This window comes from Cupressus sempervirens, chromosome 4 (assembly GCF_028749045.1).
Source record: "Cupressus sempervirens isolate cs-2001-9-10 chromosome 4, ASM2874904v1, whole genome shotgun sequence".
NCBI classification, from domain to species: Eukaryota; Viridiplantae; Streptophyta; class Pinopsida; order Cupressales; family Cupressaceae; genus Cupressus; species Cupressus sempervirens.
The window spans coordinates 192,433,480-192,577,658 of NC_143121.1; the positions used below are offsets into that span (position 1 = coordinate 192,433,480).

Consider the following 144,179-nt stretch of genomic DNA (forward strand, 5'->3'; position numbering starts at 1 on the left):
ATTAGGCCTTTATTGAAGACATGTTTCAGGCTTCTAAGTGTAGTAGGAAGGTGTTTTACTGAATTTTGGACATTGATTTCATGTTATTTAAGAATATCTTTTTAACTTTTTATTTTTCCTTCTATGATCATGATTGTACTAATGTTTGAAGGATAGAATGATTCTTTTTTGGATTCCTCCTTAACGTCTCATAAAGGATTCTACCTACCTTATTTAGATCTTTAAGGTTTTCTTATACATTGTTGGTTTACTAACAGTTTAATGGAGTGATAAGATAGGGACATTATGTTCAAATTTTGGATTGATAAGAGAAACTCTAACACCTCATCAAGAGGTGAATGAGGATTTTAAGGAATGTAATTTTCATAATGTTCATCATCAGTTGATTTCATATGTATCATAATTTGGATATTTGGACTGTGGTATGCCTGTTTTAATTTGTAATAATAAAGGACTATGGTCCTAGGCTAGACTGGAGGTTTTCTTTCCCCGTTCTTTCCTACCAATGCCCGTGTGAATGGTGGAACATTATTGTATCTTATTCATTATAATTAATTATTATGGCCTTGGCCATTTACTGATAAAAAAAAAAATTGGATTTTTTTATTTTTTATAATTGTTAATAAGTCACAAGAAAATAATTTATATTAAATATTTTGGATGCTTCAAAGTTGGGTAGGAATGGTGTTCTCGAGGTTTCCATAGGTTCCTCTACTGCTATTCTAGAGGCAATGGCTTTGGTTGAAAGCTTGGGGGATCTAGGTGGGGAACTAGGTGTATTGATTCCTCACGAGGTTGCTCTCATCTTCTCTCCATTGTCAGAGAATGTTTCAAATTCTATTCCTATGTTGATAGGTTTTGATTTTGACAAAGAGGCTTTTGGATCTCTGAAGGAGAATAATGGAAAGGTAGAGGTTCCCAAGGAATAATGCGAGGTCAAAAACATCCAAAAAAGTGGTCAGGGTTCTTTAGGGATCCCATAGGTAAGGACCCTTCTCCTCTCTCTATGGATCAGATTAGAATGGATTTTTAGGATGGAGAATATAATATTTTTATCCCTGACCCCATTCTAGACCACTTGATAGCTTCAATGCCATTGACTTTGATAGGAAAATTTCCTGATCCTCAAGCCTAAATATTGAAGCCATTCAAAGCTTTGTGAAAAGGAAATGACATCTAGAAAACCATGTGGAAATTGTTTCCCTTTCAGGGGCCCTTCTCTCCTTTTCTTGAGCAAGGAATAAATGGAGTTTGAAACCATCCCTTTCTCTTATTCTTTTGCTAACAAAATTGGTCATTGGGCTAAAAATTTCCCAAAGAAGAAGAAGAAAGTGGCTTAGCAGGGAGTCCCTTCTTCGGATCCTCCCTCCTATATTCCTCCTTCCAAATTGGTTTGGATAGAAAAAATTGCTAGAAAAATAAAAAGAAGATTTTAATGATTTGGTAGATTTCCAAACCTAGGGGAGATGTCTTATTCCCTCTCAACCTATTGATCAACATCCTATTGCGATGGTGTCCCTGATTCCCGTTTTGGTCACTAGGAAAATGGGTTTGTTGGTTCTTTCTCCTAAGGTACCAGATCTAGAGATTCATATGGTTGAGAGGCCTCACATTGATATTGGGATCTTGAAAGGCTCAAGGGTCAAGGAAGTTCTGATAGAAGACCTTGAAGAAGGAGAGATCAAGAAAATTAGTATTGAGGCAGGCTAAAGTTCCATCCACACAGTGCTGCCAAGTTTGGTTGCTTTTGTGTAGGGGGGGTTGGTTGAGCCAGTTGCAATGTCTTTTTCAAAGGGGTTAGTAATGTTGGAAATTTGGCCAAGTTAGACATTTTGATGTTTTCATTTAAGGCAACATATCAGTCATATGAATTAGGCAAAACATGAAGATGAAGATATGACAGTTATACTTAAAAATTTGTCTAAGTATTGTGGAGTTTATTAGGCACAACAGATAGGATATTGATTGGCAAGATTCATAGGCATTTTATGAACAAATAAAAATTTAGGTATGACTATTTGAGATTATGATGATGATTTATGCAAGTGTACAGGATAGTACATATTATATGAACTAAGTTATGATGAGTTTACCAATCATAACAATGTTTAGATATAACAAAGCATAATGCATAAATGGATATTTTGGGTTCGAAAATTGTTTTTTTTACTTAACTAATTAGGGATGACATTGTAGATGTTAACCCTAAGTGGGAAAAAGCTAATTTTTTATTTTTCTAAAGTGTTAAAGCCATGAAGTTCGTTTGGAAAGATATTTGTAAATTAGCAAGGTACCAAGGAAGATTGCTAAATGCGAAGTTATGTGTAAGTTGTATGAGATTTATTATGATGTTTTGTGATGAAAATTTTGATGTATGATTAGAGGAATGTGAAATTTTTGATAAAAAACAAAGGCAATAACTGATATTGAGGGTATCACCAATAGTATAAAGAGGTTTTTGTATCTATCTCTTTGTATTGAAGAACTATATTGTACATTGCATGTTTGGGCAGTGCACTTATCTTGCATACATCATGCAATTATTGTTCAAAATATTCAAGACTAAGATAAGCTACTGAGAGGGGAGGGGTGAATCAATAACTTCTTAAATTTTAACAATTTCAATTTCAATTAGCATTCATATAATCTAATCTTAATTGTGTGAATAAGAAACTGAAAACATAATAACATCCATAACACTTTGACACAAAGATTTGGTGACCCAGAATCCTTCCAAATAGAAAGTAAAACTGGGGTGGGGATGATACCCACAAACTTTAGTACTACAACATAAAGTTGGCATGTTAAAGCTTACATTGATCACTTCTAATGATCTGCCCTATTAGGAGCAATAAGGACTGCTAGGTCCACAATGTGAAAGAATTTTACAAACATACAATGAAGTATGCACTCGGTAAAGAAATTTATGAAAGACTGTTAGGTCTACCTTGTTAAAGGATTTTGACTGGTCCACCTATTAAGATGAAGCAGTAGGAGATCTTTGATCTACAATTTGGTTTGCTGAATGAGATTCCTTTGTGTACTGATCACCTTTCTGTGATAGGTATGTCTCTGCTGCTCCTTATACCATTATAGCCTTGTAACTTGCTCTTTTCTGCTCTTCTTTAATTGCATTTGATTACATTGAACAACTTACACATTTGAATATGGTATAGTACATTACATATACCAATCCAATTTACATAATTACAAAGTCAACCATAATACAAGTTAACATAAATATTACAAAGTCAGCCCACATGAAAACACTTGAGTTTTGAAGATTGACTTGGTGAGGTTCTAATACTCAGCATCCACTATCAATGCTTGACATCGTCATGCACTAGGTAGACATAGAAGCTTAGTTCATATTGATCACTTCCAATTTGTCTTGAACTCAATTTGCATTGGTGACTCAGTAGATATTGTGAAACTTGGCATATAAATTGAATTGCTTGATTCTCATTTTCCTCTATGAGATTGGTGTAAATTGAGTCACTTGGTTAACATAGAGTATCTCGGTTAACACTAGATTCACATCACATGAACTACAAACTTAGCAAGTACTGCAATGCTCAGTTTACACTAATAAGCTTGGCTTCAACTAAAATGCACAGTTTACCCTGCTAGTCTTCACACTAACTAAATCTACTTGGTAACCGCTGGGATTTTTCCAAAGGACTCGGTAGCAACTGTAGAACTCGGTAACACCTAAAATGCTTGATAAACACTAATAATTTTACAATAAGCTTGGTAGCTATATATACAATCTAAATAAGTGCGTGTCACTAATAACAAACTTGATTGATATCTCAACAATTATATATAATAACTCCTAACAAGGCTAAAGTCCTCTAACAAGGATTGAGACACTATATGGATGTAATAGACTCCTAAAAGGGTCAATATCTATAACCATACACTTTTGATTAGTGGATCATTTTGTGGATACCATCCCCACCAGGGTTTTTCCTTGGCTAGGGTTTCCCTAGTTAACAAAATATGGTGTTATGAGTTACTTTATTGCATGATAATGTGTACTATTAAGCATAGTTAGTTTAATTTCTGATGCAAGATATAAAGTTGTTAAAGATATCTAGTTTTGGGCTAAAGTTTATGAAATACTAATTCACTCCCACCCCTGCGCGTCTTAGTATTTCCTTTCTAATAATTAGTATTAGAGAATAGTTACTTAGAGAAGGCTTAACAACTTGAGTAAGATCCCTATGGATATGGAATAGTTATAGAAGAACCTAGAAGAAGCTCTTGAGTAGATTGTTATTCTTACTAAAGAAAGAGATGCTTTGAAAGAAAGATATAAAGATGCTAAAGACTACATTGGAAAGTTGAAAGACAAGATAGATCATCTCAAGTCCAAGAAAGAGCCTAAAGATTCGATCAAGGAAAGTGATGAAGTATCAAGATCGAAGAAATAAAATAAGATCTTGAAGCATGAACTTAAGATTATAGATTTAAAGTTGAGCTTGAAGGATGATACTAGTAAAGTTGAATCAGATTTGAAGTCTGAGAATGCAAAACTAAGATCCAACCTTACCAAAGTGACATTTGAGGTTGAGTTTACAAAGTTGAAGTATGCAAAACTTGAGAAGTAGAACACTATTGTAAAAGGAGAATTAACTCAGTCAAAGCAACAACTTCACTACTGTAAAAGGAGAATTAACTCAGTCAAAGCAACAACTTGAGAAATTGTATCCTAGTAGTGAGAAGCTTGATGAACAAACATTTTTTTCAGAGACCTTCTTATGATAAGACTAGTCTTGGATATTTCATTGAAGGAAAGTAAGCTAATAAGTTTGAAGCAAGAAAGGAATCTAATCTTGTAAATCATCATTCTATGCAAGAAAAAGTAGATATGAACAAGATTGAGTCAAATCAATTTGATGATATACCTAAGGAGGTTGAGAAAGATACGAAACCTGAGAAAGTTGATGAATCTAAGCAACTTGAGAAAACTAAATCACTTAAAGAAGTGAGATATGAATTGAAAAGTAGATGTTATGCATGTAATGAAATTAGTCATAAGAAAAGAGACTACATAGGTAAGTCATTTAAACTTTTTACTAATTTTTATTATTATAATTGTTATGGTTTTGGTCATAGAGCAGTTAATTGTAAGAAACCTAAATTTTATAATAATAATGGAAATAGTAGAATGTTTAGAGGTACTAAAACTATAGGAAGAAGATCTAATGAAGGAAAAAATGAAATGAGAAGAAACATTGCGTGTTAAGAGTGCAACAACTTTTGACACATTGCCAGAGATTGAAAAGAACCTATTTACCAACCTAGACCTAGATTTGGAAATAATGCACTAGTATGCTAGCTATTTAACAAATTTGGTCCTATAGAAAAATTCTATAGAATGGACATGATGAATAATCAAGGAATCCAAATTTTAGAAAGAAAATGAACATGAATGTTATAAGAAATGCTAGCACCAGTAACACCCAAAAAGACAATCTAAGAGAATATGTTAAAGAATTTAAAGAAGTACTTGTGAAAGCCAAATATCCATAAAGTTTACATGTGGTGTTGGAAGAATAGTAAAATGAAGCACATGAATATAGATTGAAGTCAATTGTAGTGATTGATTCATCCTACTTATTTAAGAACTTTTATTATAGAATGAGCATCAAAAAGTTAGAAAAAATGTTAGAGGAAGAGTTAAGGCATGCACAATTATTATAAGGTAGAACAAGATATGTAGAAGCCATGGTTAAGTGCATAAATGATTTGGAGTTCATAAGTGAGTTCACAAAAGAAAACAAGCCTCCTGTAATCATAAATAACTTTTGTTGATTGTGTACTTGCATAATTATTGTAGAGATGATTTAGATGTGATTTAAAGGTCAAAATTGAGATATTGAGCATCATTCGATCATGCAAGAATTAAAGGAGAGCTTTGGAGAAAAATTAAAGGCAAAGTTGAAGAGTATTTGATAGCAAAACCTATTTTATCAAAAAAAAAAAACTAGTAGAATTTTGGCAAACAAATGACTATGTGAAAAAAACTTTTACACAAGACTAAAAACTTTAGTCACATGACTAAAAGTGATCAAGTTCTTGTGATGATTTACAATTTATATGTGATTAAAGAAATGACTAATTTGGTCATTGGATAAAATTACAAGGTTAGACAAAGATAAGTGACTAAATAAATGATCAAATAAATGACCTAACAATTGGCCACTTGTAATTAGTCACCCAAACAAATGAGAAATGAACTATCAATTTTTTTTTTTTCATATTAAAAAATTTAAAATTTTTTTTTTAACTTTAAGGAATAATCCTATAACATAATGGTAAATTTCGAGCCTCTTATTTGAGAGGTCTTGAGTTCAAGTCTAGTAAAGCCTAACTAACAATAATGACAATTAATCACAAAAGATAATGATGATTAACCATGGCTTTGACCTATTACTAGTCCAAAAAAAAGAACTTTAAAAAAACTTTTATTACTCATTGATTGAGTTTTGGTCATGCAATACATCATTATTAGTAACGCCCTCAAATGTCCTCTCAATTGATATTGAACTAGAAATAAACTCAAAATCACCTCAATTTGCACTCAAACTCCTCAAAATCTATCTATGAACTCAAATTTTATTTATACATTAAAAAAATTAGGTGATGTTGTTTAGTTTTAATAGAACATTTCATCTTAGTACAAAAAAATTGTTCCATTCTATCATTAAATTACTTTCTAGTCGAACAAAAGCAAACATGTGAAGTGACAATTATTTGCACAAAAGGAGGTGCAATTTGGCGACAATGGATAAAAACTAAGTTAAAACATGTCTCATACTATGTACTTTCAAATAATGAGTAATAGATAGTCTGGCAAGACAACTAGTGATTACAAGCTGTCAACTAAAAAAAGATTAATTTAAATTATCAATTTTTTTAAAGACTTTAGGAGCTTAAATTTATTTAATAATTAGAATATGTTATGCTTAGGTTTTAATTATGAAATTAATTGTAATTATAGTATTCAAACTATGTTGTTGGCCTAGGACTCAGAAGGGTGCGCGTAGTGTTGTAAAGGATATTGCAATGGGAGGCGACCTGCACAGGATTGAAAGTTTGATGATTGAGGACAATGCCCAAAAACCCAGGCTCAGCTACTACATGTTAAAGGAGAGGGGCTTGGTCTCATTTATGGAGGTGATGATTAGTTATGATGAAAGTTGTTTTCTTAAGTTTGTGCATTCTTGGGATGACAGAAGGGTGATGATGAATGATGTCACTTTCCATGTGTCTGAGGAAATAATTGCTATTGTTATGGGCCTTTCTCTAAAGGGTAGGAAATGGTAAAAAGTGACTAGGGTTATAGATGAGACTATCCTAAACTATTTCTTCTTACATACATTATACCTCAACCCCTAATAGGGTTGGAATCTCCTAACGAGGATTCAAAGTCTCCTAAAAGGGACTCATTGTACTAAATGTTGTAATAGACTCCTAACAGGGTCCATCCTCTAACAAGGAATACTTATATTAGTACACCATCTTGTGGGCATCATTTCCACTGGGGTGTTCCCTTTGATCAAGGGTTTCCTAGTCAACATATATGGTGTAATTGTCTATGTGCATCTTTGTATGGTTGTTGTTTACTTTGGTTGAATGTTTAAGTTTGTTTAAGGAAGATAAATGTTTTAATTGTTGGATAGTTGATTCAACCCCCCTCTTCTCAGTTATCTTGGTGGACTATTGTTTCTAACAATTGGTATTAGAGTATTAGGTCCTTGAAGAAAAATTTTAACATCTTTGGGAGATCCATGGTGAACATATTCAAAGAAGATAGTCCTACATCTGACAGAATAAATTTTGACACATGAGTTGTGGAAATTCTTGGTGAGTTATTAGATTTATGTAAAGAGCAGAATATTGAGTTTGCAGATCTAGAATCCTTCTATTGTATACAAGGGAACAATAGCACAAGTGAAGATAGATCTATAACAAAAGATGACATAATTATAAAGGAAGGCATTGATCTGCGTAAAAAGAGAGAACCTAAAGGTATGAAATTTTTTGTTTATTGGACATGTAAAGTGTTTGGTCATTTTTCAAGTAAATTTCCTAAAAGATTGAGAAAAGCTAGAAAGAATCTACTTTCTAATAAAGTTGAATAATTTAGAGAAATCATGGAAAGATCTTTGAAAGACTATGTCAATGAGTCTAGATTGGTTAATGAAAAGCATGTATCAGAAGAAACAACCTTAGTGACTATTGTGGAAAGTGAAAATGTAAGAATTGATGAGAAATCTAGAATCTAGGAAATAATAACTGATTACAATTCAGATGATGATGTTTTTACTAAGCCAAGGAATGATGAGGTATTTCTTGAGACTAACAATGATTTGCAAAATAAAGGAGAGAAAAGGCTGGAACAAAGATCAAAACCTTTAGTAGAGCCAAGAGTTGAGATAAAAACTCCTACTTTAGGAAAGAACATGATAAAGAATCACCCATCTAAACATATCATTGGAAGCAAGGACAAAGGTGTGATGAAAAGAAGCTGAGTTAATGAAGAACTATTCTTGATATCTCAAGTTGAGCCAAAGAATGCAGATGAAGTATGTAAAGATGACTATTAGAATTAAGCTATGAAAGAGAAATTGGATTAAATAGAAAAGAATGAGACATGGGAATTGGTCCCCAGACTATCAGATAAGAATTTGATAGGAGCTAAATGGGTATTTAGGAACAAGATGAATGAACAAGGAGAAGTTGTAAGAAATAAAGCAAGATTGGTATGTAAATGTTACTCACAACAAGAAGGAATAGTTTATGAGGAGACTTATGCTCCAATGTCTAGAATAGAAGCTATAAGATTATTCTTAGCCTATACAACATAGAAGAAATTCAACGTACATCAGATGGATGTCAAGTCAACATTTCTAAATGGAGAACTTGAAGAAGAGGTATACATTGAGAAACTTGAAGGATGTCCTTTGACAAATGAAAAGGACATAGTATGAAAATTGAGGAAAGCACTATATGGATTGAAGCAAGCACCTAGCACTTGGTATGCGAGGTTAGACAAGCATTTGACAAAGCTCAAATATAGCAAAGGTATGGTAGATAGTAATCTATATTGGAATGAAACTAATGATGGTTTGATGATTTTGGTAATATTTGTTGATGACATTATATTTGGAGGAATGTTGAAGAAAGTAAGAAGTTTGCAAAAGAGATGAAGAAAGAATTTGAAATGAGTATGATAGGAGAGATGAAATATTTCCTAGGATTGCAGATAGTATAGAATAAAGATAGAATCTTTATTTCTCAAACTAAGTACTTGAAGGATTTACTAAAAAGGTTTCATTTGGAAACATGTAAACCTTTTGGAAGACCTATTATAATTGGGCACAAGTTATCTACAAAGGATGATACACCTACTATTGAGAGGAAGTATAGATCTATGATTGGAGGTTTATAATATCTAACTCACACAAGGCCGGATATAGAAAATGCAGTTGGAATTGTTGGAAGATTCCAAGCTGATACCAAAGAGGCACATTATGTAGTAGCAAAAATTATTTTTAGATATCTGAAAGGAATTTTAGAATTTGGATTATGGTATGATAGATCTAATGATTTTACTATAAGTGCTTATACTGATGTAGATTGGGTTGGCAATATGGATGATAGAAAGAGTACTAGTGGAGAAGCTTTCTTTCTCTGAGGAAGATTGGTTTCTTGGTTAAGCAAGAAGAAAGATTGTACATCTCAAAGTACAATAGAAGCAGAGTATGTTGCAGTAGAAAATAATTTCAATTACGTTATTTGGATGAAGTAGATGCTGAAGGATATAAGGATAGAAATTAGTAAACCTATTTTTATTCATTGTGAAAAGACAAGCATGGTAAATATGTCTAAGAATCCAATATTGCATTCAAGGATGAATCATATTTCTATTAAGTATCATATGTTGAGAGAAAATGTTGCAGAAAAAGAAATTATATTAGAGCATGTGAGAACTAAAGAGAAGATTGCAGATATATTCAGTAAGCCTCTTCTCAAAGAGACTTTTGAGTATTTGTGAGGTATGCTTGGGGTTATGCCCCTTCCTACATTAGAGTAAGAAGATGCAAGAGTGCATCAGTTCAAGGTAACTTAGCACTATTGTTTGTCTGGATTGGATACTAATGCTTCCTATATGGGGGAGTATCTGTGATGGACAGAGTCATTTAGGACTCTTATTGATGTTGTTGATGGATTTTTGAATAGTGTCTTTTGACACTGAAGCTGAATAAGTATCAAATGTTGTTAACTTTGATGCAAAGATATTGGTTGCAAAAACCTTTGACATTGATGTCAATGGGGGAGAAGTTTGGCATGAAAAACATTATGCTAAATGCAGAGAAGTATTGCAGGAAAATATTATGCTAAGGAGAGAAGTTTTACAAAATTTCAAGGAAGATGCTTGGCATAAGCATAGTATGTAGAATAACAGTTTGGTATTGAGCACATTGAGGTATATCAATGAGAGAGTATGATTGATGAAGAGGATTTGAAGATGGACAGTCTTTTGTTGGTATTCTTGGAACTACATATTTTTCATCTATGTTTCCATCAATGCCAAAGGGGGAGATTGTTGAAAGATTGCTTTGATGATAATATGTTACATTCATGATTGAGTTTTTCATTGATGTCAACATAGCCTGTTTGATGTCTTCTATGGTATCTGATAGAAGAAAAGTCCAAAGATCAAGTTGGTATAGATGGCTAGTTGAGCATGATAACCACCCAAGATTATGGGAGATACTTTGGAGTATCTGGTATATGAAGTTAATGTTAGAAGTAGAAAGGATAAGTCTACAAGAAGTTAGGTAAGCTTTGGTGATGTCTGTTTTGAGATAGAGTTTACAGAGGCACATTCTGGTAAACTTTTTATATTCTTAGTAGAGTTGATATCTTGAGGATAGAGGTTGAGGACATAGATAAGAAATATTGAGGATGATGTGGCTAAGACTTCTTATCATAATATTGTGTGTAAGGAAAGTTATTCAAGTTGCAAGGTGAAAGATTAAGGTTATCACTAAGTGTAATGTGATCTTAATGAGGTCCGATAATAATTAATTGAGGACTAACAATTGACTCAAGGAATTGTTTTATGGACTCAATATAAAGGGAGTACATTTTTCTTTATGATGACATGGATGAATGTGAAATGTAAATGTTCAATAAGCAATAGAGAGTGTGGAATGTGCAATTGAGAAAAGCAGTACGGAAGTGAAGGAAACTTCATTATCGAGGTTTTGCTGAGTGATCTAAGGTTTGATATTTGGATCCAAGGTTTGTGACTTGGTTTATAAGGTCTAATAGTGATTGGTCTAGTTGATAGGAAAAAGGAAAGAAGAGGATAACAATAAATTATTTGTTAGAGTAGTAAGCTCTTCTTGTAGTTGAAATTGCATATTTAGGCAATGGACTCTTCTTGCATACATTATAACACAACTCCTAACAGGGTTGACACAACTTCTAATAGGGTTGGAATCTCCTAACAGGGATTCAAATTCTCCCAACTGGGACTCATTGTACTAAATGTTGTAATAGACTCCTAACAGGGTCCATCCTCTAACAAGGAATATTTATATTTGCCTCTGATCAAGGGTTTCCCTAGTCAACATATCTAGTGTAATTGTCTATGTGCATCCTTTTATGGTTGTTTTTTACTTTGGTTGAATGGTTAAGTTTGTTTAAGGAAGATAAATATTTTAATTGTTGGGTAACTGATTCAAACCCCCACTCTCAATTGTCTTGGTGGACTATTGTTTCTAACAAATTTGACCTTTGTAAATTGTCATTTTTATTTGTGGAAATAGGGTTTGCTATAAAATACTCTTCAAATTCACCTTTAATTTTCTCCAAAGACCTCCTTTACCTATTACACGATTGAATGATGCTCAATTTCTCAATTTTTGTTAGAGTGAGGTTGTTGTTGCACCAAAAGACTGATCTATCAATGTCCAATACAACCACTAGACTTATGGAAAATAGGAGGTGGTTAAGCCCTTATCAAAATTACTTAGGGGAGTGCTGAACAAATTTCTAACAATCTCCCCCTCAGCATTACCCAAGGGTCTAAGGATTCAAACCTATGACCAAGCTTTGATACCACTTGTTAGAGTGGAGTTGTTGGTGCACCAAAAGACTGATCTATCAATGTCTAATACAACCACTAGACTTATAGAATATAGGAGGTAGTTAAGCCCTTGTCACAATCCCAAAGGGAGTGCTGAAGAAATTTCTAACAATTTTGACATTTAAATTACATCTAATTCATCTCTACATTAATTATACAAGTACACAATCAACAAGAGTTATTTCTAATTACCAGGAGGCTTGTTTTCTTTTGTGAACTCACATATGAAGTCCAAAACATTTGTGCACTTAAACATGGTTATACATATCCTATTCTACCTTATAGTAATTGTGCATACCTTAACTCTTCCTCTAACACTTTTTTCTAGCTTTCTAATGCTCATTCTTTATTAAAAGTTCTTAATTAAAGTAGGATGAATCAATCACTACAACTGACTTAAATCTACATTCATGTGCTTCATTTGACAATTCTTCCAACACCACATGTGAACTTGATGGAACTTTGACTTTGACAAATACTTCATTGAACCATTCAACATATTCTCTTATATTCTTTTATATTCTCTCATCGTCTAATCATGTCATGGCTACTAGTGAAAGGGATGTCCTAGAAGAACTAGATATACTTGCCTTCTTTTTTACTTTCTCCTTTTTCTTCTTTTCTTCTTCCACCTTTTTCTTCTCTTCTTCCTTTTTTCTTTTTTTTTCTGCTATCTTCTTATCCTCTTATTATTTCTTCTTCTATTCCTCCTCCTCCTTATTTACCTCTTCTTCTATCTTCTTCCTTTCTTCCTCCTTCTTGTTTACCTCTTCTTCTCTTTTCTTCTTTTCTTCTAAATTCATCTATTTTGTTTCTTTCTCTTTATTTTCCATCTCTTCCTTTTCTTTATTTCTCTTCTCCTCTTCTACCTTATTCCTCTCTTCGTCTCTCCTCTCTTTCTTATCTTGTTTCTTTTCATCTTCCTCATTTTCTAAACTAGTATAGTTGACCAAATTGTCAACAATGGATGCCCTAAAATTCTTAAAAGGATCTTCTTCTTCCATGTCTAAGGTAATCCTTGTACTATCAACTTGTATGGTATCAAGAATAATGGTTACATGTAGAGTTACCTCTAACATTACTTTATCTTTTGCAAATTCTTCCACTAATGCTTCTATATGTATTGGAGTTGTAGATGGTGCCTTTGAAAAGGTTGTTGCTAGTGTAGGTGTCTCAACTGATGGTGTCTTCTCATCCCTTTTGTCTGATGGTTCTATAATTATAGGGATTACTCCACCCAATTCATTTCTTCCCTATTCTTGGTTGGGTGTTGAGGTCATAAATTTTAGAACTGCTTTCTTTATTTCCTTATTCACTTCCTAATAATTTCCTCTAATCGATAATGTTTCCTTCTTTTTTTTCTCAATAGGGGCTCAATACCTTCATTATACTTTCAAGGTGGTCATCATTCCTTACTTTACATAGTTTTATTACTTGGTTTTCTCTTATGATTCTATCCTTACCACTTACGCTTCTATTTATATTTGTTAGTCTATTGTAAAGGTCTTTTGGGATTTTTCCTTTCATATCTTCAAATCTCTTATTAGAAAAGATCATATGTCTAATAATGACATTTTCTTGTTGTAATCTATCAATACTTGTATATAAGTGATAATATTTGTTCAATTTCATAAAATTTCCTTCATCAATAATAACATAATTTAATCGATCAATTTTAGGCTTCCAATCATTTTTTTCTTTTCTCACAATCTCTCATTGTTATTCTTCTTACTTTTCTATCTCAGTATCCTCAAGAATGTCTACTTGACCTCTCAGCTTCTTATTAGTTTCAAATGTCTATAATTCTTTGTGTCTCTTTCTAGGACCGGGTACCATAGCCTTCATCCTTTTCTTCCTAGGTGTATTAGTAGGTTATTATTTTACTTTAGCTAATCTAGCTAACTTTCTTTTTGCCTCAATAACTTATGTTTCATCTTCTTCTTTTGATTGCTACACAAGTGAAATAAGAGGTGTATCTTGTGGTTGTACCTAGGATACTATTGCATAGGGTGCAATAGGCGTTTGTGTAGATGGTATTGCAACTATAATTCCTAATGGTTTTGTTGTTGCTAAAGGTGGGACATAAATTATGTCTTATTGTCCACTTTACTTCATGCCTAAAATAGTTTGTCTCATTCTACTAACTTCTTCTGGAGTTAGGTGTGATTCTTCCCTTATTTTCTTCATGTTGAATCGACCTTCTTCTTTGTAGTCTTTTCAATTTTAACTTGATATGTCATCTCCATTAATTTATCATAAGTTCCAAATTTATTGAGATATTTATCATTATTAGATTTAAGAATAGTCTGATCATATCCTTCAATTTCTTCATCTATAATCTCATAACCAAGCATCTCAACATACAACATCCTTAGTTCTACTACTTCTATGTAGGTGAAGTCTCTATCTACCATGAAGCAAATGCTATCTTGAAACTTTTCAACCATAGTAGTAGATAGTTTGACAAGACTACCAATGATTACTAGCTCTCAACTAAAAAAAGATTAATTTAAATTATCAAATTTATTTTAAAGATTTAGAAGCTTAAATTTATAAATTTATTTAATAATTTAAATATGTTATGCTTAGGTTTTAATTATGAAATTAATTGTAATTATAGTATTCAAACTATGTTCCTAGCTTAGAACTCAGAAGGGTACGTGTAGTGTTGTGAAGGATATTGCAATTGGGGGCAACCTACATAGGATTGAACCTTTGATGATTGAGGATAGTTCCTAAAAACCCCTCACCTGGTACATGCTAAAGGAGAGGGCCCTGGTCTCATTTATGGAGGTGATGAATGGTTATGATGAAAGTTGTTCGGTTAAGTTTGTGCATTCTTTGGATGACAGAAGGGTGACAATGAATGATATCACTTTCTAGGTGTCTAAGGAAGTAATTGCTATGGAAATAGGCATTTCTTCAAAGGATAGGAAATGGTAGAAAGTGACTAGGGTTGTAGATGAGGATAGGCTGAACTATTTATTTCAAGAGGAAGAAGAACCCATCGGTCAACGTGGTGGGTTTCTAAGGCAAAAGCTCTCGAAGCCCTAGAACAAGGGTTGTCTAGTGCTGATGAAATATCTCACTCTCGAAGGGAGGTATGGGGTGTGTTATTATTACCATTTTTCCCTCCTTAACCATTATAGACATTGTGATAGCCTTTCCATTCCTTTCTTTTTGCTACATGAGTTAGTGGACACTGGTGTAGATGTGAAGAGAAAAATGAAAAAGGGTACTAATTACACTATCCTTCACCAGGTTTTGATGTTCTGTCTCTACCATTTTCATTTGGCCTTGTTACCACCTAGAATTTTAGAAGTTGATATCACTTCTTATCATGATCCTCATCCTCCTCATGTCCCTCTGATAATTACTGGCCCTATGGCATTCACCCACCAACCCTCTCCTAGCGGGTCCCCTACGAAGATTAAGGAGACCCCACTAATGACCACTAGGAAGAGAGCAAAAATGGAGAAAGGAAAGGAGGAGGACCTGATGGATTTGAAGAAGGTGGCCAGAGGGGGTAGAAGAAGGTCTAGGAGACTCACAAAAACTAAGGCCAAGAGGAGATTAAAAATTACTGCATCAAAAGAGGGGTATGAGTTAGAATCTGATGATACATTCCCCCTCCCACCCCAAAGAAAAGTATGAAACAATGAATGACAACTTATAGAGTGAAAAAGGAGGAGGATATGGAAATAGAGGTGGATAATTCAAATTCCTTAGTGTCAAGTTCACGAGGGGAGGAAAATGAGAGTAAGGAGGTGACTCATGTCTCTACATCCCTCACAATGGCTACGATAGATCTCACATGGGATCACTTCCTAGAGATGGTGGATAAGGCCCCCTCTTCCATGACTGTGTCCTCCCTAGCTTGGGTGAATTCAAAAGGGAAAATTATTTCTAACTCCCCAGGTTTGTAGGTTAACAACATGGAGATGGAGAAGTGCAAGTCATATGGCTATTTGGAGGAAATGGTGGAAGCTCTAAAACAATGGTCAAGGAGATGAGGGAGAAAATGATGGTCCTAGAGGAAAGATTTGGCCTTTTTTCCAAATTCACCATCAAGGTGACCCATGCAGTAGCTACGAACTTACATTTGTTGAAAAACAACTAGGATAAGGATTTGAACTAGGAGGACTCCAAATTATTGTTTGGGTTCTTGATGGAAGACTGGGTGAATATCCTTCTCAAGGGAAAAGGTAATGAAAAGGCTAATTAGTGCCTTACCCTTCCTTTGGTTTTATGTTTTTTTGGTTTTCTTGGTGGATCTCGGGCTTGGTCAATTTTAAGGTAGTGTTGCCTTGGCTTAAAAACTCTTTATGCTTAAACAATGTTGGTTATGGTTATCTTAGTAGGATGCCTTGTAGTTCTTGGGTCTTTCATGTTATGTTTTTTGTGTGTTAAGCTAAGGTATGGGGTGATTTTTTCTTAGTTGGTAATTTGCTAGTAGTCGACCAACTTGAATTTTTGTAAGGGCTAGTCCCCTTCTTTTGGTTGCTTAATATTTCAAGAACATTATTAATGGGAATGTCATAATGAGTCTTAAGGGCCTGTTTGATTTAAGAATTGGGATGGATTTGATATTTTGATATAAAAGAGTGACAAAATAAGAAGTGACTTGTTAATGGTGATCAAAGTTGGATCACTTGTTGTTAGTTCCTACGTATGAAGGTAACTTCTGGGCACAGGCTAAGTAGCAGAAATTTGCATCTTGTGCCATCCACCTTTACTCCATCCATACAAAATGCTTAGACAATAGAAAAATCAAGGTTTATTCAATGTTAATAGGAATTCAACAATGGAAAAAGGGGTAGAGTGTGATGGTGTGATTGTGTTAATGTTAACATTTACCATTCTAAATTAAATTTAGCAACCATCTAGATATCAAAATCTTAATATTAATTATAAAAAAAAAAATATTAAAAATAATAATAAACACTGTCAAAGAAATGTGATATGTGAACATGAGTTCTACCCTGACATATGCAAATAGAGCATTTTGGCAACAAAAATAGTCCACACTCAACCAACAATGTAAGCATTTTTGGAAAACAAAGCATGCGATTCCATTCTATAATTTCTCTCTTAGTTGATAGGAAATAAAAGAGGCAAATCAAGGATGGATCAAGGTGTGATCTCAAAGGACTAATAGAAACATACCTAGGAAGGTTTGGAAGCAAAATCTTGGAAAAATAGCTCATGGGCACAATAGACATGGTAGACAATGTAACTCCTTCGCTCCTCTCCAATCTATGGAAAGGGAAGTGACTCTAATGAGAAAAGATGCCCTACCTCAGAAACCAAAGGTAGTATTGGAACCCATAATGGAAACTTGGGAGGTAGATCGAGTCATGGTGACACTATCAAGCCACTGCATCCAATATTTCTATAAAAGATGTAAGGACCATGGCCTATTTTCCTATTGGACTGGACCTGGAATGGAGGTAGGTAACATTGTCCATTGGCTTAGTAACTGTCATGGAAATCACATAAATATAAAAATCATGGAGAATGAGTTTATTTATCTAAGCTACAATAATATAGATATAAAAGATTTTCTTGTTTATGGTAATACTTTATTCTTTAATAGCTATCCAATTAAATTTATAGATTGGATTCCTTTCTTTGAACCTTATAATTCTACAATTTTTGAAGTAGAAAAGACAATCTTACTCCTAAACATGTTAATCAAATTATTGGTTCAAAAAATGATTAGATCCATTAGATCTAAACTAGGAAAATATGTAAGAATAATAGAAGAAGATATGGCTAACTCTAGCCCAATTACCATAGTCAAAATTGTAAGAATTTGCCTTAGGGAAAAATCACCCAAGATCAAGGAACTCAAGCACAAGCACATAATAGACCAAAGAGTATGATCATAATAACAATATGAGAATGTATTCATGAAATGTTATGTACATACACACTAGGAGTGCCTGTATATAAAGGCCTCTAAGATGCATCTAGAATGTCTCTAGAATTAGCTAGGAGATAAGCATTACAACTGAGAACATGTCCACCAAAAGTGGATTATCCTCCATTGTAGATGAGAGGATAAGTATGATAAGGTGTATCTTGTGTAGAGATTTTTTAGACACCATGTGCTTAAATAAATTGCTAACTCCTATGATGTAGACACCATGTGCATAAAAGAGTTGCTAACTCCTGTGTTGTCAACAAGAGAACTCATATGAGTATGCATACTCCTAGGTGTCAAACTAATAAATAATAAACTAATACATTAACCTATGTAAAATTAAGTAAATTGTAAATAGTAAATACTTATTTACACCAACACCCCCCCTTTAGTGAAACTTAGGGGAGTTCACTTAAGCTCACAAAAGCTAGGATGAAAATGCATGATGGGTCCTGACTACTAGGCCATGTTAGGTACCCATGTACAAAGGACAATTCAATCTCTCATAAAGCTGAGAAAGAGGGAAAAACTCATGGGGAAAACACTCCCCCAAAAAGAGAGATGAAAAAATAAGATGCATGGATGGATGGAGTAATCAAGACCCCCCCATTACGGAAGACATCAAGTACATATACAATAGAGAAGTATGACAAGAACAAAACCCCAGAAGAGGAAAAAGACCCCAAGATAAAGAGAGAAGAAGAAGAAAGGAGACAAGGTAGTCCTCCCCCCTGCCAATGTAGAATTCCAATAAGTGATAGTGACTCCAATGTAGAAGTTGATCCATGACTATTTAATAATGTTCCTCCCCTTTGGAAGAAACAATGATAGAGGTACAAGTGAGATGCTTCCCCAATGTGTAGAAAGAATCTTGATGATGAATGGTGTCTTTGAAACCTGATCAACTATCCCTATGTCGATACTGACAATCACCCCTTTGAAAACTATTGAAAAGAACAAGTGCAAATCTAGCATGGATGGATGTAGAACATATCCCAAAGAGCCAACTATCTCCTCAAATGATAAAGAGACCTCCTGTGACTATTTTTCATAAGGATCCACAATCATATCAACCTGGTAAGATTGATCATGTAGAGAATGGACAGGAGGGTTGGAGGGAGCCCTTACAACAACTGAAGAAGGATCTTCTTCCTCAATGAGAAGATGTATATCATAAATGATGTCTCCCAAATATGCTATGTACGACTCCACAAAAAAACCTAAAATATCTATCATGAAATCATCCCTTGATGCTATAACTGGAAGACAAGGTGTACCCAACTATTTTGAATTGCATGGACCTATTACTATAGCAATGTATGCATTTGGAATGTGGTCATGCTATGACCTTGTTTTGCATCTGTTAGTAGGATCCCACATATCTAAATCTATTGAATCACTATTACTGGTCTCACTATTAGCTTCCACAATGGATGAAGTATGGAGAAGATTAGAGGATAAGCTTGGTGAACTTTCCTCAAAGTGTACATTCCTCTCTATAAAAATCTCATGAGTCTCAGGATCCATAATTCTATATGCCTTAACACTATCTTCATATCCGATGAAAGCACAAGGCCTTGGTGGTGGTGTCTTGCATTCCCTTGAAGACATGTGTGCCCATGCTAGACAACAAAGATTCTGAAGTGTCTCACAACTAGGTTTCTTTTGCACCATGCCTCAAAAGGAGTTTTTCCATCTAGGACATGATAAGGAGACCTATTAAGTATGTTATTGGCACTACTTATAGCTTTGACTTCAAGTGATGGATCAAGAGACTTGGCTTGAATCATGCAACTTGCCATTGATTTAAGAGTTTGTATCCTCATTGCTGCAACATTTTTCTTTTGCAGACTAAATGCTATTGGATTCTGAAGATCAATACCCTCAAGTTCACAAAAGTCTCTAAGTATTGATTTCACATATCTACTTTCATTGTCCATACAAAGAACCTTGATGACTTTCCTTTCTTTCTTCTCAACATGACTCTTGAAGACTAGAAACTTGTCAAAGAATTCATTCTTGTGATAAAGAAAGTAGATAGATGTGTAGTGTGAAAATTCATTAGTGAAAGTGAGGCTATACTGACCCTTGCTAACTGATGTCACTGCAAAATGACCTGCTAGAATAGTGTGAATTAACTCAAGAACAACTGATGCTCTCGAAGACTTCCCTTTATCAAACTTCTCCTCTAGATGCATATCTATTAAAAATGTTGAATGTTCATCCTTGGAAAAGTTGATTGTAGGTAGACCTTTGACCATATTATTTGAGAAAAGTTAATAAAGATAGCAGAAGGCAAGATGTCCATACTGCTCATGACATAATTTTGTTTGAGATTGAGATTGTGTCAACAAGGCATGTGAAGGAGACTTAGGCACAATGTGGGAGAAGGAATAAAGCCTTATGTCATGATTGACTTTACCCACTACAATGAATGGATCATCTCTAAGATTTCACACCATTACTAAATTAAGAAGGATTTCAACTTTATTTCCACCTCCATAGTGAGTGATTTGGTAAATTGAAAGGAGATTAGAGCTAAGTATAGGAATATAGAGAATGTCTTTGAATTCCCCATTTTCCATCTCAACTTGTCCTTTCCCTTCAACTTCCACTTGTGTATCATTCCCTACAAAGATGTGAGGTACCTTAGACTACTAGAATAGTCTTGATGTCATTGCAAAATGACTTGCTAGAGTAGTGTGAACTAACTCAAGAACAACTAATGCTCTTGAAGACTTCCCTTTATCAAAATTCTCCTCTAGATGCATATCCATTAAAAATGTTGAACATTCATCCTTGGAAAAGTTGATTGCAAGTAGACCTTTGACCATATTGTTTGAGAAAAGTTGATAAAGATAGCAAAAGGCAAGATGTCCATACCACTCATGCCATAATTTACTTTGTGATTGAGATTGTGTCAACAAGGAAAGTGAAGGAGACTCAGGCACAAAGTGGGAGAAAGAATAAATCCTTGTGTCATGATTGACTTTACCCACTACAACCAATGAATCATCTTTAAGATTTTATACCATTACTAAATCAAGAAGGAACTCAACTTTATTGCCACCCCCATAGTGAGTGATTTGGTAAATTGAAAGGAGATTAGAGATAAGGTTATGAACATAGAGAACCTCTTTGAACTCTCAATTTTCCATCTCAACTTGTCCTTTCCCTTCAACTTCCACTTGTGTATCATTCCCTACAAATATGTGAGGTACCTTAGACTGCTTCAATGAAGAAAAGTCTCCTTTTGAAGAACCCATATTATATGGGGCACTTGAGTCAAGAATCCATTCCCTTGAAGAAATTGAAGTAACCATAAGTGCTTGCCCTTTTCCCTTTGAAGTGGGTGGAGTTGAAACCTTGGAAGCATTTGGCACAGTGATTTTGTTCTTATTAAGTAAATTTTCCAACTCATCTATTCTCTTAGTCTTGCAATGATTCTTATCATGATTCACTTTCTTGCAATATGCAAAAAATAGTATATCCTTCTTATCATTTTTTCCCTTCTTGTTGGAAGAAGAACTACCTTGTTGTGAGGAGGAAGATTGTTGTGTCTCAGATTGTGATTTTTGCTTCCACTGCTTCTTCTTGCTATTGGTAGAACTTTCGCCACTTTTATTTGATTGGTTCTCATTACTAGCCACCAATTATTTGGTCTTTGATGATGTGATGATTCCCATATCTATCAACTTGGATTGTTCCAACATTAACATTTCTCCAAATGCATCAAATGTAGGCTTGGTGAAGGCACTTCCCATGGTCAACCTATGACTGTTGTAACTCGAACCAAAGGATGCATTTTCTAAAGGTAGCCTCTTCAAGATGTGATGAATCAACCTATCATCCTTCATGGGATTACCACAATCCTTAAGTAGTGCTCTCAATTCATTGGCTTTGTTGACATAGTCTTGAATTGTGCCAAAATTCTTAGGATCCAAGAGAAGTAGGTCATCCTCAATTTTGAATCCCTTTTCCTTGTCCATCTTACCATACAACCCTTCAAGTTTTTCCCAAGCACCCTTAGCATCCTTAAAGCTGAAAATGTGGAAGAAGAGATCTCTATGAACACAACTCCAAATAATTCCTAAAGGTTGATTGTCTTTAATTTTCCAATCAACTAGTGCTATAGCATCAGTGGGTTTTGTGATTGTACCATCAACATACATATTTAAACCTTTTTCCATTAATCTACTCCATATAATATCTTTCCATGTAGTATAATTGTGTGAAGTTAGAAGTGGAGTTTTAGGCGAACCCATGATGCAAAAAATTTAAAGAGCACAAGAAAGAAAAAGAGAGACACAAGAACACAAGACACACACCCTCTATTCACTCAATCAAAGAACCCCCCCAAAAATGATGCTTTTGGCACTTTATATATAGTGTGTTTACAATAGGCCACTTGTCAAAATGTATAAAAGTGGACTTTTGATTTTTCTATTTACAATTTCCTTTAGAAGTTCAAATCTAGCACTAAGCACTATAACTCAGATGTACAATAATTTTGAAAAGTAATCAAAGAAATACAATGAAGAAAATGACCTATTATTGAAAGTGATATTTTTGTCCACACAACCTTATAATTTGATTGCAGATCTGGAAAGTAGATGAAAAATTAAGCACTTTCAAAAAAAATGAAACTTGATTATGTGTCCAGATGAGCTTGTATGGAGCATTTGAAGTTGCAAAATGTAGGATCGGATAGGTATAATCACCAAAAAATGCAATTTATGACAAATCTATACACCAAAACTAGATAAGAACAACCACTAAAAAGTTCAGGAAGTTCTACCCAAAACAAAAAAAAGTCGCACCTGATTTAGAGTTCGGATGACTGAGATATGGCCTCCCAAAGTCAAATTTTCAAATCAATACTGAATCTAGAGAGGGGTCTGGGTAGAAAACTACAAGGTTAAATTTGACGGTCAAATTAGCATCATGATAGTGTATTCTAGGTTGCAAATTATGGTCAAATGGTCATCAATTTTAACATAGAAAAAAAATGACATCAACAAAAAAGATGCCCCTGGCTGACGTGGTAGATGACATCAGTAGTACAGAATGTACAGATGGGCTATGACATGGCCTGTACGACATGGATGTGGAGCTTGTTGGCAGGTATAGCTAGCACTGATGTGTCCTTACTAGCTGACTAAGACCTTCATGTTGGATCTAGTTAGTAGGTTGATGTGGACGCTTGTCATTCACTGATGTGGTCGGTTAGCTGTCCTACTATTTACGTGGTAGAGTACAACAGACAAGACTAGTCACCGTATTAGAGAGTTTTGTAGTGGTGATTTGACAACTCTAGGAAAAGTTAACAACTATAGGGAGGTCATGGATAGTCAGAGTGGCATGATCACCAAAATCAACAAGATGCCGGAGGTTTCAAAGCTGGCGAATGGAGTTTTATTTGTCCCACATGCCTCCTGTATGTGGTTACAGAGGTTTGTAAAAGGAAGAGACTGCCAGGGTGAAGTGAAACAAGGTCAATGGTAGTAATGTAAAGCTCTAGCCATAGTCTTGGCTAAAATGTGTGAGCTCATGCTTGACCATGTTGAATTAGCTGTCAGAGCCAAAATTTTTAGAGATGTTAGAGCTAGTTATGGAATATGCTAAAAAATAATGAAATATTCCAATATTCCACCTCCAGGGGCTGGGATTTCACCACCGGATTCTTGCAAGAAAAAAATTTCTCTGTAGGCTTGATGACACCTGATTTGGAGTCTAGATGACTGAGATATGGCCTCCCAAAGTCAGATTGTCAAATCAAAACTAAATTTGGAGAGGGGTCTAGGAATCAAATTGCAAGGTTAAATTTAACAATCAAATGGCCATTGTGACAGTGTATTCTGGGTTGTAAATGATGGTCAAATGGCCATCAATTTTAACATAGAAAAAAGATGACATCAACAAAAAAGATGCCCTTGGCTGACATGGTAGATGACATCACAATGAAATCAATAATACAAAGTGTATAGATGGGTTGTGACATGGCTTGTAGGACACATACATGGAGCTTGTTGGTAGGTACAACTGGTGCTGATGTGTCCTTACTATATGACTGAGACCTTCATGTCAGATCTAGTTAGTAGGTTGATGTGGACTCGTACCATTTGCTGATGTGGCAGGTTAGTTGTCCTACTATCTATATGGTAGAGTATAATGGACAAGACTGGTCACCATATCAAAGTGTTTTGCAGTGGCGATTTGATGTCGTCAGGAAAGGTTAATGGCCCCAGGGAGGTTAAGGATGGCCGGAGCAAGATGATCACATAAAATAGCAAGATGCTAATGGTTAGAGGTTTAAAAGATGAAAAATGGAGTTTTATTTGTCCCACATGCCTCCTATATCTGGTTACAGAGGTTTGTAAAAGGAAGAGACTACCAAGGTGAAATGAAATGAGGCCAACAGTGGTAATGTAAATCTCTAGCCACAATCTTTGCAAAAATGTGTGAGCTTGTGCTCGACCATGTTGAACTAGCTATTAGAGCCAAAAAATTTAGAGATGCTAGAGCTGATTATGGAATATGCCACAAAATAATGGAATATTCCAATATTCCACCTACAGGGGTTGGGATTTCACCACCCAGTTCCTACAAGAAAAAAATTTCTTTGTAGGCCTGATGGCCTAAATTTTGTTTTGAAAAATTGCTCCGAAAATGGAAGAATATTGCAGAGAAAGTAAAATACCAATCTAAAAAATAAATTTGCAGATCTAATAAATGATCATACCAAATACCTTTGGGTGCCGACTTGGAAAATTTTTTTTCCCTCAAATTTGACTATGGACTAGGGTAGGTGAATTTATAGTCAAATTTCACTGAATCGATGTTCTAGACATAATGGCCAGGTCCACTTTGGCTCTAGACACTCCCAATGACTGTGATGCTCCAGATATGGGTCGAGGTCCTCTAAGAGTTGAAGCAAGAAAATGGTCTCTAATGGCTATGTGAAGAGAAATTCCCTTAGCTCTGATACCATGTAAGAATTTTCCTTATTGAAAAATCACCCAAGATCAAGGAACTCAAGCACAAGCATAGAATAGACCAAAGAGTATGATCAAAATAACAATATGAGAATGTATTCATGAAATGTTATGTACATACATACTAGGAGTGCCTGTGTATAAAGGCCTCTAAGATGCATCTAGAATGTCTCTAGAATGAGCTAGGAGATAAGCATTACAACTAAGCACACATCCACCAGAAGTGGATTATCCTCCATTGTAGATGAGAGGATAAGTATGCCAAGGTTTATCTCATGTAGAGATTTTGTAGACACCATGTGCTTAAATAAAGTGCTAACTCCTATGATGTAGACATCATGTGCATAAAAGAGTTGCTAATTCCTATGTTGTGAACAAGACAACTCATATGAGTATGCATACTCCTAGGTGTCAAACTAATAAATAATAAAATAATGCATTAACCTAAGTAAACCTAAGTAAAGTGTAAATAGTAAATACTTATTTACACCAACAAAAACCAATGTTAATACCATAGATTTCAAAACCCTAGATATCATTATTGGTTATCACATCATCTTGATCAAGCCAAAATTAGTCAAGGGATGCTTTAAGAATTAGAATGATGTTTCACCTCAATCCCCCCAAGGGAGGCTAGTAATGCAGTTGAAGAAATTAACATTTCCCTAAATGAGACGGGCAAAGGTTTCACAATCACATCTAGGGAGAAGCCATAATAAGGGGAATTCTTGGCCTCTCCCCTCTATCTAAAATCCATTATCAATAAGGAAAAGGAAAACACAATGGTTTACTCCCCTCAACCCTTATCTCTCAAAATAAACTATAGAATAGATGATAGCCCTAAGAAGGTTCATAATGAGACTCCTTAAAGAAAGGAAGCATAAGTCAATACTCTAATTGAGGACCTTAATAACATGGTGGTTGAGGATCTAATGAATCAATTTATTAATGAAATCTGTGGTGAAGATGAGTTGAAACTCCAAAAGTCTCTACTAATTTCCAAAATTAGGGAAGAAGAGGATCTAAAGGAAGCCCTTACTCTTGCTAATGAAAGAGACTTCTTAACAAAGATGGTACTGGATAGGAATGCATCACTGGGTTTGGGAGCAATTCTATCTAGAAGAGAGATCGCAGACTATGACAAAGTAGAAAAAATAAGAGGTGGGAAATCAATGTAGGAGTTCTTCTAGAAAGATAGAATTGCAAGAGGCCAAACCAAGCTAACCAACATTATACAACTAGGGAAGGTGAAGAAACTTCCCAAGGGACCATGAATCTCCTTAAGAACTACATTTCTAATACTAAAGTTGCCAGCTTTCTTCTCAGGGAAAACAAATTCAACAATTAGGAATTGGGAAAATTAATTAGATCCCTAGGATGAAGGGAGCTTAGTGGCTTCCTAGCTATAGGAGCATCAAGGGGCTTTGATTTTATTTGAGACCATACGAATGTATTCATTACCTCAATATAATCTAATAAATGTACTATATTAGTGGGTCAGATAGAGGCATTCGATCTAAATTCAATTATAGGATATTCAACATATATGGCCCTATAAATAATGTTGACAAAATTCAATTATGGATTGAGCTAGAAACTAGACTAGGTGAAGGATAAGACAACATCTCCATCCTGGGGGGAGATTTTAGTGCTATCCTATAATCCTTAGAAAAAAGAGGTCGATCTACTTCTCTCCTTCCTGCATCAAAGGAATTCTTCAGTTGGTTTAATAGTGTAGGTTTGTTGGTAGTAACATCTCATGACAATGTCTTTACATGGAATAATAAAAAAAAGGGCTTTAGTAACATTGCAAATAAATTAGATAGATTCCTGATGGGGACCTGATTTCAGTCCCCTTTTCACTTCAAATTAAAGTCAACCCAATCTCATGGTTAGATCAGTACCTCATGGAGCTATGAATTATGGAAGATAAAAGACCTAGTAATTGTCCTTTTAATGTTGAGAAAATGTGGCTCAAGGATTAGAGCTACCTAAGACTCATTGAAAAATGGTGGAGGGAAATAGAGGTGTCAAGTTCAAAGCTATTTCAAGCGATGAGTAAATTAAAAATCATTAATAGAAAGTTGAAGGAATGGAATTTTTTTTTTTTGGAAATTATATATTTAAGTTACTCTAGAACATAAAATTGAAACCCTCAATGAGGAGGTTATGAAAAATGGCATGAGGGAGGAACAATTTCTAGAAGAAAAAGAACTGATTCTAATATATGAGGAAGTCCTTGCAAAAGAAGAGCTCTTCTAGAGACATAAATCAAGAGAGATATGGTTAGAAGTAGGGAGGCAATAACAAAAAAGTTTTCCATAACAATTCTAAGAAAATGAAAGATTTGAATTGGATGTGGTCCATAAAAGGATTAGATGGTTATATAAAAAACTCACGAGAGGAAATAAACTTGGAAGTAATGTCATATTTTTAAGATATTTACAATAATGTAGTTAGCTCGAACATGAATTTTCAATGAAACATTTTAGCCAATATCCCTAAACTTATTTCATATGAAAAAGATAAGTTTCTAGTTGGAAAAGTCAATAAAGATGAAGTAGAAAAAAAACTCAAGATAATGCATCTAGACAAGTCCCTTGGGATAGATGGCTTCCTTGTTGGTTTCTTTCAAAAATGCTAACACTTTATAGGAGATGATATTACTGGAGCACTAGAAGGTGTGAGAAACTTGGGTAAACTTCTATGTGAAGCTAATAATACCTTTATTTCTTTGATCCCCCAAAAATATAGAGTGAAATATTTCAATGATTACAAGCCTATTTCTCTATGTAATACCCTTTATAAGATTTTTACAAAAAAATTAGCTCATAGGCTCCAAAAGATCGTAACTAGTCTTAATAGCAAAGAACAAACATGTTTCATCCCTAGTAGATCCATCTATGATTATTTTATTTTACCTAGAAGAAATTCATTCAGAACAATCCAAAAAATTCCCTAGTATGCTCATCAAGATGGATATCAAAAAAGCATATGATAGGGTCGATTGGCACTTCTTATGCAAATGTCTAGAAGCAGTGGACTTTTTGAAGCAATAGGTTAGATTAATCTTTGAATGTATCTCAACCCCAAAGATGTCAATCCTTCGTAATAGTATTTTGGTGGGTTTTTTCAATATATCCAAAGGACTAAGACAAGGAGATCCTATTTCCCCCTTTCTCTTCATCTTAATGGAAAAAGTGTTAGGAAGATCTATTTTGGAGAAGAGGTTGACAAAGGAGATTAAAGGCATCTCCATTACCAGTAATATAGACCCATCTACCCATCAACATTTTTCAGATGATACAATGATGTTTGGGGAAAGATAGATAAAGGAAGCACACATCTTGAAAGAAACTTTAGACTCTTACACTTTGACGTCTAGCGAGGAGGTTAACAAAGAAAAATATGATATTTTTTTCTTCAACACAACCTGCGAGTTAGAGTCTACAATATGTAATATTCTAAGTTTTCACAAAGGATCCCTTCCCTATAGATATTTAGACCTCCATTTGAATTGTATTCAGAATATTTCTAAGCTCTATGAACCATTAGTGGATAAAATTAAGTAAAAAATGCCTGAATGGAAAGGAAAATGACTATCTTTGGCAGGTAGGAAAATAATGGTATCTTAAGTGATGTCAACCCAACCTATCTATCAACTATCATGTATGGAATTGGCCAATAATAAGATAAATGAAATTACTAAACACATTAGAACATTTTTCTAGTAAGGTATTATAGACAATAAAAAGATCCCTCTACTTTCATGGAGTCAAGTATGTTGCTCTAGAGACATGGGTGGTACCACCATCAAGAATGTTAAGCTCCAATGCCTTACATTGAGGGAAAGGTTTACATGGAAGATGCTTAGGTTTTCTCATCTCAAATGGGTTATGATCTTAGCAAATGAATATTTTTCCTCGCCCGATCCTATTAATATTTTTAGACAACTCAATCCTCCTAAAGGATCTAGATTTTGGAATTTCTTATTAAAATGTAGATTCGTCATCCAAGATAAACTATCTTGGCACCTTAGATATGGTAAGGAAGCCCTATTTTGGGAGGACTCATGATGTGGCTATAAATCCCTATCACATTATGTGCCTCTGTGTCTTATAAGATCTCATCTTAAAGAGCTTTGGGGTCCAAGGATCCATGACTATGTCATATCTGATGATAGTGCACTTAACTGGCATTGGAAAGACTTTGACTCTGAAGCTCTTCCCAGAGAAGAAAAGATCCTTCTAAAATCTATCCTCCACTCTAGAAATATATCTTTTAAAGGAGGCAAGGACCTTTTAATTTGGCATGGTAGCAAGGATGGGGAATACAACACAAAGTTGGGCTACAAATACTTGGAGTCTCTTTAGGGGATCCCTAAATCCACACTCCCATTAAAAAAATGTTGGCATAAATTTTGTCTCCCTAAGGCTAGTTTTTTCACATGGATTTTTCTCTATCAGTGAGCTCTTACTAGAGAAAGACTTAAAAAACTAAGTTTTTTCAAGTTTGACTAGATGTCCTCTCTATGAATCAACAGAAGAATCAATAGATCATCTCTTTCTTCATTGTTCAATATTATGCCAAAATTTTCTAGCATTGGCTTTATCTATAATTGGGTGTAACTTTATCTTTTCCCAACTTTATCTCTAGTATGTACTCTGCTTGGCCTTTTCTTTTATTTGACAATATTTACCATTGTCTCTAGGTTTCCTCCCCTTCCATATTTCTTTGGGATATATGGAAGGAGAGGAATAGGAGAATCTTTTAGGAGAAAAATATGCCCCCATATCAATTACTAAAAAAGATAGAATCATCAATCATTGAATTAACCAACAATAGGTTGCTTAAATCTCAAATAAAATTAGCTAGAATGACCATCTGGGATGAGAAAAATTAGAGGGAGATGGATACAAGTTAAGAGACTGAGAATAAAGTAAGGGTGAAATTATTTTAAATGCATCTCTCCTAATTATAATACAATACCATTCCATCATTTCAAACCAGACATAAAGATTAATGATCTATTTTAGGACCATCACCCTTTTTTAGTATTCAAGTTTGTGATTTTCATCAATGAGAGTTGCTTGAGAACCTTGGAAAATAATGGATACTATCTTGAGGATGCAAGGTAATAAGTGCCAAATAGAGGTCAAGGATGTTATTAAAAAGGAATGTCTAAGAGGTATTCTATGTTTCCCTCATTCTTTGGTAATGGATGTTGTATTGAATGTTGGTAGTGGGCCAACTCGTAGTGTTCGCAACATGGCTTAACTGTCTCCTATGGTTCTGTAAGAAAATTGGTTGTATTAGGCATTAACAGGTTGATCTTTTGGTGTGATGACAACCCTATCCTTTCTAACAATTGGTATCAGAGCTTGGTCACAGGTTTGAATCCTGTAGGCCATGATGAGTAATGCTGGGAGGGGGATTGTTGGCAGTGGGCCAGCATCCCTCACAGAGTTTGCAACATGGCTTAACCACCTCCTATGGTTCTATAAGACTATTGGTTGTATTAGGCATTAAAAAGTCAATATTTTGGTACAATGAAAACCCTATCCTTTCTAACATTGAAGATATTTGGGGATGAATATTTGGAAAACACCAACAAAACTAGGGTGGACTCAAATATTATGTCTATGTTAAATATGATGTACTAATATAAATATTCCTTATTAGAGGATGGACCCTATTAGGAGTATATTACAACATTTAGTACATATGAGTTCCTATTAGGAGACTTTGAATCCCTGTTAGGAGATTCCAACCTTGTTAGGAGTTATGCCAACCCTGTTAGGAGTTGTAGTACAATGTATGCAAGAAGAGCCCACTGCCCAGACATGCAATTTCAATTAGAAGAAGAGCTCACTTCCCAAACAAGTAATTTACCATTAAGTTCCTCTTTCCTCTATTCTATCAATCAAACCAATCACTATCTGACCTTGTAGACTAGGTCATGAACCTCAAATCCAAATATCAAACCTCAAATCACACAATAAAACTTCGATAATGAAGTTTCCTTCACTTCTACTTTGCTCTTCTTAGCTTTGCATTTTTCTCTCTCTAGTACTTAAAATCACTTCTCTTTGATGTATATCCACACTTATGATAAAGTAAAATGTCCATCCTTTAGACTAAGTCCATAAAACAATTCCCTGAGTCAACTATTAGACCTTCTTAATTAGTTATTATAGGACCTCATTAAGAACACATTACACTTAGTGATAACACAAATCTTCCACCTTATAACTTGAATAAATTTCCATACACACAATATTATGATGAGAAAGCTTAGCCACAACATCACCAACATTTCTTCTCCATGACCTCAACCTCGATCCTCAAGCTATCAAATTTACTAAGAGATATAACAAGTTTACCAAAATATGCCTCTATAAACTCTATCTCAGAATAGACCTCAACAAAACTTACATAACTTCTTCTAGACTTATCCTTTCTTCTTCCAATGTTAACAATGTATACCAGATACTCAGAAGTATCTCCCATAACCTCAGGTGGCTATCATGCTCAACTAGCCATCTGTACCAACTTGATCTTTCCATTGTTCTTTTGTTAGATACCATAGAAAACTTGCTATGTTGACACTAATGACAAACTCAGTCATGAATGTAATATATCATCATAGTAGTACTACTCCCTCATAGGAATATCATCAACATTCATGCTTTCAACCAATTTTTCAATAATCTCCCTAATCTTCCAACAATCTCCCCCTTTGGCATTGATGGAAACATAGATGAAAAACATCGAGTTCCAAGAATACCAACAAAAGACTAACAATATTCAAATCCTCTTCATCAATCATACTCCCCCATTGATATACCTCAATGTGCTCTATCCCAAACTATCATTCTGCATACTATGTTTATGCCAAACATCTTCCTCAGCATAATGTTTTTCATGCCAAACTTCTCGCCCATTTACATCATTGTCAAAGGTTTCTACAACCAATATCAATGCATCAAAATCTGTAACAACTTACTAGCTCAAGTTTCAAAACAAACTATTCAAAATAACATCAACAATATCAATAAGACTCCTAGATGACTATGTCCATCATAGATACTCCCCCATTTAGGAAGCATCAACACCTAGTCAAAACAAACAATGGTGCTCTGTTGCACTAGACTAATGCACTCTTGCATCTTCTATTCTAAAGTAGGAAGGATCATAACCCCAAGCATACCTTGCAAATACTCAAAATTCTCTTTGGGAAGAGGCTTAGTGAATATATCCATAATCTTCTCTTTAGTGCTCACATAATCCAATGTGATTTCCTTTTCTGCAATTTTTTCTCTCAACATATGATACTTAATAGAAATGTGCTTAGTCCTTGAATGCAACACTAGATTCTTAGACATATTTATTGTGCTTGTATTGTCACAATGTATAACAATAGGTTCAATGATTTCTACCCTTATATCCATTACCATCTGCTTCATCCAAATAAATTGATTGTAATTAATTGCTATTGCAACATGCTCTGCTTCTAATGTACTTTGAGATGTACAATCCTTCTTCTTACTTAACCAAGAAACCAATCTTCCTCCAACAAAGAAAGCTCCTCCACTGGTGCTCTTTCTGTCATCCATATTGCCTACCCTATCTGCATCAGTATTAGCACTCAGAGTAGAATTATTAGATCTATCATACCATAACCCAAACTTAGATGTTCCCTTTAGATATCTAGATATCATTTTCACTGCTGCATAATGTGCTTCTCTAGGATCAACCTAGAATCTTGTAAAAATTCCAACTACATTTTCTATATCTGGCCTAGTGTGAGTTAGATATTGTAATCCTATGATCACAATACTTGTCTCATCTTTTGTAGATAATTTGTGTCCAATTACCATAGTTGTTCTAATGGGTTTACATGTTTCCAAACCAAACTTTTTTAGTAAATCTTTCAAGTACTTAGTCTGAGAAATAAAGATTCCTTCTTTATTCTATATAATTTGCAATCCTAGGAAATATTTTATCTCTCCTATTATACTCATTTCAAATTCTTTCTTCATTTCTTCTGCAAAATTCTTACTTTCTTAATCATTTCCTCCAAATATGATGTCATCAACAAATATTATCAAAAGCATCAAACCGTCATCAATTTCTTTCCAATATAGATTGCTATTTGCCATACCTTTTCTATATCCAAGTTTTGTCAAATGCTTGTTCAACCTTGCATACCAGTTTCTGGGTGCTTGCTTCAATCCATACAATGCTTTCCTTAGTCTGCATACTATGTCCTTGTCATCTGTCAAAGGACATCCTTCAAGTTGCTCAATGTATACCTCTTCTTTAAGTTCTCCATTTAGAAATGCTGACTTGGTATCCATATGATATAGTTTGAATTTATTTTGTGTTGTATAGGCTAAGAATAATCTTACTACTTCTATTCTAGCCACTAAAGCATAAGTCTCCTCATAATCTATTCCTTCTTGTTGCGAGTAACCTTTACATACCAATCTTGCTTTGTTTCTTACAACTTTGCCTTTTTTATTCATCTTGTTCTTGAATACCCATTTAGTTCCTATCACATATTGTTTTCTAGTCTAGGGACCCATTTCCATGTCTCATTCTTTTCTATCTAATCCAATTCTTCTTTCATAGCTTGTTTCTAGTAATCATCTTTACATGCTTCATCTAGATTCTTAGGCTCAATTTGAGATATCAAGCATAGTTCTTCATTTACTCTTCTTCTTTTCATCACACCTTTGTCCCGTCTTCCGATGATCTATTTAGATGGGTGATTCTTTGTCATGTTCTTTCTTGAAGTAGGAGTTTCTATCTCAACTCTTGGCTCTACTAAAGGTTCTGATCTTTGTTCCTTCCTTATCTCTCCTTCATTATGTAAATCATTGTTAGTCTCAAGAAATACCTCAACATTCCTTACCTTAGTAACAACATCATCATCTAAATTGTAATCAACTATTTTCTCTTGAATTCTAAATTTCTCATCAATTCTCACATTTGCACTTTCCATAATAGTCTTAGTTCTCTTATTATAACATGTATAAGCCTTTCTTTTCAATGAATAACCAAGAAACATACCTTCATCACTTCTAGCATCAAATTTACCAATGTCAGCATCTCTCTTTATGTATCACTTACTTCCAAATATTCTAAAATACTTAATTGTAGGTGAGTGACCAAACCATAGTTCATAAGGTGTCTTGTTTGTGTCCTTCCTGACTTGCACTCTATTCATAGTGTAGAGTGTTTTATTCACAAATTCTCTCCAAAATGTCTTGGATACATCATTTTCTGCTAATATAGTTCTGGCTACTTCTATAACAGACTTGTTCCTTCTTTCTACAATGCCATTCTATTTAGGGGTTCTTAGAGCTGATAGATGTCTTTTAATTCCATGTTCTTCACAAAACATGTTAAACTCATTTTAAGTAAATTCTCCTACTCTATTTGATCTTAAACATTTAATTTTCATATCTGATTCATTCTCAACTCTATTCTTGAATATCTTAAACTTGTCAAATGCCTCTGATTTCTTTGTAAGAAATGTAGTCCACATCATTCTAGAAAAATCATCAACTAGAATCATAAAATACCTTTCACCATAAAATCCTTCAATTTTTGTAGGACCACTAAGATCTATGTGTACAATCTCTAACTTTACTGTAGTGGTAAACTTCTTGCTAGGAAAAGAATTTCTATTATGCTTTGCCAAAATACACTCACAAATTGTTTTAGTAGGCTTTAGAATCTTTTACAAATCTCTAACAACAAACACTCTGGTAGTCCTCACAATACTATCAAAGTTTATATGAAAAAATCTCTTATGCCATAACAAACTGTCATCTACCTTTGCAACCAAACATGTTATTTCATTGGGATTTAACTAAAATACATTACCTATAGATCTGGTTCCTATTCCAATTACCTTTCCATCTTTATCTTTGATCATGTATGTCTTTTCTATGAATTGCAACTGATAACCTTTGTCTACTAGTTGTCCAACACTCAAAATATTGTTCTTTAAACCATCAACGAATTATACTTCCTTAGTGTTAGTATTACCATCAAGAGTTCTAGATCCAATACGTTTTACTTGATGTTGCATTATTTTCAACTCTAACAATTCCTCCATTTTGACTTTTTAAGTCAAAAAACTTGTTCATGTCACTAGTCATATGATGTGAATAACCACTATCAATTATCCAATCAGATTTCTTCTCAACCTATGATACCAAATCTATCTTCTTTGAAATTTCTTCTTTAATTGCTACAAATCCAATTGCATCATCACTAGCACTTAATGCTTGTTCATTAGAATCATTATCTTCATTTGCATACACACATTCTCTATATTTTCTAGGCTTATTATTTCCCTTACACTTTTTTTCCCTTTTAGGACACTTAGATGCATAATGACCATATTCATCACAAGTACAACATTTAAAGATTTTCTTACCTTCTTTTTCTCTTCTTACTATAAGGGCTACTCCTTCTTCAATCTTTTTGTCTTCCTTAGATCTATTGCTACTAGAAAAATGTCCTCTAATACTTGTGCTCATTGATAAGTTAGGTCAAATATTCAAGGCACTAAAAGTTGTCTCTATTTTGGTCAATTCTTTGGACTATCTAAGTTCATTCTCAACTACTTCAAGTCTTCCAAGCAATGTCTCCTTAGTGAAATCTTTGGTACAAGATATCAAGAACTATATAATCTAAACTATTGACTTAGATGGTGGTGTTAGAGTCTTTAATATATTCCATATGACCTCATAATCTTCTTTGGTTACTCCTTGAGCTTTAATACCTGCAGTAGTTTTTGATATCCTGCCTATATATGTTCTTACAGATTCATCTTCCATCATCTTAGCATCTTGAAACACATGAATCTAACTTTATAGCCTCAACTTCTTAGAATGTGCAACACCTTGAAAACTATTTTCCAAAGCTTTCCAAATCAAATGTGAAGTAGCAAGAGATTTTACCTGATTATACTCAATTTCAAGAATTATAGTCAATTGTGCTTCTTTAGCTCTCATGTCACACATGAAAAGATCTCTTTCTACCTCAGTGAAAATTTCCAAATCCTTTTCCTTCAATGATTGTCTTCACTGATTTTGTCAAGATCCAATATCTTGGACTCATACACAACAAATGTGTCCTCATGTTTTCCTTTGCAGTAGTCATTGTTTATTCCATCAAACTTTAGACTATCTTTTTTGAACATCTTTGCTATGGATCTCCCAAAGATGTCAAGCTTTTTCTTCAAGGACCTGATGCTCTAATACCAATTGTTAGAAACAATAGTCCACCAAGATAATTGGGGGGTGAATTAGTTATCAAACAATTAAAAAATTTATCTTCTTTAAACAAACTTAACCATTCACCCAAAGTAAACAACAACCATAATAAAGTGTACATACACAATTACACCAGATATGTTGACTAGGGAAACCCTTGATTAGAGAGAAAACCCTGGTGGGAATGATGCCCACAAGATGATGTACTAATATAAATGTTTGTTGTTAGAGGATGGACCCTATTAGGAGTCTATTACAACATTTAGTACAATGAGTCCTTGTTAGAAGACTTTGAATCCCTATTAGGAGATTCAAACACTGTTACAAGTTGTGCCAACCTATTAGGAATTGTAGTACAATGTATGTAAGAAGAGCCCACTTCTCAAACATGCAATTTCAACTACAAGAAGAACTCACTGCTCAAACAAGTAATTTATTGTTATCTTCTTCTTTCTTCTATCCTTTCATCTGTCCTGTCAACTAAACCAATCACTATCAAATCATTTAGACTATGTCATGAACCTCAAATCCAAATACCAAACATCAGATCACCCAAAAAAAACTTAGCAATGAAGTTTCCTTCACTTCCACACTGCTCTGCTCAACTTCACATTCTGGACTCTCTACTTCTTATCAAACATTCACATTTTATTTCTTTGATAGCATGATAAAGGAAAATCTCCTCCATTTATACTGATTCCACCTCCATAAAACAATTCCCTGAGTCAACTATTGTATCTTCTCAATTAATTATTAGAGGACCTCATTAAGAACACATTACACTTAGCAATAACACAAATCTTCTACCTTGTAACTTGAATAACTTTTCGTACACACAATCTATGATGAGTGATCTTCTACTAAGAGATATAACAAGTTTACCAAAACATGCCTATGTAAACTATATATCAAAATAGACATCACCAGAACTTACATAACTTCTTCTAGACTTATCTTTTCTTCTTCTAACATTAAATACATATACAAGATACTCAGAAGTATCTCCCATAACCTCAATTGGTTATCATGCTCAACTAGTCATTTGTACCAACTTGATCTTTCTATTGTTCTTCTATCAGATACCACAGAAAACTTGCAATGATGATATCAATGAAAAACTTAGTCATGAATGTAACATATCATCATAGTAGTACTCCCTCATAGGAATATCAGAAAATTTCATGCTTTCAACCAATATTCCAATAATCTCCCCAATCTTCCAATAGTTTGTAGTTAAATATTTTCCTAAGATTATTAAACTTGCTAACACAATTTGCAAGGGGTGTGTTTTGGCAAAGCATAACATAACTTCTTTTCCCAACAAGAAGTTTAATACTACAAAAAAATTAGAGATTGTACACAAAGATCTTAGTGGTCCTACAAAGGCTAAAGGATTCTATGGTGAAAGGTATTTCATGATTTTAGTTGATGACTTTTCTAGAATGATGTGGGTTGCATTTCTTAAAGAGAAATTTGAGGCATTTGATACATTCAAGATATTCAAGAATAGAGTTGAGAACGAATTAGGCATGCAGACTAAATATTTAAGATTATATAGAGGAGGATAATTGAATTCAAATGAGTTTAACATCTTTTGTGAAGAAAATGGAATCAAAAGATAGTTATGAGCTCCAAGAACCCTTGAATAAAATGACATTGTAGAGACAAGGAATAGGTCAATTACAGAAGCAACAAGAGCTATGTTAACTGAGAATGATGTATCCAAGATGTTTTGGAGAGAAGCTATGAATAAAAAAATCTATACTATGAATAGAGTGCAAGTCATGAAAGACACAAACAAGACCCCTTATGAACTATGGTTTGGTCACTCACCTATAGTTAAGTATTTTAGAATTTTTGGTAGTAAGTGTTATATCAAAATAGATGATCATATTGGTAAGTTTGATGCTAGAAGTGATGAAGGTATGTTTCTTGGCTATTCATTAAAAATCAAGGCTTATAGATGTTATAATCTGAGAACTAAGACTATTATGGAAAGTTCAAATGTGAGAGTTGATGAGAAATTTAGGATACAAGAAAGAATAGTTAATTACAAGTCAAATAATGATGTTGTTACTAAACCAAGGGAAAATGAAGTATTCCTTCAAACTAACAATGATTTGTAGAATGAAGGAGAGCAAAGATAGGAACAAATCTCAAAACCTTTAGTAGAACTAAGAGTTGATATAGAAACACCTACTTCGGGTAAGAATATGAAAAAGAATCATCCACCCAAGAAAATCATCAGAAGAAGAGATAAAGGTGTGATGTTAAGAAGTAGAGTTAATGAAGAAAAATGTTTGATATCGCAAGTTGAACCTATGAATGTAGATCAAGCATGTAAAGATGATAATTGGAAACAAGTTATAAAGAAGAATTGGATCAGATAGTAAACGATGAGACACCTACTATTGAGAAGAAGAAGTATAGATCTAATATTGAAAGATTGCAGTATCTAACTCACATATGCCCAGATATAGAAAATGTAATTGGAATTGTTGCAATAATCCAAGATAATCTTAGAGAAGTACATTATGAAATAGTCAAAAGGATATTTAGATACCTAAAAGGAACACTAGAGTTTGGATTGTGGTATGATAGATCTAATGATTTTACTCTAAGTGCTTATGCTAATTAGGTAGGAAATATGGATGACCGAAAGAGCACTAGTGGTGGAGCCTTCTTTCTTGGAGAAAGATTGGTTTCTTGGCTAAGAAAGAACAAAGATTATACCTCACAAAGCACTACGGAAGCAGAATATGGTGCAGTAGTAAACAATTGCACTCAAGTTGTTTGGATGAAGCAGATGCTGAAGGATATAAGGATAGAAATCAGTGAACCTATTATCATACATTGTGACAACACAAGTAGAGTAAATATTTCTAAGAATCATGTTTTTCATTCTAAGACCAAGCACATTTCTATTAAGTATCATGTATTAAGACAGAATGTTGTAGAGAAGGAAATTAGATTGGAGTATGTGAGTACTAAAGAGAAGATTAAAGATATTTTCACTAATCCTCTTCCCAAAGAGACTTTTGAGTATTTTTGAGGTATTCTAGGGGTTATACCCCTTCCTACATTAGAGTAGATGATGCAAGAGTGCATCAGTCTAGTGTAACATAACACTATTGTTTGTCTAAACTGAATGCTGATGCTCCTTGTATGGGGGAGTATCTATGATGGATAGAGTCATCTAGGACTCTTGTTGGATGTTGTTTTTAATTGTGTCTTTGGACACTTGAGCTAGTTGGTGCAGAGATTTTTGATTATAGATTCCTTTGACATTGATGTCAATAGGGGAGAAGTACTACATGAAAAACATAATGGGAAGAAGCAAAAACAAGAAAGAAGAAGTACATCATGTTCAAGAGAAGTTTAGCATGAAAATAGTTTGGGAGAAGTACATAGAAAAATAGGAAGCACATTGAGATATATCAATGGGGGAGAATGATTGATGAAGAGGATTTGAAAAGAAAGATTAACAGTCTTTTGCAGTTGGTATTCTTTGAAATGGATGTTTTTCATCTATGTTGCCATCAATGCCAATGGGGGAGATTTTTGAAAGCATGAATGTTGATGATATTCCTATGGGGGATTATTGTAGATATGTTACATTCATGACTGTGTTTGTCATTAATGTCAAGATAATAGTTTTGTATGGTATCTTACATAAGAACAACATAAAGATCAAGTTGGTACAGATGACTAGTTGAGTATTCTCACTATCCAAAGTTATGGGAGATACTTTTGAGTATCTATTATATGTAGTTAATGTCAAGTGAAGAAATGTGAAGTCTAGAAGAATTTATGCAAGTTTTGATAATATCTGTTCTGGGATAAAGCTTATAGAGGCATGTTCTGGTAAACTTGTTATATCTCTTAGCAGAATTGCTATTCTAAGAATTGAGGTTTAGGATGTGAAGAAGACATGTTGATGATGACATGGCTATGATAACTTGTCATAATATTATGTGTACAAAAAGATATTCAAGTTGCAAGTTAGAAGATTAATGTTATCACAAAGTATAATGTATTCTAAATGTGATCCTATAATAATTAATTGAGGTCTAATAGTTGACTTAGGTAATTTTTTTATGGATTTGATATAAAGGAAGAACATTTTCCTTTATCATAAGTGTGGATATACATAAAAGAGAAGTGATTGTAAGTAGTAGAGAGAGTGGAATGCAAAGCTGAGTAGAGTAGAGAAGAAGTGAAGGAAACTTCACTGTCGAGGTTTTATTGTGTGATCTAAGGTTTGATATTTGGATCCAAGGTTCATGACCTGGTCTACAAGGTTTGATAGTAATTGTTTTGATTGATAGAATAGATGAAAGATGAAATTAATAGTATATTACTTGTTTGGGTAGTGAGCTCTTCTTGTAATTGAAATTACATGTTTGGGTAGTGGTCTCTTCTTGCATACATTGTACTTCAACTACTAATAGGGTTGGTACAACTCCTAACAAGGTTGAAGTCTCCTAATAGGATTCAAAGGTTTCCTAATAGGGAATTGTATGTACTAAATTCTATAATAGACTCCTAACAAGGTACATCCTCTAACAAGAAATATTTATATTATTACAACATCTTGTGGGCATCATTCCCACTAGGGTTTTCCCTCTGATCAAGGGTTTCCCTAGTTAACATATTTGGTCTAATTGTCTATGTGCATCTTGTTATGGTTGTTGTTTACTTTGGTTGAATGGATAAGATTGTTTAAGGTTAATAAATGTTTTAATTTTTGGATAACTGATTCACCCCCACCACCCCCCCTCTTAGTTATCTTGGTGGACTATTGTTTGCAACAGGCAAATATAGTGACCACGTACCAATGCATTTTGATGAGATGGATCATCTACCATACAGACACTCTTCTTTTTGATCCTACTTTGGTTGCAACCTTCCATGTTTGATTGATCAGATCTTCAAGATTTGGTGTTTCATGCCATATATATCTGTGAGTACATTAGTTTTCCTTTGAGTGCCTCCTAATTCGATGCAAATTACAATATTCTCTACCTAGTCAGGTTCTATTTCAGTGGAGGTTCTTTAGTTTAGAAGTTACTTTTGACAAATCTTTGTAGCTTCTACATGCTCTAGTGGTGTTCTTCATGATCATATTTTGTTCCTATCTTTTGGGACATTCCCTAGTTTGGAGGCTTCTTTAGTCCTTCACTAGTTTTCTTTTAGCATGTTTTCCATCTCTTTTTGGAGTAGGGTTTTTCCCATATGGTTTTATCTATTTCTCCTCTTTTCAGAGATTTGGTTGTGCTTGGGTACCTCATTAGGCCTTGTTGTTGGGACCCATTTCTACTTTCATTAGTAGTTTCTAGGTTTTTAGCTACTCCCTAAGTTTATCTTAAGGGGGGTGTTAGAGTAATTAGATATTTTCTAATTAACTCTAGTCTAGTTAAGATAAACTTTAGGCATCTAAGAATTAATTCTTTTATTAATTATTATTATGCAACCTAGGATGGAACCTTTTTGAGCTTCGATCTCCTTTATAAGGATAATCTCTCTTTGTAATTAAACCAATTCATTGTTGATAATGGAAATTTATCTTTTTGCTCATCAAGAATGTCTCATCTATGGATCTGGAAATTTTAGCTTCCATAGCTTTTGCTTCTCTATTCCTGTGTAAGGTGTTTGTATGAAAGTGATTCTTGGGAGCTATGGGGTTGATCTTTCATCAACTTCAATAAGCTTTTCACATCGTCGACATGGAAAATCAATACTTATGATATTATTACTCATTTAAAATAGGCTAATACTGAAGGACTATCACCCAAATCCATCTATTTAGTGCCTCAAGAGTTGAATTGTACATTTTTTGGGATCTATATATGGCCTCATCCTCTTACTTATCAAATAATAATAAACACTACAAAAAATATTTGCTAAAATTATAAACTTTGGAGATATAAATACTTTTATTTAAGAAATTAAAATAAATAACTTGAGTGAAAAAATAAATAAAGATACAAGGAAGTATAAATATTTTGAAATGTAATAAATTAAATTTTAATCATTTTATAATGGATATCTATCAACATTTCTTTAGATAGGTTTATTTAAATTTTTACATCAATAAATATCATACTCTTGCATGTCCTTAAAGACCGTACTTCATATAAAACTGTGAAGTTTTTGAAGATAATTTGAAATAATTTTTCAATTTTATTTATTTTTTACATTTATTTATATTTTAGTTCAAAATATTTAAAGCTTACATTAGATTTATATTGAAATTGTTTGTCAAATAAAAATATTTTATTTAAACTATTTTATAATTTTAAGACATTTATTTGAAATTTATTATCACTAAGTATTTGTTTATTATAATTTATTAATGATTAATTCTATATTAATTTTTTTTTATAATATTGGGCACTTTGAATTTTAAGAAGGCTCTATAAAATTATGCTTACTCCTCACACAATCTGTGACAAAATCAACTGGCTAGACAATTCTTAAATTTTTAGTGCACCAAGTATGTTGACTTGGCTTGTGGAATCACAACTGAGGCTCTCCTCTCTTCATCTCAGATGATGGATGGACTCGGTCACCAAAGGAGTGGTGCTTAGTCATTATTGGGTGTAGAGTTGGCCAAGGTGCTCAGTCATTAAAGGGGCTCAGTCGTTGAAGGTGCTTGACATACACTATTTCTCGACATATACTATTGCTAAAAAATGCTTATGGGAGCTCGACGATGCTCGTGGTTTTGTTGACACTCAACATTATGGTTTGTGGGATGGAGTTCTTGTGGATTTGTTCGGACAACTTGGTGCATTTAATGCATGATGCATGTGATTGTGATGTGGAGCGGTTGTTGGAGTTTGTGTGGACCTATTTTTGGTCTTGGTTAATTGTTTTGATGCATTTAATAAGTGTTGTAGGCCTTTTAAGGAATTTGGTATTTAATATCTATTGGAGGACTTGTAGCTCAACATATATTTAATGTAAGGATTATTTTAATTTGTAAAGATCTAGGCTTACTTGTGGCTTAGTTGGGTACAAGTAGGGGATCTTTTGGAGCCTTTAGGAACTCATTCAGGGAGTGAGTCATATGATCATCCAACTTGGAGAGGAGGATATGGAAGAAGAGTAAATTTTGAGAAGGGCTAGAAGCTGAGGCTTGGGAAACATGGAGATTTTTGGGTGGGCTTGCGAGCACAAGTTTAGATCTTCCTTGGAGGTTTCTACTAGTGTGGATCTGGACTAGCTAAGTGTTTGGGTTGGATCTTGAGGGATCTTATAGAACCATTATTGTAATTTCTATTATATTTGGCTGTAACTAGGAAGGCCTTATAGCCTGACACATTGCATGCAAACAATTATTTTATGAATAAGGAGTTGCATTTGGTATCAAATTGTGTATCTTGTGTTGTGTTTCCACTATGTGGTTATTTGCTAGGGGATAAGACATCTCTTTTGGGGATTCTCCTCCCTTGTACTGAGCCAGGTGGTATTAGATCAAGTTATTTCCTAGTGTGTAGACCAAGTGCTAAAGTTGAGGTAGTTTGTACTAGGGCTTGGGGAAGGTTGGAAGAGAAGGTTGATCTTGTGGAGTTGATTGATCTTCTAGATTTGTGCATTTATTATTTTAGGTTTGCAAATATATTGGAAGATGCCTCCAAGAAGATTTTACCCTAGGGAAATTTATGATCTCTGTGATGTTTTGGAAGTGAGTCTCTCATAGAAGATGGCATTGATGAAGAGTGACATGATTTTTGAAATCATAAGTCCTATAGGTGGTGTACCTCAACATGTGGGTGCTGAGGATTTTTATGAGGAAGTTTTTGAAGACTTTGAAGTTTCTAGATCAAGTGGCGAGGAAAGAACTCATCGTATGGAGAGGCCTATTAGAAATAAGGTTGGTCAATTTTCTATGCTTGAATCCCAGTTGAAGTTGAAGCATAAGATGAAGGTTTCGAATTTCTTAGAAACTTTGAATCTTGAAGACCTAATTGATTTGATTGGTGAATTAGAAGACTACTTTAAGTTAGAGGATATTAAAGATCCACTCAAAGTGAGGTTGGCACAAAGTATGCTAATGAAACATGCTGCTCTTTGGTGGAAAGAATTGCAAAGAGATAGAGAAGAGGAAGGTGAAATGTAGATCACTAGATGGAGGTTGATGGTGACTAAGTTGAAGGCTAAGTTCATTGCTATTGATTATGAACTTGAGTTGTTTAGGAGGTTGTAGAATTTGAAATAGAAAGATATGACTATGAAAGATTATATCGAGGAGTTCTACAAATTGACTATTTGGTTTGGGCATAGAAAATTGTCAAAGGAAAAGGTAGCTTGGTACATTAATGGTTTGAGATTCAATATCAAAGATGAGGTTGGTATGTTGAAGATTGATTTAGTTAAGGATTCTTATCAGTATGCCCTAAAGGTAGAAGATAAGTAGAAGAGAAAAATTCAAGGTGATTCTAGAGGGAAGGAGAAGCCAAACTACTTGGGAAAGACTAAACCAAGTGCAGAAGATGAACCAAAACCTATTGATCAAAAGAGGAGGATAGGTAGAGGTGAGTTTAAGGGTACTTGCTACAAATGTGGTGAAAAAGGACATAGAACTTATAATTGTCCTTAGGTTGGTGACATAAGAGCTATTGTTGTGAATGAGGCTAAAGACCATGAACTTGAGAAAGGATAAAATTTTCTAGCTTAGTGAGTACTAGTTGGTCAGAGGACATTGGACTCTTATCAAAGGAGTAATTTATTTAGGACTCATTGTAAGTCTAGTGGTAACATCTAAAAGGTCATTGTGGATGGTGGTAGTACAAATAACCTTGGTTCTGAAGAGATGGTTCAAAAACTTGGTTCAAAGAGAGTGAGACATCCTTATCCTTATAGGATTGGCTAGTTACAAGGTGAGAATTCTTTCGAAGTGAGGGAGCAGTGCCTTGTTGATTTCTAGATTGGGCAGTATAAGGATCAAGTGTTGTGTGATATTGTCGACATGGATAGTTTTCATTTTTTGCTTGGTAGACCTTGGCAATATGATTGCAGGATTATGCATGATTGTGTCACGAATGTGTTTACTATTGAGAAAGGTGGTAGGAAGAATTTCCTATTTCCTTTGTAGAATGAAGAACTTGGTAGAAGGAACCTAATATTGGTAGATGAGTTGAGTTGAAATATTCTAAAAGGGTTAGAGATCAATGTGAAAGGTAGACCTATAGCACATTGAGGATGGATGTGAAGAAGCATCAAAACAAGAGAAAGAGTGCAAAAGTTGAAGACTTGGAGGATATGTATGTGAAGAACCAATTTGTGATTTATGTGCTAAATCCCAAAAGATATTTTTCCAGCTACTGAGAACATCTTTTTGAACCTAGGGTGTCTGATTCAAAAACATCCCAAGCTTGCTAGCAATCCTGTAGGATGGTGTGGTTTCACTTTGGAGTTTGTGGACTTAGTCATCAAAGGAGTGGTGCTCGATCATTATTGGGTGCAGAGTTGGTAGAGGTACTCAATTATTGAAGGGGCGCAGTCACTAAAGGTGATTGACATATACTTTTTCTTGGCAATGCTTATGGGAGCTTGACAATACTTGTGGTTTTGATGATTCTTGATAGTGTGGTTTGTAGGATGGAGTTCTCATGGATTTTTTTGAACAAGTTGGTGCATTTAATGCATGTTTCATGTAATCATGATGTAGAGTGGTTGTTGGAGTTTGTGTGGACCTATTTTTGGTCTTGGTTAATTATTTTGATGTATTTAATAGGTGTTGTAAGCCTTTTAAGGAATTTGATATTTAATATATGTTGGCGGCTAACTTGTGGCTCAATGTATATTTAATGTAAGGGTTATTTTAATTTTTAATGGGCTAGGCTGACTTGTGGCTTAGTTGGGTATAAGTAGGGGACCTTTTGGAGTCTTTTCGATATTCATTCAAGGAGTGAGTCATATGATCATCCAGCTTGGAGAAGAGGATGTGGTAGAAGAGAAAATTTTGAGAAGGGCTTGTAGACGAGGCTTGGGAAATAAGGAGATTGCTTGGTGGGCTTGCTAGCACAAGTTTAGATCTTCCTTGGAGGTTTCTACTAGTGTGGATCTAGCCTAGCTAAGTGTTTGGGTTGGATCTTGAGGGATCTTGTAGAACTATTATTGTAATTGCTATTGTATTTGGTCATAGCCAAGAAGGCCTTATAGATAGGAACATTGCATGTAAATTGTTTTTTTATGAATAAAGAGTGTATTTGGTATCAGATTGTGTATCTTGTGTTGTGTTTCCACTATGTGGTTATTTGCTGGGGGCTAGGACATGTCCTTTGGGGATTCTCTTGCCTTGCACTACTTTAGGTAGGTTTTATTTATTTCACTCCAACTTAATCATATGTGTGATCAATGTATATGGTCCTTCTTATTTGCATGATAAAGTAGTTTTTTGGAGGGAAATAGAAAACTTTATCTCCTCATATCCTAGGGATAATTTCATTATAGTGGCTGATATCAATGCATTTTTGAGGAGAGAAGAAAAATAGGGATGTTTGGGAAAATCTTCTCAACCATGGTGGCATTCTATTAGTAGGTTAATAGGTTCATAGCCTATTGGAAATCCCTACCAAGAATGACACCTTCACTTGGAGCAATCAAAGGTTGGGTTTCAACAACATCAATGAAAAACTAGATAGATTCTACTTTAAGGGAAACTTTCATGATTTTAACTTTGATATGGCCTCTCAAATTTTACCATATTCTAGCTTGGATCACTATCTAATATTATTTAAAATTCATAGGTAATATTATCCACGAAAGAACTCCTTTCCATTTATAGAAGATGTGGTTCTGATGTAGGAGCATCCTTGGGTTATTGTCAATCTTGCAAGACCCAAAATATCTACTTTATTTTTTGTTTCCTAGTTTCTTGTATGATAGTTTGAGTTGTTGATCACTTGATTTCATGTTCTAGAGTCTATGAACTTGGCTTTTTATTATGGACACATCTTGGATTAATCAAAGGATGGGTTTCAACAACATCAAGGAAAAACTAGATGATTCTTCTTTAAGGGCAACGTTCATGATTTTAACTTTGAGATGGCCTCTCAAATTTTACCATATTCTAGCTTGGATCACTATCTAATATTATTTCAAATTCATAGGTAATATTATCCCCAAAAGAACTCCTTTCCATTTATAGAAGATGTGGTTCTGATGTAGGAGCATCCTTGGGTTATTGTCAATCTTGCAAGACCCAAAATATCTACTTTATTTTTTGTTTCCTAGTTTCTTGTATGATAGTTTGAGTTGTTGATAACTTGATTTCATGTTCTAGAGTCTATGAACTTGGATTCTTATTATGTACACATCTTGGATTATTCTCCTATATTTACCTAACTTTATGTTACCTATTCTAGAAGTTATGTTTCATCTTCTTGGGTGTTATTTTCCTATGTGTTTCCTCAGAAAAGACATGATATTTTGCTTCTGTAAGATTAATCTCTTTTTGTAAGACTTTGTGAAATTACACATTGTTTCTTAGATCATATGTGGACCTATATATAAGGTTGTAGATGTTCTTATTATGTATTTATTCATTTATTCTCTTGGATCAATCCTATATTGTATAACACAATTCTTATTTTGGAGAATGTGAAGTCAAAGATGACTTGCATATACTAATGATTGTATATGTTTCTTGTAGGAAATTATGATGAATATAGAGAAGGTAGTAACAATTGATGATTAAGGAAGAAGAATATTTGGTCTATAATTTGGAATGTATTGGCCTTAACTAGGAAGACCTTACATCTTATCTTGTATAGTGTTCATTTGATCTGTTGTTAATGAATTGATTTATTTTCAATTGTATCTTTCTATAATTTTTTTTCTCCACTAGGGGTTTTGGTCATCTCCTTTAGGGATACACTATAATTGTATTACATATGTTATTAGAGCATAGTTGATCTTATTGACGACTTATTTAGACCTAGACTTCTTGGTTGTGAGGTTGTAGATCATGGTTTGGGTTTGCAATTGAAGATGACTTGAAAAAGTTATTGGTAACCTATTAAAGACCTATTGAATTCTTGTTGGTGGATTGATCAATGAAGATTGAGGTAGTTGCACCTTGTTTAGATTTAGTGTGCTTCCTAGAAGGATGAATCCTAGGAGGTTGGAACATTTGTTTGAAGAATTTAAGACAGAAATGAGGACTAAGATTCATAATGCCTTGAATGGATTAAGAAGGAATCCTGAGACAAAAGATGAATATGAAGAAGTTGCTGAATATATTGAAATAGCTAATACTGAGATCCTTGTAGAAGAAGAAAGATTTTTGAGAGTTATGGAACAAGTTGGTAAGAGTCATAGAATGAAGGTATCTAATTATTCTGGTTCATTAGATCTTGAGTAATTGATAGGTTGGGTTAATGAACTTGATGATTATTTTTAGCTTTGGAATATTATAGATCTATAAGGGCTAAGTTAGAACAAAATAATTTTAAAGGTCCTACTAACTTATGGGAGGAAATAGTTATAGAAAGATAAAGAAAATAATGATAAAACTAAGATTAGTAGATGGAAAGTTATGGTTTTTATATTGAATGATAAATTTATCCCTAAAGATTATGAACTTGAATTGTTTAATAAGTTGTAAAATTTAAACTAGAAAGATATATTTGTGAAGTAATATACTAAATAATTTTACAAGATATAAATTAGATTTGGACATTGTGAGTCTTATATGAAAAAGGTTGTGCAGTATGTTAATGGCTGGAATTTTAACATTCAAGATGAGTTGAGTATGTTGAAACTTGTTTCAATTAAAGATTCTTATCAATATGAATTGAAGGAAAAAGATAATTTAGAAGAAATAAAGGTAAATAGTTGACAAAGATGGATAAAAGTAAGGCGATAATTTTTGATAAGAAATTTTCCTTCAAGGGTACTTTTTTCAAATGTGGTAAATAAGAGCACCAAGCTTTTGAATGTTTTGTTATATTGAGTCCTAAAAGTAACTTGGTAGCACAAGAGGATCATAATGAAAAAGAATATGATGTTGATTTGGCTTCACCGGAGGTTGGAAAATCTATGTTGATGAGGAGGATAATATTGGCTAGGCGTGAACTATTTGCAAGGTAGGACAAAAATGTTGTAAGGAAAATGAACTACTTGGAAAATGGAGTCCAAGTATTGATAATCATGCATTAGAGGAAATAGTTAGAAATCTTGGATTGCAAAGGTTGAAACATCCCTCCCCTTATGGTATCAATTGGTTTCAATATGATCATTGGGAACATGTTAGAGAATACTACAACTTGGTTATTGGAGCTCATAAAAATGATATTTTATGTCATGTAGTTAACATGAGTGGTTGTCATGTTTTACTTGGAAGACCTTAGTAGTTTGAGGGAGGAGCTATTCATGATTGCACAAAGTATACTACTATAATTGAGAAGGATGATTTTTTTTTTTTTGACTCCTTTGAAGGATTAGGAAAGAGGAAGAGCAAAGAACTTGAGTGTTTTCAAGATTTTTAGTTTTAATACAATAGAGCATTTGGTTAAACCTACTGATGGTAAATAGTTTGATTTGACAAATTTATCTGATATTGTGGTTAAGAACTTAAGTAAGGAAAATAAGACTTCTAATCAACTAGGAAGTTGTAGTTGGTATGATTCAATTGATCTTGCTAGTAGCATAAAATTAGAGATATCTGATGAAACAGTAAGGAAAAGAAGACTTCTAATCAACTAGGAAGTTGCATTTGGTATGATTCAATTGATCCTGCTAGTAGCATAAATTAGAGGTATCTGATGAAATAATTTTTTGTAGAAGTAAGTTTAGATAGACTTCTATGATGATTGATGAAGAGGATTTGTGGTTTAAGAATGAGCATGAGACTTGTGTTGAATTCTTTTAGATGTATATTAGTCCTCGTGGAACATCTTTTATTACCTTGGGTATCTAATGCATGAGCATCCTTGGTTTCTTAGAAATCTTGCATCACCCAAAATATTTTCTTTGTTTTCTATTTTCAAGTTTCCTATCTGATAGTTTTAGTTTGTGATCTCTCGATTTCCCATTCTAGAGTCTACAAGATTGACTTTTTATTATGGACCTATCTTGGATCATTATCCTATGCTCACATAACTTTATGTTACCTATTTTTAGAGCTATTTTTCATCTTTTTGGGTGTTATTTTCCTTTGTGGGTCTTGAGTTGAGGTATGGTATTTTTCTTTAGTGAGGCTTATCTATTTTAGTGAGGTTTTGTGGCTCTAAATGTGGTTTCTTGGATCATGTGTGGACCTTTATCTAAGTTTGTAGATGTTCTTATAATGTATAATGTATTTAGTGATTTGATCTCTTGGGCCAATTCTATATTGTATAATAAATTTCCTATTTTTTAGAATGTGAACTCAAAGATGGCTTGCATGTTGTGTTGGCTATATATGTAATGTAGATGTGTCATCTAGGGAAACAAGGTGAATATAGAAAAGGTAGTGATAGTTGAAGTAAGAAGCATATTTTTTCTATAATCTGGAATATATTGGTTGTAATATTGAAGGTATTAAGCCTAACATGTATAGTGTTAATTTGATCTATTATTTTTTATTAGGAAAATAGGTTTTACAGGGATCCTGAAACCAAAAGTTTTACAGCAAAAAACATCTTAAAGCAGAAAAGACAGAAAAAAGATGCCTCGAAAGGCCAGAAACAAAAAGGCCTGAAGCCTGAGAAACAAAAGCCAGGAACAGAGCCTGGCGGGCAGACTAGTGTCCCTTCTTTTCCATTGCCTGCAGGGTTTTTGTAGCATCACTTTCCTTTTGGTTGGCCTCTTCCTCTTAGATCATGGGGAGAAAATGCATCTGGTCCCCCTGACTTTCCTAGATTCTAGTCTCTTTCTAAGGATCTCCTCGGCTGGTTCCGTGCTCTGTACTCTGCTCCACATTCCCCACAAGATCGACATTGGTTAGATAGTCCCCCATATTAAAAAATTTTTCATTCAAGGTATGGAGGGTAGCCTTTGGACCTTCTGCTCGAGCTGGGTGATTCTGTCCTCCTGATTGTCTCTGTGGTCCTAGCTTCTGTCTTTTTCCTGGCTGCCCACCTGGTCTTTACTACCTCTGGCCTCGTGATCCTTGACATCCCCCCTGTTGTTGGTCTAGTTGGACTTGTCCTTTAGAGTCTCAATTTCTTGAAAAAGCCAATTAATGGAGCAAAAATTGTCAATTAGGCTATTCTTTGCATTGTTGAGAAAGTTGAAACCCATTTCATGAACATTGTCAGAGAGAACGAGAAGAGTCAAGTCAAGGAGCTCATCATAGTGGGTGCTATTGTCGAGATCCCCCAACACCTGTATTTTAGCAAGTTCTCTGACAATGCCCATATTGACCCTATCCACATTAAAATTTCTCTAGGCTCTTCTCTTATTTTTCCTAATGGCCTCCTCCTCCTTTTCAACCATGCTTTATATCATCTCTTCTAGGGGCGAAATGGGGACCTCCAGGGGGGAGGTGGGTGCAGTAGGACTAGGGGGCAAATCAGCGTGGTCAGTGAGATGATCATGGGTTGGGGTCTAGTCCAATTTTCTTTTCTTGGGGTTATCTTGGGTTACCAAGGGGGTCACCTCCTTCTTGTCATTATCTTTCTCCTTGTCATCTTCCAACTCACTTTCCTTCTTTGCCACCGAATCTGCCTCCTCCAACTCCGTATCTGACTCATCACTAGACTCCTTAAGATGTGGGGAAGGGGGGTTAGGAAGAGGGAACCTGGGGCTCTTCCTACTAGGGAAGCAGGGAGAGGGATTGGCTTTTGGGGTTTCAGACTTGACAGATTTCACAATGTGCACTTTCCCTGAGTCTGAGCTCGCAGTGTCCTTCGAGGAGCCACCCGAAACCCCAATGGACTTGACTCTTGTCTACATTTTTAGAAACTCAAAAATGAGGAGCAGAAGACCTTCATGAAGGGCAAGGTTCTTGACAAGACATTTCTTGTAACTCTCTATATTCTTAGTCATAGAAGTATAAATATAGAAAGGAAAGGAGATTTTCACTTTATGTCTAAAATGATTAAGCAAAACAAAATGATGGGTCCTGACTCTATCAAACCTGGGCTCCAAAGTGACATACTCTATGATGATCCTCAGAACATGCCCCCAGATCTTCTTGATGGACTCAATGTCATAGTAGGTGTCAATCTTTACCAGTTTTCTTTTCTCCTTGTCGTTCTTGACAAAAGCATTGACAGCATTAGCGGACATCTTCTTATCCCTGAAGAAGCTCATGCCTTCCTAGGAGAAGCCTGTCACCTCCACAATGAGACCCTCTATGATTTGGTGGGAGACACCATCAATTTTGACCTTTCCATTGTGCCAAGTTTCAACCATAATCTTGGTAACCCCTACGTCGAAACCATGGAGCCTCTTCATGAAGCTGGTTATGCCACCCTTCTAGAGTCTTTTTCCAAACCTTCCCTTTTTCTTTCCAGCTCTTTGTTTCTCCCCATGGGTCTCTTTTAATCCTTTCTCCCACCATTGCAATATTATGCCTCTCTAACCCTAAACCCTTAATAGAATTGCAGAGCTCAAAGATGAAAAAATTGCTAAGGATGAGAGCTTTAATGCGTGTGTATTGGGTTTGACTCTGGCTTTCTTCTGCTCGTGTAATCCGTACACGTTATTATGAAATAGTGGGGGTTCCACATAACTCCAAATGATTCCCTTTTTAAAACATGATTTAGCATGTCTCATCATTATAAAAAAGATTTTGAGTTGGTACCTTGAATTTTCTCCTTTCGGATGAGCTCCATAGCCGTCGTCAGAAAATGATTATTATTTCCCCATGTCATCACCGAATTGAATGTGATCGCTGCATTTGTGAACCAATCGGCAACCACGTTAGCTTCACGGTAGACATGGCTGACATGGTAATTTTTAAATTTTCTCAAGTCCATTTTTAGGTCCTCAATTATGCTTTCAATGGTCCATGATGGTTTGGTTACTCCTCAAATACAATTTATTATATTTAGGGAATCTCTTTCAAGTCATACTTGTTCGATCCCTGAGTCTAGGGCCAACATAACAGTGAGTTTGGCTGCACTGGCTTCAGCCAAATGGTTGGTTTGGTGACCAATAGGGGAGGAGATAGAAGAAATGCCCCCTCCCATGCTATTTCTTATGATTCCACCGCATCCGGCGGGACCAGGGTTCCCCTTAGCCAGCCCATCGAAATTGGCTTTATGCCAATTTTTGGGGGGGAAGGACCAAGTAGCCTGCTATCTTCTTTTGATCTTGTCTTCTTTCCTAGTCTTAATTTTCCCTTCATCCTTTATGTTTCCATATCTAGTTGTGGAATAGTTCTCTTTCATGAGGCCATCAATTTTCTCTGCTCTAATACCCTCAGGAGCTTCTCTATCTCTGAATATCCTGTTGTTGCACTCCTTCCAGATTCCCCAGCAAAAGTGTGGGATAATCCAGGAACATAACATTTGGGAGTTTAGGCCTTTGTGGTTGCTACTCCATTGTATGAAGAATTCCTAGATACTGGCTAGCGGACACCAGTAGAAGTTCATATTGGAAGTCAGAAGACTCCACACTCTAGAGGAAAAGGGGTAGTGAATGAAAATGTGATTAACCATTTCTAGGTCATGCTTACAGAGGCAACATCTGCTGGGAATAATTTGGCCTCTCTTGGCTAAATTATCTAGGGTAAGGATTTTGATCTATTGTTAATGAATTGAGTTCTTTTCAATTATATCTTGTTGTATTTCTAATGTGCTATCTTTGCTGGGGATTTTGGTCATCTCCTTTGGAGATACACTAGCCTTAATGTACTACATGAAGTTAATGAATCTCAAGTTGGTGGATCTTATTCATGCTTGGTGGGAAGAAGAATTCTAAAAATTCTCCAAGGCGTTTGTCTTCATGAAAAAATCTTAAACTATTAAGAGAAGGTTGAAAGAATGGAACATTAAATATTTTTGGTAATATATTTGATGAAAAAGTAGTGATTGAAGAGAAGTTGGCTAATCTTAACTTGGAAGTTACATCAAGGGGATGAACCAAAAAATCATTATGTTAGAAAAATAAATGTTGCATTAGTATGCTTTTTTCCTTGAAAAATAAGAAATTTTTTGCAGGCAAAAGTTGAGGGAACTTTGGCTTGAAGAGGGTGAGAAAAATACTAAATTTTTCCATAACAATACTAGGATCAGAAGACAATATAATAGTATTATGTCACTTAGAAAGTCTAATAGGAAAGTAATTGAGAGTCTCATTGATATATAACCTTGAAATCTATTTCAATTTAAAAAAACTTCTTAATAAGTTTGATGGATATCCCCTCCATAAAAAAAACATTCCAAACTTAGCTCCTCAAGCCATCAATCGAGATCACAATAAATATCTGGTAAAGAAAATATATAAGGAGGTGAAATCATCTCTTAAATAATATAATCCTTACAAGGCTCCAGGTCTAGATTGGCTGCCTTCTTATTTTGTCATTAATTCTAGAACTTCTTAGGGGATGAAGTCGTTGAGGTACTAGAAAGCATTAGAAATTCTAGGAAAATGCTAAGAGAATCAAACTTCACCTTCTTAACCATTATTCCCCCAAAAAAAATGCTAGTTATCTAGATGATTTTAGACCTATTTCTCTATGTAATATAATATAAAAATATTTTATGAAATTTTTAGCTAATAGAATCAAAAACTTGATGCCACTTATTATCTCTGAAGAGAAAAGATGGTTTGTCCTTGGGAGATCAATCCTGGATGGTCTGATCATTACAAAGGAAGCTATTCATTCCTTTTATCATAATAACAACAAGATCATGTTAATAAAACTAGATGTTAATAAATCACATATGATAAAGCGAGTTGGAACTTCTTATGTGAGTGTTTGCAAGCCCTTGGTTTCTCCAACCAATAGATCAACATAGTTTACTAATGCTATTATATTTTTAGGATCTACTACAAATGTACTAAGTACTACCATTGTATTTGATATGTGTTTTCCAAATGGCAACAACCTCTTATATATATATATATATATATATATATATATATATATATATATATATATATATATATATATATATATATATATATATATATATATATATATATATATATATATATATGCATACTTACCTCATACCCAATATGCATCTATACAAACAACTCAAAGACAATCAATTTAATGGCATCTAAGCACCCAGTTGTAAGTCTCACAAGATGCATGTTCTCATGATTTAAGTACAAAACTTACTCAAAATGTATAACATTGAATTTAGAAAAATAAAGATATAACCTTGAAAGCTATTTCATTTATACAAAACCTTCTTAATAAGTTGGATGGATATCCCCTCCATAACAACAACATTCTAGACTTAGTTCCTCAAGCCATCAACTAGGATCACAATAAATATTTGGTGAATAAAATATCAAGGAGGAGGTGGAATAATCTCTTAAATAATGTAATCCTTAAAAGGCTCCATGTCTAGATTGGTTTCCTTCTTTATTTTATCATAAATTCTAGCACTTCTTAGGGGATGAAGTTGTTGAGGTACTAGCAAGCATTAGAAATTATAGCAAAATGCTAAGAGAATTAAACTTCCCCTTCTTAACCATTATTCCTCAAAAAGAAGATGATATTTCTCTAAAGGATTTTAGGACCATTTCTCCATGTAATATAATATACAAATTATTTATGAAAGTTTTAGCTAATAGAATAAAAAACTTGATGCCACTTATTATCTTTGAATAGAAAACATGGTTTGTCCCTGGGACATCAATCCTAGATGGTTTGATTATTACAAAGGAAGCCATTCATTCCTTTTAGCATAATAACAAAAAGATCATGTTAATAAAACTAGATTTTGGGAAATCCCATATGCTACGGTGAGTTGGAACTTCTTATGTGAATGTTTGCAAGCCCTTGGTTTCTCCAACCAATGGATCAAAATAGTTTACTAATGCTATTAGATTTTGAGGATCTACTACAAATGCAATAAGCACTACCATTATATTTGGTATATGTTGTCTAAATGGAAGCAACCTCTTATATATATAAAGAACATAATCAATGAAGAACTATTCATTAATTTGATAATTTATATAATATAATATAAACTTTAATCATAGTTATATATCAACTTATATCTCATATATGATGAATACACATATATAAAGGATAAAAACATCCCAATTGACTAAAAATTTAACACTCCCTCTTAGTCAAAAAGGATAAATACATTTTGATAATCAAAGGTAAAGGACGATCAATATTTTGAATAACCCAAAGATGATCAATGAGATGATATCTAAGCTCATAGTTATTAAAATACCTAGTATGAATTTATACAAATAGCTCCAAGATAATCAATTTGATGATATCTAAGCTCTTAGTTTCTAGTCTCAAAAAATGCATACTTACCTCATACTCAATATGCATCTATACAAACAACTCAAAGACAGTCAATTTAATGACATCTAAGCACTCAGTTTTAAGTCTCACAAGATGCATATTCTCATGATTTAAGTACAAAACTTACTCAAAATGTATAACATTGAATTTAGCCAACTTAAGATGTCACACATCAAAACTCCCTCTTAGCTAGGAAGGATAAAAAAAGTTATATATTACACCATTGGTAATATTAGGAAGTCACACATCAAGAAAGTTTTTGATTAGAAGACTTACATTATATGATATCACATGAGTATTGGCTTATTAGAATGTTAACACACAAAATTCACAAAATACACTTTTGATATCACATTAGATAACATAAGTATTGGCCTATCTAAACATCAATAAAATAACATTCACCAAGTACTTAGAGTAATCTTTGACCACATGATACAAGTTATTTTAAGATCGTAACTTTAAAGTAACTTCTGCAAATACAAGTGACATCATTTAGAATTTTTCACTTCCTCATGATGTACACATGAGGTAGGCCCATTAAAATCACATGGTTATGATGTATGAATCATGATCCACTTGACTATGATAATTTATTGATCATTGGAAAATCCATATCAACATGGTTTACTCCCTCTTAATCAATAAGATAGAGATAACTAAAGGTTAACAAAATAAAATCCTCATGTATTCTCCCTCTCTTTCATGGTTGCCTCTAATAACATGTCAGGATCCCTTTGAATCTCAATCTCCCTCTTCTTGCAATAACATTCTTAGCGGAAAGATCAAGGAAAATAACTCTTTTAATACTAATAAGAATACTAACATTAGTTACGATTCAAGTCATACTTATTACTAAAAATCACATAAATAACTCATTATTTTATATTTATAATAGTAATAATAAGAAAACATAATAGCCAATCTATACCTTTCATATTTCTATAGGGAATCAATTAATATTATATCAAATTATTAAATGAATAAATTTAGAAATTCACATCCCTTTGATACATAGCAATTAAAATTATACTCACACCTTATTTTACCTATGATTAATCTTTTCATTTAAAAATGCCTCATAATTGAATCTCATAATTGAATTAAAGTATTATTCTTATAGGCTTTCATAAAACTATATTTCATCTTTAAATAACTTGTCATATATACTAACATATTAATTATGCTAGGAACTTTAAAAAATATATTATAATATAATACTTAGCTTTAAAGGAGTCTTATTTTATTGGTATTATTAGTGCTCAAAATTGCATTCCCATTTTGAGTGTCCATTACAAGTTTTGAGCCTTATAAATGCATTTTCTTGCTTGAGTACTCGACTATTGTATTAATTATTAAGTGGTTTTTTATGTTTCTAAAACCATTCATTCAGCATGTGCATGTGTTTTGTAATGATCAACTAACATTCTGAGCCATTCTGCGAAGTCCCATTTTGAGTAGTCTTTAGTTCTACATTTTCTGCCTAAGTGTCAATCAATGACAGAGGGCCCAATTTGCCTTTGAATATCTTTTACCCAATTAAGATTCATGACTCGTCACTTTGAGTATACTTAATATGCACATCATAGAACCCATGTTCCAAGTTTTAAGTTGTTTTGACATATTTTGACTAGGTTTTGAATGTCTCAAAGTTGGTTAGTTGCCTTTGTTATTAATTTGCATATTGTTCATAATACCGGGTAGCCCTATTTGGGAAGCTATAACTTTTGACTAGTTGACCCAAATAATAAATTTCATTTTGCATCATATTCTAAGGGTTAGATAATTTCTATGCTTTGGCTTTGAGCTTATGATGAATCCATTCGATTAGTTTTCAAACGTGATTCCATTTGCAATTTATAAAGTTTCACTGCGAATCAGAAATGCAGATTGATCAGGAGCCCTATTCGGGATGTCATATCTTTGAGTCCATGATTGGTGGGACCAAATGGATTTTACCACTATGTTCTATACTAAAAATACTACAAGTGTGCCAATTTTCAAGTCTTGATGAATCTCTTTGCACACTTTCCCAGGTCCATTCCATCTGTAAAAATCATTATCCTATCAAATATCCCCGGTCCTACAATTCTAAGTAGCCCACTTTGTGCGCTTTCCAAATGTGTCTTGTGATTCATCATAAGTCAAAATCATAGAATTACAGTCTCCTCATGGAATTGAACTATTCCCCTAGTTTTCAAGCTCTCAATTGCTCGTTTGCCCAATTTTCAAAGTCAAATCTAAATCCACTTTTTGGTTTTTTGACATGTTTATTTACAGGTAATTATAAGTAAGCAACTTTGGAGGTCAATATATTTTGAACCTGATGTCATCATATGATGAGATTTGGCAAGCCTATTGAATGTTTTAGAGAGATGAGATATCCAAAGTTTTGGAACCTGACCAGGTGTTTTCATTAGTTTTTAAAGCTAGGAAACATGCCTCCTGACATAGAGTTCACAGTGGTGTAGAAATGATTTAAATTTGCAAGACTTTTGGAGCACCCACTAGGGCTTAGAAGTCAACATCTTTTTGATATGTTTTCAATTGGGTTAGTGTCACAATGGATTTGTCTAGTGAAAGCGATGGGGATATAAGTGAATATGAGATTGAAGAAAATGAAGAAAACTCATATGAGGATCTAGTGTAGGGAAATCATAACATAAAGAACATGGATGGAATTTTGAGATGCCCGTTCTATAGAGGGAAGAAAAAATAGGATTACAGATACAATGACCTACTTCTACATGCAAGTGGCATAGGTGCTGGAAAAGGGGATGCTGTAACTATTGGGTGCCATAATGCACTTGAGAAGCTCCTAAAAAATAAGCTCGCAACTTTTGCTGAGCCACAAAAATAAAGGATTTTACATTTTACACTGTGAATATCCATAGAATATTTAAAGAGGGAAAGTACATTGGTCCTAGTAATGGTGAGTTGAAGGAGAGATTTGCTAGATTCTATCCAACACAAGTTTGTGCAATATGGACTTATGAAGGTCATTAGGGTAAGGTTGTTCTTGAGTTTAATAAAGATTGGTAAGGGTGTAATGATGCCCTATCATTTGAAAGATCCTTCATTAAAAACCATTAGAGTCGAAAGGAGTATTACAAGTGAGAGAGAGATACTAGGAATGACTTATATGGATGGGTTGCATGAGCTGAGGACTATAATTTTGGAGGCCCTGTTGGAAAACATCTTCACATAGAAGGAATTCCATGTGTATTAAAGGAAGAATCTATAAGGCAAGGAGTTGACCTTGGCTAGAGATGACATCATAAGGAGTAGTCCATGTCCAAAGAAAGTATAGGGGTCACCCACATATTCTCAAGGGGGAGATCCACATTTTAGAGGGGGCACATGAGGTTGAGTGCCAGGGATCTGCACACTAGGGAAGCAATCAACAGCTTATGCACTGGAGACACGATCAAAATAGTCCATGCCAAGTGAGAGGAAGATCCATGCATGAGAAAAGGTAGTCCAAGCTGAAGAAAAAATGGCATAGCAGTTCATGTAGAGAACATAGGAGACCATGGCATTGAAGGGTGGTGGTATTTGAGCAGGGGAGCTTCACATTTGAAGATAGCCATAGGAGATTTTTGTGCTATTTTATTCCACATTTGGGATGATGTGAGTTATTAAGATGTTTAAATTCCATGTTGATCAAAGAATGAATTATCTTTGAGACATGTTGGTCTTATGGAAGCTGTTCAGTGTGTGGAGGGGCCCGCCCAAAACCTATCATTGGGTGACCAAAGTTCTGACCCCCATCGTGTGATCGGGGGATTGCCCTTGAGGATGTGTGATGATTTGATAGTGTCATATAGTCATAGATGGAAAAATAAAGGGCCCTGATGCTATGATTGTTGTAGGATCGGGGCATAAATTTTTAAGGGCTCCGATGCCATGAAATCTGCCTGATGTAGGATTAGAGGATGGGAGAGAAAGGCCCATGATCTTATGAAATTCATAAGGTCATGAGAATCAAAAATCTCATATATGCTGCTATGACAAGGCCCAAAAAATTAAAAAATTTCAATGTTCAAATGTTATGCATATATGATATGGGGCCCTCTTGAGCATTTCAACCAATGGAGGGTAGACATGTGGCACTGTTCAATTTGGAGGGAGAGTGAAAAATGAATATAAAAATCAAAATATCAAAATGGTTCAAGTGTGAAATTTTAAAGTTCATAGTTTTGAGTATTTTTAAGTTTTTATATAGTTTTAACTATATAAACTTTTAACTTTTTCAATTTTAACTTTGTTCACAGTTTGGGAGCTAGATTTTCAATTTGGCCTCAAGGAGACAATTTCTATACAGAATAGGTAGTGTAGCATACCATTGGAATCGGCAAAGAACAAACTTTCCATTTTTGCAGGTATTAACCAAAAGTGACTATAGGAGGTTTCATGATTTTGGGGGCTTCTCAGTGAAAAATGTAGATTTTTTATTGCAGATGAAATTGCAATTAGATATAACCATAATTTCATCAAATTTGATTTCATCATCAATTGTAAGGGTGATTTGATGGTTTTGAGTACATTTAGATATAATCAAGTGTTTTTTGCTAGCAGAACAAGTTGATCTCACGACAAAGGTAGATGTGACTAGCTAAATCAAATTTTGAACCTCCAGCAGATTTGATATGTACCTGATATTTTCTCCATGATATATTTTGCTAATTTCTTTAAAGTGAGATATATCAAATATTTTTGCATCATTTATGGTTTTTGGTTATAGGCAAATGAAGAATATCAATTTCAACAACTTTAGATTGAAGACAATTTTTAGTGAGACACATGTCAAATTCAACTTACAATCCCATAAATATATTCTCTTCTATATATCTTCCTTTTCTGCTCTTTTTAAGGGTTCCAATTTTTTGGAGATTTTCTGAGAATTGTGAGACCGGTCAAGTTCCAATTCTTTGAGATTTTTCTCATAGTTGTGATACCATTTTTTCTCAGTGTTATTCTATTATGAACAACATTAGTGTAGTTTTCGTTTGAAGCATTCATATTTCACAGTCATTCATTGTGTATTTCCTAAGTGTTAATATGCAGATGATGTATTGGTTTCAATGAGATTAATGCAAGAGTTTAATTTTCCTTAGTTTCATTTTGATTCTCATCTCCTTTTTTTGTTATTTGTAATATTTTTTGTTTGAGAACAAAGAGCTTGAACTCAATTGCAATCCCTTAAGGTTGTATGTTTGGATAAACTTGCTAGTGGAACAAAGATCCATGTAAATGCTTATTTACATTAACAAGGTTGTGGGTTACACCAGGAGGATATCACCATAAGTATGAGAGTTTGAATGAAGATTGATGTCTGTTTGCAAGTCAAATAGAGAGATTAGATGTCTGAATATATGAGTATACTTCAGGTATCCATATGTATGTAAAGGTTTAGTTGATGCCCAATGGATAAGGACTGGTCAGCTTAGAGATTGCATATCCTCTATTGTTGCATACCTGGGTTATGCTGAGATCAAAATTTTAATTGAATATCAATTTCCCATTTTATGTTTTGAAGAACTAGAAATGTTGGTCATGGCTTATTTTTTGTTACTTTTTGGTTGTAATTAGCTACTGTAATTAGAAATTTTGTCAGCAAACTATAGAAGAATATTGACCATTTCAGCTATAGGAGATAGTCTTACAAGAAGAATATCAAGTTAATAATATAAATCCCTTAGGTTTTCCCACCTTGGCTTTGTAGAGCCTAAAGAGAAGTGAGTCCTGATGACTCTGTTAATGTTGGCCCAGAACTAATATTTAGCCTCGCTGAACATAGGATTTAGCTCATCCTTAGGCTTGTCCCTATCTTTGTTTCCTGGTATCAGGTTTAAATCCACCTAATATGTTCTTTATAAGAAAGAACTTTGACAGGTATAATATATTCACTATTAGTACATTTCATAATATGACTTCTATTCTTTACTACAATCATGTACTCTCTTCAAAAAGTTAGAAATGTAATATCAAAAGTGTTGGAATACTTTAGAATAATAGGCAAGGGTGACTCAATTATCTAAGGTCCAAATGTATAAATAAAACTTTTCACAGCTTAGTGAACCCATAAGACATTTATACTCATGCGTGCATCCATAAGATTATGCAATCACGGAAAACTTGTAGGTTACTATCAAATCAACTTGAAGAAATGTAAAACATGAAACATAACAGATTCATCAATGCACTTGACACAATGATTTACATGGAAACCCAATTTGGGAAAAACGACCAGTAACATGCTACTCTTTTTCACTCTTCTAAAGTGATGACCTATGAAAAGGCCATCCCTGTTGAAATATGATTGAAGTAAAGGAAGATTGTGGAATTTGATTGAAAGATTGATGATGTAGAATGTGTTTTAATCATTATTTTGTCACTGATGTCAAACTTGCTATTTGTTGGAATGACAACTGTTTATAAGATCCAAGCACTATCAGATAGTTGATTGATGAAGAGGATTTAATCAATAAGATGTAACAAAAGTACCTAAGGGAAAGGTTGAGTTATGATTTTGTAATGAAGTACAAAGATCAGTTAAGATAGTGATTAAGTGATGTATTGACAATCTACTTGAAGTTGAAGAAGTTGGCTACACTTAGGAACATTGAAGGAAGAAGTTGTAACATGACTTTTTGCAAAGCTTGACTAAATTCATCAGAGGGAGCCGAGAAAGTTAGTTCAAGCCGAGCAAAATCTCAATACGAGCCAAGTGAAGATCAAGTATCAAGTGATCTTCAGGTGTTGAGTGATCTTTAGGTGCTGAATGAACTTTAGGTGCCGAGTGAAGTTCAGATGTCGAGTGATGTTCAAGTGCTGAGCATCAGTATAATTAATAGTTGATGCCAAGTAACATAGTGGGTGCCGAGCACCAGTATTTTCAATAGTGTCGAGCTACTGCATTATTTGAAAAGTCGTAGATTCGCCAGATCTGAGCCAACATAGTTGTTACATAGAACTTTGTGAATGAGATGGAAGATAAGGATGATGAGCTAGTGGAACAAAACTTTATGTAAACCATTTTTGAATGGTCTCTAGTTGGATTATTCTGGAGGAAATGAGATATGGGGTAGATACATTGTATCCTACCTAATCCATCGAAACCCTAAGTTGGAAAGGGAGAATTGAGTGAGAAAAGAAATCCAAAACTCTACTTAAAGAGTCATAGGTCATAGAGATAGAGGTTGGTCAAGTGAAAAAGCATGAAGTGCTGAAGAAGGTGCTAAGGAGAAAGAGAGACAGTGAGTCTATTTCGATAGGTGACCAAATAGAGATGTTTGCATTGGTATGATGAGTATGGAAACTCAAGGAGACAAAGCGTGAATGGAGGACAAGCTGTTAGAGCTACAGTGACTAAAGCCAAGCAAAGGAATGAACTGAAGTGTGATCTAAAATTTGCAAGATATGTTGTGAGTCGTATTAGATCAAAAGCCCTATTTGTTACTCTCTAGCAATTGTAATAGTTAGTATAAATCCTATGGACTTAGATTGTTTTAATAGCCATGTTATAAATTCTTTAACAGGGTGACATTCCATGTGAGTGTTTCAAAGTCCTTTGATTAGGCCCATTCCTAACAGTATGGTGAAATCCTTTAACAAGGTCACATTTAATGGTGTGTTGTAAGGCTTTTAATAGGCCATCATTTCAGAAGAATAAAAATTGAGTAGCATGTTACTATTGGTTTTTCCCAAATTGGGTTTCCACGTAAATCATTGTGTCATGTGTTGATATTGCATGTTTCATTACTGCATGTTGATTTACTGTAGCTTGATATGATGAATGTTTTAGGCTGGAATGCATGGATAGTTTAATGGGCTCACTGCAATTAGTGAAAAAGTATTATTAGGGCATTTAGACCTTGGATAACTGATTCACCCCCCCTCCTCAGTTATTCTAAATCATTTCTAACAATCCTTGTTAAAGGTTACAAAACACACTGTTAATGTGACCTAGTTAAAGGATTTCAATCACCCTATTAGAAGTGAGCCTTGTTAGAGGACTTTAGGCCATTCAGTTGGAATGCCACCTAGTTAAAGGATTTACAAATGACTGTTAGGTCAACCTTAATCCAAAAGATTTACCTTAGACTGATGCAATTGTTAGAGAGTAAAAATAGAGCTTTGATTTGATACAACTTACAACTTCTCTTGCAGATAACAGATCTTTGTTTAGTCCTTAATTCTACTTGGCCTTCATACATTGCAGCCCTAATAGCTTGTTCACCCTACAAGCATTCATCTCCTTAAGCCTTCTTGCTTAACATGCTATTGTAGACTCTTCTCTTAGGTCACTTTATTGAGGCAAAAGCCTTGACTCCTTGTCTCCCTTAGGTTCTCAAACATGAAAACTTTTCTTCATGACCATACATTCTTATAAATAGGAAATTAATATATTTTATCATTTATTTTTCATCATCCAAATTTAGGTTTTGGATGGATTGGGTAGGATACAATGTATCTACCCCATATCTCATATCTCTTCTAGAAAAATCTCCTAGAATCCATTTTGAATTTTCCTTAAAATGGTTTACCTCAAATTTTGTGCCACCATCTTATCAACCTTATCTTCCACCTAGTTCACAAAATCCAAGAAAAAAACTTGTCAGCTCAGATTCATCAAATCTTTGATCTTTTAAATAATGTACCAGCTTGGCATTATCAACCTTCTAATGCTTGACACATATTGTGTTTCTTGTCATCCACTGTAAAATTACTCGGCACCTACTAAAGTTTAATGGTGCTTAGCATCAACTATTTTTCTTGGCATATACTAGAATGGACTTTTACTCAGCTCTGACTAATTTTTTGCTTGGCTTCCTTTGACTTTTCTCAACACCTAGTATCCACTCGGTCAAGCTTGGTAGACAAATTTTGTGTAACTTGTTCTTCTAAACTTTCTAAGTGTAACCAACCTTTATAACCTTAAGTAGATTATTAATAGATCATGTCATCACTAACTTAACTAATCTTTGTACTTCATTACATAATCATAACTCAACCTTTCCTCTAGGTGCTATTGTTACATCTTTTGATCAAACCCTCTTCATCAATCAACTAAGTGATAGTACTTGAATCTTATAAGCAGTTATCTTACAGAAAATAGCACATTTGACATTAGTGACAAAACAATGATTGAAACACATAGTCTTCTTCAAAAATCTCCTCTTTTCAATAATCTCTTTCAAAAATGATCTTTTCAATCAAATCTCAACAATCTCCCTCTTTGGCATTGATGGCGAACCGAACTGATCAATGAAATCAACCAAATTGACTAGGTTAAAATAGTAAGACAATACCAAAAAGAAAACTTGTATTGAAATTTCTCCCTCTATCAACGACTTCCATCTTCTGATTAGGTTACAAAATTCACTCTTTCTTAAAACTCCCTCTAACTAGGTACATTAATATTTCTCCCTCTTTCTTAAACTTTTCTCTATCTTTATGATAAACAATATCTTGATATCTCTGAGATCTCTCTCTTTCTCATTGATCATACTGATACTGGCTTGATCTATCTCCCTCTTTGATCAATAGAATATCTCCCTATATGTTCTATCTCTTGATCAGTAAAATATCTCTCTCTTTGACAACAAAGGAAAAGACATATACCAAAAAAAATTCATCTCAAACGTGCAGATATAAGCTTTTTTAGTTTCTTCAGTTTCTCCCTCTTCACCTTGCTTGCGACTACTTTGAATTTTTAGTTCTGTGATTACTTTAGGTAGCTCCTAAAGTAAGATCGTCTGCATCAATGTGTAACATATGAATATCAACTTGTTTGATGCAGGGAACTCCTCTTGTTACTTAGATAGCCTTTGATAGGGGTATCTCCCTAATTTACCTCTTAGACACTCATGAGAATCCTTGGGTAATGGTTTTGTGAAGATATCAACAATTTTATGCTTTGTGTTAACATATTCCATTTTCAACTCTTTATCTTGAACTAACTCTCTCAAATAGTGATACTTGATTGAAATGTTCTTTGTCTTTGTGTACATCACTGGATTCTTTGATATATTGATAGCACTTGTATTATCACAATAAAGTATCACTAGTTCTGTAATTTCTTCCTTCATTCCTTTGAGTAGCTATTTGATCCATACAATGTTTGTGCAATTTACAATAGCAACAACATATTCAACTTCAACAGTAGATTGTGAAGTACAATTTTGCTTCTTAGTAGTCCATGTAACTAGTCTCTTTCCTAAGAAAAATTCTCCTCCACTGGTGCTCCTTTTGTCATCAATGATTCTAGTCCAATCAACATCAGTGTAGGCTCTCAATTCAAAATTTTTATTCTACTTGTAGTATAGACCAAACCCTTATGTTCCTTTTAGATATCTCATTATTCTCTTCATAGCCATTAAATGATTCTCCTTGGGATGAGTAGATAATCTTGCAACTATCCCTACAAATTATGTAATATCACGTCTACGGTGTACTACATATTGCAATTTGCCAATCATAGACCTTTACATTATTTGGTTCACCTTAGCAAAATCATTATTCTTTGACAATTTGTGTCTTGTCACCATAGGTGTACTTACTAGTTTGGAATCCTCTAATCCAAAAGCTTTCAATATTTCCTTAACATATTTTGACTGAGTGATGTATATACCATATTTCAACTGATATAGTTGTGAACCCACAAAAAATTTGATCTCTCAAAACATAGACATCTCAAATTCTTGCTTCATCTGATTTGCAAAATCCTTACATAAAGCATCTTGACCTCCAAATATGATATCATCAACAAATATTTTAGATAGCAAAATACCTTTACCTTTTTATGTCTTCATGTACGAATTGCTATTATCATTAGTGCTTTCAAATCCACTCTTCATAAGATAATTATGAATTCTCTTATACCATGCTCTTGGTGCTTGTTTCAAACCATATAGAGATTTGTGTAGTCTACATACCATGTTCTTATTGTTAACATCAACAAAACCTTATGGTTTTTCTATGCAAACTTCTTCGTCTAATATACCATTCATAAATTAAGATTTAACATACATCTAATAAACATTGAAACCTTTGTATGCAAAATAAGAAAGTAGAGTTCTTACTCCTTCCAATCTAGCAATAGAGGAAAATGTTTGTGCATAGTCAATTCCTTCTTCTTGTGCATATCCCTTGCAAACTAATCTTTCTTTGTTCCTTGTGACTTCACCATTTTCATCTATCTTGTTTTGAAATACCCACTTGGTATCAATCACATTTTTGTCTTCTAGTCTAGGAAGTAGACTCCATATTTGTTTCTTCTCTATTTGTTCAATCTCTTCTTCTATGGCTTTGTACTAGTCAACATCTTCTAGTGCATCTTTTACCATTTTGAGTTCCTTCATGCTCAGTAAATATGTTCACTTCTCAATCCATTTATTTTCATTGTTCTAGCATCTTTATCTCCAATGGTTTGAGTAGTAGGATGATGTCTTTTGACATACTTAGACAATCTTGGTTCAACTCTTGGTTCTTCATTTTATCTCTCAACTTCAAGATCACTATGTATATCTCTGTCAGGTATTTCAGGATCTCTTTCATGTGTACTAATCTCAAAATCAAAATATGTATCCTCTTCATTTTGTAAATTGGCATTTGAATGTAGATGGGTTCTTGAATGCAACTTGACATTCATAGGGTGTGTGACTTAGTAGTCACTCCAACTTGTTGTTTGATTTTTAACTTGATTTGCAACATCTTCTTCAGTAGGCATTCCTTCATAAAAGTATACAAATGATTTATATTCTTTTGGTTCTTTCATAAGTTCAACCTCATATACTTTTGTATATTTATCAAAGTTCACATTTGCACTTTCCACAATTTTGTTAGTGTTAGTATTCAAACACTTATAAGATCTACTTCTTGTGGAGTAACCTAGGAGTATACCTTCTTCATTTTTTACATCAAGCTTTCCATTCCTAACATCTTTAAGAATGTAACATTTACTTACAAATAACTTAAAGTATTTTACATTGGGTGAGTATCTATCATAATTCAAAAAGTGTTGAATAAGTACCTTTCTTGATTTACACATGGTTCAAGGTATAGACAGCTGTACTTATATCTTTTCTCTAGTATTTCAAAGAAACCTTCTTCTCCATCATGAGTGTTCTAGCATAGCCCATTATAGATCTATTCCTCCTTTCAGCTATTCCATTTTGTGGAGGGTTTCTAGGGGTAGATGTCTATCTTTTGATTCCTATGTCATTACAGAACATCTCAAATTCATTTGATGTGAATTCTCCTCATCTGTCAGATCTTAAATATTTTAGACTTTTACCTCTCTCCTTTTGAACTCTTGCTAAGTACCACTTAAGAGTTTGAAAAACATCATATTTTTGTTTCAAAAACATAACTATCATCATCCTATAATAGTCATCAAAAATAATATTATGTATTTATCTCATGTGTAGCTTTGCACATCAATTGGTCCACACAAGTTAGTATGAATAGTCTCTAGTATTCCTTTATAGGTATAAGTTTTACTTTGAAAACTTGACTTTGTCATTTTTCCTAACTTACATTGTTTGCACATTATATTATTAGGATTCTTCAACTTAGGCAAACTTCTTACTTTCTTCATGTTACTGATACTAACCAAGTTATAAAAATTAGCATGACATAACCTCTTGTGCCATAGCCATACATCATCAAAATTTACAACAAGACAAGTAGCATCCTCTATATCAAGATAGAATATATTACTTTTAGTTTGATCACATTTTCCAATTAGTTTCCCATTTGTGTCATATATCTTAGTAGTTTTTTTTTTCAAATTCAACCTTACATCCCAGATTGTTCAGTTTTGATAAACTTAGCAAATTATAGTTTAGTCCTTCAACATCATAAGCATTGTCACACAAAATCTTATCTGTAAGTTTGATAGAACCTTTTTCTTTTATCAAACATGGTGCATAATTACCAAATCTTACACTATTTCCATCATAACAATTTAGGATAATGAACTTACTTTTCTCTCCAGTCATGTGATGTGAACATCTACTATCAATGATCCATCTATCATTCTTGTTCATAGAAGTCACAAGTATAGTTGCATCATCTTCATCAGATTCATCCTTCATTAAAACATATACCACCTCATCATCATGTTCATCAGAATCATTCTCTTCAACAATGTAGCAATAATTCTTGCCTTTTTCTTTGTAATCTTTTTTTCCTTCATCTCTTCTACTCTTGTATTTGTCACCAGCTTTGTGGTTCCTCTTTTCTGTACATCTAGCAAGAATATGACCAACCTCATTACAATTGAAATAAATGATGGGTAACTTACCTTTGAATTTTCCTTTACCTTTGTGGAATATTCTTGCCAGTAGTGCTTCAAGTTGTTCAACATCCTCCTCATCTGTATCATTATCACTAGAAACATACTTTTTTTCCCCTTCTTCTTCTTCTCATTAGGTTCCTTTAATGACACCTTAGCTTTGAAAGCAGATTCAATCTTTTCAGGTTTGTAATTATCAAAGTTAGATAGCCCAAAAGTAGTGAATCTAACTACCAAACCTTCAAGTGATAGTTTATTCCCTTGACTACATCTTAGTTCTTGGACTATAGAAACTCTAATAGCATATATAGGTAGCAATGTTCTCAAAACCTTGCTTAAAATAGTTTCATCATCTAGTTTTTCATTTGCTCCTCTTATTGCATTAATGACTTCTTTTATCCTTTCAACATATTGAGCAATATTGTCACCTTCTTCCATTCTCATTTCATCAAACTTACCTCTGAGGCTTTCAAATTTGGCTCTAAGAACATTGGTGTCTCCTCCATAGATGGTAGCTAGGGCATCCCACATTTTATTTGCACTGTCAAGACCTTTGATATCATAAAATTCAACATAACTTAGGCTAGAGACAATCTCCAACATTGCCTCATTCTGTTCTTTCTTCTTCCTCATATCTTCAGTAGTTGGGGCATCGAAAGGATCAACATGTTCCACAAAAATGGTAGATTGTACATGATCTCCAAGTCCTCCAAGGTGTAGCTTCATCAAACTTTTCCATGCAGGAAAGTTATCTCTATTGACCTTGGGTACTTTTCTTTTAAACATCTTGATCTTTGTGCTTCTAGTACTTTCAAACAAGTTCTCTTAAGCAAGTGGCTCTGATACCAATTGTCAGAATACTTTAGAATAACTATGGGGGGGGGGGGAGTAATCAGTTATCTAATGTCCAGATGTATAAATAAAACTTTTCATAGCTTAGTAAACCCATAAAATATTTATACTCATGCATGCATCCATAAGATTATGCAATCACTAAAAAATTATAGGTTCCTATCAAATCAACTTGCAAAAATGTAAAGCATGAAACATAAAAGATTCATCAACACACTTGAAACAATGATTTACATGGAAATTCAATTTGGAAAAAACCACTAGTAACATGCTATTCTTTTTCAGTCTTCTAAAGTGATGCCCTATGAAAGGCCAACCCTGTTAAAGGTTACAATACACACTGTTAAATGTGACCTAGTTAAAAGATTTCAATCACCCTGTTAGAAGTGAGCCTTGTTAAAGGACTTTAGGCCATTCACTTGGAATGCCACCTAGTTAAAGTATTTACAAATGACTATCAGTTCAACCTTAATCCAAAGGACTAGATTGATACAATTGTTAGAGAGTAATAGCAGAGCTTTAATTTGATACAACTTACAATTTCTCTTGTAGATTCTAGATCTCTGTTTAGTCCCCAATTTTTCTTGCCTTCATAATTTGCAGCCCTGATAGCTTGTTCACCCTTCAAGAATTCATCTCTTTAAGCCTTCTTGCTTAAGATGCCATTGTAGACTCTTCTCTTAGGTCACTTGATGAAGAAAAAACCTTAACTCCTTGTCTCCCTTAGGTTCTCAAACATGACATTTTGCTTCATGACCAAAAATGCTATAAATAGGAAATTAAGATATTTTTCCTCTCATTTTCCATTGTCCAAATTTAGGGTTCAAATGGATTAGGTAGGATACAATGTATCTACCCCATATCTCATATCTCTTCTAGAAACTTCTCCTAGAATCCACTTTGAATTCACCTTAAAATGGTTTACGTCAAATTCTGTGCCACCAACTCATCAACCTTATCTTCCATTTGCTTCATAAAATCAAAGAAAATAAAATTGTTAGCTCAGATTCATCGAATCTTTGATCTTTTAAATAATGCAGTAGCTCAACATTATTAACCTTCTTATGCTCAACACATACTGCATTGCTCGACATCCACTATGAAATTACTTGGCACCTACTAAAGTGTACTAGTACTTAGCATCAAATAAACTTTACTCAACATCAACTATTTTGCTTAGCATACACTAGAATGAACTTCTACTCGGCTCTAACTAATTTTCTACTCGGCTTGCACTGACTTTGCTCAGCACTTACTATCCACTTGGTCAGGCTTGGTAGATAAAATTTGCATAACTTGTTCTTTTGAAAATTTTAAGTGTAACCAACCTTGGAAACCTTAAGTATATTACCAATACATCATGTCATCACGATCTGAACTGATCCTTGTACTTCATTACATAATTATAAGTCAACCTTTCCTCTAGGTGCTATTGTTACATCTTTTGATCAAATCCTCTAAGTGATAGCACTTGAATCTTCTAAGTAGTTGTCTTAACAACAAATAGTAGTTTTGACATTAGTGACAAAACAATGATTGAAACACATAGTCTTCTTCAACAATCTCCCTTTTTCAATAATATCTTTCAACAATGATCTTTTCAATCAAATATCAATAGAAAGAGATATAAGAGAAGGTAAAGAAGAAGAAATATTGAAATGTATTTCAATATTACCTCTATAAAGATGCAAGAGATGTAATATTGAAATTTTCACTATTTAGGGAGCCCCAAATCATTACAAAGAAGAGGAAAAGATAAGAGGCATAGATGAGGCAATACCATCAAAGATACAAAGCAATGTACCTATTGTCATAAAATCTTGCACCCTTGCCTAAAGTTTGACTTAAAGAAAACCTTGTGAAACATGGAAACAATCTCCAAGTTGTGGGACTTGAACAATGAGATTGAGTCTCTAGAAAAGGTTGGCTTCCTTACTATCAGGGTGCACCTAACTACTTCTTGAGAGGAAAAGGGGGAGGGAAATGCATCAAAATAAAACTACCTAATCTAATCTAGAGAGGTGATATACTAAATAATATGTTCAATCTTATCTCTATCTAGCAAAGCACAATTTATCAATATAATCTCAAAATACACAAATTCAATCCTTGCTGAACTCAACAATCATATTTAGATCAGGAACCAAAAGAATGCTATAAGGAAGGATCTTCACTCTATATCATTCAAAGGGTAAGTAAATATGATCAAACAATTGAAGAATAGAGGTAATACATCAACATACGACAAGAAGTTATTGCACAATATATTAATGGAAGAAAGAGATACAATAGGGAATTATATTTGTAATCACCTAAAAATGGTCATCTAGACTATTAGCCCCCTTCTCAGCATTTTGGCTAAATTAATTTAATCATTTACCTAGACCAAATTGCTAATAATCAATTTATTTGATTATAACCTATAGTTTGACTATGCTATCCTAAGTTCATTATTTGATTAAAAGAGCATGTCCCCTTTTAATTAAATAAAACACCCCATTCTTCTAACCCACTTTAAGTGCACACATAAAATCTTTTTTCTATTTTACAATTAAAAGAAAAGGCTTGTGAGACTTTTGTCTTATATAAAAAGTCAACTTATATTCTATTGGTTGACTTGTGTGTGCACATGGATCACACCTATTTTCAAATTCCACCATTGACCATCCACCATCTTTATCTTGATTTCTACCATCCATATGAATTTAAAAGGGACAGAGCTTTCCCCCTCAAAGGATCAATCCATCTTTTGAATATTGTTATGCTGCAAGTTTTCTAACAGGTTTCTTTGGAGCTTTGTGGAGAACTTCTCTTTCTTATCTACATTCTCTCATGCATGGCATTCTATCTTAGCTTAGCTTTCATTTTTATATGTAGCTTAAATCATATAGTCTAATAGTTGGATTGTAACACTCTTATACATGTTTTAGCATAGCTCCACTTTGCATCTCATTCTAGCTTAATCTTCATTTGCATTGCATTCTTGAGGAACTCCTTAGGACATTTGCATTCTTTCATCTTGTCTTTGGAACCTCCCATTGCATGGTTTACTAACAAGAAGAGTATCTCTAAGGCTCATCTGAGAGCCCTTGAACTTGAAATACACTCTCTTGCACTCTGTGGATAGGGGGCTCTAAGCCAGCATCCAAGCATTTCAAACTCATGGAATCCTTTGGATAGAAGGGTTTAGAGTGGGACACTTTTGAGTGTACAATATTCATTTAGAGGCAAAGGAAATTATAGTAGAAGAGTATGTAATACATCTAATATAGGATCAAAGAAAAGATCAACCCTTGAAAGGGTTACAAAAATTTCTTTTATAGCTCAAGCATGAAAAAGAAAACTTTCACTAAAAACCAAAATTAAACTACTGTGTTCAACTTACAGAGGATAATCAATGCCAATTACAAAAGTATTTGATCAGGTGTGTGTCCATATGTAGAAAATCATATCTTTCATGCAAATTCTAGCTTTGAAGAGACATAAATGATAGCCATAACTACATGGTGTAGAAACCTAAATTTGATTACACCACTTTAGTAATCTTATTTAGCTATCTCTAAAGGCATCATTAATTAAATTCTTATTTAATTTATCCTTTGCCATCCCCTAGCTGATTAAATTCAATTAATCATCTATAGTCCTAATTGATAAATCAAATAACCTATTATTTATCAATTAAATCCCATTCTCCTATCTAATTCCAAAAATCTCATTTATTAAATAAATCACTTTAATAAATAAAGCCCTCAAATATAATAGCCCCTAACTTATCCCTAATCCTCCATTTGGCCTAAATCCACCCCATCCACCCATACTAACCTAGCTTAGCCACTAACTCACCCACCCTCATGAATGCCATCCACTTGCACATCTCTAACATCCTTAATCTAATCCTAACCCAAGCCTAATCCCCCTCCTAACCTTGTCACATTCCCTAAGTAAGCTTAAGACTTTCCTAAACCAAGCAAAGTCAACAATCTCAAGTCCCTCTAAAATATTCCAACCATAAGCCTTCAATTCTCTCACAAAGCCATAAATGGCTCTTACATCCTCACTCATGACTCTTACATCCTCAACCACCCTCATCAAGCTTTTGACTAACCCTTATCCTATCCTCTCACACCCATCCTCCTTCTGACAAGTGTCACCTCCCTATCGGTGCTAAACAAGCACAATCCATGTGCTCCCCTTTAAGTGCATCCTAGCCCTCCTTAAGCTTTCATCTCTCCTTGCATCTTAGCCCTCCATCCCTTAAGCCCTTAGCCTATAAATTGAACGCTCCTCCTTCACTAAAATCATCCACCTTCCATGCAAAGTTATAATGCTATTTTGAGAGCTCATTAACTACCAAAATACCATTATAATGGCAAAATCACTTCATGACTCCATTGTTGAAACCTTGTTTCACTCACTCCAACCATCCATTTGAAGTTTGAAGCATAACTTGTGTGCATACATTCCTACAATCAAGGGCAAATCCATTGCATCATTGTGTTATACCATTTGGAGCTTACTATTCTTGGTTTGCCTACATTTTTGGTGATAACAAATCGGTCCTATCATAAGTGTTTACTTATTTTTAGTATTGAGAATACTTTTTATACATTAGTGTTCATGTTTACTTGGTTTTAGTGTTGAGAATGCTTTTTATACAAATTGGAAAAATGGACTTGTATGTCTAACAACCCCACAAATCAAACATGTAGTGCCTACCTCTGGTTCGCATTTTGTTATCATTGTTGAACTCTTTTAGAGCTAGTTTCATGTTGATGGTTAGTAACATTATTATGAGATTATATGATATTGTGCTATGGATTCAGTTGATATATGATGAGATTACTTAGACTCTACATTTCATGTATGTATGATGATTATTTTCAATGTTTGCAGTTATTAATGATGATTAGTGAGATGATTTATTATCATATGTGTTTTCTTATGGATACTTACCCCATACTTGCATGTGTATGGTGTGCGCGTTTGCTTTGTGTGTTTACTTTTGTATGATATGTTTGATATGGTTAAGGAAGGGAGTCATAGTCACCTGCTAGTCAGGATCTACATGATGCACCACTTTTTGCCATTGCCTGTTTAGTTTAGTATATATTGTGCTTGTACATGCATAATTTTTATGCAGGTTGCAGGTACTAGGTATTGACTTCCCTGAATTGCCAGGATGAGCGTACCCTATCACATTATCTCAATGATAAGAGAGGGGAGATAAATTCTTAAGTTCAAATCCCAACCCTTTAAGCCATTTGTTCTAATTGAAATATTAGGACAACTATCTAAGTTGAGTACCCTCCGAATGTATCAGATGATTTAATTCATAATATAAACCCCTTGGTTTGATTTGTATGTATTTTGGCTATAATGGAATTTCATGTTTTTACCTTATGGGTCTTTGATGTATTTTCTATTAATTAAGACTAATTAAAAGATTTAATTAATGGTTTAATGTAATAGAAAATTAATATGATATTTTAATATTTATTTTATTTAATTAATTGAGAAATTAATTAAATAAAATAATTAAATTTGAAAATAAAAAGTTATATTATTAAATTTGGAATGTGACAATATTTATAATATATTTGGAGCTCATTTTTAAATTAATGACTAAACAATATTATTATTAAAGCTAATAAATATTTTAGCAATAAATTTTAAAAGTAGAAAATATATTTTAAATTATTAAAAGATTCTAAATTTCATATGATTAAAGTATAAATATATTAAGATTGAAAAGTGGAGATATTAAAGTTAGTGCATGAGACTTAATAAATAAATAAATTAAATTGGAAAGAGTAAAGTAAATTTGAGTTATAAGCTTGCATGTGAATTAACATGTGTCAACAACATGGGAGTTAGTGCATCAATTAAGCACAAGGTGTCTATAACTCTATGACTCATGAAAAAGGTTGGAAAAGACCCATGCTTAGTTGATGACACCTTTCAGCAGTTTCAAGAAGCATTCAAAGGTTTCTTGAGAGCTCTTTATATTCAAGCATTCATAGAAGCTTAGATATAGCATGGAGAGAAATTGGAGAATGGAAGCTACAAGCTACAAGCTTACATGCATTGGAGAAGTTCATATGCTCATATATTTTCTACATGCTTCTATGCTTCTTCTAGCACTTCTAATCATTTGGAGGTTTTCGGTTGTCTTGGATCTTGGAGGAATTGTGAATGGTGGAGAAAGAAGGGATTTTCTATGGATTTCTGAGGCATGACGGATTAGCATCAGTTTTTAGGTGCACTCGTGATATTCACATATTCTCTTTGCACTATTTCTCTTCCTATCTTCATCATGTTTGTTATATGTATCTGAATACTCTCCGTGATTAAATCTATAATTGAAATAGGAATCTAGATATGCTATTTGGTTGAGAAGAAAATAATATAAAAATCCTAAATCCAATTAAGGAGAAATAATTAGATCTTAATCGGGTTTGGATTCGAATTTATATTGTGAAATTAGATATACAAGATTTGAAATTAAAATAGAAATTCTAAGTTGAAAATTTGAATGATTAGATGTAATCTTTCTACCAAATTATATTTTCAGATGTGTATGGACAAACTTATTAGATGAATGAATGGGTAAATTTAGAGAACAATTATTTTAAGAGAAAATTCTTAATTCATCACAAGTTGTCCTGTTGCTGCCCCTTGGATAGACCCAAACTCAGTCATTCATAACTTTTTATCGTGATTGAATTTATTTGATCACTCTAGTCAGAAGTGACGCAACTTGGCTCTCTCCAACATATTTAAATTTCAGCCCAATCCAACAGTTCATTAAGGAGATATGACCATCGTACTAGGACTTTTTTATTGAAGGACATATATTTTTTCATTTTTCGTAACCAAGAGTTCTTTATGCTTAAACTTCACAAAAATAATATATCAAAGCATGGAATGAATTAAAGATATTATTACAATCTTTCCTTATTAGAATCTTATTAATATGCATTAGTTTTATATGATTTATTATCTAATCTAATTAAATTAAATTTAATTAAGATTAGTTACTAGTAGAAGAAGTGTAATTAATTATTAGTCAATCTAAGTAAATGGATTTTTAAATGAGAGAAAATTAAAAGAAAAGAGATTTTAATATAGTTTATATAATGGACTTTTTATAATGTATATTGAATACTATTTAATATATATTAAACAATTTTAGAGTTGTTTAATGAAGATGATAATGTTAAGAATTTGCAGATTATTCATGTTAAGATCTACAATGAGTCTTATTGGTTTGTGATAGGGATCTTTATATAGAAAAAATATTATTAGAACAATTAGAAAATGGAGTCTAATGGTTGATTTTAATATTGATTAAATAATTGTAAGATGATAATTTATATTATGTTGATTTAAAATTTAGAAACTCTAAATGATATTGGATTAAGATTGAATTGTTATGTTAATACGTTTGAATACCTTATGGTGTTAAGAGTTAGTCAAATATTAACTAATGGGATTTATGAAAATAATAGTTTGATGAGTTTATTATTTATTAATGTTTGTTGGGTCTAACAAACTATTAATAAATAATGGTTTAAATAATTATCAATAAATTTGATTAGAGTTAATCTAAAGGAGATTATTTAATGATTAAAGTTTTACAAAAGATATTAATTCTTGGATTTGGGTTATAATTGATTTTAATCAATTGATATTCATTGAGTTGTCCATATAATTATATTATGCGATAGAGTTTTAACTTGAAATGATTATCACTAATACGAAATTGTTAAAAAAATATTAGTAAGACGAATATGGATGTTACAAGATTATTATTAAGATTTTCAATATAGCTTGTTAATAAATATTAACAAGTTATTATTATTGAATTATTAATATGATCATTTGAGTATTGAATTATAGTTGACTTTTAACTTACAGAATTCTAGTCAGTTATTAGTTAACTGATATTAATTGGAACGTTGTTATGATTATGTAATTATTAATTAAATCAATTAATGAGAGTTAATTAGATTTAATTAACAATTAAGTTAAGTAATGAAGATTTAATTGATATAATTCTTTTAATGAGATTGTAAAAGTTTTAATATCAAGTTGATAGGTCTTAATCTGATGACTTGAATAATGACCTTAGATGTTTTAATGGTGAAGACTTAGTAATATATAATTGAAAACTATTAGAATGATAAAAATCATGGAACTGTGCATCTACGTTAATTGATTGATTTAATTGATCATTTTAATAAAGTTATGATCTTCTTATTTGAAGACGAGTAATTGGCTTTCTTACGTTTTGACGAACAATGATCCTTGATTTATATCGAAAGTTGATGTAATCTTAAAAGAAGAGTTAATTAATTAGAATATGAATCTTAGTTAAATAAAGGGAACAATTTGATTAAAGGTCAATGCTGATTAGTTTAATGAGTAAATATTTATCCTTAAGTTATTTTTAGAATGTAATTCTTAATAATGGAAAAATAATGCTATCGGGGAACAAATGGGTTGACTTGTAGGTCAAATGATGAAACATAAGACACTTGAAAGTATACTTGCAAACAGAAAACAGGAAACCCCTACACATTATTCAACTATGTGAATTTAGTAAACCAAAATATGCGTTTGCATCGTGTATTCTATATGCTTCTTGTTTTGAGTTTTGGATTAATTAGTGTTGACCAGTCCTAGGTTGTTACCAGAGGCTTGGGGGTTATGAGATGTGATGGCATGTTGATTTTATTTGATCTCGATCTTTATAAGCTCAACCATGGTATGTGTCATATGCTCTATGAAATATTTGTATTTACTGATTGTTATTGTTCATCAATCTTCATGTGTGAAGATGAGATGTATATGTATTTGAGACACTTGAACTAATAATTTTTGAGTCATCGATCAGTTATCCTTGGATTACTTTCTAGTCGCCATGATGGGACTGAAATGTGGATTTATTTTTTGATGATGTCATGTTGTGACATGTTTTGACTCAACCATTTTGGAGCCTTCAATCAGTATGATTTTGAGATATTCTTGGTTTCTTGTTGAGAACCAATGGATATTGTGATTTATCTTGAGATATATTGTGGTTATTGAGAACCAATGATTATTATAATTATCAGTGATACCTTCAGTTGCCAATAGAGAACTGTTGTGGTCATGATTTTCTATGGATGCTTTTTCAGATGCTCATGGAGATTTGATGATTCTTATCTTGGTGATTTGATGATTCTTATTATGGATATTTGATGCTTTTATGCATATTTGATAATTTTATTATGGATTATCTTTTGTGATTTTGAGATTTATGATTCCATGAGCTTAGGGTAGGTAATCTACTTGTAGTGTCGAGAAGTGGCTTGCAATGGGGGCCGGGGCCCTAAGTGGCTGCCAAGGTAACTCATTGTAAGTTTGGTTAATAAGTGATAACATTTACACACTAAATGGAGATTAAATGAACCTAAAAAGATAATTATTTTGATGTTCTCACCCATGCCTTGAGTGATTGTACAGACTAGGATGGGAGTAGTGAGAACACATGGTTGTGACCGTGCATCCCGTAGTATGCCTCATCAGTATGAGAGGATACTAGTGGCTGCATGAGATCAGTATGGACTTGTGGAGTTTAGCTAACTACCAAGGTAACTTGTATGTGATAATTGTGATGACACTTTCCCGCTTGCAGACTAGGTTTCTTACATGTCATTGTGTGCCTTTGGGAATTAGATGTCAATTTTGTGTGTGATTCGAACCTTTGAGTTAGTATACTTTTAGGATTCCTGGACTATAGATATTTGTGCTATGTGTTATGGATAGCCTATTTGGGACTTGAGATTATCTCCTCAGCACGATGGGAGTGGACCACTTAGGTACCACGCGGTCGAGTGGTAGTGTATTTTTCACTCTTATCATTTGAGATCTGCTTGAGACACCATAGCTGGAGTATTCTTGGTTGGTATTTATCTTCATTATGTTCTTGGAGCATTATGATAGATGATATACCTTATGATAGATTTATTTACTAGTATGTTTCTTATATTGATGATTTGCATATGTTAGATGATGTTATCTTATGCTTTTACTTTGCATGTTAATAGGATGTTTTAGGAGTGACATTCCTACTATGTTTATAGCTGATGATCTCTTCGGTGCCTTGGAATGTTATGCACGGAGGGATGGCTAGGATCCACGATGGTCCAATGATGCTATTAATGGTTGGGAGGAACCGTTTACTTAGTTTATTTTGTTTGATCTTTATGATGGATGTATATGTCTTCTATGATGGTGTATCATGTGATTATCTCTACTTTGATGTATCATGGATTGGAATAGGATGATGTACCTTATTTCACATATGTATATTCTTTTAAGCCTTCATACCCTATGACATGTACAGTGGATGATTGAGCATTTGGAAATGTAATGTATGAACAATGGACTTATTATTATTATTCATGTGGATGTTGTACTAGATGGATTCATGTATGTTAGTTAGTTTAGATGTAACTCAATGTTAAGGGATTCTTAAAGAATGAAATCGGTTATGTTTACTTTTAGATGGACATTACTATTGCTTCCGTTATTATGTACAAGTTATATGTGGTATTTAATTTCATGTTATAAAAAAAAAATGTTACCAAACTTAGTGAAATTCTAGGTTAATTCTTTGGATCCCTTGGCAGGGCATTACAAAACATTTTATTTTGGAGCTTAAAAGGAACAACTACAAACTTTCAATTCTGCATGCAACTTAAGCTAATTTAATTTTTGAACACTTAGGAAATTCGTTAAGTTAACACAAATAAAAAAAAATCAAATTAAGTGGTTTTCATTTGGACTCACTATTTTTCTAACCACCCATCATTCTGACCATTGGTTGCAATATCAACGCCATATATGGGGATGGCTCCACTTGAAAAAGGTGTTAAGTGTTCCAACCTGATTCTACTTAATTAGTTTTTTTTTAGGATTTATCTTAACTTATAAGATTTCGTGAATGTCCACAAATCTAGATTAGATTGATCACACTTCAAGTTTGGGCTTTAAAATTGAACAAATCTTGATGTGGAGGGCATCCAGGCGCACGCTTGAAATCAAATTTCACACAACTTTGTTTTGGGCTTAAAATAAACTCACACTCAATCTTGAATACTTTAAAGAAAAAACCAATCGACACTTGATGTGGAGGGCCTCTAGGTGTGCAAGTTTACTTTTGTTGACCCTAAATCTTCTTGATGTATTCATTCTTTGATTGATTTTACTTTTGTTAACGCTTCAAGTCGGAATTGAACATTTGCATCCTAAACATGTGTGTTTGGAAGGTCTAGATTAGAAAACTTAAATGCCAGTTGGAAAAGAACTCTGTCCTTTAGCCCAAGATCATCCAAGTCTTCTCTCCCCTTGTTGTCTTTCGAGGCCATCTTGGGTGCATAAGATTAGGATGCAAAATCTTGTTTAAATTTTAGGAGGCCTACTTGGGGATTTCATTACCCCTTGGGATGACCTCAACTCTAGCATTCCGGTAGAGTATAAATATTAGGAGGTGAATCCAAAGACACCTCTTTTGAGATCAAGATTTTGTCAATCGGGCTAAGCCTCAAGGAACTTTATACCCTTGAGAAGTGAAAGGGGAGAAGTGGGTTACCGCTCCTCTCGGCTGTGTGACATCTTTTTGGTTTCATCTACGGATTTGGGCCTCACGTACCTTGGGTATAGCTCGAGGACTCCCTAGCTAAACCAACTATCAGCCTTGTAGACAACAATCTAGGATGTTAATGTGTTTGAAGTGACTGATCGAAACATTTGTAAAACATACACACTCCTTGGCACAAGTATCACATTCTGGGAATCAAAACTTCTATCTAGTTGTTCTTATCTATTGTTTGATCTTTAATTTGTTGAATGAATTTTTTCCAAACTTGGTCAATCCTAGCATAGGGCATACTTAGCATAGTCATTGCCTCAAAAAGAACCCCATAGTTGTGAGTTTTAATCCTCAGAAATATCTCATGTCAAGACATCCCAAGACTAAGTTTAAGAAGGCTAAGCTTCCTCAAATACCAACCTACAAAGGAATCAAAGCAGAGCATAAGAAGCATACCCCCAACCCTAGGATTGCCAAATTGGATCAAATTGAGAAAGATAAAACTGAAGTAGCATTGCAAATAGAATGGGACTACAAAATCCAAAACCTAACCCTTTGACATGGTCTTAATACGAGCCTTACCAACAACTCTACTGTTACTCATTCTGATTAGGTCCTTCCTTTTTCCACACACACTTACACACTTGTAGGTTTAGTCTCTCATCTAGAAATTGCACTATCCCATATAAGCATTTGAAGTTAGACCATCTCCACTCATCTTAGGCTGTTGAAGAAGAATACTCCACCTTCATTGTTAAACTCTTAGCATTTTTTTTATCACTCATTTAGAAACATTTTTGTATCACATCTCTCATCATCTTGAGCATCCTTGAGACACAACACTTTGTTAGGAATAGGTTGCTTTTGGTGTCCCACATCACCTTGAGCTAAAGGTTAGGGTCACACTTTTAGCATTGCCATCACATTTCTTGCATTCATATTTCAGTAACACACAAGCTTCTTGCACTTAGCATCATATCATTTGGACACCCTTAATATCATCTCTCACTACATTTAGGAGAAGCATCCTTTCATGCTACCCACCACACATTTTGGTAGGCACACACGAAAAAAAGACATGGATCCTAGTCTTAGTGGTAACACATCTCGAGCTTAGCCGTACCCCGTGGTATCCATGACACCATCAGACCCACCACCACAAATCCTAGAAGAACCAAGATCCTCCATAGATAATGAGGCTTTCATGAATCAACTTGGTCATGCTACTATCATAAAAGCCATCATAGATCGCAACAAGGAAACCATCATGGAAAACTTCTTATGAGACAATGTTGGTGCCTTTGAGTTTGGATATCCACCACCTATCAACATAGCAGATCCTACTCACTCATTGTTTGGATGGCAACCACCTCAGGTAGAACTAGCAGACCCAAATATCCCCTTGACCCAGGTGCTGGTTCCCATTCCACAGAACACTCATCCCACTCTCACTCAACCATTAGTGCATACTACATCTCAACCAACTTCAAGTATACCATTTGCATCTGCTTCCACCACCCATTTCTCTGCTCCACCGAACCCTCCATTTGCACCTAGTAGCACTACCTTTTCATTTCCACCCCATATCACATCTAGTCCATTTGCCACTCAAATACCACAGCAGGATCCAATACCTCATCCTCCATCCCACCAAACATTACTATCAACCCCTTTGTAACTAGCCAAAGTTCTTCAACCACATTTCCTTTGGGACTTTGGAATTTTGCTGCGACAAAGGCACCTATCATTAGTCTTCCCCCTAGCACTACAGTCGCGTTCACACCTTCTATACTATCATCCACTACTTCACATAGCTATTTGCTCCCACCCATCACCAACTATTTCTCCATGCCACCTTTAGGAAATATCCCAAATCCACCGCAACTATAATTCTCTACAATAAACCCTTTGCCACATATTAATTACCTTGCGCCTACTCCAAATCAGTCCTACTCCCAAGTAGGAACACAACCTACATATATTGGGCATGGTATATATTTCCAAAGCATGGCACAAGAATCATCTGCATTACCACCATTCCAGCTGCAGCCTTCACACCAGCAGTATGCCCAAGCACCCACACAGAACTACCTCATAGGGCAGCAGCCGCATAGTTACCTGCCACACCCACCTTTGGAGATGCAACAATATGCACAACCCACATTCCAAGAATCCTTGGCATCCACTCCACTGAGGGCACCTAGATTGGGGGCACCTATGCCTCCACCTATAAAATTTGAATGGGAAGAAATGAAAAATGCCCTTAAAGTCCTCAAGGATGGCACAGACACCAAGAGTTTCAAATTTGAAAATGATTGCCTATATCCTTTTGATAAGACTATCATGTTGACTCCATTTCCTAAACATTTTGAGATCCCCAAGTTTGAAAAATTTAGGGAGAAAAGTGATCTAGTCAAACATGTTAAGGAATTCTATATGCATTCTCAAGAGGTAGCTTATAGTGATGTGTTCCTCATGCGGCTCTTTCCCAAAAGCCTAGGAGGACCAGCATTGGAGTGGTTCTGTTGTATCCTTGAAGGTACTATTAAAACTTTTACAAAACTTTCTGAGGCATTTGTTGCTTAGTATACCCATCTTTTTGAGACTAAATTATCTATGGTGGACCTTGTCCACACCAAACAAAAAGGAGGAGAAAGTCTTATAGAGTACCTACAACATTGGTAGATCCTCACAACAAGGATCTCTTGCACCATCCCTGAGCGCCATCTTGTCAAGATGTTCATAAACAACACACACCCTAGCCTCACTCATCACATGGTTATGAACTATTTGCAAACATACAAGGACATCAAAGAAAAAGGAATGGGCCTCGAGTAAGATCTCATTAAGGATGGTGTCATCAGACTAGACAAGGAAAATACCCAGGATCATGGGTCAAACAATGACAAAATCCGATATTGGAACAAGAACTAGAACACAGTGACAGATGGTTCCACTGACACTCGATAGGTCCATATTATTGGAGTGGCTACCAATGTTCCCACCACATTTTTCCAACAAAAAACTTATCAGCAACAACCTCCTATGTACCACCAACCACCCATGCAACCTCATTAGTAAATGCATATTCCTCATAACCAAACTAATGCTATCACATTGGCAGCAGGTAGTAAACCCTGTGTTTAGAGACAACCACAAACATATACCCCATTAGGGGAACCTCTTGATACAATCTTTAAAAAATTAGCCAAAGATAACCTTGTTTGATACCCACAAACTCAACCCTTAGAACCCAATTAGTCTAGAGCATCCTGGTACAAAGATAACAAATATTGCAAATTCTATCATGTCAAAGGGCACACTACCCTTAAATGCATGTAGCTGAAGGATTATGTATAGGACCTGATTGATCGGAAGGAGATCATAGTAGGGGTACAACCTTCACCTAACGCAGGATTAATGATGTATCAAAATTCTTTCCCTCCTCATAACACAAACCCAGGAAAGGCACTTGCAAACCCTCCTATCAACAAACATAACAAAGCTTCGGGTAAACAACGTGACAACCAAGACATGTCTCAAAATTATACCTCAGCATATTTGGACTATGGTAGCTTAATTGGTTGCATATCCCAAGTTGAAGCATCTGTCAATGTCATCAATATCAAAGGCCCAGACACTTAGTGTGCAGTCGCTACCCGTTGGACATGACTCAATATAGCTGGTCCATCTGTATCCATGCAAGTCAAACCACCATCAACATGACCACCTCCATCTCAAGAATCTCCATCAGAATCACCTTCACTAGGGCCACAGTATAACATCTTGGAACACCTTGGAAACACACCATCCCAAATCTCCATCATGGATCTCTTACAAACAAGCCCACTTTATCAAGAGATCCTCGACAGTACTCTACGTGAGTCACGTGTCCCTTCCAACATAAATGCCACTGATTTTCATAACTTGGTTGGCCATCTTTCGGCCTCCTATGCCTTATCTTTCAAAACCACTGATATCCCTGCAGTTGAACCTGATCACTCCCACTCTGCATAGCTATCATGGTTTCTGACTTTGTAGTTAAGTGTGTCATGATAGATAATGGATCAGCTCTTAACCTATGTACTCTAAAGTTCATCAAGTAGGTAGGATATACTGAAGTAGATATCATCAATGAGGTGATCACCATTAAGGCATATGACAATTTGGAGCGTACTACTGAAGGAACCATCTTGCTCCCTATGAGGGTCAGCCTAGTCACTCAAGAAACACTTTATCATGTAGTTGATCTTAATATTCTGAATAACATCCTCCTCGATCATCCATGGATTCATGCGATGAAGGCCGTTCCATCCACATATCATCAGTGCATCAAATTTTTGCATAATGGCACTGAGATAACCATCCACGAAGATCCTGAACCCTTTGCTTATTGCAATGTGGTTGAAGCTTCATACACCAATCACTGTCCTGGCATCAAAATTGGCACCACCATGGCCAGCTCCTCTAGCAGTTTCCATGATCCAAACACCATTTTAGCCTCCACTCTCTCCACGGTTAAGATCAACTACCAAGGTTGTGGCGAGTATAGTCTCACAGATGCTTTTGCTACAGGTGCTCTACCACTTGACCCACATACTCAAGGATGCCTAATACATCAAGGGCCTATACTAGAAGCTACCTCTCGACTTCACCAGTTGGGCCCTACCACATTTGTCACCAAATGGCTATACAAGGAGCCACCTCCTAAAAGTGAAGCATTTCTTGATCACTTTAAACAAAAATATCCCTGGTCACATCGCTTGGCCACGGAGAAATGGGATTATCAAGGAGGTGGTTTAGGCTGCCAGGAATAAGGTATGAGATAGCCTATAAAAGCACACCAAGGGCAAAAAACTAAAGGCTTGGGCTATGGACTCCCCACAACTGGGGGCACTACAATGGAAGGCCATGCCTTTACAAACATCCAAAACACTCTCGTTGAGGTTGAAGACAACCCTGAGGAAGTTGAAAAGAAAGCTTATGACTATATTTTCTTTCAAAAAATAATTCTTGGAGCCTCTGTACTCTGCCAGTTATCCTTGAACCTCATAGACCTCCCCCTCACTCACCCCAAACTCATAGATTGGGACCAACCAAGTGTCATCCATATTGATGAGTTCTCTACCGAGCAAGTGCTCCTTAAATTCATGGAGGTAGAAACACCACATAAACAGCCACCTCCACCATCAGCATATGTCTACAAGATAGATCCCATAGGTTACTTTGGGGAGGAGGAAATCTCTAGTCGCAAAAATGAAATTCCGAAAGAAATTAAAAAACAAAGAGATAAAAGAAAAATATCCCATGGTGAAAACTCCTCTGGAGCGCCATTGGGTGACTAAAAAAATGAAACAAAAATAAAGGATGTATCCAATGTTGAAAACCTCTCAGAGGCACCTGAGGATGGAGATTTCATCCTCCCCCCACAGGAGCATTGACCTCCTATATCTTTAGTTTTGATAGAGAAACCTTGGCCCATAAATATTAGTCTGACAGAGATATCGCATATCACAAACATCGCAGCCTCTTTACCCTCTAAATAGGTAGAGCTTCTTCTTGAAGTCCTCTATGAAAATATAGGCTACTTTGCATGGTCATATCAGGATATGCTGGGGTTGGACCCCAAAATAGTTGTACACCATCTGGTAGTGGATCCGAGGGCCAAGCCTGTCAAACAAAAACTTTGAAAAATGCACCCAAAGGTGGCTTTATTAGTCAAGGCAGAGCTAGAGAAGCTATTGGAGGAAAAAATCATTTGCCCAATAGATTATTTTGAATGGATTTCTAACATGGTACCTGTTACCAAGCCCTCTAGTGATATCAGGATTTGCAGTGATTTCAAGGATCTTAATAAAGCCTATCCAAAGGATGACTTTCCATTGCCAAATATCATCATGATTGTGGATCTCATTGTAGGTCATGAACTCTTGTCACTAATGGATGGTTTCTCTAGATATAATCAGATTTGTATAGCAGAGGAAGATCAGCATAAAACTACATTTACTACACCTTGGGGCACATTCTGCTACAATATGATGCCATTTGGGTTAAAGAATGTTGGGGCAACCTATCAACATGCAATGACGGTCATCTTCCATGACCTAATACATAAGATACTTGAGGATTATGTAGATGATATTCTAGTCAAATCTCTCAATGCTCTAGATCACTTATCTCACCTCAAGGAAGTGTTTAACTGATTGGAAGAATATCATCTCATGCTAAGTCCAAATAAATGTGTCTTTGATGTTACTTTAGGAAAGCTGCTCAGCTTCATTGTGTCACAACACGATATTGAGATTGACCCTAAGAAGGTCAAAGCCATCATGGATATGGCTCCCCCTAAGACACTCTGACACCTTCATTCTTTGCAAGGAAAACTCCAATCAGTCCGGTGATTCATTTCTTAGCTTGTTGATAAGTGTCAAACCTTCACTCACTTACTTAAAAAAGATCAAAATTTCAAATGGGACCCAGCTTGCTAGCACAATTTTGAGCTCATCAAGCAATACTTAGCTAATCCACCTATTTTGGTTCCTCCCATTGTAGGGTGCCTGCTCATCCTATACATCATAGCTACTCCCACAACATTAGGTGCTCTTCTAGCATAGCTTAATGATGCAGGAAAGGAAAGAGCTATTTATTACATCAGCCGAACATTAGTAGGCTATGAGCTTAACTACACACCAATGGAGAAGGCATGCTTAGCAGTGGTATTTTCCAACCAGAAGCTACATCACTACATGTTGAGTCATACTGTGCAACTAATATCAAAGATTTATGCATTGAAATATATGCTCTCTCGCATAGTACTCACTGGACGTCTGGCAAAATGGGTTATGCTTCTTAGTGAGTTTGACATTCAATATATTGATAGAAAGGCCATCAAAGGTCAAGCTATTGTAGATCACTTGGCTGATGCACCCTTAATTGCAAATCACCCACTCATCATGGAATTCCCTGACAAACACCTCTATTTGATAGAGACACCATCACTCTGGAAGCTATATTTTGACGGCTCCTATACCTCTCATGGATCCGACACAGGCATACTCTTGGTTACACCTCAAGGTGATTATATCTCTAAATCTTTCAAACTAAAATTTTGGTGTACCAATAACATTGCAGAGTATGAAGCCCTTGTGGTAGGACTCAAGATCGCCATTGAATGGAATATCACAGAGCTTTAGGTCTATAGTGACTCTCAGCTTATCATCAAGCAAGCATTGAATGAATATGAGACCAAGGACAACAAGTTGCTACCTTACAAAGACCTAGTTGATCGACTGAAGGAGCATTTCACTCAGATCTAGTTCATACAAATACCTTGACTCCAGAATAAGGCAGCTGATGCTATGGCTACCATTGGTTCCCTCTTGGAAATGCTGTGTGAAGCTATGCACTATGAATTCTTGGTTGAGCAACTAAGAGAACCCGCATATGAGAATGACAAATCAACACGGGTATGTATCTTGGTTGGTCCCCAATCTCCATGGTACCATGAAATTCATGCTTACCTACTAAATGGTATCATATCTCCTCACCTCACATGAACCCAATGCTAAAACCTTATTCACAGAGCTTCCCGTTACACTATCATTGCCCAAACCTTATATCGTCGTGGTTATCATGATACTCTCTCTCGATGTTTAGATCAAAATGAGGCTACAATGGCTTTTAAAGAGGTACACACTAGACTTTGTGGTGCTCACACAAGCGGGATGGTGCTAGCAAAGCAGATCCTTTGGGCTAGATATTATTGGCCTACTCTAGAACAAGATGCATGTGAATTTGTGAAATGATGTTTACCTTGTCAACAACATGCTAATTTAATCTGGACTTTAGCATAGGACTTACATCCCGTTGCACCAACATGGCCTTTTGCCTACTGGGGATTTGATCTTGTTGGTCTTATTGTGCCACTTTCTTCAGAAGGGCACAAGTGGATAATCACCGCCACTGATTATTTCACTAAGTGGGTTGAAGCAGTTCCCCTTGTTACTGCCATGGGAGTTTAGGTGTCCAAGTTTATATTATATCATATTATATGTCACTTTGGCATCCCCGCTACCATTTTCACAGAACACGGAGGTAATTTTGAAAACCTAAATATGGAGGAATTGTGCACCTCCCTCCACATACATCGCCACTTTTCTAGCCCATATTTCCCACAAGGTAATAGTTAGGCTGAGGCAACTAATAAAACCCTCCTCAAAATCCTCAAGAAAGTTGTCAACAACTTCGGCTATGATTGGCATTTGCAAATTAATCCCACCCTATGGACATACTGCACTTCATTCCATACAGCCATTGGTACAACTCCATACTGCTTGGTCTATGGTGCTGAAGCAATCTTGCCTATTGAGGTTGAATTCCCATCACTCCACATTTCTCTCTAAGGATAGATATCTGATGAGGAATATAGAGTGGCTTGACTTACTCAACTTGATCTACTTGATGAAATAAGGCAATAGGCCTATGACCATCTCATGGTCTATCAAAGTTGCCTCAAGCGCAATTTCAATAGAAAGTCCATCCGCATAGTTTTCAGGAAGGTGACATGGTTCTTAAAGAGAATATGAAGGTTCAGGCCGACAGAGAAAAGAAGGGAAAGTTCAAGCCCACCTGGCTTGGTCCTTGTGTGGTCACGACATCCTTTGGCTCAGGAGCCTACCAATTATCTACCCTTGAAGGTGAAGTCCTAAATGATCCTACCAACATTATTCACCTCAAGAAATTCTATGCCTAAGGATAAAATTTCAAAATCAAGGAAAGGAAAAAGGCATAAAATCAAGCATCCAATGGTGAAAAATTGGCAATTCAAGTGCCTTGGATAGGGCCCTGGTGAAAACCTAGTAAATAGGCACCAAGTGTACTACAACTCTTCCATTATCTATTATCGACACACACCGCTTTACTGCCCCTCCATATCCTACCACTCACCCACTTTTACAAAGGTGTTCACTATCATTATTCACCATACTTCACAAACATCATCCTCTGGAACGTTACACTATGTAAAACCCCATCTCATTTATAGCATCCCATGTACCATACTTGATGTACCCTACCATTGTACTCTCCTAGATCTACCCTATCATATGCCTTTTATCCTTACCATATGTAGCATATACTACCCATGTAAACATGTGTCTAATACCCCTGCACTAACCCTTTTCTCCCATTTACCATACCTATATAAATATAGTAGTATCCGGACCCCTATACATAAATCGCACTTTACATAAACCCACCTCATCAAAACCATGTATTCTGACAACTCTATCTCCTCATTCTAAGCTTTCCCCCATCACGCATTTACCTACTATGTTTTGATATCCAGTCTTGAGTTCCCATGTCCTTAACTAGTTTCACTTGTACATACTATCCATGTCTTGTTTACAACCCATTAGTAGCTCATCCATTGATCTCTTTGGCAAATGATTCCTTTTTCGCTTTGAAGAATCTTTTATTGTTTCCCCTTTTGGTTGATTGTTTCCCCTTTTGGTTGATTGTTTCCATGTATCTTTTGTTGTTTCCTCCTCAAGATCACCATGATCATTTCATATCATGGTGTCTTTTGACTGGAACACCTAAGGAGGTTGGTTTCGATCATAGTCTTTTGCTGATTGAGAGCCAGTTGATATTATCCTTGCATATTTCAAACATGTTTTCATCTTTCGATAAAACATGATGCACTTGGGTAATCTTGTTTGCTTTTGGATCATCCAACATTGTTCCAACATTGATCTCTCCGAGACTCACGTGTGATGCTGGGGCAATCCTTGTGTGCCTATTTGAGTCAATCCTATGGAATTTTGGGGAAAAGGCCTTGACGTTCTTAGTAACCTTGGTAGATCCTTAACAATCCTATATCAAATTAAGTGTTTATACTACATAGTGGTACTTCCTCCTGAAGTACCCCACACTCAAGTTTCCCCTACATCTCATTTTTTTAGAAACCCTGGCATCCTCCTTGTCATCACCCCTCTTCCTTGAACTATCATTTTTTTACATCCTCAAAATCATTTAACTTAAAGCCTCACACATGCAATCTTATCTCATGATGTGATCCCTATCATAAATTACTATCCTAGCTCTCAAATCTCTGCTATCCCCCTGGCTGCGAGTTTGTTGGTTACTCTTTTTCCAACATTATTTTTCTTAGAGTCAATCTCTCATATGATCACTTTCCATATCATAGAATGCTATCATAATTCAAAACATTGTTTATCTTATTCCACCATCATTTTTTGTCTTGCATCTCCTAAACAATCTCGTATGTTATCTTATCATCACTTGTATCCTTTATCATATCACAAAATATCATAAATTCACTATTCTCTCTTATTTATCATTAGATTATGGTTCATTTTAGCATAGTCATTCATCATTGGATTATGGTTCATTTTAACATAGTAATTCATCATTAGATTATGGTTCATTTTAGCATAGTCATTCATCATGAGATTGTGCTTCATTTGTAGCGTTATCATCCTTTCTCATCAGGTTAGTTTTCATTTTAGCATAAGTGTTCATCCTTAAGAGTTGTACTTCATTTTGTGTGTTTTCATTTTATTTTATTGATTTATTTGTTTTAATCTTTGATCCATTTTTTAAGCTTGTATTAACATATCCTCAAAGTGTCATGACATTATATTCATTTTTCGTATCATAAATCTGTTGCTTATCCTTTAGTTGGTGGTTCATTTTACATTTATAGTTTGTATTTATCATCATACAACATCATATCAAATACTCTCCAGAGCAATCAAATTCTTGAGATCACATCACATCTATCATAGAGCAACATCACATCATCAGCATCATATCAAAAACCTATCATACTATAGGAAATCTCATCATCATCACATATACACCATCGTAAAAGAAAATCATATCATCAAGGATCACATCACATCTATGATATCATAGATTAAAAACACATCATATCTACACTATCATAGATAAAATCACATCACAATCAATTTTTATCCTGTACACAATGTCATCAAAAATCACATCCTGCATCACAAACTGTCAGCACAATCATAAAAACATAGCATATATCCTCCTGCATCACCAATCATTAGCAATATCTACAAAACATCACTATCTATCTAGCATGTCTCGAAGCACTATACGTAACATCACTAGTCCATAACACATATAACACTAGAATCATCATATCTATATATCAATGAAATAATGAAATAATAATAGTCCATCAGTGTCCAAATGTTCATATCATACTAACAGGTTCGAGCTCGCACAAAATCTCCATGTATCCCAAAAATGGACGCTCTGCACAAAATACTCATCATATGACAAAAACCCAGCCTATCATTGGTCACTACTCTGCCTCCCTCCCTGCCCCTGGTACTGCTAGTGGTGGCCTCATCAATCCACCTCCTATCTCAGAGCTCTCTACCTCATCCCTCCCCATCCCTGTGTCTCATCTTTGGCTATGTCCTATCTTGTGACTATGCCCTATGTGCTGAGACCCGCCTATCCTCTATGAGCCCCCAATGCTCCATCCATTGTCCCCTCCACCCTGCATCCTTGCATGTGTCCCTGCTGTACCTGATCGAGTTGATCACCTGTAATGCTCAATCTGGGCTGCTGCCACCACTGCATGATACCTACCCTAATAAAATCTAGCCCTCTCCCTCAGATCCTCCACCTCGGCCCATAGTCTCCTCAACTCATCCAAGCCCCCTCCCACTACTACTTGCGCTCTCAACATCACCACCTCTGCCACTAGTGCATCCAACCTCCCCTGCACTGCTTGCCTCTCCAGGCTCACCACCTCTAGCCTACCCTCCATCCACCTCAGCTCAAGCTATAGTCTGCCCACCTCAAGCCTTGCCCTATCTACCCACCCTTGCACTACATCTTGCTCCTATTTGAACTAATCATGCTCTATCTAGAGCTGATCTTGTTCCTACTGTGTATCCCAGAGCAGCTAGCTAATGACCTCATGAGCCTGCTATAAAGAGGCATAACACCCTGCCAACCCATGATCTCCTCCCTGGGTAGACAATCCCCCTGCATCTCCTCCTGTTGGCCTCTGCGATTCCTGCTCCTTTGCCCCCTACTCTCCTCCTCTCTCTGGCACCTCCTGCCAGTCCCTCGCTTTCCTCTTTGGCTAAGCTCCCCTCTCCTCAACCCTCCTCCTCTGCCAAGCTGGCTCCTCCTCTTGGGCAATCATTGCTACCTGCTGTCATAGTCCTCTGGCCACATACCACCCCTATCGAGCTACCCAAGCTAGCTTGCTCACCATTGCCACTACTTTCATCCCCTGTGCTCTCCCCACAAGCCTTGGCCGCACCCATGTGTCTTGATACTCCTGAGTAGAGCCTGCATCTACTAACCTCCCAAACCAAACCCACTGCTATGGCTCCAACTCTGGCCATGCTCTCAATAGCCTTTCACATTGTAGGGATGGCCTGTACACTGACACTGGCTCACGTGTGACCCACTGATACCAATGTGGCTCTCCTAGAGCCACCTGCTGCCACCCAAACTGTCAGAGTGCCCTATCTGGCCTATACTGCTCTGCTACATACTCCCACCATCCAAACATAAAACATGGCGATATGGTGTATGGCAGTTGTTGTCCCTCCTTAGCCCACAGTCCTAGGCTCATATATGGCCTCCACACCACTACTGCTATCTCATCAATGGCCACCTTCTAGTAATCTACTAAATCTGTATGATGGTATGTCAGGGGTTCGGCCCAATTGTATGCCACTGGCTCCTCCGCCTGTCTATCTCTTTTCCCAAAAGGCCTTAGCACGACAATGTGCTCCCAAGCCCACACCTATAACAATGTAGAGAACCCAATGCTCCTCCCCTACTGACTACCACCCTAGTACACTATCTGGTGGAGGTCTCGGTATAGCTTGGCCAACATCAAAGAACTCCACGCTGCTGGGCACCCTGCATCTACTATCTGCATCACCACTGGAATTAGTGCCAGTGTCACTCCTATACCACCTACATCTGGGCAATGTACCCTAAAACCAACCCTAACACATAAAAATAGATCCTCCTCTCCACTGCCACTCGATCTAAATGCTCGTCTAGTGCAATCTATCCTCGTTGGATCTTGCACTCAACTCCTGGCCCCATCAGTCTCTAAACAGATGCATCCACTATCATCTCTCTCGTTGCCATGACTGGCATCCTTTGTACTGGAAATTTGTATATCCAATACACATTCTCTAATGTCACCACTATCTCCCCCATCAGTAGATTGAATGTTTCCATCTCACTATGCCATCTCTTGCACAGGGTTGTGACCATCGCCATGTAAGTTCGGGTATGGGGCAACCTCGCTAGGTACCCTAGTCTAATTGCCTCAATCCTCACCCAGTCTACCGACATCAACATCCCTCTTGCACACAGCACTACTTCTCATCGCTTTCATGATACTAAAGCATCTAGCGACCACTGTACACCATAAAACTAGTCATATTTGAGTCTTTCTATATCAGTTTTTCATCTTCCATCCCACCCTTTACACATCCCAACCCTTTTTTCTACCTTTTGTTTCTTTGGCCGCATTCCCATGAACTTGCAATCCCATGACGCTCCCAAACCTACATTCCCACTGGCTTATCTTCCCATGGGTTCGCTTCTTTGCCTTTCAACATTTTCCTTGCTTATCTCTAAAGGCATCATTAATTAAATTCCTATTTAATTAATCCTTTGCCATCCCCTAGCTGATTAAATTGAATTAATCATCTATAGTCCTAATTGATAAATCAAATAACCTATTATTTATCAATTAAATCCTATTCTTTTATCTAATTCCAAAAACCTCATTTATTAAATAAATCACTTTAATAAATAAAGCCCTCAAATCTAATAGCCCCTAACTTATCCCTAATCCTCGATTTGGCCTAAATCCACCTATACTAACCTACCTTAGCCACTAACTCACCCACCCTCATGAATGCCATCCATTTTCACATCTCTAACATCTTTAATCTAATCCTAACCCAAGCCTAATCCCCCCCTAACCTTGTCACATTCCCTAAGTAAGCTTAAGACTTTCCTAAACCAAGAAAAGTACACAATCACAACTCCCTCCAAAATATCCCAACCATAAGTCTTCAATGCTCTTACAAAGCCATAAATGGCTCTTACATCCTCACTCATGACTCTTACATCCTCAACCACCCTCATCAAGCCTTTGACCAAACCTTATCCTATCCTCTCACAACCATCCTCCTTGTGACAAGTGTCACCTCCCTATTGGTGCTAAACAAGCACAATCCATGTGCTCCCCTTTAAGTGCATCCTAACCCTCCTTAAGCTTTCATCTCTCCTTGCATCTTATCCCTCCATCCCTCAAGCCCTTAGCCTATAAATTGAACCCTCCTCCTTCACTAAAATCATCCACCTTCCATGCAAAGTTATAATGCTATTTTGAGAGCTCATAAACTACCAAAATACCATTATAATGGTAAAATCATTTCATGACTCCATTTTTGAAACCTTGTTTCACTCACTCCACCCATCCATTTGAAGTTTGAAGCATCACTTTTTGGCATACATTCCTACAATCAAGGGAAAATCCATTTCTTCATTGTGTTATACCATTTGGAGCTTACCATTCTTGGTTTGCCTCCATTTTTGGTAATAAAAAATTGGTCCTATCATAAGTGTTTACTTGTTTTTAGTATTGGGAATGCTTTTTATACATTAGTGTTCATGTTACTCTACTAATCTAGGTGATACACATGGTTGGGTAGATGGATAATCCAAGGTGGTGATGGAATGCCCATTTTCATTTACCAGGCATGGAGAACACCAAAAGGTGGTTGCAGTCAATCAAAGAATCAATTTTTTATTAATGTGCCACTTTTGATTACATTCTAAACACACCAGGTCAGCCATGTCAGCAAGTCAACTAAATTCAACCATTCACCTCCATCGCGTGGCCCTATATCTTTTAAATGTTTTTCAACCTCACCCAACATTATAACTATTATATTGACCCTATATCTGCACCTATCATGACTTCATAACTCATTCTGCTCTTTAACTGTTTGGTCTTGCAAAATTGTGATGTCCCATTTTCATGTCATATTGCTACTTCACAAATTTTATCATTTTATCCCTCTAACCATTGTAACCTTGCAAAAATGTCTAGACTAACTGCCATCACTATTTCCTAGCCTCACAACCATTTCTTTTAACTGTAACCTTAACCCTATGAATGATCGAACAAAGTGTTTCATAGCTTAGCAGGCTTAACTCTGGGTTACCCTTGACATCATGTGATGCTATGACCCTTAGAGCTTAATTGCTAGTACAGCTATTCACACCATCACAACTTAATATTTGGCTATAACTCAGACTCTTGTGATGGTGCAAAGACCATACCCTTTGACTATTCGATGTCCCTTGCAAATTTGCAACCATTTCTTACAACCCCAAATCAGACTCTGCAAGGTTGTGAAAATGACCTTGAACCGTTGATCACTCCATCACTATTGTCCACTATTTCTTTGGCTGATAGTTGTAACTTTGTGATGATCACTAGACTAACTGCCATCATATTGTCATGAATTAAATCACTAACTCAATGATGAAACCTATGATAGTGCGAACAATGGTCTGTGCAGCTTCACAACCTTAACCATGGTTTTCTTTGAACTTCCTACAATAGTGCAAACAAATTTCTTTTCAACTTTTCCATGTTGAACTTGGGTTAGCTTCAATCATGTTTGAAGATGTGAAGACCATAAAATATGACTCCTACTCTTCATTGCAACTTTATGACTTGGTATCACTATTGACATAACCAACCTACAATAATATGATTGGCTATTTTTGAATTGTCATGACCCAAAAATGCATGTTAGCACAATCAACTATGAAGCTATGCTAATGGTAAAAATTACTATGTCATACTTTCATAACTTATCCAATAGTTAACTCCCAAATGGGTGTGATAGGGCTATAAAGAGAGTTGCATCAACAAAACTTGAAACCTTTCATTTGATGCCAAGAATATAAGTGACTTAGGGATATAAAAGAAGGAATAACATTTTTACATATACTGTATATGCTTGCATAGAAATAATTGAATAATTCAAGAATGTGGACATGGCTGTCATCCTAGGTGCTCATGAGATTGGAAACATTGGAATTTCAAGAAGGGGGGAAATGGTTAAGAGTACCCAACCACTTCATGGGACATACTGATAATGAAAAAGATGATAATGACTTGAATAGTTGTCATGAACAAGCTTCAACTTATTCCTAATTCATTTATTTGAAGTTGAAATAGATAGAACTTGTGACAACCCACCCCATAGGATGTATGGAGAGGTTAGCTTCAAGTGAGACAAAGGAGAAGATGAACATAGGTTTTGCGATCCTATGACACCCTTAATTAAGGGGGCCATAAGAGTCAATGGGAATTAAATGATAAAATCATTAAATGGCATCCCAAAATATACCTTAATTGAATGTCACGAGGTTGCAATGCAAAATTCAAATTCTTCTTTAGACATCTTAAGAGAAGATACAAATATTTTGGTTAGAAAACATAAAGGGGATCTTTTAGCCTAAATAAGATTATCTTCATTGATGCTACCACAATTGGAAAACATGAATTCTATATAATCATTTTTTTTTTTAATAATATGAAGAACCAAATTCAATTATGAGTCCAAATTCATCACCATTAGGAAAGAAATGTTCTACACATGTCCTTGGGATCTACGACATTAGCATGAATGCTAACGATACATTGGGGGAGTATCCTAAGCATTTGAGAGTATTGACATGTTGCATTCATGACTATGTTTTTCATTGATGTCAACATAGCATTGTTTCTTCTAAAGGCTGGAAGAACAAAAATAAGAGATCTTACTAGCACAGATAATGGTTTGATTGTTTGGTGATGGATAGTTGAGGATATGTTCAAGGCTATGTCCTAATGATGTGGTTAAGTGTACAGAGTCTAAGTCAATGGCGTAGGATAGTTGTAGCCAATTTACTAAGAGTAGTACAAAAACAAAGTATTGGAGAACATCATTTTGATGTTTGATTGCTATCTTACATTTGAGATGCAATGAAGAAGTGCATAGTCACACAGTGACATAGGACAATTGTATGGTGACATCAGCAAGTGTGCAAGCTCTAGTATCCTACACATGAGGTTTTGTATATACTATGTGCCAATAGTGCTATTGTAATTATAATTAATTAATTATCTTATTATAATTAATTGGGAAATCCTCAAGGTCAACTCAAGGAATTATTATGAAGATATGGTATAAAGGAAAGTTGTTTTCCTTGTTTGTAATGTGTATCCATTTTGTATCAAGTGTAATCAAGTAGAGGTATGAAGTGAAAAATGGAGTAGAGTACTTACTAAATGCAAGTAAGTGACCCAAGGGATTATTGGATGTGAATTATGAGATTTGGTTACAATCTCTGAAGGAACAAAAGTCCAGTTGACAGGACAAAATAGAGGAAGGAAGTACATTTCATTTCTATTATTCTGCAAGGAATAATATAGTGATCATTTGGATAGTTGGTTCATTGGTCTTAACCTTGAAGCTATTTGGGTAATGGATCCAACTATCTTCCACAACTCCTAATAGGGTTGGCACAGATCCTAACAAGGTTGGAATCTTCTAACAAGGATTCAAAGTCTCCTAATAGGGACTGATATGTACTAAATGTTGTAACAAAATCCTAACAAGGTGTATCAACTAACAAAGAATATTTATATTAGTACATCATCTTTTGGGTACCATCCCCACTGGGGTTTTCCCTCTAATCAAGGGTTTCCCTAGTTAACATATATGTTGTTAATTATGTATGAGTATCTTGTTGTGGTTTCGGTTTATATTACTCATAAGGTTAAGGTTGATAATTGTGATAATAGTTGGATAACTAATTCACCCCCCCTCTTAGTTATATAAGTGGACTATATATTCAAACAATTGGTATTAAAGCATCAAGTCCTTAAAGGATAATCTTAACAACTTCAGTAGATCGATGGAAAATATTTTTAGAAAGGATAGTCCCAGATTTGATGGGATTAGCTATGATATATGTAAGGAGAAGATGAAGAATCATCTATTGTGCTTGGGTTTGGGTTATTGGATCTTGACAAAGAGTGAGAAGATGATTGTGGAAGAAGAAAAGCTTGAGGAGTGCAATGAAGTAGAGAGAGATCTGTTCATGTATAACATGATAGCTAGAGAAGCCCTACTATCATCTCTTCTAGAGAATGAATACAATCAAATAAAGTCATTTCAAACATCTCATGAAATTTGGAAAGAATTAGAAAATACTTTTGAAGGTGATAAACATGCAAAAAGAATGAGATTATAGAATTGGATATGTGCATTTCAAGATGCTAAGATGATGGAAGATGAATATGTAAGAAGTTATGTTGGTAGAATATCCAAAAATTTTGTAGGAATTGAATCTCTTGGTGGAACTAAAGAAGATGATGAAATTATATAGAAGATATTGAAAAGTTTGATGTCACTATTCAAGCAAGTAGCCCGAATGATTAAGCTAGTAATGTACTGCACTATAGATTTAGCAAAGGAAATGTTGCTTGGAAGATTAGAACCAACAGAAGTAGATTTGAAACAATCTAGAGATCTAGCCAGAGTTGAAACAACTTTTAGTACCTTGACCATTTGACCTAATCTGTCAAGGAATGCAAGCACAAGAGGAGATTTTTTTGGTAGCAATAGATTTTATGAAGACAAGAAGATTGAGGAAGGAATATCTCTTATTATGAGAAGAGAAGAAGATGGTAAAAAATTATTTAAATGTTGGACTTGTGATGAATTTGGTCACTTTGCATCTAAATGTCCTAAAAGAGAGAAAAATTATAAGGGAAAGTTTAAGCTTAGAAGAGATAGAGATAAAAATTGCTTGTATGCTAATGAGGATGAAGAATTTGATGAAAGAGATCAAAGTAAAAGTGATGATGAATTGGGATTTGTGGCTATCAAGGAAGATGATCTTGAATTTTTTTTTGAGAAGAAAGAGCTTTGATTTCCCAAGTTGAAAAGAAGTTTCATTAGATAATTGATAGTGGTTGTTTGCATCACATGACTGGTGATATGAATAAGTTTGTCAAGTTCAGAAACTATGATGGAGGTATTGCTAGGGTTGGTAAAAATGCAACCTATCATATTAGAGGGATTGGATCCATTAATTTTGGTGGAAGGACTGACACTGACAATGTTTATTTTGTTGATAGATTAAAACATAATTTCTTGAGTGTTGGAAAATTAGTGGTCAAGGGATAGCAATTTCAGTTCATAGAGAAGACTTGTATTATCAAGGATAAGGATGGTAAGATGATTGGAACTAGAATTGGATCTAGAGGTAATGTATTTTAGTTGAATCCTATTGAAATGACATGTTTGGTTGTAAAAGTTGATAATAGTTGGTTATGGTTTAGGATATTTTTTCATATAAACTTTGATAATATTATGAAGGTTAGTAGCACATTTTTAGTTAGAGACTTACTTAAGATAATAAAGCCTACCAATTTTATTTTCAAAGAATGTATTTTGGCTAAGCAAAAGAAAATGTCTTTTCCTAGCAAGAAGTTCTCTACCATAGAGACGTTGGAGATCATTCACATAGATCTAAGTGGTCCTTCAAAAATTAGAGGATTCTATGATGAAAGGTACTTTATGATTTTTTTTTATGATTTCACTAGAATGATGAGGGTAGCATTTCTTAACGATAAATCTGAAGCTTTTCAGATGTTTAAGATATTTAAGAATAGAGTTGAGAATGAATATGATGTTAAGATAAAATGTTGGTGATTACATAGAGGAGTAGAATTTATCTCTAGGGGGTTTAACATCTTTTGTAAAGAGAATGGAATAAAAAGACAACTATCCTCACCCAGAACACTTGAGCAAAATTGGATTGCTGAAACAAGAAATAAATTAGTAGTAGAGGCAGCTAGAATGATGTTATTTGAGAATGATGTTTCTAAGACATTATGGAGAAAAGAAATTAATACAACATTGTACACTCTGAATAGAGTGTAGATCAGACAAGATATGAGCAAGACACCTTATGAGTTATGGTTTGGTCATTCACCATCAGTCAAATATTTCAGAATATTTGGGACAAAATGTTACATTAAGAGATATGATGACATTGGTAAGTTCAATCCTAGAAATGATCAAGGTATGTTTCTTGGCTAATCATTAAAGAGTAAGGCATATAGATGTTTCAACTATAGAACTAAGACAATAGTTGAATGCTCAAATGTAGGAATTGATGAAAAATTTGGTACTAAAGAAAAGATGGTAGATTATAACTCTGATAAAGAAGAAGATAATTGTGGAATTGTTAGAGAAAATTTTTGATGTTTTCTTGGAGAATAACAATGACTTGCATAATGATGTGCTATCTATTAAGCATAGAGGGGAGAAGATGTCTAAACCTAGAGATGAGATAAGAGTTGAGATGTCAACTCCTACCTCTAAGAAAAATATGACAAAGAATCCCCATCTAGAGTAGATAATTGGAAGTAAACATAAAGGTGTGATGAGGAACATAGTAAATGAGGAATTGTACCCAATTTCACAAGTGGAGCCTAAAAGTGTAGATGAAGCATGTAAGGATGATCATTAGATTCACAAAATGAAGGAAGAATTGGATCACATTCAAAAGAATGAGATATGGGAGTTAGTTCCTAGACCTAAAGACAAGAATATGATAGCAATCAAATGGGTATTCAAAAATAAGATGAATGAACAAAGAGAAGTTGTGAGAAACAACATCAAACTTGTTTGCAAAGGTTACTCATAGAAAGAAGGCATAGATTATGAGGAGATATATGGACCTCTATCTAGAATGGAAGCAATAAGAATGTTCTTAGCTTATGCAATGAGTAAGAAGTTTAAGGTTTATCAGATGGATGTCAAGCCATCTTTTTTGAATGGAGAACTTGAAGAAGAAGTATACATTGAGTAGTCTAATGGATTCCCTTTGGTAAAAGAAAAAGAGATGGTATGTAGATTGAAGAAAGAATTGCATAGACTAAAGAAAGTACCTAAAACTGGTATGCAAGGTTGGATAAGTATTTGACAAGACTTGGATTTGTTAAATGTACATCAGATGTTAATTTGTATTTGAGAGAAGTTGATAATGATTTACTTATCATTGTAATATTTGTGGATGACATAATATTTGGAGGAAATGGTGATGAAAGTGATAACTTTTCTAAAGAGATAAAAAATGAGTTTGGAATGAGCATGATAGGAGAGGTAAAGTTCTTCCTAGGATTGCAGATTGTGTAGAATAATGATGGTATTTTCATTCATCAAGCTAAGTACTTGAAGACTTGTTGAAGAGATTTGGATTAGAGAGCTATAAAACTTTTGGTACACCTATGATATCTGGTCATAAGTTATCTAGCAAAGATGAGACACCTACAGTTGACTAGAAGATGTATAGATCTATGATTGGTGGATTACAATATTTGACTCACACCAGACTAGATATAGAAAATGTAGTGAGGATTGTGGCTAGATTTTAAGATGATCCTAAAGGGTATCATTATTGTAGTAGTGAAAAGAATATTTAGATACTTGAAAGGAACATCTAATAATGGGATTTGGTATGACAAATAAAGTGATTTCACTTTTTGTGCATATACTGATGTGGATTGGGTAGACAATATGGAGGAAATAAAGAGCACCAGTGGTGGACCATTCTTTCTTGGAGGAAGATTGATTTCTTGGCTAAGCAAGAAACAAGATTGTATTTCACAGAGTACAATCAAGGAAGAATATGTTGTAGTGCAAATAACTATAATTAAGTTATGTGAATGAAGAAGATGTTGAAGGATATTGGGATTGAGCTTATAGAACCTATTATCATTTATTGTGATAACACAAGTACATTGAGTATGTCTAAGAAACCTGTATTACAATACAAGATGAAACATATATCTATTAAGTACCATGTTTTGAGAGAAAAGGTAGCAAAAAAGGAGATCGAATTGGAGTATGCAAGTACTAAAGATCAGATCGTAGATATCTTTATGGATTATTTTCCTAAAGATACATTTGAGTACCTAAGAGGTATGCTTGGGGTTATGCCCCTAGCTAGTTCTAAGTAGATGATGCCAAGAGTACATCAGTCTAGTGGTACAAAAAACTATTGTTAGACTAGACTAAATGCTGATGCTTCCTATATGGGTGAGTATCTATTGTATACATAGTCATTGAGGACTCTTAGTATTTTGTATTTGATATTGAATAGTGTCTTTGGAGACTTGAGCAGATTGAAGAGTTGAAGAAGTACAAATATCAATTGGTATCGACCAATTGGTATTTTTTATTTGTTTGAGGCCTTTGACATTGATGTTAATGTGGGAGAATCTACATGAAAAACTTCTCCTAAGAGATGGGGGAGAAGAACTCATAATGTGAAGTGAACAATTGATGTCTATCTAGAAAGAGGATATGCACCTATTGTGTTGAGATATTTTAAACATCCCCTAAGAAATGGGGGAGAAGAACTCATAATTTGAAGTGGAAAATTGATGTCTATCCAGAAGGAGAATATGCATCTATTGTGTTGATATATTTTTAGCATGTGGATAGCTTTTTGCAGTTCTAGAACCTAGAGGATTTGAGATTGATCAAGAGGATTTGAGATGACATCAACAATAATAGAGTACAGTTTGGTATTTTTGGAACTTAGATGTTTTTCATCTATGTTTCCATCAATGCCAAATGGGGAGATTTTTAGTATGAATGCTAATGATACTGGATTGAGGGAGTATCCTAAGAAATGGAGAGTATTGATATGTTTCATTCATGACTATGTTTATCGTTGATGTCAACATAGCATTTTTTCTGTAAAGATTAGCACAACAACAACTAGAGATCTTACTAGTATGGACAATGGTTTGATTTTCTAGTGTTGTGCAATTGATGATATATTCAAGACTATGTCCTAATGATGTGGTGAAGTGTGTACATCCCAAGTCAAATTTGTACTATAGTTGTACCTAATTTACCAAGAACAATACATAAACAAAGTATTGCAGAGTAATGTTCTAATGTTTGATTTATATCTTACATCTAAGAGGCAATGAATAAGTACATAGTCACACAATGAAAGAGGATAGTTGTATGGTGACATTAGTGAATGTGCAAGCCCTCATATTGCATGTGTGAAATTTTGTATTGACTATGAGCCAACAGTGCTATTGTAATTGTAATTAATTAATTATCTTATTATAATTAATTGGGAAAGCCTCAAGGCCAAATCAAGGAATTATTATGAAGATATGGTATAAAGGATTTTTTTTCCCCTTGTTTGTAATGTGTATCTATTTTTTTATCAAGTGTAATCAAGTAGACATGCAAAGTACAAAAAGGAGAAGAATGGTTACTGAATGCGAGTAAGAAATCTAAGGGATTATTAGATGTGAATTGTGAGATCTAGTTATAAGATTTGAAGAAATAGAAGTCTAATTTATAAGAAAGAGATAGAGGAAGGAAGTACATTTCATTTCTATTAATTTTTAAGGAATAATACAAAGATTGTTTGAAAAATGGGTTCATTGTTCTTAATCTTGAAGCTGTTTGGGCAATGGGTCCAACTATCTTCCACAACCCTTAACAAGGTTAAAATCTCCTAATTGGGATTCAAAGTCTCCTAACAGGGACTCATATGTACTAAATGTTGTAACATTGCTCCTAACAAGGATTCAAAGTCTCCTAACAAGGACTCATATATACTGAATGTTGTAACATACTCCTAATAGGGTCTATCCTCTAACAAGGAATATTTATATTAGTACATCATCTTGTGGCTACCATCCCCACCAGGGTTTTTCCTCTGATCAAAGGGTTTCCCTAATTAACATATCTAGTTTTAATTATGTATGAGTATCTTGTTGTGGTTTCAATTTATATTACTCATATTGTTACATTTGTTTAAAGTTGATAATTGTGATAATAGATGGATAATTGATTAACTCCCCCACCCCCCCCAGCAGTTATATCAGTGGAATATACATTCTAACATAGGGATCATTGTGGAAATTATAAGAATGCTTGTGGGCAAGCATTTTCCAAGAGGAGAAGACTATAATATCACCAAATATAAAAGATATATGATCTAATCAGTTTTAATTAAATATTGAAACTTATTATTAATAATAACTTAGTAAGCCACATCACACAATACTAATGAATATTGATATTGAGTCAATGATAGGGTACACTTTAAGGAACCCCCTCTTTGGGAAAGGTGTAAAAACTTGGTGAAAGGTGTAAAAAATGTAAGAAAAAATTAAATTCTTTGGCAAAAATATCAATTTACAATGGAAAAATAATAATCTCCATTGGTGAATAATTCATAGTCTCTCAATCAATGTGTAAAATTTGGACAAATTGTGTTATTTTTAAAACCACAAAAATATATGCATTGGCCAATTAAAATTATTTGTTGGTAAAATATTAATTTTGTGGACGAACCATTTCATTGTACTAGACATAAAATATATACATTGACAAATAATAGCTTTTGAAAATTAAACATTAATTTTATGGGTGAATTGATTCATTATGCTAAACATAAAATATATACATTACAATAATATGGTTAAATTTTATAATAATATTACAATAAAATAAAATAAAATAAATTCTTACAAAATAAGTAAATTAAAATTTTTATATTAGTCCTATCTATTTAATTATATAGATATGGTCCTAAAACATAAACATAGATTTTTTTTTTAATAAGAGGCCGAAGTCAAGATTAATTATTATCATGTGTCATGATTATGGAAGTTTATATGAACATGCCAATCACTAATTAAGGATAGAAAAATGAGGCAAAATGGAATTTATATTAGTTGATTTTAAATTCTAGGAGGCAAAATTTGTCGACAACTCCAATGCAAAATGGAAAATTATTGGCAAAACGGGTAGACTAAAAGGAATTAAAATTAAATACAATGGGAAAACTACCCATTCACATGCAAATCTAATGGATTGAGGGATGAAAAACATGGGATTGGTTATAATAACCAGGTTGGCTGCATGAAAGGTGAATAATTTTACCAAATAAGTCAAATGTGAATCCATGCTTGGTGATTGAAAGGAGTATTGACCCGCTAACCTTGATAATGTTAGGTGATTGGGCCACCATGTAATTGCTCAAAAATTTGCAAAATCAACATTGATAAATCCTAATATTCAATCAATTACAAATATTCACCACTAAAAAACACCCTACTCAATGATGTAGTGAGTAGCTAGTGATTATTAAATTGTATAGACAAACCAATCACATAACCGATATTATTGATATCATTAAGTGGCATATATGATACAAAGTAAGAAGTCTTGAATTAAAATGGTCACAATGGTGGTATACATGTATCTATCAACAAAAAGTCATAAGACATGTGTATTAATGGTAAAGTGATGACTATTAAACCTTTGACCACAATATATACATAAAGTAGGAGTTCAGGAGCATCGACTCAACAATTTATTATTATTTGAAACACCATTTCACCATAGGAAAGCAAGATTAACAACTCTATCCTAGGTATCACATCAAGGGAATTGTAGAAGAACAGAGGTGTGTTGATGTTAACATCATTGATAAGTTACAATTATTATTGGACACCAAGCATTTAATACCAAGGAGTATAGGATATGATTTAGTCACCAAGATATAGTAAGCTAAGTCAATGAAGGCTCATATCATGATTATATCATTGAATTAATTTACCTTGTCATGCTGAGTTGAGTGACTACTCTCATGTTCTTGTATGATTCCTTAATACCTATGCAATGAATGTATTTTTTTTCCTCTTCTTTATAAAACCTTTCTAATAGTTTTATTTAGTTTTCTGTTGGACATTTTCTTATTGTCAGAAATATAAGAGGAGTAACTAAGAGGGGAGGGGTAATCAGTTACTAAAAAAATAAATCTCAAATCCCTTAGATGTCAGTATGAAGCAATCCTATCAAAACTTAATTATGCTGATGTTTAGTAAACAAAGAAATGCTATAGCTTGGTAAACACTGTAATTGCTTAGCAAACACTTAACATTAAAAAATTTATATGTTATTTGTGATTATCATTACTTTAAATTAGTTTTAAACATATAAAGGAAATAATATGAATACATTTGACACCAAGATTTAATGTGGAAACCCAATTTAGGAAAACCACCAATTTTAACTAGTTACTATTTTTCACTCTTCTGAAGTGAGCCTTGTTAAGAGCCAACCCTATTAAAGGTTACAAAACACAATGTTAGGTGTGACCCTATTAGAGCATTTAATCACCCTATTAGGAGTGGCCTTGTTAGAGCTCTTTAGAAAATTCAATAGAAATGCCACCTTCTTAGAGGATTTACAAATAGGTATTAAGCCAACTCTATTAAGAGATTTAGATAACTGCTACAATGGTTAGAGAGTAACAATGACATGACCTGATTTGAATGTAATTGAATTACTGATTACAAATTTCAATTTTGGCATATACTTGATCCTTCCTAATTGAATATATCTTATCTACTCCACAAGGATATTCTACTTATCCTTCTGATTCACTTCTTCTTAGCATCATGGAATCTTCAACACCCTTACACTCTTCTAAATCTCAACTTGACCTTATTCCTATATCTTTCATATGGTTAAGTTGACTAAAATACACCTTAGAATAATTAATATTCATCTTCTTAGTTGGCTAGAACCAACAGATAAATCAATTGAACTCAGTATGCCACACAAGAAAATCCTTCATTAGCTAACCTTGCTTGGTAGACCATAACTCAGAAATAATTTTCCTATGTTAACCATCTGAACTCAATCAATACTGCATACTCACAAATTTCCTTTGGTAACCAAGTGAGTTTGGTTGAAACTAGTTCCATCCAATTTTTTTGTTCATTAACTAAGTGAGATCGGTTAACACTCATCTTCTGCAAACTTTCCTTTGGCACCCAAGTGAACTTGGTAGATATTTCCTTTCGAGCTTAGCAAACTCAAGAATGCTTAATAGACATAGAAAGATATCTTCAATGCCCGAGTGAGTTTGGCACCCACTGACTAGTAATGATATAACATTTTGTGTAACATTAAAGACAATATATAATTGATGGCGAGACAATATGTCATAATAAAGTAAAATTTTAGAGCAAGAATAAAATAAAGAACATATCCTTAGTTTCATTCTGATTCTCATCCATGAGAACTCCCTCTATCAGTGTGAACTCTTTCTTTCTACAATTTCTCCCTCTATAAAAAACTTCTATTTGCTAGAACTTCTACCAAGTTCATTCTTTCTCATTGACGACAAACTTCTCTCTCTTTTGAACAAAAAATTTCTATGAGATATGAAAATAAAATTCTCCCTCTTTGAAAATACATGCCAAAGATAATAACTCTATTAATATCAATGTACCTCACATATTGATTCATTTGTAAAAAACCCTTGTCAATATTGCACCAATTGAATGATCTACACCATGGTCTAGTTGATGCATCACTAAACTTCATTTAGTGAGCTTTAGATAGGGGAATAACCCCTAACTTACCTCTTAGATACATAAATTCATCCTTAGGTAATGTCTTGGTGAATTTATCTGTACAATTTTCTCTTTTGTATTTACATATTCCAATTTGATTTCTTTATCTTGCACCAATTCTCTTAAGAAATGATATTTTATAGAAATGTGCTTTGTTTTGGTATGCATCACTAGATTCTTTGATATATTGATTGCACTGGTTGTATCATAGTATATGAATACTGGATCCTTGATCTCCATCTTCATTCCTGACATCAGGTGTTTGAACCAAAAAATGTTAGAACAATTAACTATTTTTGCCACATATTCTACCTTTGTTGTGGATTGAGAGATATAATTTTGTTTCTTGCTTGTCCAAGACACTAGTCTTTTACCAAGAAATAATGCTCCACCACTAGTGCTCTTCCTATCATCAATCTTCTTGCCCAGTCAGCATCTGTAAATACATTTAAGTCAAAATTGCCTCCTATTTTGTACCACAAACCATAGTCTTCAGTACCTTTTAGATATCTCATGATTCTCTTGATTGGAATTATGTGATTTTCTAAGAATCGTGCCACCATACCAATTGCTAATGCAATATTAGACCTTGTATGCACTACATACTATAATTTTGCAAACATTGATTTGTATGTGGTCTAATCTACCTTTTTGGAATCATCATTTTTGGAAATATTATGTCTAATATACATAGGAGTTCCAACTAGTCTTGAATCTTCCATTCCAAATTTCTTTAGTGTTTCCTTAATGTACTTAGATTAAGTAACGTAAATACCATTTTTATTTTGCTAAATCTACAGTCCAAAAAAGAATTTTATCTCACCAAACATAGACATTTTAAATTCTTTACTCATTTCTTCTAAGAATTCCTTGCATAGGTCATCATTTCTTATGAATAAAGTATCATCAACAAATATTTCAACCAACAGAATCTTCTTGTCTGGTCCTACCTTGATATGTTGGCTACTATTATCATTTATTCTTTGAAAACCAATCTCTACCAAGTAGTTATGTATTGTTTCATACCAAGCTTTGGGAGCTTTCTTGAGACCATATAATGCCTTTTATAATTTCTAGACCATGTCCCTTTCACTAAGATATACAAAAGCTTTTGGTTATTCAATGTAGACATCCTCATCAAGATTTTTTTTCAAGAATGCAGATTTTACATCCATTTGATAAAATTTAAATCATTCATATGCTACATATGCTAGTAAAGTTCTAACACCTTCTAATCTTGCAACTGGAGAAAAAGTTTCACCATAATCAATACCTTCTTCTTGAGAATAGCCTTTACATACTAACCTTTCTTTTTTTCTAGAAAATTTTCCATCTTCATTCAACTTGTTTCTAAATATCCACTCTGTGCCAAATACATTTTTATCCTTGGGTCTAGGAACAAGAGTCAAATTTTTGTTCTTCTCTATCTCTTCCATTTCTTCATTGATTACTTCAATCCAACTTTCATTAGCCAATGCATCTTTAATATTTTTGGGTTCAAATTCAGCAAGTAAACATGTACCTTTCAATTTTCTTCTTGTCATTATTCCATCTAATTTGTCTCCAATGATCTAATTAGGAGCATGATGCCTTCTAAAATATCTTGATAACAAAGGTTCTTTGGATTTGGAATGAGTTTCACTGATTTCATGATGAATTTTAGTATCAAGTTTGGGTCTTGCTATCTATGACTTGGGTCCATTAGACTCAATTTTCTCTAGCTTGGTAGCCTCTGACTATGACTTGGGTCCTTCAGACCATCACTTGGGTTGCACTGTCTACACCTTGGTAGTTATTGGTGATTTTGGGGACTTGGGAGGTGAAGCCTCCTTTCTTTCAGTTAGGTTTGCTAGGGTATAAGGTTCATAGTAAAAAAATATTTTGTAATTCTCTGGCTCTTTGTTGTTTTCTTCTTCACACTTTTTTGCAAACTCATCAATTCTCACATGTGCACTTTGTATGATTTTATGAGTAGACAAATTCAAACATTCTTATTCTTTACTTCTATAGGAGTATCCTAGAAATATTCCCTCATCACCTTTGACATCAATTTTTCATTTTCTAGATTCTTTTAAGATATAACATTTGCTACCAAATACTTTCAAGTAACTTACATTAGGTTTGTAGCCATACCATAGTTGATAAGGAGTTTGATTTGTATCTTTCTTTAGCTATACTCTATTCAAGGTATGAATTGTAGTGTTGATTGCTTCCTTCCACTATTTGGTTGCAACATTCTTTTCTATCATCAATGTTCTTGCATAATTCATGATGAATCTATTCCTTCTTTTGGCTATACCATTCTACTGAGGTGTACTAGGGGGTTGATACTTGTCTTTTAATTCCTTTTTCAATGCAAAATTTATTGAATTCATTGGAGATGAATTCACCACCTATATCTGACCTAAAACATTTCAACTTCTTTCTAGTTTCTTTTTCTACTCTTGTCAAATACCACTTGAATTTTTGAAAATCTTCTGATTTTTCTTTCAATTACATTCCAATCAGGGTAAAAGCACAAACCTGTGTCACGTTTTATAAAGAAACGAGGTATCAGAATGTGATAGTTCAACATTAATGACAAAAAAAATGGTATTTGTGTTTAGAATATGAAGATGATGTAAACTAATGAAATGTGTAGAATTGTATGAATTTAATGCCTATAATTTATTATTATTTTTTTGAGTAAGAATTTAATCATTTTATTTTATTTTGAAGTCCCTTTTTTAATAGTAAAAAATATAGGGTGTAGTTGCCACCAAACAAGTATATGCAAACCATCTTTTTTTGTTCTGATTTGAAAATATCTCATAGATGGCATGTATAGCTAGGGAAGAAAAAAAGAAATGATTACTTTTATTGTATATTTTCTTTGTTATAAGTACTCAAGTTTGACCTTATCAAAATCCAACAGTTTTTTCCCCCGTCAAAGCTTCCCTATCAAATCTATACCTTCTTGAAAAAAATTACATATTCGTGAAGATGATTCTCTCCTCTAGAGATAAATATGATTTTTTATTTATTTTTATATGATTTAATATTTTTTTTTTTTTTTGAGGGATCATCTTCTGAAATGTTGAAATATCGACTTATAATATTTTGAGATTATAACATATTATAACTAATCAAAAAACTCAAAAATTTATATAATGATGATATTGAATATGAGATCTATAAAAGGGTACTTTTAGTTTTTGAAAAAAATTGAGTTTTGATAGAGAAATGAGATTTGACCAAAATAGGTTTTGGTATCGTAAATGGTGACACAAATTTGTGCTTTTACCCATTATCATTCTAGAATAATCATCAACAAAGAGAATAAACAACTTTTCTCCACTATAACTCTCTATTCCAATAGGTCCACATAAGTCTGTATGTACAAGTTCTTTAACTTCTTCAGAATGATAGCTTTTTCTTTTGAAACTAGTCTTTACCATCTTACCAATTTGGCAATTTTTGCATAGACCCATATTAGGTTTCTTCAAACTAGGAATACCTCTTACTCTTCTATGTTTTCTTATCTTAACCAAATTATAAAAGTTTACATGACATAAGCTTTTATGCCATAACCAACTTTCTTCTACTTAAGCAATAAAACATGAACTTTTACTGAGATCAAGATAGAATAGGTTTCCTTTTATTTGTTTGCTAGATCCAACCAGATTTATTTTTCATCTAGCAGTTTGGCCTTCCCATTCATAAATTTCACCTTGAATCCAATGTTATCCAATTGCACCGCACTTAGTAGATTATGCTTTAGTCCTTCAACCCAATCAAAATTATCACATACAAGTTCATTAGTCAAAGAGATACATCCTTTTCCTTTTATTTTAAGGTTCATTATTTCAAAATCTTACACTACCACCATTATAATATTCCACGTGTTCAAACTTTGATTTATCTCCAGTTATGTGATGTGAGAAACCACTAACTATGATCCATGTATCATTTTTTCTAACATGAGAGATAAGTGCCATCTTATCTCCTTCATCATCTAATTCATCTTTTATAGCAATATATACCATTTCATCTTCACTATTGTCAGAATCTTTAGCCATAAAACAAGATTTCTTACCTTTGTCTTTGTAGTCCTTGTAGTTCTTGAACTTCTTCCTGCCTTTGTACTTTTTACTTTACTTTTCATCTTTATTTTCTCTGTTGGGCACCTGGCATCAATATGACCAAATTATTCATAAGAAAAATAGATTAGAGGAACCCTACCTTTGTACTTTCCTGTACCTTTGGAATATTTTCTTGCAAGTAGGGCTTCAACAATTTCAAGATCACTGTTAGAACCTTTTTCTATCTTTTCTTCACTTCTTGATTGATTGGTTTTTGATTTCTTGTCCTTTTCTTTGAGTCAGAGTTTGGCTTCAAAAGTAGACTCAATATTTTTGGAACTAGGAATATAGTTATTATAGTTATCTAACTCAAAAGCTATCAATCTTCCAACTAAAGCATCCAAGTTTATTTTGTTATTTGGATCACATATCATCTCTTGAATAAAAGGAACTCTAATTGCATAAATAAGAAGAAGAGTTCTAAGTACCTTTCTTACAAATATTTTGTCATTAATGTCTCCTCTAGATGCTTTGATTGCGCTCACACTTGTTTTGATGCTTTCCACATAGTTTGTAATACTTTTTGATTTAGCTCTTCTTACATTGTTATCTCCTCCATATATGTCTTTCAATTTAGTCTACATTGCATGGGCTGTTTTTGAATATTTTACTTCATCAAATTCAACATAACTAAGAGTAGATGCAATATCAATCATCATGATGTTATGATTCTTCTTTTCAGCAATATCTTCAACTAATAATGTTCTAGTAGGAGTCTTGTATTTAGCATCAAGATACTTACAACCTGAATCACTAATGGTTGCTAGATGTAACCTCATATGTCCTTGCCATGTTGCAAATTTATCTCTGTTCAACATAGGAATCTCTCTTCTGTAAGACATTATGATCTTTATCTTAGGTCCTTAAAACATTCTCTGCAAGAACCAAATGCTCTATACCAATTGTTAGAAATATAAGAGGAGTAACTGAGAGGGGAAGAATGAATTAATTACTACAAAAATAAATCATATATTCCTTAGATGTCAGTATAAAGTAATCTTGTCATCAAACTTAATTCTATCAATGTTTGGCAAACAAAGAAATGTTGTAACTCGATAAACACTATAATTGCTTGGCAAACACTTAACATGAAAAACTTTAGATGTTATCTTTGATTATCATTACTTTAACTTAGTTGCATACGTATAAAGGAAATAGAATGAACATATTTAACACCAAGATTTAATGTGGAAACCCAATTTGGGAAAAACCATCAATTGCAACTAGTTACTATTTTTCACTCTTCTAAAGTGAGCCTTATTAGGAGTCAACCCTGTTAAAGGTTACAAAACACACTGTTAGGTGTGAACCTATTAGAGGATTTAATCACCCTGTTAGGAGTGGCCTTATTAGAGGTCTTTAGATAATTTAAAAGAAATCCCACCTTGTTAGAGGATTTACAAATAGTTATTAAGCTAACTCTGTTGAGAGATTTAGATCACTGCTACAATGGTTAGAGAGTAACAATGACATCTCTTGATTTGAATGGAACTGAATTGCTGATTACAGATCTCAATTTTGGCTTATACTTGATCCTTCTTGAACAAATATATCTTTTTTTGTCCACAAGGATATTATGCTTATCATTCTAATTCAATTCTTCTTAGCATCTTCAAATCTTCAACACCCTTACACTCTTCTAAATCTCAACTTGACATTATTCTTATATCTTTCATATTGTCAAGTTGGCTAGAATACAACTTTGAATAATTAATATTCATCTTCTCACATGGCTAGAACCAATTAATAAATCAATTAAACTCAATATGCCAAAATAAGAAAATCCTTTGTTAGCAGACCCTACTCAGTAGACACTAACTCAAAAATGACTTTCCTATGTTAACCATCTGAACTTGGTCAACACTACATACTCACAAAGCTCCTTTGGCTATAGAGCGAGATCAGTTAACACTAGTTCCATCCAAATTTTCTTTCATTATCTGAGTGAGCTCGGTTAACACTCATCTTCTAGAAAATTTTTTTTGACACCCAAGTGAACTTAGTAGATACCGCCTTCTGAGATTGGCAAACTCAGGAATGCTAGGTAGACATAGAAAACTATCTTCAATGCCTGAGTGAGCTTGACACCCATTGATTAGTAATGATACAATTTTTTTTGTAACATCAAAGATAATACACAATTAATTAATTGTTTCAACACTTATTTCATGGAACCTTATTTTGGGAGAGAAATTTTATGGCTATAGACCTCTATATTTTTTAAAATCTAGTAGTTAAAGGCACTAGAGACTATACAATTTTACATTATTTTCCTTCATCCCATAGTCAATGACCCATTGAAGGCTTTTCTCCATAAATAGTGGGTGTGAGGACAACACATTGGGTCTATTCCTATTCACAAGTGTATATGGTACACTTCTAGGTCTTGGTGGAATGATTCATGAAATCAACACAAAAACCTTGAACAATTACTAAAGCATAAATTCCCAATCTAATATGTTTGTATCTAATCAAAAGGGGACAAATATTTATCAAAGATCCAGTGAGCAAGAATGTCCGTCACCAAAATACCAATTAATCACTTCATCATTTAATTTTCATCATGCCTCAATTCACATTTATCTCATTCCAATGAATGCATATCGACTTTCTGTAATGGTCTATGCTAATAGATTGGACATTTCTTGATTTTTGTTTAAAAAAAATTTCTAGTAGAAGATTACTTAAGCCTTCATTAAATTTCTCCTGCAAAGACTCATAACTCCCAACATGGGGTCTTCCTTGACAATCTTAAATTGATGCAGTCAAATTTCTCCATCCTTTATCAATATTCTATTCTTCACCACAATATGAGTAGATCATATAGTGAATATACTATCCAAGTATGACCAATTTTAATAAATTTATCTATCATTGGTTGTTTTCATTGAGATTTTTTTCTTCCTATAGGTATATCTTATTTACATTCACAACCTAGCTCTAATACCATTTTAGATTTTGAGGATCTGCTACAAATGTACTAGAGTAGAGTCCCCTTCTACATACCCAAGGTGTGTCCCTTATAGGTACACAAATGTTTCACAACAATACGATACATGACTCCACTATGTGATTCCCAATACCCACACTCCTTAGACTAGATCAAATTCAAAGTCTAAGACACCTCCATGAGGCCTAACAAGATACAAAATTTAAGCCAAAGTCTTCAAGGATTAAATAGGAGTTCTCCCAACCTTAGATGTAGTTTCCAAATGTTTTCATACATAAGTCCCCCCCAGTATGTTCTTCAGAAATCAACATACTCACCTAAAACTAAAAATAGGGCTACATGGAGAAACTAAGGATTTTTGAAGGAAAACTTCTTGGAACTCTACCACATAAAGTCTTAAATACCTTTAAAAATTCCAATTCCTAAAATAAACAAGCCCTGCCAGGTTAGGACTCTTGACCAATCTCCTAACTCAAGTTGTTTGTAAAACTCTGCTAGGCCTAATAGGGCTACTTAGGTCTCTTTTCCAAATAAAGTACAATAAATTCAAAACATCTTCCAACCAATCCTATTATAATACTTTAGGGACATGTCAAAACATCTAAGTCCAAGTTCCTATTGTTCTATTCCACCCCTGGGCCAAGTTGCACCTCAAAAACCCAAAAATGGACAGTCACATTTAGATGCCTATTGAGAGGGTTTAGTGTTTTCTCCCAACATTTTCTACTTCCTATCCTAAGACCCAAATAATCCTAATGTAAATAATCTCCCCCTTCTTTCCACCAAGGCTTATCCTTTTCCCATGGTGGAATCTTTAAGAAAGATAAATTTTCTCTCAAAACCCTTGTTAGGGCCTCCCCACGACAAAAAAACAATAAAAAAATGATTCCCTTAACTAGTATGACTTCAAGACCTAAAACCACTTTAAAATCCTTCATAAGAAAATTTTTCAACTTTTCCAATCCTTTAGAGTTGCATATGAATCCATAAAATTCTATACAAGTAGTTTCTCAGGTAGTTTTGATAGGAAAATTAACATAATTTTATTGGTTTTAAGAAATGGTTACAATAGTTAATTCTCTTCTATGTTGAGAAAAGTTTCTCAACCTTATTGATGCCATTCCAATATAGTTCAAACTGATAAAGGTGGTTGTGAATGTTGGGATTCAAAAGTTTTATTTTTCACAAAAATTGCATTATGCAACATTGACAACTTTGACAATTTTTGGAAAAGTTGTCAAATGTCTCCATACTTTACTAAAATTTAATCCTAGACCCTAACTAGGATTATAATTGTTGGATAATGTTTTCCTTGATGTCACACAAATTTCATATCAGTCATTAGTCTCAAGTTCACCGAGCTCAGACAGTCTGCAATGCAATTTATAGTACCTACCGAGCTGACTCGGTCATCAAAGGAAATATGGAAGATAGTGTTAACCGAACTAACTGAGTCAATGAAGGAAATATGAAAAGCCAGTGTTAACTAAGATTCACTCAGTCTCCAAAGGGTAGTTTCCATTGAGCTCACTTGGTCATCAAAATTATGGAAAAGTTAGTGTTAACCGAGCTTCACTCGATCTCTAGAAGGTAGTTTCCACCAAGCTCACTCAGTCATCAAATGAATTATGAAAAGTTGGTGTTAATCAAGCTTCACTCGGTCTCCAAAGGTTAGTTTCCACTGAGCTCACTTGGTTATCTTAGGAAACTCAATAATCACCGAATTCTCTTGATGATTGATGATTTGTCACGAAGTTCGCTGTATCAACTAAGCTCAGTTGGTAAACATAGGAATTATTTTCTGAACAAAGTTCACCGTGCAGGGTCGACCAGTATAGGGATTGGCTAATAATTACTTTTAGTTGACTATTGTAATTGTTTGTTTTAATTAGTGATTTGAGCCGACTAAGATAATTTGAAAGGTATATATGGTCGTTAATTAAAGTGTGTGATTATGAAAAAGTTATGAATGCGAAGTATAGTTTGAAGAGGCGAATGTTGAGAAAAGTCTAATGGAGGATCAGATGTGTTAAAGGAGTTGCAAAGTTGTATTTGATAAGTAAGGATCCAGTCCTGCATAATAGAGATCTGTAATCGACAAAGATAAGTTGCACATTATATCAGGTCATTTCATTGTTGCTTTCTAACCATTTTAATAGTGTATTCAAAATCTCTTAACAGAGTTGATTTAACAGCCATTCAATAAATCCTCTAATAAGGTGACAGTTTAGTTGAATTTTTCTAAAGACCTCTAGCAAGGCCACTCCTAACAGGGTGACTAAATCCATTAATAGGGTCACACCTAATAGTGTGTTTTTGTAACCTTTAACAGGGTTGGCTCCTAACAGGGCTCACTTCAGAAGAGGGAAAAAGTTACATTGGTGGTTTTTCCCATATTGGGCTTCCATGTTAAAATTGGTGTCTCTTGTGTTCTTAATTGCTAAATTACTTTGTGCATGATATCATATCGGTTCTTAATATTTATCATTTGTTGCATTATCAAGTTTCAACATTTTATTAATCAGACCAAAGGTATATTCAGGCATCTTAGGGACTGTGGAAATTTTTTGTAGTAACTAATTCACCCCTCCCCCTCTCAGTTACTCTATTCTCATTTCCAACATATAATAAGGTTTTAATCAATAAAAAATCATTATTTAACCTTCTAGACTATCTTATCCTCATTCTACCTATAAATTTCCCATAAAATGACTAAGGTAGACAATTAGGTTTATAACACACCTAATGGCTCCTTGCCTTACAACTTGGACATTATTTCTAGCATTAGATTATAGATCCAAATCCTATCCTAACCCTTTGTGTTTTATCCTCTTGATGTGCTTGCAATGGTATGTATTGGAAATGGTCATGCACCATATACTAAGCACTGCCATTGTATTTGGTATATGTTTTCTAAATGGTAGCAACCTCTTATATATATAAAGAGAACAATCGACGAAGATACATGTCCCTTCCTTGGACATGTCTATTCATTAATTTGATAATTTATATTATATAATATAAACTTTAATCATATATATATATATATATATATATATATATATATATAAACTTATATCTCATATATGATGAACATACATATATAAATGATAAAGACATCTGAATTGACTAAAAATTTAATAAATGCATCTCAACCCCTAAAATATTGATCCTAGTGAATGGTTATCGGGAAGGTTTTTTTGAATTTTCTAGGGGTCTAGGGAAAGGGGATCCTTTATCTCCCTTCATCTTCTTCATTATGGAAAAATCTCTTAATAGGTCTTTTAATCAAGCTAGCTTTAATGAAAGTGTTTAGGGTATCAAAACCACTTATGAGTTGGATCCTAAAAATCATCAATAGTTTATTGATGATACCATGATATATGGAGAAGCCTTTGTTAAAGAAGCTGAAAGCTTTGATAGATTTTTGAAAACTTTTGGAGAATTTTTTATAGTCAACTTTTCAATAAAGAAAAAATGGCATTCTTCTTATTTAATACTCCATAAAGCTTAGAACAAGAGATCCTTGATGTTTTGGGTTTCAATAAAGAATCTATTCCCAATAACTATCTAGGTATTTCTATAGATTTGAACTCTAGATTAGATTAAAAGGAATTACTGAAGTTGAGCATAAAATGACTCCATGGAGAGGAAGATGGCTTATAGTTGTTTGTAGGGCTACTATATTTAAGTTTGAATTAATTTATGTTCCCATTTTTAAAATTACATATTCAAATATTCTGGGAAATACCATGTAACAAATTGTACAAAACTTTAGGAATTTCTTTTGACAATGGGTAGAAGAGAAGTAAAAATTAGTGCTCATGGCTTGGGATAAATTATGCAAACCAAAAGTAGATGGTGGGGCATGTATTAAGAGATGCATTTAAAAAAAATCTTATTAACATTATTAGTTCTGAAATATTTCAGCAATAGATGCAACAACCATGGAAATATAACCATATACAATAAAAACAGATATGTTAACTAGGAAAGACCCCCATGAGAATGATGCTTACAAGATGATGTACTAATATAAAATTTTCTTGTAAAAGGATAGAACTTTTTAGGAGCCAATGAAATACAATCATTACATATGAGTCAATTCTAGGAAACTTTGAATCACTATTAAGATATTTGAACCCTTTTAGGAGATGTGCTGACCCTATTAAGAGTTGAAAGGAGCACAATGGAACCCACTATTTAAATAAGCCCAGATTATCTTCACTAAACAATCTTTAGGATAATCTTATCCAAGTTTTGAACTGACTAAACAACTTATTTTCCAATAAAATTCTTTTGAATCTCATAGTACATCCTCAACATTAATCTCTTCTTTGAACTTAGCCAAATTGACATTCATGCTCACATAACATAATAACCATCCACACTAGACACTTTCACACTTTACCACAAGGAAAAAATCTTTCTTTTATACCAAGTCCTAAAACAAGTATTGAGTTTTCCTTGAAACTTTATCAATTTATAATTAATAATATAGGACATTAATAATATATTAGAATCACATGTTACATTACAATTAACACTTTGTGTTATGATTTTATGAATAGTTAACTTCTTGGGAAACATCTACTGAACAATCTTCACCAAAACTCACAAACTAAATATATGATTTCACCACCTTAACCATAGAATCTTCAACATGTCTCTTAATATCCTCTAATATCTCTTAATGTAATTCTATGTTTTCTAAAAGATACAATCTATTTACCAGTACCTACTTTATAAAACATCGCATAAATTGGAGACATCTTCATATTTGTTTTTGTGCTAATAACTATAGAATCTATGTACACATCTCTGAATATATTCCAACACATAACCCAAATCATTGACCACCAATCATTACAAATGTATCTTCCTCTATAACTCTGTTAATTTTCATTGAATAAAGTACATGTTCACATAAATTAAAAAATCTATCATAAATGGAACACATAAGCACTCAATAATATCTCCAACAATGCTTACATACTCCACATACTCTTTTATAAGAGTACCACTAGAATTCATGCTAACAACATCTTTTATAAATAGGAAGTAGAAATGGTAGATCATTTACTCTTTCATTGTAGCTTCTCAAATAAATGTTGGTAATGGCTGATGAATAAGCTAGGTTGGAAGTCTCCTCTACCTAATAGTTTGATAAATATTTTCCTTAGTTGGCCTATGCTCCACAATAATTATGATTATGGCACATTATAGTGCTCTTCCCCTCTTTCCTCATATGGGAAATATGGAAGGAGATGAATAGATGGATTTTCAAGGATAAGTCGATGATATGTTAGAATTTTCTAACAAATTAGAATTTGGATTAGTTGAAGTAGTTAATATTGTAAACTAAATTGGAACAATTGTTATATTTTCATTAATGTAAAACCTTATCAATAAGACATTTAATAACAATGCAGAGTGCTATATCATTTAATTGATGAAGAGGATTTGAAAAGAGGAGATAACAAGGTGAGCTAGTCAAGTTTTTGAGAAGAGAAGAGTCAAGTATGATGGAATTGCAACAGACACTTGATCACTTAGTTTTTGACAAGATAATCTCATTTTTAGTTATTATATAAAGTGAAGAAGATAGTAGAGTTGATATATAGGAGAGAAAATAAGAAGTTGAGTAAAAAAATAAGCTTGACCAAGTGACACTTTTATTAGGTCAATGAAGCAAAACATTAAGGAACTGAAGAGATCATCAAGCAAACATTATTAGTTGAGTGATAGTTATAGACAAGAAAGTTGATGGAGTAAATGATAGTAATGACTAAGCATTGGTAATGGTCAAGAAAGACTATGAATGCTGAGAGAGACACAATAGTGATGATTGATTCATAGAGAGATGACTAAGCTGAATAATTTAGCGATTATTGAGTGTTAGCAAGTTTACAATTTGTGAAAGAATCAAGTTTTGAGGTTGACATAGTTGATAATTTAGTGATTGTTGAGTGATAGCAAGTTTACAATTTGTGAAAGAATCAAGTTTTGAGGTTGACATAGTTGAATTTATGAATTAGTCAAAACATATCAAAGATAAAGATTGATGAGCTAGTGTATCTAATATATGATTAGATTTTATTAAGTGATATATGGAAAGGATTTAATGAGAACTTTCTAGAAAGGAGAAGGATAAGTAAATGATAGAAAGATTTGATGAATCTGACCTAACCCTAAGATATTTAGATGTATTTAATATGAAAAATATCAAAGCTACCTATTTAAGGAGGAATATGAGATGTTTTATAGAGAGGTTGGGAATCGGTTACAAGGAGAGGCTAGTGAATTTATGGAAGAATATATTTTCCAAGGAAAAGTGAAGAGTTGGAGAAGAGTGTGATTTCTTGAAGGATTTACAAGAAGGTCAGTGTCAAGAATGTGATGAAGACTAGCCTATGAACCAGGAATTAGCCGAATCTAGATCCAAACATGAAAAATGAGTTGTATTTTATTAGATCAATAGGTAGATATTACTTTCTAATCATTGTGAGAGTAGAAAACTTTAATCAAGGTTGACCTAACAATCATTTGTGAGAGTTACTTTCTAAAGTCCTCTAACAAGGTCACTCCTAACAAGGTCAATCCTAACAAGGTGATTAAATAACATAACAAGGTAAAACCTAATAGTGTGTTTTATAACCTTTAATAGGGTTACCTCTTAACTAATATCACCTAAAAAGAGTAAAAAGTGATAGCATATTACTTGGTGGTTTTACCCAAATTGGGTTTTCATGTTAAAACTGTGTGTCAAAGTGTTATATGTGGGAATGTTGTTTTCATACATTTTACTATTGTATGTTTATGTTAGTTGGCATACACTAAATAGAGAAATAAGTGACTAAATGAAGAATTTTATAAACTAATAAGTTATTATATAGGCCGAGTGAATTTACGAGTTGGGTTAAGTTGTTTGAAGTTGCTAAATGTTGAATTGGTACATTTGGAAGTAAGGATAATTGATTCACCCCCTCTCAATTATTCTAAATCATTCTAACAATTGGTATCAGAGACTTTGGTGCTTTTAAGGAAATTTTGAAGGGACTTAAAGCTAAAGATCAATATGTACAATAGATAGATACCAAAGAAGAACAAGGAAAACGTCCTTGCATAATAATACTTAATGAAATTGCATCTATCCGGTATTGGAGATTCTGTACTATACTACTTGGATGATGTGAAAAAATAAGAGAGAAGCATGAGCATAATTTAAGGATGATTCAACTAACATCTTCCCTAAGTTATGATGAATTTAATAACGTAAAAAATTGCACTACTACAAAGAAAGTGTGGGATAAGTTGGCAAAAATTAATGGAGGAGATATTAATGTGTTAAGGGATAAAGTTGAAAGCTTGAGAGAAAAGTTTGATGACATCAGAATGAAAGAAGGAGAAACCATTACACAACATTTTGGCCAAATCAAAGAGGTGGTGAATGTGACTAGAGGTGTTAAAGTCGACATATCTTATAAAATTATGATTAGAAAGGCACTAAGAAATATACTTCTTGTTAATGCAATAAGATTGTTTGTAATACAAGAATTGAGATGTACACTTGGTAATGATTTGACCTTGGATATTATAGTTTGTAAGCTCCCTGCATTTGAATTGTCATATTTTTAGATCTACACACCTCCTTCTATTGAATATGCTTTCAAGTCTCAACCAACCCTTGATGGATCATGAAGAAAGAAGAAGAGTAATCTTGTGGATTGTGACAATGAATTAGATAATACCTTGATGAACTTGAAGTGTTATTTTTAGGAAGGATGCTAAGAGGAAAAGTAAAATACAAAGGTAAACTTTCTATAAGATATTTTACATGTAACAAAGTTGGTCATATTGCTGCAAAGTGTCCTTACAGAGATGGGAAAGAAGAAAGGAAAGCAACTAGATACCGAGGAAGGAGAGACAATAGAGACAACCAAGGTAACAAATAATACAAATGAAAAGGTAAGAAATAATGCTATATTGTTGAGGAAGATTGATCTGATCATGATTCTGATGATCCTGATGAAGAAGTTGTTTATTTTGCAGTGAAAGATGAATCTAATAAAGACAAAAAGTTTGAGAAAATTTCTCTAATTTAACATATGAGTAAGAATGATATTTATGGATAATTGATAATGGTTGTTCACATTAGATGATTGGTGATACAAGTAAGTTTGAAAAGTTATAATTTTATAATGGATATAGCGCTAGGTGTGAAAGTGATGCACCATGTTATGTGAAAGGTAAAGGATTTATTATTTTGAATGACAAGATCAGCTATGATAGTACATATTGGGTTGATGGAATAAAATATAATTTTTTGAGCATGGTATAGTTGAACTATTCATGCTATTGAGTTGAATTTTAAAATAAGAAAGCTAAAATCTATGATGTAGTAGGTGAATTAATTGGAAGTGAAGAGATAACAAGAGGTAACTTGTTCTACGTAGCCCTATCTGAAGATATATGTCTATTCACACAATTTGAAGATGTTTGGTTATGGAATGACAATCTATGTCATATGAACTTTGATAATTTTGTGAGCATTAGTAAGATGAAAAGAGCTACAGGATTAGCGAGATTGAGAAAACTTGATAAAATTTTGTGCAAACAATGTCAAATGGGAGAAATGATAGAGCCTAGTTTCAAGATCAAGACCTATTCTTTTGATCATATTGTGGAATTTGTTCATACTGATTATGTGGGCCTATTAGAGTGAAAATTTGTTGTGGTGACAAATTTTTATGCTATTTTTTGATGATTTTTCTAGAATGATGTGAATGCTATTTCTCAAAGAAAAATTTGATGCTTTTAAAATATTTAAGTGTTATTTAGCTAGAGTTGGAAAGGATACAAGTAAAAGTCTAAAATTCTTAAGATCAAATAGAGGGGGTGAATTCATTTTAGAGGAATTCAATGCCTTCTGTAATGACAAAGGAATCAAGAGACAAATGTCTACACCAAGGACTCCACCACTGAATAGAATATTTGAAAGAAGAAATAGATCTACTATGCATTGTACAAGAACATTAATGTTGGAAAATAAGGTTTTACAAAAGTATTGGAGAGAAGATGTAAGTACTATTGTTTACACATTGAGCCAAGTTCAATCAGATAAAGGTACACACAAAACCCTTTTTGATTTATGGTACGACTATGCACATAAAGTAAATTATTTCAAAGTTTTTGGAAGTAAGTGTTAAATATTAAAAGACTCAATGATGTAGAGGTAAGAGTGGTGGATGAATGGACCAATTATAAACTCATTAATTTTGTATGATTCACTAGTGTTTCCCAAGGCCTTAAGTACTCCAATATCTTCAAAACCTAACAAAAACTCCTCACCAAGGTTTTGAGTACTAGGGTTGATACATTTTGATGGTAATGACTTGGATGTAATGATTCTTAGGGTTTTGGACTGATCTAAACTCTCCAACCCTTCTAATCACCTTCTTGGCCTAGTTACCCCTATTAGGCCTCGAGTGATAAAGATCCTTGATTTTGTCCCAACTTTCCCAAAAATAAAAATTAACTATATGGGTTTTTAGATACCCATTTGGCCATACTTCAACATAGAAAAAGGTTTTTTAGGGTTCCTTTAGACTGAACCCTACTGTCACTATGGTGTAGCTCTAAAATGCATTAAAAGTGAGTAATTTAACAAAGGAAATATAAGTTCTTTATACCCAATGGTCTCCCCACTTTAGGAAGTCTCTTCTTTGGTCATGAATGTCACATATTGAAGAGGAATTAGACTAAAAACTTTAGCAACACCAAAAATTCCAAATTGCTTCCCCAAGCCCTCCAAAACTAGGGCTCTCTAATGAAATGTTGTGCCCACACTTTTGGGATAAGAAAGGGTGGATTCACCTTCTCCTCAACATATTCAATTACTTTAAATCATTAAAAAATGACCTCCAATTGCTAGAACTTCTATTGCTACTCCATAACCAAGAGTTTAATATCTTGTCTCCACAATCTTTAGTGATGATCACCTATCCTTATACTTTCCTATCAAAAGCTTGCTAATCATGATATGTACATACTATTGGCTCTTGATTTAACAATGTTTTTATAACCAAGTATACAGGGTAAGATTGCATACATGGGCAGCTATGTCCAATAATGGACACAATTCACCAGGAACCCGGGCCAACTACAAGGCTACAATCCTTCTTCACTTTAGGATTTGCAAAACCTAGGTGGGTGAACCTCTTAAGATCTAATTATATAACTAGTGCAATAAGAATAATCAAGATCTAGAATAATAGAGAAAATCCCTAATTCTTCTATATTTAACGTAGAAATCACAAGCATGAAATAGCAAAGAACATGACTCATGAAACTAGTAAGCTAAGTGCTGATTAAACTTTGAATAACTTTCAACATGAAAGGGGAAACATTTGATTAATGATGTTGATTCAATACAACCTCAAATATGTAGTAGTATAACAAGTGATCCTATAAATGATCAGTGCCTAATCCATTGGGAAATTCCATGAATTCAAAACATACATCTGTGACATTAGGACATATTTTTTATAGCTAGACATCAAATCTATCTAATCACCTTGTGATTCAGACATCAGTGTTCATTCAGATCTCATTCTCAAAAAAATCCTTCTCAAGTAACCAATAACCTTGTTAAACATATCAAACATTTACTTGGCCCTTTGATCCAATAGCAAAATATATCAAACATACAACCTTAAGGGGATGAAAATGGATCTTAGATCTTTGTTCCAAAACCACATAAGACTTATAGATTGCTGAGACAGGACACAAGAACCAAAATGAAACTAGTGAAATTATTGCTCATATGTATTCATTTCCTTGAAGCAATACAATAAAAGGCATGGAATTAAAACATGAAACAACCTAATAGATCTGAACTATATGTATTATCTCTACAACTTCTATTCACATGAGAGAATTATGCTGAAGAATGGTGTCACAGTATTGGAAATACATCAAGACTAGAACCAAAACCTAGTATTATAGTAATCTGCAAATTTTCTCCAAAGAACTGGAACCAACAATGGTCTCATAGTGAAACACTAGAACCTCTACAATAAGAAAGAATGAGATTGATATAGAGGAAGGAATTCCTAGATTGAATATGCAATTGAGATCTATCCACATGAATTTCCCTCTCTTTGCCATGAAATACTCTCTCTAATCTCTCTCCTCAACTGCTAGAATCAAATCCTCATCATTTGGCCTCTTCAAGGAAGAAATATCTGAGATATTTGATTCACCATCATAATTAATTCTTGATGTTAAAATAAACACGGGAAAAGTAAAAATTAGTTGAAAAGTGACTTTAGGAAGCCAAGACAACCTTTTCCAGATTTTTATTCTCCACATTCAGGCTTCAAAAGGTCTTCAAATCTACCCTCTAACAAATTCTAATGCTCAATGATCAAATCTACCTATTTTACTGTCAATGCCCCAGATTTCCCAAATTGACCTATAGCACTAACCGATTAGTAACTGTGCAAAATCTGACCTCAAAAATGAAAAATTTAGCTTGCTCTGATTTGGGTGGTATATTAGAGTGCCTATTTTGAATGAAAATCACTCTTGTTATGGCCTTATGAAGATCAGACCTCTGAACTCCATGGTTTGCATTAAAAACCAAAAAATTGGAAAAATTAAATTTTTTTCTATAGTATAAACTATAGAACACTTAATTTTTTTTAAAAATTCAAATTTTTGTTTGAATGCATGAGCAGAGGGTATTATTTTACATTTAGAAAACTCCTCTTCCTCCTCTGACCATTTGAACGTCGCCATTTGTCAATCTTTGGTATGTCTTCTAGGCAAGCACCACTTGTCACACGTAGATTTGCTTTGACTTCTAACAGGACCCACATGTTTTTCTCAAACTTTGTCAACTTTTTGGATTTTCTAGCAAGTCTTTTTAGCCACATTTTCTGATGAGTCTTTCTGGCCACATTTTTTGGTGAACTCCTCTAACCTCTCCTTCCATGTTAGTGCCACATCATCCATGCCATCCATGCCAGATCAACTTCACTATCTCGCTATGGTTAACTAGTGAGTGACTCCACTTGGTGAGACATCGACATCCACACGATCGAGACACGTGTCACAATCTCCTTCCATCTCTATTTTTTTGCCTTATCATCTTTCCTGCATCTTTGTTCAAAATTTTGCTAGTGTCATCATCCAACTACCTATGACCCATGCACAACCATAGCTCTTCAGAAGGCATCTTTCTTTAGACACAATGCATAGTGTGTGTTTTAATATTTAAAGAATTAGAAAGAGCCACCCATGAGCAATGCGGGATAAAGGCTTGAGACTATAGTTTTTCCTTGTATGATTGGCGGCTTCCTCTCTTTGGTTACTGCATGATCATAATCTTTATGTGCTAGTTCAGTGCCTCCACATGGCATTCAAACAACTCCCATGTTCATCTGAAAGCGTGAGACTCCCTCTTTGCAAGGCATATTCCTTTGTTTCAGATAGTGGTCAAACTTTTTTGTGAGCTGTTCCTCTTCATTCCCTTGCATAAATTTCCCCTATTCTAATCCATCCCCAGTGCTTATTTGGATGCCACATTTGACTTCTTCACTACAGCTTTATCCTTTCACATGGATGCTTTGACTATGGCTTTTTGATGCCTTCTCTCTATTTTTAGGTGGCTTCTCCTTAATTTCCATAGTTTTTGCTTTGAAACTACCCTACATGAGTTTGAAACTAACCAATGCAGCACTGGGTATCTTCTTTTATCCTTTTTTTTAGGTTCTATCTTTCCCTTCTTGAGAGGAAGAGATCTCATTAATATGTTTGTTGAATCTGTTTTAATCACTTGATCCTTTGGGGCGCTCTTTTGAAGCTGTGGACTCCTTATTAACATCTACTTGATTTCTCATGGTGCTCTCCTGTACAATGGCATCTCTCCCTTTAGGCTGTGTGTGGAGGCTTTTCTTTCCAATTGGTGACTTCTTTATTCTCCCCAGCCATTGGCTTTAATCCACCCCCTGCAGCTTGGTCTTTCATGAGCTCTCCCTTGCACCTGCAAACATGGATCCCACTTTAAATGATGCAAGTTACTTTCTCTTTCAAATCACGTGGAAAAGATTGCAGGCTCTTCATGCCATGACCTTTTGCATTGAGGCTACCCTTCTTTCATTCATCTGCTGACATGAAATCAGATCTCCTTTTCAAAGTCTATTGTTATCATAGGCCATACTTTCAAATTCATTGGATTCATTAGAACAAGAGACCCAAACTCATTTTTAATTTTTTCCATAAAGGATTTCCATCCTTTTGTTACTTCTCATCCTGACTTCTTTATATTAACTCCTAGGGTTTGTTATTTCATTTAATTGCACCCCAAAGTAGAGTACATATTGTAAAAGTATGCCCTCTGACATATATTTTTATGGCATGATCTCCAATTTTATTCAACATCACACACAAATGTAAAGTCTTTATCCTTGTGAGACTTTATCAGACCTTTGGAAAGCATTTATAATTGTTACGAAAAAATCAAGATAATATGCCTTAATATAAATGTTTACATTATGCTTATTGACACTTTTAATCCTTTTCATCCCACATATCAATCCAATAAGACAATCATTATTAATATGGAATCTAATGAAAGTAAACTCTAAACTTCATCCTGATTATTTTCCCTATCAATCTGCCAGGACTAGTTGGATCCCAAACTGGGTCTAGCTAAAAAAAGTTCATTTCTGAATGACTAAAATGTCAAATTGATTTATTGATCATATTGAACTCATCAAAATCAAACTTGATGAATAAATCCATATTTAAAAATCATTTTACCATAGATCTGCAAATTGTGAATTTCATGTCAGGAGGTCCATTGATTGGCCTTAAAAACTGACCCGAATAGATAACTGGGCTTTGAAATTTGGCACACTAAATCTCTGTTCCACATAAGTGTACCATGTTGAATGATGTATCATGATGAATTTAGGGTTAGAAGATATTTTCTATTAAATTTGACCTCTCAGAATTACTTGCAAGTAAATACATTAGAAAGCAATAAAATGGGTTCGGATTTGGCTTCAAAAATTGAGTAAATGGACACTTGGGAAAATGAAAACTGGGGCATTGGTTTACTATCATGAGGAGAGTATGGATCTATGATTTAGGCTTATGAAAAATAAATAGGCACATTTAGCAAGTGGTCAAAGTAGGCTACTTGGATTTGCTGATTGGAAGCAATGTCATAAAATTGACTTTTGCAAATGGAATTGACTTGGAAAAGTGTGCAAATGGATTTATCATGTCTTGAAACTTGGCACACTTCAAGTATTTTTAGAAGACAACATAGTGGTACAACCCATTCAATCTAGGCAATCACAAAATCAAAGATATGATATCACGAATATGGGTTTCAACAAATCTGCACCTTTTGACACCAATAAAAGATAGATATTGCATTTGGAATTGTGTTTGAAAGCTAATCAAATGGATTCTTCATTAGCTGAAACTTGAAACATAACAACTCTTTCACATCTATAATACAACACAAAAGGAATTTTAGCATTTTGGTCAACTGGGTGAAAATTAGAACTTGTCAAATAGGGCTTCCTAGAATTATGTGCAAAGTGCATCAACATGAAAATAGTAAACTACCATCTTTGAGGGATTCAAAACCTAGTCAAACAGATTCAAAATGACTTGAAATCTAAAACATAGGCTCTTAGGTATAGACACTAGACATTCCCAAAGTGGTGAGTCATGATACATTTTTGGGTGCAAGATATTCAATTGCAAACATAGGCTCCTGTTGTTGTTTGACACTGAGGTGAAAATGCATATTTGACACTAGCTCAAAATGGGACTTCACGAAATGACTCAAAATGACAATTTAACTCCATGGAACAAGTGGATAGGCTGAATGAAAGGTGTTAGAAAAATTAAATACCTCACAGGGCTCAAAGGTACAGCTGGGTACAAATGCACTTAAAAGCGTTTATAGGGCTCAAATTTCTCAATGGTACTCAAAATTGACCATGCAATTTTTAGTCCCAACAGTGGATTTTTCTGGGGATGCATGTCCCTTGTGGGCATGGAAAGGATTCAGATCTTTGGCAGAAGCAAACCATTTACAAAAACTTCTCTTGAACAACTTTATTGAAAGCAAAAGACAACTACATCTACTATATACACATGATGACCCCAGGCCACCAAACTTCAACAAGATTGTTTACCTATGTTGTATATATGATTTTCATTTGAACTTGCATGAGGTAAACTTAAATTACTTCTCCTAGTAGTTTCACCAATCATATTATCATTCTTAATCAACTCACTCAACAAAATTGAATCTAAATCTTGACTTTGATAATTCATATAAAAGCTCGATTCACTTTCTTCAACAACTTGCTCACTATGAAAGTTTTGATCAGCATGCCCAAACACATCAAACTAAAACTAAAAATTCTCTTTATTTAATGAATCATGCATGCTATCAATCTTGAATATGAATGCATCATATTCAACATGGGGATAAGGATTACTCATACCTTCAAATTGTGTATCCTTATGCATAACCAGATTGAACTCAAATGAACACTCTAACTTGTATTCACACATGCCATCCATATCAGAATCTGAAATTAATCCATAATCTTTGAATGTTTTTTCATAGTCAACAAACAAATTAGTCTTCACATTAGAGGATTCATCATAAAATTCATTACAAGGTGCAGGTAGATTTTCAATAATTGTCTCATCAAACACCTTACTATTCAAATCATGAGATGCAATCTCATCAATATTTTCACCATCACACTCAAAAGAAAATCCATCTAATTTCTCATAATAGTATGATAAAGTATCATCATTGAGATCCTTCTCAACTAAATTTGAAAGTTCCATGTCTTCTTCAAACAGTGGGTTAATAACTCCATGTAGTGATCCTTGTTGAACATCTTGACAAAAAATGGGCTGATTGTCATTACTATCTTCATCATATAAAGCATTATCATACACTTTGAAACCATTACCCAATGTATTGTCACAAACACTTGCAACATATGAAGAAAAATCAGAACTAGATGAAGAATCATTTTCTTCTCCACCAATGGAGCATATAGAAATTAAATCAATGCTTTTCTCATTGTCTTTATCAAGGTAACTCAAATTTCTTGTAAACCAATCATCATTAAGTATTGATGCATTAATTTTAGGATCATTAGTATACTGCTGGTTACCACTACATCTGTCTTCAAGACATTTGTCTACACAACCAATCAATCTATCCTTATAGATAATCTCTTTGTCTTCATATTGTGTAGACAAATCTTCTTCATAACTTTCAACCTCAAACTGATTTGTATAATTCTGAATTGGAACTTTACTTTTAGATTTAGAAAAAGAAGAACTCATACTTTTACTAGCAAGAGAGTACTCACTTGCATCATTGCTTTCTTCCTCCCAGTTTGCATCTGATTCACATGAAGACAAACATATGCTATCATGATCCTCTACTTGACTTGAGAAAACCCTCTCATCATTAGCTTCATATGATGCTTCTTCGCAATAGGTCGGGTCAGCAACTTCACTGTTATCACTTGGCACATTAGTTCTAGCCTCTTCATCCTCATATTGAAATAAATTCTTTTCAACTTCATGATTGGTTATGTTTTCAACACAATGTCAATCATCAATAGAAGAATGAATAACTGAATTTATACTTTGTATATGTAACTGATCAAGTAAAGTGATCTTATCATCTGCTACTATAACATAACAAACATATGTAATATTTTCAACAAGGAAAGAATCTAATCTTTTTTCCAACAAAGAATCTTCAACTACACATGTTTTTAATTCTGAAATTTTAGTAAAATCTTTTACAACAACAGGGGTACACCTTCTTATAAATCCATACTTGAGATTGCATTCAATATCCATTGCAATTTCATAGGCTTGATATAAACTTTGTGTTTGTTTATCCCTCAACAAGAAACCCATCTTCTGGCCCAATGTGCCCAAATAAATAATTAAACAATTTGATAATGGGGCCTACAATTTTTAGGGATATCCATTAATGTTTTGGAAAATCTACTATTAAATTTTGGGATTAACTCATCTTGTTCAATCTTAATTTCCATCAGTCTATCCAACATTAATTTTATATCTAACCACCCAAAAAAATGTTCAATGAAAGATGAACTTAACTCATCCCATGAAGAAATTGAAGCTATAGGCAAGCATGAGAGCCAATCCATTTCATCTCCTTTCAGAGTCTACATAAATAACCTCATCCATAGATATTCATGGCACATATAAAAGTCATACATCAAGTTAGAAAAAACTTGGACATGCTTCTTTGCTGATTGGGATTGTTCCCTATCAAACTTTGGCAAATACCCTCTGATTCCATCATGGATCTCATTTGGGAAACTAGGTATACCATCATAACAAAATGGCATATATCCTTTGATAAAAGAATTCATATGAACATGCATTACTGGTTGCAACCTTGATACTTATACTTTTGGTAAATTTCAAAACCAGTAAAAGGAAATCTATGCAATTATAAGTAACCTTCTCTTATCACTTAACTGATCTAACATTCTTCACACATCTGTCCTTCTTTTAATGAAAAAATTATTTAATAAGGACCATGAGAAAACACAAAATACTAAATGGGGAATACCTGGACTGTCTTTGCTAAATGTTGTTGTTCTCTTCACAACTAACTAAAATCTGAAACAAAGCTTCACATCTCATGTTCTTTCAAACACAAAGTCACCACCTCTTTTTAGAGGACACAAATTTTAATCACTCATCTTTTACTAAAACATCACCAAATTCTATGCATTCCTCACAGAAAAGTCACAAATATTTTCAATGACATTTAAACAAAAGCAAACTCTAGATAATACTTTCAAATCTAAAAACAACTTTCAAAATATTACATTTATGAGACTCTTACCCAAATTGAAATTAGGAAGACTTTGGGATACTCTTAATGTTAACCTTATTTCTTCCCCAACAGAATTACCATTCTATTGGCTCCTAATTTAACAGTTTTTTAATAACCAAGTATATAGGGTAAGATTGCATCTATGGGAAACTATCTCCAATAATGGACACAATTCACCAAGAACCTGGGCCAACTACAAGGCTACACTCCTTCTTCACTTCAGGCTCTACAGAACCTAGGTGGGTGAACCTCTTAAGATCTAATTATGTGACCAATGTAATGAGCATAATCAAGATCTAGAATAATAGATAAAATCCTTAATTATTCTATACTTAACCTAGAAATCACAAGCATGAAATAGCCAAGAACATGACTCATGAAACTAGTAAGCTAAGTGCGGGTTAAACTTTGAATAACTTTCAACATGAAAGGGGAAACATTTGATTAATGAAGTTGATTCAACACAACCTCAAATATGCAGTAGTATAACAAATGATCCTATAACTAATCAATCCCTAATCCATTGGGAAATTCCATGAATTCAAAACATACATCTGTGACATCAAAAAATATTTTTTATACCCAGACATCAGATCTATCTAATCACCTTATGATTCAAACATTAGTGTTCATTTAGATCTCATTCTTACAAAATATCCTTCTCAAGTAACTAGTAATCTTGTTAAACATATCAAGCATTTATTTGGCATTTTGATACAAAAGCAAAATACATCAAACATACAAACTTAAGGGGATGCAAATGGATCTCAGATCTTTGTTCCAAAACCACATAAGACTTATAGATTGCTGAGACAAGAGACAAGAACCAGAATGAAACTAGTAAAATTATTTCTCATATGTATTCATTTCCTTGAAACAATACAATCAAAGGCATGAAATTAGAACATGAAAAAACCTAAAAGATATGAACTATCTGTATACACTAATATGTTAGCAAGAAACACTAATCTATTAAGAGAACAAAGCATTAACTAACAAGACTGATATTACATATAAGAGAGACTAAAGAGGAACCCCTAATTAGGAATGTGAGCCAAATGAATGGACTCTCCGAATAGGAATTAGCTCTTTTCTTTGTAGATGAGCCTAAATGAAAGATTAGTATGTATTCTCAAGATACTCAAACTATGCTTCGATGGAGATGGGAAATGGAAAATTGGTAGCTTTGTGAGCTCTCAATTTGGTATTATAAGGGTATGGTTAAGGGCTTTGGCTTCTCAAAATAGCATTATAACTTTAACTCAAAGATTGTGATGAAATGGCTTGGGAGGGGATTCAATTTATAGGCTAAGGGCTTGAGGGATGGAGGGTTAAGGTGGAAGGAAAGGAGAAAGCTTAAGGAGGGCTAGGATGCACTCAAAGGGGAGCACATAAATTGTGCTTGTTTAGCACCAACCAAGGAGTGACACATGTCACAGGGTGAGTGGATGGAGGAAAGGGCAAGGATGAGTCAACAAAGGAGGCTCAAGGGATAATATCTTCATAAAGACCATTCTTAATGGCTTGTAAGAGCAATGAATGGGCTTGTAAGAGTCTTTATGGCCTTTGTAAGAGCATTGAAGGCTTAGTGGTTGGGATATTTTGGAAGGAGTTGAGATTGTTGAATTTTCTTGGCTTAGGAAAGTCTTAAGCTTGCTTAGGGAATGTGACAAGGTTGGGGGGGGGGGGGGGGGGTGTGGATTAGGCTTGGGTTTAGGATTAGATTAGGGATCTTAGAGATGTGCAAGTGGATGGCATTCAATGAGGGTGGGTGAGTTAGTGGCTAAGCTTGGTTAGTATGGGTGGATGGGGTGGATTAAGCTAAAAGGGGATTATAGGATAGTTTAGGGGTTATTAGATTTGAGGGCTTTATTTATCAAATAGATTTATTTAATAAATGAGGGTTTTGGAATTAGATAGGAGAATAGGATTAACTGATAAATAATGGGTTATTTGATTTATCAATTAGGACTATAGATGATTAATTAAATTAATCAGCTAGGGGATGGAAAAAGGATTAATTAAATAGGAATTTAATTAATGATGCCTTTAGAGATAGCTAAATAAGATTATCGAAGCAGTGTAATCAGATTTAGGTGTCTACACTATCTGTATTATCTCTACAACTTCTATTCATATGAGAGAATTATGTTGAAGAAGAGTGTCACAGTATTGGAAATACATCAAGATTGGAACCAAAACTTGGTATCATAGTAATGTGCAAATTTTCTCCAAAGAACTAGAACCAAAATTGGTCTCACAGTGAAAAACTCGAACCTCTACAATAAGAAAGAATGAGATTGATATATAGGAAGGAATTCCCAGATTGAATCTGTAATTGACATTTGTCCACATGAAATTCCCTCTCTTTGCCATGAAAAGACTCTCTCTAATATCTCTCCTCAACTACTAGAATCAAATCCACATTATTTGGCCTCTTCAAGGCAGAAATATTTGAGATATTTGATTCACCATCATAATTGATTTTATATGTTAAAATAAACACATTGTAAAAGTAAAAATTAGTTGAAAAGTGATTTCAAGAAGCTAATACAACCTTTTCCAGATTGTTTTTCTCCACATTCAAGCTTCAAAAGGTCTTCAAATCTGCCCTTTAACAAATTCTGATGCTCAATGATCAAAATCTACCTGTTCTACTATCAATGCCCCAGATTTCACAAATTGACCTATAGCATGAACTGGTGAGTACCTATGCAAAAATTGACCTCAAAAATGGAAAATTCAGCTTGTTCTAATTTCAGTGGTATATTGGAGTGCCTATTTTAAATGAAAATTGCTCTTGTTATGGCCTTGTAAAAATCTGACCTCTGAACTCCATGGTTTGCATTAAAAACCAAAAAAATTTAAAAATTAAATTTTTTTCTACACTATAAACTATAGAACACTTAATTTTTAAAACAAAATTCAAATTTTGGTTTGAATGCATGGGTAGAGGGTATTATTTTACATTTAAAAAACTCCTCTTCCTCCTTTGATCATTTGAACGATGCCATTTGTCAATCTTTGGTATGTCCTCTAGGCAAGCACCACTTGTCACACCTAGATTGACTTTGAGTTCTAGCAAGACCCACATGTCTTCTCTCAAACTTCTATGGATTTTTGGATTTTTTGGCAAGTCTTTCCAGCCAAATTTTTCAACGAGTCTTTTAGGCCACATTGTTTGACGAACTCCTCTGACCTCTCCTTCCACGTCAGTGCCACATCATCCATGCCATCCATGCTAGATTAGCATCACTATCTCTCTATGGTTAACTGGTAAGAAACTCTACTTGGTGAGATAGTGACATCCACATGATCGAGACACATGTCACAATCTCCTTCCATCTCCATTTTTTTTGCTACATCATCTTTCCTATGTCTTCGTTCAAAATTTTGCTGGTGTCATCATCCAACTGGCTAGGACCTGTGTACAACCACAACTCTTTAAAAGGCATCTTTCATTAGACACAATGCATAGTGTGTGTTTTAATAGTTAAAGACTTAGAAAGAGCCACCCACGAGCAATGTGGGATAAAGGATTGAGACTGCGGTATTTCCTTGTATGATTGGTGGCTTTGTCTCTTTGGTTGTTGCATGATCATAATCTTTATGCACTAGTTCAGTGCCTCCACATGGTGTCCAAATGACTCCCATGTTCATTTGAAATCATGAGACTCCCTCTTTGCAAGGCATATTCCTTTATTTTAGATGGTGGTCAAATTTTTCTGTGAGTTTTTCCCCTTCATTCACTTGCATAAATTTCTCCTATTCTAATCCATCCCTAGCACTTGTTTGGATGCTACCTTTGACTTCTTCACTACAACTTTATCCTTTCACATGGATGCTTTGAATGCGGCTTTTTGACACCTTCTCTATTTGTAGGCAGCTTCTCCTCAATTGTCATAGTTTGTGCTTTGAAACTGCCCTAAGTGAGTTTGAAACTAACCAATGCAGCGTTGGGTGTCTTCTTTTATCCTTTTGGTTAGGTTCTATCTTTTCCTTCTTAAGAGTAAGAGATCTGATTAATATGTTTTTTGAATCTATTTTAATCACTTGATCCTCTCGGGAGCTCTTTTGAAGCCGAGGACTCCTTATTAACATCTTCTTGTTTACTCATGGTGCTGCCCTATACAATGGTGTCTCTCCCTTTAGGCTACGTGTGGAGGCTTTGCTTTTCAACTGGTGACTTCTTTATTCTCGCTAGCCATTGGCTTTAATCCACCCCCTACGGCTTGGTCTTTCATGAACTCTCCCTTGCACCTGCAAACATGGTTCCCACTTTAAATGATGCAAGCCACTTCCTCTTTCAAATCACATGGAGCAGATTGTAGGCTCCTCATGCCATGGCCTTTTGCATTGAGGCTGCCCTTCTTTCATTCATCTATTGACATGAAATCAGATCTCCTTTCCAAAGTCTATTGCTATCCTAGGCCATACTTTTAAACTCATTGGATTCATTAGACCAAGAAACCCAAACTCATTTTTAATTTTTTCCATAAAGGATTTCCATCTTTTTGTCACTTCTCATCCTGACTTCATTATATTAACTCCTAAGGTCTTCTATTTCATTTCATTGCACCCCAGAGAAGAGTACATATTGTAAAAGTATGCCCTTTGAAATATATTTTTATGGCCTGATCTCCAATTTTATTCAACATCACACACAAATGTAAAGTCTTTATCCTTGTGATACTTTATCAAACCTTTGGAAAGCATTTATAATTGTCAAGAAAAAATCAAGATAATATGCCTTAATATAAAAGTTTACATTATGCTTATTGACACTTTCAATCCTTTTCATACCACATATCAATCTGATAAGATAGTCATTATTAATATGGAATCTAATGAAAGTAAACCTTGAATTTCATCCTGATCATTTTCCCTATCAATCTGCCAGGATTAGTTGGATCCCAATGTGGGTCTAGCTAAAAAAAAATTCATTTCTGAATGACTAAAATGTCAAATTGATCCATTGATCATCTCGAACTAATTGAAATCAAACTTGACCAATAAATCCATATTTAAAATTCATTTTAGCATAGATCTACAAATTGTGAATTTCATGTCAGGAGGTCCGTTGACTGGCCTTAAAGACTGATACAAACAGATAACTGGGCTTTGAAATTTGGCACACTAAATCTTTGTCCTACATACCTAGACCATGTTGAATCTCATCTCATGAAAAATTCAGGGTCAGAAGATATTCATTGTAAAAGTTGACCTCTTTGAATTAGTTGCAAGTAAATACGTTAGAAAGCAATAATCTGCGTTCGGATTTGGCTTTGAAAACTAAGCAAATGGACACTTGGGAAAATGAAAATTGGGAGGTTGGTTTACTATCACAAGGAGAGTATGGATCTATGATTTGGGCTTATGACAAATAATTGGGTGCATTTAGCAAGCAGTCAAATTAGGCTACTTAGATTTGCTGACTAGAAACAATGTCAGAGAATCAATTTTGGCAAATGGAATTGACCTAGAAAAGTGTGCAAATGGATTTGTCATGACTTGAAACTTGGCACACTTAAAGTATTTTCAGAAGACAACACTGTGGTACAACCCATTTCATCTAAGAAATCACAGAATCAAAGATATGACATCACAAATAGGGGTTTTGACAAATTTGCACCTTTTGACACTAGTAAAAAGATAGAAATTGCATTTGGAATTGCGTTTGAAAACTAATCAAACAGATTTTTCATTAGCTGAAACTTGAAACATAACAAGTCTTTGACATCTATAATACAACGCAAAAGGAAATTTAGCATTTTGGTCAACTTAGTCAAAATTACAACTCATCAAACAAGGCTTCCCTAAATTATTTGCAAAGTGCATCAACATGAAAATGGTAAACTACCAACTTTGAGGGATTCAAAACCTAGTCAAACGGATTCAAAATGACTCAAAATCTGAAATATAGACTCTCAAGCATGGACACTAGACATTCCCAAAGTGGTGATTCATGACACATTTTTGGGTACAAGATATTCAATTGCAAACACAGGCTTTTGTTGCTCTTTGACACTAAGGCGAAAATGCAAATTTGACACTAGCTCAAAATGAGACTTCACGAAATGACTCGGAATGAAAATTTAAATTCATGGAACAAGTGGATAGGCTGAATGAAAGGTGTTAAAAACATTCAACACCTCATAGGACTCAAAGGTACAATTGGGTACAAATGCACTTAAAAGCATTTGTAGGGCTCAAATTTCTCAATGGTACTCAAAATTGACCATGCAATTTTTAGTCCCAACACATACTATTACAAGACCATTCCATGAGAATTAGACTTTTACATCCATAGAAAGATCAACATGTTAGTTAAAAACATAAACTTGGCACTAAAACAATTGAATCCTTCCAAAAAATGACAACAAACTTGATGGCAATAAACTTCACTAGTCCTAATGCATTAGGAATTGATCATACAACATCTAGGTAAGATTAAGAGATCAGGGTTATAAGAAAATCAATGAGAATCAAAACATCATACCTCAAATGCTTGAAAATGAAGAATTTTATTGCTTTCCTTCATAGAGTCCATACAAAATGATTAATCCTAGGTGCTTCCTGCATTAAAATGCCACCAACTAAAATTATTTACCTTCCTAACAACTACCCCAACTAATTAGGATTAGTTTCCAAGCTTGGTTATTTTTAAAATTCCCTATAACTACTTTCCCTCCAAAAGTGAACTAACCGTGGGAACTCAAAGATTTGAATATTCTAACTTACAATTTATTGCATAAAACAACTATTTAGCTTTACCAACTTTCCTATTAGGTCCTCTAGACCAAATTTACCAAGTCTAGACCTACCTAAGACTCCTTATACCTATTTTATTCCATATGTCCTTTCTACCCTCAAGTCACCATTAGAGATCCTAAGGTCCTTAACATGCCCTTTAGGATTCATTACAACTTTTACATCCTTAAACTCTCCAAAAGCCATGATTGGCTTCAAAACATGCCACTTGACTAGTTCATATACTTCTTTTACTCTGATCCTCATTTTATCTTTCATAAGGATCCTTGCATGTGTTGATGCTCTTGCATCATACTACCCTCATTCAATGAAACTCTTGTTCCAAGAGTTGATCTTCTGAGACCAAGCACTGACGTGTAGTGGTTGTTGGGTTGTAGGGTTGAAGTAATCTCCCAAAGTGACCTACCTTTTCATCAAATGTCCTACACTCATACACAAAAAATTAGCAAAACAAGGTTTCCTTACTGACTATCTAAATGAAGGATAATAATATGACTGTAAGGCCTTCATTCCTGACTCATTCTTGGAATAAAACATCTTCCCCCCTACTTCTTCTATAGTTCTATGTGGTGGTTTAATTATATGATGTAGTAAAAGGCATGATAATCCCCAAAGGAGATGTCCAAGCCCCCTATAAATAAGCACACAATGGAAAAATAAACAATAACACAAGATTTAATACCAATTTGCAACTCTTTATTCATAAAAAACAACTAATTAAAGTCAATATATCAGGCTGTAAGGCCTTCCCAATTATGGCCAAATAAAAAGAAATTACAATAATTCAACAATATCCCTCAAGATTTAGCTTAAATCCTACCTAGACTAGATCTATAACATAACAACAATCTGGTACGAACCTCCAAGATCTCAACTTGTGCTCACAAGCCACCAAACAACCTACTTGTTTCTAAACACTTCTAGCTCTTCTCCAAATTTGATATCTCAACTATTACTCTACTAAGGATGTATAATCCTTCCCAAATAATCCACTACTAATCCCCTAAATGATTTCTACATCAACACAAGCTCCTTATATAGCTAGGTTAGCCACAAGTTGGCTAGTCAAGCATTTAATTACAATATAGGTCCACCTTGGAAGAGTAAACCAAAACTATAACAAACATGAAAAAATAGAGGTTATATTTAGGTCCAAAAATGACCCAATAACATGTCCCTATCATATCAAGATCCCATTTCCTCATAAAAAATTGCACAAGATGGAAACTCCACATGTTTCTTCGAAATATTCTTCAAAATTGATGTCCAAGGAAAATGGTGATATATCCTCACTCTGATTGAATCAAGACTTGTTATCTTAACTGAAGGTATTAATTTAGGTCCTCTAAAATGTCTTAACTAAAAAAATTCTAATTCATTAATTATAACTATGCATTCATCATGAAAGTCACATGCAGAATCCTGACACAAAAACTGGCAAAAAGTCAATAGCTTAGGAAAATGACCATATCTCCCATCTCCTAATGAATTGGAACTTTCACCTTTGATAGAATATATTAATCTACTTTTCAAATTATGAATCATTGCATATATTTAGTTACATCAGCCACAATAGGCACACAAAAACTAGTAAATACAACTCTAGCAACAAGGTAAAAATGACTCTAACTTCAACATGATAACTCCAATCTCTATGCACACATAGGAAAGGTTTCCTAATATGTCTCCATCACATACCTAACCATGAAAATAATAACTCCACCAAAATGCAAGCTCGATGCTCCTACATCAAACTCCCCTGGTAAATAGAAAAGTATGTCACATACTTTGATGCCTAAAGAATGATATGCAACCAACTCCATATTCACCATTGGCTTCCACTTCATCAAAGTCAATAGAAAAATATAAAAATGAACCATCTATGCTACATCCACTAAAACATTAGAATCAAATTAATCTCAACAACCCAATCAACATTCTTTCTCCTAAGAAAAAATTGAACATAATGCTTCACCAAGAATCTTTGTAACTAATCACAACCAGCAGCAACAATATCCTCAACATGTAATCCATGTTAGAAACATCATGTAACTCCAAAAAAAAATCATCAACTAGTGAATCTACACTAGAAAAAATAAAATTCACATCAACAAAAACATCTACATCTCCAATCATCTCAACAAAAACATATGAATTCAGATCCATATCAACAACCAAATCCAAATCCTCATCCATATGAAAATCCTCATAATT

At 34.2% G+C, this 144,179-nt stretch overlaps 1 pseudogene; it reads left to right on the top strand.

Annotated features, from left to right (window-relative positions):
• Window positions 1-59,339: 59,339 nt before the first annotated feature.
• Window positions 59,340-60,043, top strand: LOC149560645 (protein INVOLVED IN DE NOVO 2-like; annotated as a pseudogene).
• Window positions 60,044-144,179: the final 84,136 nt, after the last annotated feature.